The following is a 144179-nucleotide window of genomic DNA, read 5'->3' on the forward strand; positions in this document are numbered from 1 at the left end:
CTGCTCTTGTAGCCTTGGTATTTGTATGGCTAGTCCAGATAATTGGGTCCTCAATTGAAACCCACGATATTGATTAATGCGGGTGTCAGAGGTTATGGGGAGAAGGCAGGAGAACGGGTTAGGAGGGAGAGATAGATCAGCCGTGATTGAATGGCGGAGTAGACTTGATGGGCCGAATGGCCTAATTCTACTCCTATTCTGATGATCTTATGACTTTATGATACGGGCAGTGAATGATTTAGCAAAGGTGTTCTGTTGAATATCAAGTAAACGTGATATTCCAGTCGTTTTGCTGGAAATAATTTTTGTCTGGCTTGAATTTTAATAGTGTATGAATATTGTTCGTAATATGTTGCCTGTTGCTGTGGGCTGTTTCATTACTTCCAATGCAAAAAGAATTGGAACATCCTACAAACATCACCAAACTCCTTCATTTTCTTGTTCATACGTTTATAGGTGATAGGAGCAGAATTAGACCATTCGGCCCATCAAGTCTACTCCGCCATTCAATCGCACCTGATCTATCTCTCCCTCCCAACCTTATTCTCCTGCCTTCTCCCCATAACCCCTGACACTCGGGGTCCGATCGCCCAGCGCCGGGGAGGTGAGATCCCCCCCAATGCGGGAGCTTGATCGCCCCGACACGGAAGGGCAGAAATTTTGGAGGGAGAGTTTAAAGTTAGCATTTCATAGAAACATAGAAACATAGAAAATAGGTGCAGGAGTAGGCCATTCGGCCCTTCGAGCCTGCACCACCATTCAATATGATCATGGCTGATCATCCAGCTCAGTAGCCTGTACCAGCCTTCTCTCCATACCCCCTGATCCCTTTAGCAAAAAGGGCCACATCTAACTCCCTCTTAAATATAGCCAATGAACTGGCCTCAACTACCTTCTGTGGCAGAGAATTCCACAGACTCACCACTCTCTGTGTGAAGAAATGTTTTCTCATCTCGGTCCTAAAAGACTTCCCCCTTATCCTTAAGCTGTGACCCCTGGTTCTGGACTCCCCCAACATCGGGAACAATCTTCCCGCATCTAGCCTCTCCAACCCCCTTAAGAATTTTGTATGTTTCTATAAGATCCCCCCTCAGTCTTCTAAATTCCAGCGAGTACAAGCCCAGTCTATCCAGTCTTTCCTCATATGAAAGTCCCGCCATCCCAGGGATCAATCTGGTGAACCTTCTCTGTACTCCCTCTAAGGCAAGAACGTCTTTCCTCAGGTTAGGAGTGGCTGAGTTAATTCGTTTATCCATCATAGAGATAGTGTTTATGCTATATTTCTCTTCATCCCATCAAGACCATTGCTGACCATTGATCACCCATTTCCATTAGTCCTTCACTATTTCCCTTGTTTTGTTTCTTCAACCCTACCCTTGACTCTACCACTCACTGACTTCCAGCAGCCAATTAACCCACCAATTCACACTTCTTCTTCTTACTGGAGATGGAGCGGGCAATTTCCATCCTGACATAGACATAATCCTTGAGAATCACCATTAAAGAATAAAGGCGCACGCACACAAAGGAGTTGATTAAGTGTGTGAATTTGCAGATTTCGGCTTTGCCCAGTTTTATGTGGTGAAGGGGTGAGTGGGTGACAGTCAAGCTAATAACGTGCAGAATGCTGACACCATCCACTTGCGATCGAGACCTGTCTCTTTGATGCACATGTTAAAGTATTAAAGTCAGCTCAGGCGACAGGTCTCAAGAAATGAGAATCCTTCTAATGTCTATATTTAAAGAGAAGATGTGTCTTCTTGAAGTAAAAGCAGACAACTGGCATTGGATTCTACCGTTTAAAAGATGTGTTATTACATAATTCCATAATTACCTTTTACACAGTAGAAGCCTTGCAATAGTGCAGGAATAATTATCTGACACTTTCTGTGTCAGAATATGCAGCCATAATAAGGTACCTTGCTCCCTACCCCACCCCCACAGAATCATTAAAATTTATCGTACAAAGGGAAACTATTCGTCTCATCATGGCTGTGGAACCTGAAAGACGTTTATTCCCAATGGAATACCACTTCCTAGAGCCTGCACTGAACACTTGTACCTTACTACGCTTTAGGTATATTAAAAGTGCTTGTTAAATGTAGTTAGAACTTCGACCTCAGCCTTCTTCCACACCACAACATTCTCATGATGATGAAAAAAACATTTTCCTCAACCACCCTCTAATTGTTCTCGCATTTATTTTAAATTTGTGCTCCTTAATTATTGATGTCTGCACAGCAAAATAGGTCATTCCTCTCCTTGGTGCTGTTTAGTTTAGTTTAAGTTTAGAGATACTGTGCAGAAACAGGCCCTTCGGCCCACCGGGTCCGCACCGACCAGCGATCCCCGCATATTAACACGATCCTACTGTGATGTCTTGAGAGGTCGGGAGCTTTTCTCTTGAAGGTTGGGAGGTGTGGGTGCCGGAAATGAAGACAGAAAAGTTCTTGTTTTCAAACTTAAATTCCATATATTTAGTCTTTTCCAAAAAACAGGTAAACTTAATTGTTTGCTGACAGGTACACAAAACCAAAACAGGTAGTTAAATCAAAACTGTAGCTTGCTGCCTTCTTGCAAAAATATAACTCAGACACTGCTTCTCTCCCTGTCTGCTCCAGTCGTTGTCTCTCTTTTTAAATACAGTGCTTCCCTTCCCTTTTAGCTCTCTCACTGAGGCAATCAGCTCATCTGGTTCAGCTGGGCAGCAATCAGTCAGGAGCAATCAGTGTCAGCAGCAATCAGTGTCAGCAGCAATCAGTGTCAGCAGCAATCAGTGTCAGCAGCAATCAGTGTCAGCAGGGCAGGCAGCCCTGCTGACTATGGGTTTTGTAGTCTTTTGCTGGCAGCCATGATGGTTTGTAGTCCTTGTTCCATCCACCGGGAGGAAATGTATCTCCGCTCTATGACTCTACCTCTCATGATATCACACTACACACACTAGGGACAATTTCTACATTTATCAAGCCAATTAACCTACAAACCTGTACGTCTTTGGAGTGTGGGAGGAAACCGAAGATCGCGGAGAAAACCCACGCAGGTCACGGGGAGAACGTACAAATTCCGTACAGACGGCGCCCGTAGTCGGGATCGAACCCTGATCTCCGGCGCTGCATTCGCTGTAAGGCAGCAACTCTACCGCTGCGCCACCGTGATCTGCCACAAGTAAATTTCTCCTCAGATTTATTGGATGGAGATATATTTCAGGTGTATTAGTACTGAGGACAGGAGTACTAATGCTTGTCCAGTCTTTCCTTACCATTGAAATTCCCAGACTAGGCAATATAATTTAATCATTTAATGTTAAATCTACTGAACGGAATCCTCCAGCACAAGATTTTCACACAGGATTGTACCATGCATGGAACTGGTGTGACAATAAAACCCTTGAATCTTGAATCTGGAATCTGGAATCTTCAATATCCTCTTCAATCCCCTCTGAACCCTTGATAGTGCCATAGAGTCAATACATACTTCGTTACTTACTTTATTGAAACTGTGAGACAACAACTCTATCAGCTGTATGAGGATGCTATACCTTCACATATGGTCCTCACTGTTACCCTAATTCTATGTATTGTTTCCCCTTCCTCTGCTCAACAATCCATTGATATCTTCATATAATTTCTTCCTTGCTATAAAAGCCACAGATATAAAAGCCTCGACCCAAAACGCCACCTATTCCTTTACTCCTGAGATGCTGTCTGACCTGCTGAGCTACGCCAGCTTTTTGTGTCTATCTTATTTACGTTGCTACAATTCACGTTAAATATTCATTGTGTCGGATTCTGCCGCTCTTCGTTGGGTGGGGGTGGGGGGTTTGGGGGGTTGACCTGCAGAGAGCACAGGTCACCCTTCACCTGACTTGTGTTCCATTACATCGGGCTGAGCAAGACAGCAATGAGCTAGAGGCACATCGAGCTTCTGGCTTCATCACTGGGCTTGCTGGTGTGTCCAAGGTTGGAACGCACAAACTCACACTTCCCCACCAGTCCCACAACATTCGGCTAGCAATGGCAGGCACACACGGTGCTTATCCGTTCGTTTGAGAGAGGTTACCCTGAATCTAAGCTGAAAGGTAAGTGCTGGTATTTATAGACAATAGACAATAGACAATAGATGCAGGAGTAGGCCATTTGGCCCTTCGAGCCAGCACCGCCATTCAATGTGATCATGGCTGATCATTCTCAATCAGTACCCCGTTCCTGCCTTCTCCCCATACCCTCTGACTCCGCTATCCTTAAGAGCTCTATCTAGCTCTCTCTTGAATGCATTCAGAGAATTGGCCTCCACTACCTTCTGAGGCAGAGAATTCCACAGATTCACAACTCTCTGACTGAAAAAGTTTTTCCTCATCTCCGTTCTAAATGGCCTACCCCTTATTCTTAAACTGTGGCCCCTGGTTCTGGACTCTCCCAACATTGGGAACATGTTTCCTGCCTCTAACGTGTCCAACCCCTTAATAATCTTATACGTTTCGATAAGATCCCCTCTCATCCTTCTAAATTCCAGTGTATACAAGCCTAGTCGCTCCAGTCTTTCAACATATGACAGTCCCGCCATTCCGGGAATTAACCTAGGGAATATATCTTCTATTAAAATATTAAAATGAAGTCAAATAGTACTTGCAGAGACACAAAAGATGGTATCATGCTGGAATCTTGAGCATAAAACAACTGCTGGAGAAACCCAGCAAGTCAAGCAGCCACTATGAAGGGAAATGGACAGAAGATGTTTGGACTCGAAACATGGCCGATCCATTTTCCTCCAGAAATGCTGCTTTGCCTACTGAGTTCCTCCAGCTCTTTGGGGTTTTTTTTGTTCTCATACTTCCTTATGCTTCAAATAAATTTGCTACATTTTAGGGGACCCTGGAAGAACACTTTTCCTGTTGCAATTCCCATAACTATCCATTCAGGATACCTTCCAGCAGTTCTTATGCAGCACCTTTGAAAATCTGTCAAACCTGCAAAAACAGACCGACTGCAGCACGCAAATTAATACCCCCTCCCCCCACCCCCTAAAGCAGGTCTAATAAAAAGTGTTGCAGTGAAAGTATTGTGGGAAATTTTAAACAACATTTAAACTTCAACACAAGATTATCTCCTTTTTTGGCTAAAACCAAAATTTGTTTTCTACTTTCTTGCGGAGAAATTGTAGCGTATTTGAGATTTTCTTCATTCTGCCTCGGGTGTGAATGTGACTGGCAAGGCCCTGAGAATATATTGTTGTGGACACAGTGATGCCTTTATGAAGGAGCTATATACATCCTGGTCACTCTATATTTTTAAACCTTAATCGAGAGTCAAGAGTGTTTTTTTGCGCTATGTCCTAGATAGAACAATAAAATTCTTACTTGCAGCAGTATGGTGGAATATGTAAACATGGTGCACTGTAAACTATATAATAAACGAGAGAGAGAAAAAAAAGCTCTGTGTATGTATATATATATATACACATACTCACAAGTACACAATATGTACACACACGCACACATACCTGCACACAAAAAAACAAGCAATATTAGTGCAATAATAACAATAATAGTCTATGTGGTTCAGAGCTTATTTGAGGTTGTAGTGTTTAATAGCCAAATGTAGTGTTTAATAATCCAAATGAGGTCGATGAGGGCAGAGCAGTAGATGTTGTGTACATAGATTTCAGTAAGGCGTTCGACAAGGTTCCACATGGCAGGCTGCTCTGGAAGGTTAGATCGCATGGGATCCAAAGAGAGATCGCTGAATGGATAGCAAATTGGCTCCATGGAAGGAAGCAGAGGGTGATGGTGGAAGATTGCTTCTCGGACTGGAGGCCTGTGACTAGTGGTGTGCCTCAGGGTTCGGTGCTGGGCCCGTTACTGTTTGTTATCTACATCAATGATTTGGATGAGAACATACAGGGCAAGATTAGCAAGTTTGCTGATGATACAAAAATGGGTGGTTTTGCAGATGGTGAAGATGGTTGTGAAAGATTGCAGCAGGATCTGGGTCGATTGGAAAGGCGGGCGGAGGAATGGTTGATGGAATTTAATACAGAGAAGTGTGAGGTGTTACATTTTGGGACGTCCAACAAGGGCAAGATCCACACAGGGAATGGTAGGCCTCTGGGAAGTGTTGTAGAGCAGAGGGATCTTGAAGTGCAGGTGCATGGTTCCTTGAAGGTCGAGTCACAGGTAGATAAGGTGGTCAAAAAGGCTTTTGGCTCATTGGCCTTCATCAGTCAGAGTATTGAGTATGGAAATTGGGAGGTCATTTTGCAGTTGTATAAGACGTTGGTGAGACCTCATTTAGAATATTGTGTTCAGTTCTGGGCACCATGTTATAGGAAAGATATTGTCAACAAGGGTTCAGAAAAGATTTACGAGGATGTTGCCAGGAGTGTCAGCTTTAGGGAGAGGTTGAGTAGGCTGGGTCTCCATTCCTGGAGGATGAGGGGTGCCCTTATAGAAGTGTATAAAATCATGAGAGAAATAGATCGGGTAGATGCATAGAGTCTCTTGCCCAGAGTATGGGGAATCGAGGACCAGAGGACATAGGTTCAAGGTGAAGGGAAAAAGATTTAAGAGGAATCTGAGAGGCATGTTTTTCACACAAAGGGTGGTGGGTGTATGGAACAAGCTGCCAGATGAGGTAGTTGAGGCTGGGACTATCCCATCGTTTAAGAAACAGTTAGACAGGTACATAGATAGGACAGGTTTGGAGGGATATGGACCAAGCGCAGGCTGGTGGGACTAATGTAGCTGGGACACGTTGGTCGGTGTGGCCAAGTCGTGCCGATGGGCCTGTTTCTACACTCTATCACTCTATGACTCTATCACTCCGTAACTCTATGGCTGTAGGGAAGAAGCTGTTCCTGAACCTGGATGTTACAGTTTTCAGGCTCCTGCACCTTCTTCCCGATGGCAGAGGTGAAGTGGGTGTTTGGCCAGGGTGGTGTGGGTCTCTGATGATGCTGGCTGCCTTTTTGAGGCAGCGACTCCGATAACTCCCTTCGGTGGTGGGGAGGAGATGATGGACTGGGCAGTGTTCACAATGTTTTGCGGTCTTCTTCGCTCCTGGACGTTCAAGTTGCCGAACCAGGCCATGATGCAACCAGTCAATGTGCTCCCTACTGTGCACCTGTACAAGTTCAAGAGAATCCTCTCTGGCGTAACAAATCTCCTTAATCTTCTCAGGAAGTGGAGGTGTTGATGTGCTTTCTTTATAATATATAACCATTTAAACGAGGGAATTAAATGTAACATCTCTAAATTTGCGGATGACACAAAGCTGGGTGGCAGTGTGAGCTGTGAGGAGGATGCTATGAGGCTGCAGGGTGACTTGGACAGGTTGGGCGAGTGGGCAGATGCATGGCAGATGCAGTATAATATGGATAAATGTGAGGTTATCCATTTTGGTGGCAAGAACAGGAAGGCAGATTATTATCTGAATGGAGTCAGATTAGGGGAAGGGGAGGTGCAAAGAGACCTGGGTGTGCTTGTACATCAGTCACTGAAAGGAAGCATGCAGGTACAGCAGGCAGTGAAGAAAGCCAATGGCATGTTGGCCTTCATTGCAAGAGGATTTGAGTTTAAGAGCAATGAGGTCCTACTGCAGTTGTACAGGGCACTGGTGAGACCGCACCTGGAGTATTGTGTGCAATTTTGGTCTCCTAATTTGAGGAAGGACATTATTGCTATTGAGGGAGTGCAGCGTGGGTTCACCAGGTTAATTCCCGGGATGGCGGGACTGTCGTATGATGAAAGAATGGGTCGACTGGACTTGTATTCACAGGAATTTAGAAGGATGAGATATGATCTTTCGAAACATATAAAATTCGTGGAGGATCGAACAGGGGAGATGCAGGAAAAATCTTCCCGATGTCAGAGGAGTCCAGAACTAGGGGTCACAGTTTAAGAATAAGGGGAAGGCCATTTAGGATTGAGATGAGGAATAACTTTTTCACCTAGAGAGTTGTGAATTTGTGGAATTGTCTGCCACAGAAGGCAGTGGAGGCCAATTCACTGGATATATTCAAGAGAGAGTTAGATATAGTTCTTAGGGCTAAGGGAATCAAGGGATATGGGGAAAAATCTGGAACGGGGTACTGATTGTGGATGATCAGCAATGATCATATTGAATGGCGGTGCTGGCTCGAAGGGCCGAATGGCCTACTCCTGCACTTATTTTCTATGTTTCTATATAGACAAGGAAGCCTGTTTTACAACAGTGTGTTCTGTGTGAAAATTGTTCGTTGAATGTCCAGTGTCTTTTGTCTGCTAGTTATGTTCAGCCTTTAGTCTTTTAGTTGTAATTCCATAGTTTTTTGTTTTGTCAGTTATGATATGTTCAGTTTTTTGATTAAGGTCTGCAGATAATTTAATGCTTTGCTCTGATACTGCATAGCGGCACGGTGGCGCAGCGGTAGAGTTGCTGCCTTACAGCGAATGCAGCGCCGGAGACTCAGGTTTGATCCTGACTACGTGCGCCATCTGTACGGAGTTTGTCCGTTCTCCCCGTGACCTGCGTGGGTTTTCTCCGAGATCTTCGGTTTCCTCCCACACTCCAAAGACGTACAGGTATGTAGGTTAATTGACTGGGTAAATGTAAAAATTGTCCCTAGTGTGTGTAGGATAGTGTTAATGTGCGGGGATCGCTGGGCGGCGCGGACTCGGTGGGCCGAAGGGCCTGTTTCCGCGCTGTATCTCTAAATCTAAATCTAAATAACTGTTGTGCCCAAATAAAAAGTTTTAGACACTACTAATGGACTCGGCAAATCATTGAGAATTCAGTGGTTCCACATTTTACTTCCATGTGCTTCCCATTAAGTTGATCATATGGTAGCTGTTGTGACAATATTCCCAGAGGAACTCAACATCCCTTCTCCACAAGTCCAAATGCTTGCTCTTTCTATTTCCCCTCAGTTCACGCTTATTCACTACTGTCCAATCCCCAATAATTTGCTTTAGACCTTGTTAATCCAGGTAGTCCAATTTTTTTTTGACAATGCTCGGAATCCTTATTTTCGTGCCTCATTTTCTGACGGCTATTTCCCTCCTCCATTTGGATCTTGGCTGAGTTCTTCTCTCTCCCAGTATTTGCTTGCTGAGCTTCAATTCCACCTTGCAGTTTTCACTGATGGAGTCGTTGCTGGTGCTCGAGAGCACTGAACCCGAGTCACAGTGGGTTGGGGACGATCTGTAGAATGGAGAACCGTTTTCCCCCTCGGTAACGTAACTTGATCAGGACCTCAGATGGACATAAAAAGCTGGAGTTACTCAGCGGGTTAGGCAGCATCTCTGGAGAAAAAGAATAGGTAACGTTTCGGGCTGAGACCCTTCTAAACCCTCCGAATGTGAGCCAAGAAAATTGCTGGTGATATTCTTAAGTAAGTGAGGCAGTGCCAAGAAACTCTTGGACAAAGTGGGATAACCAGGGCGGACGAAACTGAGGCGGACAGGAGAGCATTGTTCCCTCAGGACTCCGATGCACTGTAGAACTGTGTGTAAGTGATATCAAATTGACTGTGGTCGTACACATGGCCACTAGATCCATGCTGTGGCAAGTCACGTGCACAAAGGAGCTGATGGAACAGTCTTATTCACAAAATGCTGGAGTAACTCAGCAGGTCAGGCAGCATCTCAGGAGAGAAGGGATGGGTGACGTTTCGGGTCGAGACCCTTCTTCGGACTGAAGAAGGGTCTCGACCCGAAACGTCACCCATTCCTTCTCTCCTGAGATGCTGCCTGACCTGCTGAGTTACTCCAGCATTTTGTGAATTCGATTTGTACCAGCATCTGCAGTTGTTGTCTTATACTGATGGAACAGTCTTGATCTGCGGACCTCTACATTGACTTCCAAATGGCCTTGCGACCTTGACAACAGGCTCTCTCCACAGATGCTGCCTGACCTGCTGAATGTTTCCAGGATTCTAGAACAGTGGGGTGGCACGGTGGCGCAGCGGTAGTGTTGCCATTGACCCGGGTTCGGTTCTGACTGCGGGTGCTGTCTGCAAGGAGTTTGCACGTTCTCCCCGTGACCTGCGTGGGTTTTCTCCGGGTGCTCCGGTGTCCCTGCACGCTCCAAAGATGTACAGGTTTGTCGGTTACTTGGCTTGGGAAAAAAAATTGTAAATTGTCCCTAGTGCGTAGGAGAGTGTTCGTACACGGGGTGATCTCTGGTCGATGCGGACACTGTGAGCCGAAGAGCCTGTTTCCGCTCTGTATAGATCTAAACTAAAACTAAACTAAACATCAAATAGTACATCACTGCAACAGGGCTAACAAGTGTCCAACAATTGTCAGTGCCGAACACGATGCCATGTTAAAGTAATTTCCTCTGCCCACACAAGTTCGATGTCGCTCTATCCCCTGCGTATCCATGTTCCTATCTAAAAGCCACTCAATATCACCTGTTGCATCTGCCCCCACCACCATCCCTGGCAACATGTTCTAGGCACCATCACCCTCTGTGTAAAAAAACTTGCCCGCACGTTTCCTTCAAATTTTGCCCCTTTCACTTTAAAACTATACCCTCTGGACTTTTTCTGTTTTTATTTCACCAAGTGGACCCGTTGGGCCCAAACCTCTCCTGCTTTGGTGCAGCACCCTCTCCTCCCCCACTCCCCCGTCCCCCTCCCCCCGTCCCCCTCCCCCCTCCCTCCACTCCCCCTTCCCATCCCTCCCCCCCACCCTTCCCTCCCTTCCCTCCCCTCCACTTCCCATCCCGCCTTCCCCTCCCCCCTTCCCCTCCCTCCACCATCCCCCTCAACCCTCCCTCCACCCACCTCCCTCCCTCCCTCCCCCCTCCCTCCCTCCCTAGGAGATAGATTTAAACTTTAAAATGTGAATAACTTTGAAAATATAACACCGACTTCAATGAAACTTCTTCCATTGGCACCAAAGGGACGACGGTGAGTAAGGTGGGCCTAAAATTGCCGCGCTGTCGTGTACCGTTTTGGCTGTAGCTCAGGAACAAACAAACAAACAAACGAGAGTTTTAGTAGATAAGATTTCCACCATCTGCAGTTATATTTTGATTTTCACTAACAACAGGATGTTTGTATCTCATCATGAACGCTGGTGTAAAAGTTACAGCTGCCTGACCTGCTTTGCTACTGGAATAATAATTGAATCAAATCATCTCTGTGCATATTTAACATTATGGGTGCTGATTCCCGTCATTATTGGAACAGTCGCTTGTAATAATTGAATTTGTGTCAGTTGTGAGGGTTTGAGAGGGAGGAAGCACAGTGAGAACTAATTCAGAATTGATCAGTTTCAAAAAGGTACATGATGAATATAAAACAGATTATTTGTTGGAGTTAATTTATACAAACAACTCCGGAGAAAAATAACGAGTGTACTTTTTTGTTTTTTTGTAGGCGATCAGTAATTACAGTCTACACGCTAATCACTACCTCCTTCATGAGTAGTTCAGGCACCCTGCAGGGCTCAATAACACATCTGCCACCGAACTCCCTTGAAATAGACATTAGGTAAATGTCTCTCTTGCCCAGGTTAGGAAATGCCGACTTAGTCAAATTTAGTTTAGTTTAGTTTAGTTATACAGCGCGGAAACAGGCCCTTCGACCCACCGAATCCACGCCGACCAGCGATCCCCGCATATTATCCTGCACAGGCTAGGGACAATTTACACTTATACCAAGCCAATTAACCTGCAAACCTGTACGTCTTTGGAGTGTGGGAGGAAACCGAAGATCTCGGGGGGAAACCCACGCGGTCACGGGGAGAACGTACAAACTCCGCACAGACAGCACCCGTAGTCGGGATCGAACTACTATTCTTCTCAACCACTCCCTGTGGTACGGGAGTTCCTCATTCTCGGCACTCTTTGGGAGAGGATGTTTCGACTAGTGGGAGAGTCTAGGACCGGAGGGACTTAGAATGAAAGGATGTATCTCCGGAACAGAGATGTGGAGGAATTTCTTCAGCCAGAGGGTGGTGATCCTGTGGAATTCATTGCCCCAGGTAGCTGTGGAGGACAAGTCATTGGAGATTTTTAGAGCAGAGTTCAATGAGTTCTTGATTAGTATGGGCATTAAAGGTTACGGGGAGAAGGCAGTAGAATGGGGTTGAAAGGGAAAAATTAATCAGCCATGATCGAATGGCGGAACAGACTTGATGGGACAAATAGCCTGATTCATGTTTAAATGTGTTATGATATTATGATCTTATGACGTTATGATCTCAAGGCGCCCAGGGACTTTTTTTTTGGTGAAGCTCTTACGATGAGCATCTCTAATTATGTTTTTGCACTCACGTGGAAACATTCCCTCCATATTCCCTCTGTCCTCACCTTTCATACTGTTGAAGATCGGTCACCTTTCAGGTCCCATATCTTAAGTCACCAGTCAGGTTCATTCTTTTCTGGATGCGCACACATTCACATTTCTGGTGTAATTCGAAAAATCTCTGCATCCTCTCCCGTACACGTCCATCCTATTCCTAACCAGAGCCAGCTGGCAATCCATTCAGCTAAGAATCAAAACAATTGCTGGAAATATGAAATAAAAGCAGAAAATGCAACACCCCTGGAAAGAGAAACGAGATAATATTTCAAGTTAAGGACCCTTCATTAGAAGGGTTTTTCCAGCAGTTTCTATTTTTAATTCATTCAGCATCTTGTCATATATCTTTATTATCATTGTACAGGGGTACAACGAGATTGGGAATGCGCCTCCCATACGATGCAATAAATTAATTAGCTAGTCAGTATTCATTTAAACAACCCAATGAAACAAATTAGAACAGTTTTTAAACTGAATAAAGTGCGAGTAGATCTGTGCTGGTTCACTGTGCGATGTGACCATCCAGCTCAGCAGGACCGGTTCATAGCACCTACGACCCTGGGGATGAAGCTGTTCCTGAGTCTGGAGGTGCGGGCGTAGAAGGCCTTGTATCGTCTGCCCGATGGTAGAAGATCGAACAGACTGTTGCAGGGGTGTGAGGAAACTTTGTGGATGCTGGTGGCTTTTCTGAGGCATCGTGTGTTGTAGATGCCCTCCAAGGCTGGTAGCTGTGTTCCGATGGTCCTCTGAGCTCTATGGACTACCCGCTGTCCTTATTAAAGGGCGGCACGGTGGCGCAGCGGTAGAGTTGCTGCCTTCCAGCGCCAGAGACCCGGCTTCAATCCTGCCTGTACAGATATTGTACGTTCTCCCTGTGACTGTGTGGGATTTCTCTGGGTGCTCTAGTTTCCTCCCACATTCCAAAGATGTGCAGGTTTGTAGGTTGATTGGCTTCTGTAAATTGTTACAATAGACAATAGACAATAGGTGCAGGAGGAGGCCATTCGGCCCTTCGAGCCAGCACCGCCATTCAATGTGATCATGGCTGATCATTCTCAATCAGTACCCCGTTCCTGCCTTCTCCCCATACCCCCTGACTCCACTATCCTTAAGAGCTCTATCCAGCTCTCTCTTGAATGCATTCAGAGAATTGGCCTCCACTGCCTTCTGTGGCAGAGAATTCCACAGATTCACAACTCTCTGACTGAAAAAGTTTTTTATCATCTCAGTTCTAAATGGCCTACCCCTTATTCTTAAACTGTGGCCCCTTGTTCTGGACTCCCCCAACATTGGGAACATGTTTCCTGCCTCTAACGTGTCCAACCCCTTAATAATCTTATACGTTTCGATAAGATCTCCTCTCATCCTTCTAAATTCCAGTGTATACAAGCCTAGTCGCTCCAGTCTTTCAACATATGATGGTCCCACCATTCCGGGAATTAACCTAGTAAACCTACGCTGTACGAGCGCACACGAGTGATCACTGGTCATTACGGACTCAGCGGGACGAAGGTTCTGTTTCTACGCCGTATCTCTAAGCTAAACTAAAAAGATTTTTGGAAAGTCTAGATAGGTTACATCTACCACAATCCCATTCTCTGCTCCCTCTTCCCTCTTTAAAAAATTCTTCACAAAGTCCATTTAATCAAGCAGGGCCGAGAATGCATTTGCACTGATTAAATATCCATAAATAAGTCATGTGTATTCTCAGTAACATGTTAATATTTCTGACGTTAGATTTGAATAATATATAGTGAAAATTATTTATTTATATGAAATCTAATTTTAAGAATTTTACTGAGCAAAGCAAAGTCTTCCACTCTTGAACGATGTGTTCTTTCAAATGGTCTCATATTTCTTTATTAGACATTTAATAACAAAGGCCATGCCTTCTCATTTTTTCTGTTCATATTAGCAGCAGGATCTCAGTGTTGCTTTCAGTGAAATTATAGTAATTGCTTGCTTTTTTTTCTCCTGTTCTGGCACTGAGGTAATAAGTTCAATTACAAATCTGTTTTGTTTTTGTTGCTTTCTGGAACAAAATCTTTTCTCTTGGGATTAGCGTCGGGAGAAGGCTAATCTACTTGGATGAATTAGACGCACTTTATTTTCATTCCCTCTTTAGTTTATGCCACAACTTTAATCTCAATAATTTATTTATTCGTGTCATCACACAGCCGTTTGCCAATAGCGAGCACATTTTTTAGTGCCACGTCGTCAGGGCCCCAGCAGGAGCGTTCTCGTCGCGGGCCCCTGTCAGATTCTACACGTGTCTGCGAATCTTGCTACCACACCGCACACTGTGTCCATCGCTACCAACTACTATTCCCCGATCCTGAGGCAATGTTACCCTCAAGAACAAGGCAGAAGGTCCTTTTCAGGACCAGCAATCGCAGTTCTGTCTTTCAATGTTGAAGGAATGTTCCCGATGTTTGGGGGAGTCCCGAATCAGGGGCCACAGTTTAAGAATGAGGGGTAGGCCATTTAGAACGGAGATGAGGAAAAACGTTTACACTCCAGAGAGTTGTGAAGCTGTGGAATTTTCTGCCTCAGAAGGCAGTGGAGGCCAATTCTCTGAAGCGGAGTCGAGGGGTATGGGGAGAGGGCAGGAACGGGGTACTGATTGTGCATGATCAGCCGTGATCACAGTGAATGGTGGTGCTGGCTCGAAGGGCCAAATAGCATACTCCTGCACCTATTGTCTATTGTCTATTGAATTTCAGCAGCTAAACAGGAGCTACTAAGTGACATCTGTGTCAGAATCTCAATAATTAAAAATAATTAAATTTTAACAGTGATCTCTTGCACTTCTTGATTTGTACTAGATTTTCATGCCAGCGTTTGCGGTTAAAATTGTCATTTTAATCACCTCCTTGACTGAATTGCAACACACAGTAACTACACTGGAACAGAAAATAGAACAGGTAAACCACTGGTACTACTAACATAAACATCTCTTACTTAATCCTATCCTGGCACCGAATAAAGATATCCCTGTATCATTATATTAGCCTCTAAATGAATATTTATCATCAACAGCAATAATATGCTTTATTTGCATGAGTAAATAGCTATCTTCTTGTGTCATGTAAAAACTTGCAAAGAAACAACTCCAGCATGAGTTTCCCAAGACTCAGAAAGATCCAAGGTGGGTTGACTTCAAAAGTTGCCCAGTGTCAGGAAGGACAATAAACCAACACAACTCAGCAAAACAAAATGTGGTTTCTCCAAGGAAAATGCAGAAAAAGGGGGTCAGTGCAGAACTTAAAGGCGATCTGCCTGAAAGTGGTTCCAAGCACTTTGGTCCATGGCATTGAATCTATCAGGTTGTCCCCTTTTGTCCGGCTGAGAGACTCCTCAAAATTGCTCTGAGACTTGCTCAGCACAGCAGTCGAGTTGCTGTCTCACAGCACCAGAGACCTGGGTTTGATCCTGACTACGGTTGCTGTCTGTGCTGAGTATGTACATTCTCCCCAAAACTGTGTAGGATTCCTCCAGGTGCAGGAAGGAACTGCAGATGCTGGTTTAAATCGGAAATAGATACAAAATGCTGGAGTAACTCAGCGGGACAGGAGGCATCTCTGGACAATAGACATTAGGTGCAGGAGTAGGCCACTTGGCCCCTCGAGCCAGCACCACCATTCAATGTGATCATGGCTGATCATTCTCAATCAGTACCCCGTTCCTGCCTTCTCCCCATACCCACTGACTCTGCTGTCTTTAAGAGCTCTATCTAGCTCTCCCTTGAAAGCATCCAGAGAATAGGCCTCCACTGCCCTCTGAGGCAGAGAATTCCACAGATTTACAACTCTCTGACTGAAAAAGTTTTTTCTCATCTCCGTTCTAAATGGTCTTATTTTTAAACTGTGGCCCCTGGTTCTGGACTCCCCCAACATTGGGAACATGTTTCCTGCCTCTAACGTGTCCAACCCCTTAATAATCTTATATGTTTCGATAAGATCCCCTCTCATCCTTCTAAATTCCAGGGTATACTGGAATGGGTGATGTTTTAGGTGGAGACCCTTCTTCAGTCTGAAGTAGGGTCTCGACCAGAAACATCACCCAATTCCTTCTCTCCAGAGATGCTGCCTGTCCCACTGAGTTACTCCAGCATTTTGTGTCCATCTTCATTCCTCCAGGTGCTCCAGTTTTCTCCCACACTTCAAAGATGTACAGGTTTGTAGGTTAATTGGCTTTGGTAAAATTGTAAATTGTCCCTAGTGTGTAGGATAGTGCTAGTGTACGAGATCATTGCTGATTGGCGCAGGACTCGATGGGTCGAAGGGCCTGTTTCCGCACCTTATCTCTAAATTTCTAAACCACTTATCTCTTCTCGATAAATCTGTTTTTTATCCTTTGTTCTATCTGGTGTGTTTAGATTCACATTAACTGTTCAGATTAATTAGATTCATGTTCATTCAGCTATGAAATAATAATCTCTTAAAAGGAATTATACAACATAACAAATAGGTCACATTTTATACATTCTTGTCATATGCCCTAATATGATGTTAATATGTTTTAAGCAGTTAATGATGTTTACTGACCAAAGCAACCATTAGCTTAAGTATTGGCACCTCAGTTGCTATTAAATTATTTTTTAAAGTTTTTTTTTTTTTAATCATTTACAGCAATTTGCACTAACAATGTGAATTATTTAAATCCAATTAGCTTGTTTATTCAAGGTTTTCATTTCAGTTCCTTCTTTAAACATGTTGGGCATAATGAACAGTGGCACATTATATTTAGTGTACCGTGATTATATGTTGTTCTTTCATCTCACGCATATTCCTTGTGTCACTCACAAGCTAACTTCATAATGTCATCATTGTCAATTGTGTAATTCCTGGTGGTTGGAACAAATGACGATTAAATATATGGAGAATAAAAAAATAAACTTCACTCATGGAGTTTAGCCACGCGAGAGGCAATTCTAAGTGGTTACAATCCCACAAGGATTACATGGTTGCAAGGATTCATGGCAATTTGGCAAAAAACTGTCTCCTATTGCCAGGCCATTTTTAGATCTCGAGGATGATGGGATAGGAATATTTCTGTGCTTGGAACTTGTGACTAGCGACGTTCCTTTTTTTTTTTTACAAATACTTTATTTTTTTTAAAACCAAACATACAAAGTAGTAACACGATCAAATCAAAAGCTGCCCGTATTGGCAGTTTACAATCTAAACAATTATCAGATTAAAATTCCGCCAACTTTGTAAATAATACATTCGACCCTCCCGGGGCGACCAGCATTCACGGAAGGCCTCCAGCGTCCCCGTGGACAAGGGAAGTTCCCCTAGTGATGTTCCTTGGGAGTTGGGCGCTGGGACTCTTGCTGTTTGTAGTGTACTTGAGTGCATTGGATGTAAGTATGGGAGGCATGATCGCGGCAAGTTCACAGATGGCACTAAGATTGATGGATTTGTGGCCAGTGTGGAGGGCAGTTTTAGATTACAGAGCGATATTGACATGTTGGTGAAATGGGCCGATATGTGGCAGATGGAGTTCAATCCATAAAAATATGAGGAGTTGAGTATAGGAGCAAAGAGTTCCTTCTGCAGTTGTACAGGGCCCGAGTGAGACCGCACCTGGAGTACTGTGTGCAGTTTTGGTCTCCATATTTGAGGAAGGATATTCTTGCTATTGAGGGCGTGCAGCGTAGGTTTACTAGGTTAATTCCCGGAATGGTGGGACTGTCGTATGTTGAAAGACTGGAGCGACTAGGCTTGTATACACTGGAATTTAGAAGGATGAGAGGAGATCTTATTGAAACGTATAAGATTATTAAGGGGTTGGACACGTTAGAGGCAGGAAACATGTTGGGGGAGTCCAGAACAAGGGGCCACAGTTTAAGAATAAGGGGTAGGCCATTTAGAACTGAGATGCGGAAAAACCTTTTCAGTCAGAGAATTGTGAATCTGTGGAATTCTCTGCCTCAGAAGGCAGTGGAGGCCAATTCTCTGAATGCATTCAAGAGAGAGCTAGATAAAGCTCTTAAGGATAGCGGAATCAGGGGGTATGGGGAGAAGGCAGGAACGGGGTACTGATTGAGAATGATCAGCCAAGCCATGGCGGTGCTGGCTTGAAGGGCCGAATGGCCTCCTCCTGCACCTATTGTCTATTGTGTATTGTCTATTGTCTAAGTGATGGAGTACTAATGAGATTAGGGGCAAATACCATGTATAAAAGGCTCTTAGGAAGGACAGAAGGACCTGGAGTACAAGTCCATAGATCCTTGGTGGCAGTGCAAGTAAATAATGTGGTTATGAAGCCATAGGGATACTGGCCTTCGTAAATCAGGACATTGAATAGAAGAGCAGGGAGGTGATGCTCCAATTCTATAACATTTTATAGAATTTTGGTTAGGCCTCAACAAGAGAACTATCGCACCAGAGGAAGGATGCGATAGTGCTGGAGGGGGATGCAGTGCAGATTCACTGGGATGTTTAAGAAAGAACTGCAGATGCTGGATTAAATCGAAGGCAGACACAAAATGCTGGAATAACTTGGTGGGACAGGCAGCATCTCTGGAGAGAAGGAATTGGTGACGTTTCGCATCTCGACCCAAAACGTCACCCATTGCTTCTCTCCAGAGGTGCTGCCTGTCCCGCTGAGTTACTCCAGCATTTTGTGTCTACCTTCACTAGGATGTTGTTTGGAATAGAGCATTTCAGTTAAGAAGAGAGACTGAAGAAGTGGGGCCTGTTCTCCCTGGTATGCAGGATGTTAAGAAGGGACATGATTGAGGTATACAAAATTCTGAGGTATATAAAATCATATGATGATCCCTTCTAAATTTTTTCTCCCATATACTGAATCTATGTCTACTTATTTTGTCTACCTCTAATGAGGGAGAGATAATCCTGCTCCCTCTTTACACAAGTTCATAAGTGATAACCGCAGAATTAGACCATTCGGCCCGTCCAGCCTACACCCCTATTCAATCATGGCTGATCTAACTCTCCCCCTCAACCACATTCACCTGCCTTCTCCTCACCTGCCTGACACCCTGTACCAATCAAGAACCTATCAATCTCTGTCTTAAAAATATCCATTGACTTGGCCTCCACAGCAGTCTTCCACAGATTCATTACTCTCTGACTGAAGAAATTCCTCCCTACAGGTCCTCCCTACAGGTCCTTCTACAGTTGTACCGGGCCCTGGTGAGACCGCACCTGGAGTACTGTGTGCAGTTTTGGTCTCCAAATTTGAGGAAGGATATTCTTGCTATGGAGGGCGTGCAGCGTAGGTTCACTAGGTTAATTCCCGGAATGGCGGGACTGTCGTATGTTGAAAGGCTGGAGCGATTGGGCTTGTATACACTGGAATTTAGAAGGATGAGGGGGGATCTTATTGAAACATATAAGATAATTAGGGGATTGGACACATTAGAGGCAGGAAACATGTTCCCAATGTTGGGGGAGTCCAGAACAAGGGGCCACAGTTTAGGAATAAGGGGTAGGCCATTTAGAACGGAGATGAGGAAGAACTTTTTCAGTCAGAGAGTGGTGAAGGTGTGGAATTCTCTGCCTCAGAAGGCAGTGGAGGCCAGTTCGTTGGATGCTTTCAAGAGAGAGCTGGATAGAGCTCTTAAGGATAGCGGAGTGAGGGGGTATGGGGAGAAGGCAGGAACGGGGTACTGATTGAGAGTGATCAGCCATGATCGCATTGAATGGCGGTGCTGGCTCGAAGGGCTGAATGGCCTACTCCTGCACCTATTGTCTATTGTCTATCTCCTTCCTAAAAAGAACATCCTTTTATTCTGGGGCTGTGACCTCTGGTCCTGGACTCTTCCACTAGTCGAAACATCCTCTCCGCATCAACTCAATCCAAGCCTTTCACTATTCGGTAAATTTTCTCCCTTATTATAAATCTATGTCCACTTATTTTGTCTACCTCTCGTGCAGAGGTGGAACAAGAGGAAAGAGAACAAAAGAAGAAACAGGAAGCTTTGTCCAGAACCAGGGGCCACAGTTTAAGAATAAGGGGTAGGCCATTTAGAACGGAGATGAGGAAAAACTTTTTCACTCAGAGAGTTGTAAATCTGTGGAATTCTCTGCCTCAGAAGGCAGTGGAGGCCAATTCTCTGGATGCATTCAAGAGAGAGTTAGATAGAGCTCAATGATAACGGAGTCAGGGGGTATGGGGGGAAGGCAGGAACGGGGTACTGATTGTGTAATGATCAGCCATGATCACATTAAATGGCGGTGCTGGCTCGAAGGGCCGAAAGGCCTCCTCCTGCACCTATTGTCTATTGTTTATTGTCTATTATATCCCCCACATTAGAGGTGGACAAAATAAGTGGACATAGATTTAGGATTAGATTTAGAAGGGATCTGGAGGGGCCTTCATCACCCAGAGAGTGGTGAATAGCTGGAACACAATTAGTTTAGTTTAGTTTAGAGATACAGTGCGGAAACTGGCCTTCGGCCACGGAGTCCGCAACGACCAGCGATCCCTGCACATTAATGCTATCCTACACACACTAAGGACAAATTTCTTTTGCATTTTCACCAAGCCAATGAACCTGTAAACCTGTACGTCTTTGGAGTGTGGGAGGAAACCGAAGATCTCAGAGAAAATCCACGCAGGTGACGGGGAGAACTTACTGACAAGCACCCATGGACAGGATCGAACCCGGGTCTCTGGCGCTGTATGGTAGTAGCTCTGCCACCCTGTTGACAGAGAGAATGCTGAAAGTGGGGTTACAGACATCATTTAAGAAATCTCAAAGTGGCCAATAGAATAGTTAGGCAAAGAAAGCCATCGGCCATGTGCCGGGAGGTGGATGGGTGCCCATTGGTCGGTGTCAATATAGTGGGGTGAATGGCCTGTTCTCAAGCTGAACATCTTTCTGAGGCTGTGACTATTAATGCAATGTAAGGTTTATATTGTTGATCTGAACTTTGTGTTGGATTCCCTTGAGCACAGAATTGACACAACGCTCCAATAAAATGAGAATTGCTAGAAACACACAGCGGGTTGGACAGAACTTGTATTGAAAGAAACAGTTAATTTTTCAACTTGATAACCCATGCCATCAAGACTCTGAAAAGTTAAAGATGCACCAAGTTTAAACAAACGCAAAGGTGGAACAAGAGGAAACGGGGCGAGAAAAGAAATGGGATGCTTTGTGGAAGATCGGGTGGGAGGCAGATGTAATCATATGCGAGATATTTATATATTTAATGTTATTGGAAAAAGATGTACCACATTATAACTAGATTCACCAGGAGAGATGGTACATGTCCACCGAACTATGGGCAACAATCTGAACACTACTTGAACAAATCACCCTATGGATCAAAGATTAGCATGGAGAACGTGTCCTGTGAGTTATTGTTGACCAACATTACTACATGGGAAAGCGTCATAGAATCATAGAGTGATACGGTGTGGCCCTTCAACCCGACTTGCCCACACCGGACACATGTCCCAGCTACACTAATCCCACCTGTCCGTGTTTGGTCCATATCCCTCCAAACCTGTCCTATCCATGTACCTGCCTAACTGTTTATTAAATCTTGGGATAGTCCCTGCCTCGGCTACCTCCTCTGGCAGCTTGTCCCATACATCCACCACCCTTGTGTGAAAAAGTTACCCCTCAGATTTCTATTAAATCCTTTCCCCTTCACCTTAAACCTATGTCGTCTGGTCCTCGATTAACCTACTCTGGGCAAGAGATTCTGTGCATCTACCCGATCTATTCCTCTCGTGATTTTATACACCTCAATAAGAGCACCCCTCATCCTTCTGCGCTTGAAATTCGTTCAATCCACATTTCAACCATTTCCTAAGCACAACATTTTACAGACTGCCTTAAATCTCTTCTGAACTGTATTTAATTGTTTGAACTCTGAACAGTCAAATTTGTCGATGGCATTGGGTTGGTATATAGAGCTTCTAGTTTATTAGGGGTTCTAATACCCTCTCAGTTTTCTTCTTATCGTGTGTAGTACTTTATAGTTATCTTAACAAAGTTTCACTGGCATGTCTTACATGTTTTTATTTGACTCATTCTGAAAATTCTGAGTTGCCTTCTTTAAGTTCACCTCCTCAACTGCTTTTTCAAACTTTGGCGAATTTTACGATCACTTTGAAGATATCCTGGCAAGTAAATTACAGGAAGGAAACAAATAAAGTAAGGTTGATTTCATTTCCCTGCAAAGTACCTTCAGACTTAAAGATATATATTGGGAGTGGATATTTATGAAATAGTCAATCAGCTTCTAAGCCAAAGATTTAGTTGTTAATCAAACAGGAACGAAAATAACAAAAAAGTTGCAATATCAGAATTTAAAAATGAGAAAATGTCCATCAGTCCAAGTAACTATCTGTTTGGAGGGAGAGTTGATATTTCAGACTGGTGAAAAATGGCAGCTTGAAACATTCATTCTGTTCCTGTCACCACAGATGCTGCTCGACGTTCTGCATAATGATGACATTCACAGAATTTATTGCTGTTTATCTGTTTGAATATTTTCCCTCTGTGCTGTTAATTGTGGGATCAATATAGTGTAATGACAAACGTATAAATAAAATTACAGACTTGATGATTGTTGATTTCTCTCTTTTTTTTATTGCCATACTTTTCTGTTAACCAGTTATGTGTTCCCCTACCATCCTTAACATTAGTTGCTCACTGTTTTTGGACAATAACCATTTAAAAATTCTGTAGTTACAAAATGACTGATTTACCTTAGCTGCTTAAATTACAATAGACAATAGACAATAGGTGCAGGAGTAGGTCATTCGGCCCTTCGAGCCAGCACCGCCATTCAATGTAATCATGGCTGATCATTCTCAATCAGTACCCCGTTCCTGCTTCTCCCCATACCCCCTGACTCCGCTATCCTTAAGAGCTCTATCCAGAGATTTCTTAAGATATTATTGTTTGAATGTCTGGATTTTACATTTCGGAGCTTCTGGCCGTGGTTGCAATTGCCATGGATAAAATCAACTTGAAAATGGGCGATTAGTCACGTCGATTGCTGAATTTAATGGCTGTAAATTACGGAGGAAGCCTCTCGTCTCATTCCCTATGTGCATTGGGTATTTTCCAGTTAACCTTTCAAATATTTTATTATGTCACATTTGCAGAAAAAATAACCCCCTTTTCGGCATAATAATAACACACAGGTAATTGGGAAATATGGGAATACTAAGGACCGTGCAGAGAAGGAAAGATATTGGCCAAACTATTGAATGGAAGCTACCTGAAGCTCACAGAGCAGGCATGGAAAATAGGCCACACGGGCGGCTGAATAAAACGGATCAACATCTTCATTCTTTATCGGCTGTAAAGAATAATTAACACTAATAAAGATCTATGCTGTTGCCCTAAAGGCGGAAATACAATGGGTTCTACTGGACATTAAAAATAAAAAATATAATAATTTTGAAGGTTAATTGTGCATCGTATATTCCGATCTGTGGATGGGATCCTTGGAGGATGATGCGTTAAATGTCATACTTTACATAATAGTCTATTAATTGTGTTAAATGTGCGTACTTGGTAGGAAGTGGCACATTTTTATATTCACTCGTCGGATGTTCTTGTCATAACACTAGCATTTACTGCCTGTTAATATTTGCCCTGAGAACCCCTGATAACGATGTTGGACCTTCTAGTTGAACCACTTTCGACCACACTAGTGGGAAAGGCACTCGGCCATTTCTGCACGAGGCTTGGATTCAACCAGATCGGGGTCATCTGGATCAGGGAAGGACGACAAATTCTCCTTTCCAATTTGGAAGCCAGTTCAGTTTTTAACGACAGTCAGACGGATCCATAATAATTTTTTTTTTTTTTATTGGAGCCAGCTTTTTATTTCTCCCAACTGAACTTAAATTTCCAACGACAGTGCTCAGGTTTGCAACTACCTTCTCAGGATTGTTAGATCAGGCTTCTGGATGACACGTCGAGTAACAAGAACTCCCCACATCACTGAATTTCAGTTTCAGGAACTCCAGCACACAAGAGGTAGGGACCAGGCATATGCCTTTCCGGCCCACAACACTAGGCTACCAATGAGTGCCATCATGGATCATCTGCTCTGGTTGAAAAGTATTAGAAATTAACTCTTCTTGCTGTTAACCTGAAGACAGGTAGCCTTCCGGAGGGTGAACCCACGGAAAGCAACTGGTCCAGATGGAGTCCCTGGCTGTGTCCTTAGAAACTGTGCGGAACAACTTGTGGAAGTGTCCATGGAGTATAAGAAAATAACTGCAGATGCTGGTACAAATCGATTTATTCACAAAATGCTGGAGTAACTCAACAGGTCAGGCAGCATCTCGGGAGAGAAGGAATGGGTGAAGTTTCGGGTCGAGACCCTTCTTCAGCCATTCCTTCTCTCCCGAGAAGCTGCCTGACCTGCTGAGTTACGCCAGCATTTTGTGAATAAATCGAAGTGTCCATGGACATCTTTAATCTCTCCTTACTCCATTCTGACGTACCCGCCTGCTTCAACACACCTGCACATCATTCCGGTGTCGAAGAAAAGCAAGATCTTAACGACTAGCGTCCAGGAGCCTTGACATCCACCATCACAAAGTGCTTTGAGAGGCTGGTTATGGAATGCATTAAATCCAGTCTGCCAAGCTACCTTGATCCACTGCGGTTTGCCTACCGCCATAACAGGTCCATGGCTGATGCCATCTCCCTGGCCCTACCCTCATCCCAGGAACACCTGGATAAGAGAGACACAAATGTCAGACTTCCATTCATCGACTGCAGCTCTGCTTTCAATACCATTATCCCATCCAAGCTCATCACCAAACTCGTGGGAACTTGGAGTCAGCAATAGACAATAGGCAATAGGTGCAGGAGGAGGCCATTCGGCCCTTCGAGCCAGCACCGCCATTCAATGTGATCATGGCTGATCATTCTCAATTAGTACCCCGTTCCTGCCTTCTCCCCATACCCCCTGACTCCGCAATCCTTAAGAGCTCTATCTAGCTCTCTCTTGAATGCATTCAGAGAATTTGCCTCCACTGCCTTCTGAGGCAGAGAATTCCACAGATTCACAACTCTCTGACTGAAAAGGTTTTTCCTCATCTCAGTTCTAAATGGCCTACCCCTTATTCTTAAACTGTGGCCCCTTGTTCTGGACTCCCCCAACATTGGGAACATGTTTCCTGCCTCTAACGTGTCCAACCCCTTAATAATCTTATACGTTTCGATAAGATCTCCTCTCATCCTTCTAAATTCCAGTGTATACAAGCCTAGTCGCTCCAGTCTTTCAACATATGATAGTCCCGCCATTCCGGGAATTAACCTAGTGAACCTACGCTGCACGCCCTCAGTAGCACTCCCCTATATAACTGGGCCCTCGACTTCCTGATCATCAGACTACAACCAGTGAAGACAGGTGACAAATCATCATCTAAGATAATCCACAACACTGGTGCCCGGCATAGATGTGTCCAATCCAATTCAATTTATAAATTCTTTCCTACTCAATTTATAAATTTGCAGATGACACCACCATCGTGGGTTGTTGCCAAATAATGATGAGACAGGGTACAGGCAGAGGGGATTGAGAGCGTCATCACCTGGTGCCAGGACAACAACGTTTCCCTCAATGTCAGGAAGGCAAAGGATATTGTGATTGACTCTAGGAAGTGAAGCAGTACACATACACACATTGACAGTGCCGAAGTAGAGATGGTTGAAAGCTTCAAGTTCTTAAGAGTAAATATCACCAGCAACTTGTCCTGGCCAGCCTAATCGAAGCAATAGCCAAGAAACCACACCAACGCGACTAGAAGGCTTAGGAAGTTCGGAAAGCCCCTAACAACTCTCACCAGCTGCTGCAGATGCACTGTGGAAAGCACTTTATCGGGTTGCATCACAGCTTGGTTTGGGAACATCTCCATCCAGGCCCGCAAGAAATTGCAGAGAGTTGTGGACGCAGCCCAGACCATCACATTATCTAAGGTATTTATTCACAAAATGCTGGAGTAACTCGGCGGGTCAGGCAGCATCTCGGGAGAGAAGGAATGGGTGACGTTTCGGATCGAGACCCTTCTTCAGACTGATGTCAGGGGGGCGAGACCAACTTTAGATAGTTCCTCTGTCCCTCCTCCTTCCCAGATCTCCCTCTATCTTCCTGTCTCCACCTATATCCTTCCTTTGTCCCGCCCCCTTGACATCAGTCTGAAGAAGGGTCTCGACCCGAAAAGTCACCCATTCCTTCTCTCCCGAGATGCTGCCTGACCTGCTGAGTTACTCCAGCATTTTGCGAATAAATACCTTCAATTTGTACCAGCATCTGCAGTTATTTTCAAATATGACATTATCTAACCTCCCTTCCATTGACTCCATCTACACTTCACACTGCCTTGGCAAGACCACCAGCACAATCAAGGGCAAGTTTCACCCCGGTGACTCCATTGTTCTTTCCCCCATCACAGTGGTCTTCCACGCTCTCATCGACAGTCGACCGCTGGTTGACCCGCGATGCATCGCCGCCGCCACGAGGCTTCACCACCGCCGAGGCCCCATCGTCACGAGGCTTCACCGCTGCCGAGGCCTCACCGCTGTCGACGACCCGCTTCACGCGTCCGTGTTGCCGACCCAGGCCCCCAGCGGTGATCCAGGAGGCATCGAGACCGTGGCGCCTGTGATGTCTTGAGAGGTCGGGAGCTTTTCTCTTGAAGGTTGGGAGGTGTGGGGGCCGGAAATGAAGAGAGAAAAGTTCTTGTTTTCAAACTTAAATTCCATATATTTAGTCTTTTCCAAAAACAGGTAAACTTAATTGTTTGCAGACAGGTGCACAAAACCAAAACAGGTAGTTAAATCAAAACTGTAGCTTGCTGCCTTCATACAAACTATAACTCAAACACTGCTTCTCTCCCTGTCTGCTCCAGTCGTTGTCTCTCTTTTTAAATACACTGCTTTCCTTCCCTTTTAGCTCTCTCACTGAGGCAATCAGCTCAACTGGTTCAGCTGGGCAGCAATCAGTGTCAGCAGCAATCAGTATCAGCAGCAAACTGTGTCAGCAGGGCAGGCAGCCCTGCTGACTATGGGTTTTGTAGTCTTTTGCTGGCAGCCATGATGGTTTGTAGTCCTTGTTGCATCCACCGGGAGGAAATGTATCTCCCCTCTATGACTCTACCTCTCATGATATCACACACCTTATAGTCACATGGCCAGGAAGCATTCTCCGTTTGATGCGTAGGAAGGAACTGCAGATGTCGGTTTAAACCGAGGATAGGCAGAAAAAGTTGGAGTAACTCAGCGGGACAGGTAGCATCTCTGGGGAGAAGGAATGGGTGAAGTTTCGGGTCAAGAACCTTCTTCAGACTCGAGCCAAAACATCACCCATTCCGCTTGTGCCGCTGAGTTACTCCAGCATTTAATGTTCATCTTCGGTTTAAACCAGCATATGCAGTTCCTTCCTACCCAATGAAGGCTCATTGACTTGACACATTGAACTTGTTTCTCTCTCCACAGATGCCGCCTGGCCTGCTGGGTGTTTCCAGAATTTCAGGACTTCAGTTTATATCTGATGGTCTGACTTGGATGGTCACATTATCCCTGTTCCTCATCTTCATCTCCATGTGACCACATCCAGGGCTCCCCTTAAAGCAGTTGAGGGTTGCCCCATCCAAGGACCCAAACAGTCTTTCCAGGTGAGACAAAGGTTCACCTGCACCTCCTCCAACCTCATCTATTGCATCCGCTGCTCTAGATGCCAACTTATTTACATCGGCAAAACCAAGCGCAGGCTCGGCGATCGCTTCGCTGAACACCTGCGCTCGGTCCGCATTGACCAAACTGATCTCCCGGTGGCCGAACACTTCAACTCCCTCTCCCACTCCCAGTCTGACCTTTCTGTCATGGGCCTCCTCCAGTGCCATAGTGAGGCCCACCGGAAATTGGAGGAACAGCACCTCATATTTCGCCTGGGCAGTTAGCAGCCCCTTGGTATGAACATTGACTTCTCCAACTTTGGATAGTTCCTCTGTTCCTCCCGTCCCCTCCTCCTTCCCAGACCTCCCTCTATCTTCCTGTCTCCACCTACATCCTTCCTTTGTCCCGCCCCCCCTGACATCAGTCTGTAGAAGGGTCTCGACCCGAAACGTCACCCATTCCTTCTCTCCCAAGATGCTGCCCGACCTGCTGAGTTACTCCAGCACGTTGTGAATAAAGCCCTTTGAAGGGGGTTGGGTCTATTGGTTTGTAGGGTTGTTGGTGTGTGTTTCAGTAGAGATTGAGATATTGTACTTCACATCTTAAATCAGTTGCAGAACGTATGTGACACAGATTTACAGGACTCTCTCTTCGTGAGACATGGGGAAATTAGAATTAGATCCACAAGACTGACTATGGTTCGGAGAAGATTTAATAGCTTAAAAAAAAAATTATAATGGGTTTTATAAGTTGACAGAAAGAAGAGTGCTCTGGTTCTCAGCGATGTGAGGTGATCAATTTAAAGTTGTCACGAAGTGAAGAAGATTCAGAACAAATTTAGTTCTGTGGCAATAATGTATTGACAGAAACTGTTGCCAATTTGTTTTTCAAGAGCAAAGTTGTTAAATACTTGAAGCAAAGGAAATTACAAGGCAAGAAAAGCAAAACTTTAAATGTGAACTGGAAATGACTCAGTAACTGGCTCAGTAAACCCAAAATTAAGGGTAGGAGTAACTCAGCCGGTCTCTGGAGGACGAGGAGAAGTGACGTTTCTGGACGGGGCCCTTGATCAGATTTAAATTTCAGGACTTCAGTACTGTGTGCAGTTTTGGTCTCCAAATTTGAGGAAGGATATTCTTGCTATTGAGGGCGTGCAGCGTAGGTTCACTAGGTTAATTCCCGGAATGGCGGGACTGTCGTATGTTGAAAGGCTGGAGCGATTGGGCTTGTATACACTGGAATTTAGAAGGATGAGGGGGGATCTTATTGAAACATATAAGATAATTAGGGGATTGGACATATTAGAGGCAGGAAACATGTTCCCAATATTGGGGGAGTCCAGAACAAGGGGTCACAGTTTAAGAATAAGGGGTAGGCCATTTAGAACGGAGATGAGGAAGAACTTTTTCAGTCAGAGAGTGGTCAAGGTGTGGAATTCTCTGCCTCAGAAGGCAGTGGAGGCCAGTTCGTTGGATGCTTTCAAGAGAGAGCTGGATAGAGCTCTTAAGGATAGCGGAGTGAGGGGGTATGGGGAGAAGGCAGGAACGGGGTACTGATTGAGAGTGATCAGCCATGATCGCATTGAATGGCGGTGCTGGCTCGAAGGGCTGAATGGCCTACTCCTGCACCTATTGTCTATTGTCTATTGTCTATTGATATCTGATGGTCTGACTTGGATGGTCACATTTTCGTAAATTCTTAAGGGGTTGGAGAGGCTAGATGCGGGAAGATTGTTCCCGATGTTGGGGGAGTCCAGAACCAGGGGTCACAGCTTAAGGATAAGGGGGAAGTCTATTAGGACCGAGATGAGAAAACATTTCTTCACACAGAGAGTGGTGAGTCTGTGGAATTCTCTGCCACAGAAGGTAGTTGAGGCCAGTTCATTGGCTATATTTAAGAGGGAGTTAGATGTGGCCCTTGTGGCTAAAGGGATCAGGGGGTATGGAGAGAAGGCAGGTACAGGTTACTGAGCTGGATGATCAGCCATGATCATATTGAATGGCGGTGCAGGCTCGAAGGGCCGAATGGCCTACTCCTGCACCTATTTTCTATGTTTCTATGTTTCTATGAAAGGATGAAAAGTTCACTTTTCTCAAGTTTTCCAATTTTATCCCAACTCCACCCTAGCTAGCTGTTTGAAGCCTTTCACACCGGGCGGCACGGTGGCGTAGCGGTAGAGTTGCTGCCTTACAGCGAATGCAGCGCCGGAGACTCAGGTTCGATCCTGACTAAGGGCGCCGTCTGTACGGAGTTTGTACGTTCTCCCCGTGACCTGCGTGGGTTTTCTCTGAGATCTTCGGTTTCCTCCCACACTCCAAAGACGTACAGGTAAGTAGGTTAATTGACTGGGTAAATGTAAAAATTGTCCCCAGTGTGTGTAGGATAGTGTTAATGTGCGGGGATTGCTGGGCGGCGCGGACTCGCTGGGCCGAAGGGCCTGTTTCCACGCTGTATCTCTAAATCTAAAAAATCTAAAAAATCTAAAGTCTCCTCGAGTCAGGGTTGAGAGCATCCAGGATCAGGACAGCAGGAGGCTTCCCTGCAATTCTGGTATCCTCAGTAGACCGGAGGAAAAGCCTGTTAACCACAGTGGCTTCCAGGTTCACAACCCACTAACGCGCGTTGTATTGTCAAAACTCCACTGAGTCCAGATTCCCTGCCAATACTGTCCAGTCCCATCAAGATTTAACCCAAAGAGTCTTATGCGTTTCTCCCTAACAAGAGCTTCAAGTATATATATTGGGTTTTCTTTGTGAAATAGTCAAGGCCAGAATTTTATGATGTAATGAAGGAATGGGTAACATAAAATGCTGGAGTAACTCATGGGGACGGGCAGCATCTCAGTATCGCTGACAAAGGGTCTCGACCCAAAACGTCACCCATTCCTTCCATCCAGAGACGCTGCCTGTCCCGCTGAGTTACTCCAGTAATTTGTGTCTATCTTTGGTGTAAACCAGCATCTGCAATTCCTTCCTACACATGTTATCATATAATCTATTTGCAGGTTTAGAACAAAGAACATAGAACATAGAAAATAGGTGCAGGAGTAGGCCATTCGGCCCTTCGAGCCAGCACCGCCATTCAAGGACAGAGAGCACCATTGAAGTCTTGAAATCTTAGTCTTATATAATAATAATATGCCTTTATTGTCATTGTACGAATAGTACAATGAAATTAGAAGTGCTACATCTGAAACAGTGCGACAGTGCAAATCTTTCAAAGACAATCGCACAAACATAGGAACCAACACATTGATTATTAATTGAAAATAATGAATTCTATAGGCCAAAGGTTTCTGAAGCCAGAGCTGATTGTTTCATTTCGGGATACAGTGCAGAAACAGGCCCTTCGGCCCACAGAATCCGTGCCGACCAGCGATCCCCACACATCAACACTATCCTACACCCACTAGGGATAATTTTTACATTTACCAAGCCAATTAACCTACAAATCTGTACGTCTTTGGAGTGTGGGAGGGAACCGAAGATCTCGGAGAAAACCCACGCAGGTCACGGGGAGAACGTGCAAGCTCCGTACAGACAGCGCCCGTGGTCGGGATCGAACCTGGGTCTCCGGCGCTGCATTCGCTGTGAGGCAGAAACTCTACAGCTGTGCCACCGTGACCGCACCATGTCCTGCTTTTAATTCAGATTTCCAGCACCTGCAGTTGTTTTTGATTTTCTTTTTCTGAAGCCTGAGAATTTGTTTGATGGCTTTGGTAAGCTTATTGGTCACATAAATATCAACCAGGTCAAGTTGAAACAGAGTTCATGTTTGTAAATTACTACCCCATGATTTCTCCCCAGAAGATGTAAAAAGCTCCTCAAATTATGGTCCCTTGTGCTTTCTTGTCATATTCTAATTAACAGAAAGCCATGGATATTTGTTTGTTCTGGGACTGAAGTGGAAAGAAATCACAGCAATTTTATTTTTTACTGGTTTAGATGTTGCTTAAGCAAAGTGGGAGAGGAGAAAGGGAGGAATAAAAAACCTTTGATGGAAGTCAGATGCAATAAAACTAAAACAAACAATGCTACAAAGTACTAGCCAGTCTCACCACAAAGTGCACGCAAGGGAGAACAAACTGTGTTTTCAAGAGGATTAGCAAAAAGAGGAAGGAAAGAAAAATTGCTAGAACTCTCCTTGAAGTTCACAGACAATGATCTTACCTTGTATCCTATCTGATGTGGGCTCCAGGAGTGGAGACCCTGCACATATGTTTCCCCCTCATATCTTATCGGTGTCTTGAGGACCTGATCCCTCATGAATAATAATAATAATAATAATAATAATACATTTAATTTATATAGCGCTTTTCAGGAAACTCAAAGATGCTTTACAGAGCAAACAAGACATAAAAACAAACAGACAAACAAAAGATTTGTCCTGACGGAGAAGCGGCGAACAAACAGCGCCAGCGTCCTCTCACGCCAGGGTCCGGCGTAAATAGTTGACAGTAAACAATAAACAGTAAATGGTTGACAGTAAACAATAAAAAGAACACAAGACACACAATTACAATTTAACACAGACAACCATCACAGTGATTGCTCCAGGCACACCCTCACTGTGATGGAAGGCAAAGAAAAGTCTTATCTCCTCCTCATTCTTCTCCCGCGGTCAGGCAGTCAAACTGCTGCCTCGAGGCGATCGAGGCTCCCGACTTTTGAAACCCCCGCCGGGCGATGGAAGGTCCCAAGGCCGAGCCGAGCAGGCCGATGAAGGTCCTGAGCCCCCACCGGGCGATGGAAAGTGCCGCGGCCGAGCCACGCCTGCGAGCGGGTCGATCGAACCTCGCGATTCGGGGCGGTCGAAGCTGCTACGGCTGGAGCTCCCGAAAGCCGGTCGCCAGCCAGGGACCTGCGAACTCCCAATGTTGCGGTCTGCAGGGCCCACGGCCGAAGCCTCCGAGATGGTAAGTCCAGGCCCTGCGACCGGAGTCTTCAAGGTCGATCCCAGCTGGAGGCTGCCGAATCCACAGTGTTATGCCGTAGCGCGAACGGAGATACGACACGGTAAAGGTCGCATCTCCGTTGAGGAGGAGATTTAGAAAAAAGGTTTCCCCCACCCCCCACCCCCCACCCCCCACATATACACAGCTCAAAATAGGTCAATACATACATTTAAACGGTAACAATAGACAAAGACAGAAAAAAGACAGAGAGACTGCTGGTGAGCCGCAGCCGTAAGGGTCTGAAATGGGCTTGAACTCCACAAAGTGTCATCAGATGTGCATTGAAGGGACCATCCACATGCCAATGTATCGTACATCAGGGGCAACGTGGTGGCACAGCGGTAGAGTTGCTGCCTTACAGTGACCGGGACCTTGTTCGATCTTGACTACGGGTGCTGTCTGGAGAGAGTTTGTACATTCACCCGTTGAATACATGGGTTCTCTCCGGGTGCTCCGGTTTCCTCCCACATTCCAAAGGCATACAGGCTTGTTGGTTAATTGTCGTCAGCCACATTGTAAATTGCGCAGGATGGTGCTCGTGTGCAGGAATCGCTGTCCGGCGTGGACTCGGTGGGCCGAAGGGCCTGTTTCCATGCTGTATCTCTAAACCAAAACATATGAAATGTTCCAAAAGGAAAATCACGGACTTTGTGCAAGTTACCAAAAGGATCTGACATTCCATTTCATTTCTTGTCATTGAAATGGAATCACCCAGCGCATATAAATATGATGTTGCATAATGCAATTTCTTGGCATCTGTCCATGAAGTCGTTGAGGAAAGTGGAAAATTGAGTCACTTCATGATGACCAAATACTCTCCTTATTAATGACTTTCTATATTTGAATATAATTCCCCCTTTCAGCATCACCACAAGGTTCCCCTCAAATGTCTACAGATGCTCTCCAAAAGGTATTTTGAAATGAAGTGTCTCAGCCTGGTTTGGCAACCGCTTCGCTCTCCATTGCCTGAACCTGCAGAGTGGTGAATGCAGCCCATCCAGTCCATCTTCACGGTGCGTTGCATTAGCAAGGCTGGAAGTATCATTAAGAGTGCCTCTCACCCTGGCCATTCCCTTTTCTTTCTCCTACCTTCTACATTTGCATATTTTTTAATTTGCATTATTTGCATTAATTTTAATCATTTGCATTATTTGCATTAATTTAAATCATTTGCATTATTGCATCTGCAGTTTTTTTTCCCCTACACTCTTCTTTCTCCTATCTTCTGTAAATAGAAACAGGAGTTTCAAAGCTTGGATGACCAGCCTGAAGAGCAGCTACTTCCCATGACTATCAAACTCCTGAGTTAATCATCTCTTACACACACCCCTCCTGCTGCTTTTGGTTATTTCATTATTGCACTTTCAATTTTTTTGCACCACTGCAATCTTTGCATCATTCTGCTGTTTTGCATCCATTGTTGTATTTATCATTACTATATGTGTAGTGTTTACTCTATGAGCTTCATGTGAACAAGGAGTTTCATTGCACCCTGTTGTATATGACAATAAATTCATCTGAATCTGAACTTCAAAGACAAGGGAGAGAACTTCTGAAGTTGAAGTTACGGCTCTCAGTAACCACAGAGAAGATGAAAGGGAGGTTCAGTTGTATCATAACACCAGGAAGCAACAGAAGCATTGCCCATTGTTGGCAATGGGCCACCTTACTGTTCATTCTAACACACTGTGGCAACAAGAGCAGGCCACAGGTTCCTAACTCTCAGTCTGTCCACTGTCATCAAAGCTCAAGTCAGGAGTGTGATGGAATAAATGCTCTCCACAACCTGGGATGAGTGCAGTCAACAATACTTTAAAAGCTTACAGGACACAGCAGTCTACTTGATAGGCAAACCATCCACAGACATTCACTTACACTCAAACCTTTGCCAATCTCTTCCTGGAAATGAGCTGCCAGAGCAAGTTATAGGTGCGAATACAATGTGCAGGAAAGAATACAATACAATACAATATACAATACAATATATCTTTATTATCATTGTACAGGGGTACAACAAGATTGTGAATGCGACTTCCATTCGATGCAATAAATTAATCAGCTAATCAACAGAAATTTAGACAACCCAGAGAAACAATATTAGAAACAGTTAAAACAGTATAAAGTACAAATAGGTCTGTGCCGGGTCGTTGTGTGACGTGACCTTCCGAAGGAGACAGTTCATTGGGGGGGGGGGGCATTCAGCAGGACCGGTTCAGAGCAGCTATAGCCTGGCGACACCGGCGACTGTGCAATCCTGCTCCTTCTCGACCTCAGCGCAGCGTTCGATACAGTGGACCACACCATCCTTATTGACCGTCTCCGGTACGCGGTTGGCATTGATGGCACTGCCCTGAGCTGGTTCGCTTCATACCTCAAAGATAGGAGTTTCGCCATCAACATAGGCAGTTATTCCTCTGCTCCAGCTAGCCTCTCCTGCGGAGTTCCACAAGGCTCCATCCTAGGCCCCATTCTCTTCTCTCTATACATGCTCCCCCTTGGCCAAATCATTCAAAGGCACGGCATTTCTTTCCACTGCTATGCCGATGACACTCAGCTTTACCTCCCCCTGAAACCCAACAACCAGTCAAATTTAAATAGCCTCTTACACTGCCTTGAGGACATAAAATGTTGGATGGCACAGAACTTCCTCCAATTAAATGAGAGCAAGTCTGAGGTCATCCTATTCAGCCCCCCCGACTCCATCAAATCGATAACAGGCAGTCTTGGAAGTCTATCCTGCCTAGTCAAACCGCATGTCAAAAACCTCGGCATGATATTTGACTCTGCATTAAAATTTGATAAGCAAGTCAACGCTGAGGTAAAAGCCAGCTGCTTCCAACTTCGAACCATAGCTAAAATCAAACCTTTCCTCCAATTCGACGACACAGAAAAAATCATTCGCGCTTTCATTTCCTCCCGCCTAGACTACTGCAACTCCCTATACACTGGGATCAGCCAATCTTCCCTGTCCCGCCTGCAACTGGTCCAAAACGCCGCAGCGAGACTCCTGACGGGTACCCGTAAAAGGGACCACATCACCCCGATTCTGGCCTCTCTCCACTGGCTCCCTGTACGGTACAGAATCAACTTCAAGCTCCTCCTATTCACGTATAAAGCCCTAAATGGACATTCCCCCCCTACATCAAAAATCTTCTAACCCCCCTCTCTAACTCCAGGTCCCTCAGGTCGGCCGACTTGGGGCTACTCACTATCCCACGGTCTAGGCTTAAGCTCAGGGGTGACCGCGCTTTTGTGGTTGCAGCTCCTAGACTGTGGAACAGCATCCCTCTCCCCATCAGAACTGCCCCCTCCATCGACTCCTTTAAGTCCAGGCTCAAAACCTATTTCTACTCCCTAGCGTTTGAGGCTCATTGAGGAGGCGCTGTGAACTGTTTGCGTGCTACTGTATGTTTCATTTTTTTCCTTAGTACCTAATCAGATGTACAGCACTTTGGTCAACGTGGGTTGTTTTTAAATGTGCTATACAAATAAAATTGACTTGACTTGATTTGACTTGACTTGGGAATTAAGCTGTTCCTAGGTCTGGAGGTGCGGGCGTAGAAGGCCTTGTAATGTCTGCCCGATGGTAGAAGTTCGAACAGACTATTGCAGGGGTGTGAGGAGTCTTTGTGGATGCTGGTGGCTTTCCTGAGGCATCGTGTATTGTAGATGCCCTCCAAGGCTGGAAGCTGCGTCCCGATGATCCTCTGAGCTTTATGGACTACCCGCTGAAGAGCTCTCCTCTCCGCCTCCGTGCAGCTGAGGTACCACACAGGGATGCCATGTGTTAGGATGCTCTCTGCGGTGCAGCGGTAGAAGGTCGTCAGCAGCTGTTGGGGCAGGCCAGTCTTTTTCAGTGTTCTTAGGTAGAACAGTCGTTGCTGTGGCTTCTTGACCAGCGCAGCGGTGTTAGTGGACCATGTGAGGTCCTCTGAAATGTGTGTGCCCAGAAACCTGAAGCTAGACACTCTCTCTACACTGTCCCCGTTGATAAAGATCGGAGCGTATTCCCCATTATGTGACCTACGGAAGTTGATGATCAGCTCCTTGGTCTAAGAGGTGTTTAGGGACAGGTTGTTATCTGAGCACCAGTCCGCCAGGTTCTGCACCTCCGCTGTAGTTTGTTTCATCACCGTTGGTGATCAGCCCGATCACCGTTGTGTCGTCTGCAAACTTGACAATGGTGTTGGTGGCGAATGCAGGAACACAGTCGTGTGTGAATAGGGAGTAGAGCATGGGGCTCAGAACACAGCCCTGTGGTGTGCCGGTACTCAGGGTGATAGTGGAGGACAGGTGCGGGCCCATTCTCACTGCCTGCGGTTGCTCCAGCAGGAAGTCCAGGATCCAGTCACATAACGATGAGCTGAGGCCTAGCTGGTGGCGTTTGGTGATGAGCTTGGTGGGGATGACCGTGTTGAAGGCAGAGCTACAGTCTATGAATAGCATCCTCACGAACGAGCCTTGTCTCTCCAGGTGAGTCAGGACAGTGTGAAGAGCCAGAGAGATTGCGTCCTCTGTGGATCTGTTTGCCCTGTATGCAGATTGATGCGTGTCCAGTGAGGCAAGGATGCTGGATTTGATGTGTGAGAGGACCAGCCTTTCAAAGCACTTCATGACTATAGGAGTTAGGGCAACCGGATGGTAGTCGAACTGCAGATGCTGGTTTTAAATCGAAGGTAGACACAAAATGCTGGAGTAACTCAGCGGGTCAGGCAGCATCTCGGGAGAGAAGGAATGGATGACGTTTCGGGTCAAGACCCTTCTTCAGACCCGAGTCCAAAGATGGGTCTCGACCCGAAACGTCACCCATTCCTTCTCTCCCGAGATGCTGCCTGACCCGCTGAGGTGTGAATACAATTACGGCTTTCAGAATACGTTTGGACTGATATATGGAAAGGAAGGATTTAGAGAAATATAGGCCAAATGCAGGCAAATGGGACTAGCCCAGAATACCAATTTGGTCAGCATCGATATAGATGGGCTGAAAGGCCTGTTTCAATGTTGTACAACTCTGTGAAGGAAGAAAAAACAAACCCAGATATTCATCAGAAAATGTTGAGAAACCTGTTTATCCAACTTAAGTCATCATTTTCATCATTGTTACCATAGTCCAAATCAATGTGTTTGTACCTAGAGCCAGAGGGATGAACCCAAGGCCCATCAAGTCCAAGGTGGCTGTCACTGAGAAGAGCTGCTATTTCACCTCATTGAATCAGGCTGCAATGCATGAGCAAATATACTTTGCACAAATATTAGAAAGACTACATGGTCTTCCGAGATTCTTGGACTTTGTGGTAAAATAAAGCTGAAAAATAATCCTGAATCAGAGACAACCAATTATTTAATGGTTGTAATAATCCTGAATCAGTTGTAATGGTAATAATCCTGAATCAGAGACAACAAATTATTTATTTTGTTTCCTTAGTTTCACTGAAAATATGTTCAAAATTCAGGTGATTCCAAAAGAGAATAGCAAAAATATAAATTAGAGATTTATTTGGTTTGTCAGGAATTTATTTTAAACTATATATTTTTTTTCATTTGTTGCTTCCACTTACCAGTTAATTGCATGGTCAGCTGTAACTGATTACCTGAACAGGTGGTAATTATGGTCACCAGGTGCAGAGTTAGTGTGTTAATACTGGGTGTGGTTGAGTACTTGAAAGTAAATAGGCTTTTCTTTTTGTGAACAACAAAGATGTGAAAGAGTGCAATTTAAATAAGGTACCAAAGCAGGAAATTTAATTAATGCGGAAGTATTGAAACAAGGGACTGCAGATGCTGGTTTAAAAGACTGAAGATGGGTCCTGACCCACAGTGCCACTTATCCAGAGATGTTGCCTGACCCACTGAGTTACTCCAGCTCTTTATTTCTATTTTTTTTAATGTGGAAAAGTATTGCAGTGGCTGAAGAAAGTGCTAATTAGTGTGTTTGAGGCTTTGATCAGGAGGCTGAATGAGAACTAAGGTGAGGTATTTTCATTTTTGCAAGTAACTCCAGTGGTTGTGCTGTGAAAATGGCAGTTAAAACATTGTAAGAAAATAACTGCAGATGCTGGTACAAATCGAAGGTATTTATTCACAAAATGCTGGAGTAACTCAGCAGGTCAGGCAGCATCTCAGGAAAGAAGGAATGGGTGATGTTTCGGGTCGAGACCCTTCAGACATCAGTCTGAAGAAGGGTCTTGACCCGAAATGTCACCCATTCCTTCTCTCCTGAGATGCTGCCTGACCTGCTGAGTTACTCCAGCATTTTGTGTAGTTAAGACATTGGTATTCTTCTCCTGTAAACATAGAAAAATAGGTGCAGGAGGAGGCCATTTGGGCCTTTGAGCCAGCACTGCCATTAATTGTGATCATGGCTGATCACCCACAATCAGTAACCTGTGCCTGCCTTCTCCCCATATCCATTGATTCCGCTAGCCCCTAGAGCTCTATCTAACTCTCTTTTAAATTCATCCTGTGAATTGGCCTCCACTGCCTTCTGTGGCAGAGAATTCCACAAATTCACAACTCTCTGGGTGAAAAAGTTTTTTTCTCACCTTAGTTTTAAATGGCCTCCCCTTTATTCTTAGACTGTGTGGCCCCTGATTCTGGACTCACTCAGTAGTAGGATGCGGGAGGCCTGGCCTGGTCCAAAGCTATGCTGACTGTCCCTAATTAACCTATTCTCTTTCAAATGTGAGTAAATCCTATCCCAAGACCTGGCCAGGCCATTTTTAGGCCCAGGCCACTTTTAGGCCAGTGAGCCACAGGTCTGTGGTAGGGAAGCAATTGGAGAGGATTCTTTGGGTGAAAGTTTACTCACATTTGAAAGAGAATGGGTTAATTAGGGACCGTCAACATAGCTTTGTCCATGGCAGGTCACGTCTTACGAATTTGATTGAGATTTTTGAGGAGGTGTTCAAGGTAATTGATGAGGCTAAGGCAGTGGATAGTATCTACAAAGATCTTGGGAGGACATTTGATAATATCCCTATGGTAGACTAATCCAGAAAATTCAGATGCAAGGGATCCACGGTGACTTGGTCATTTGGATTCAGGACTGGTTTACTCAGAAGACAAATGGTTTTGGTGGTTTACTGCTGTCAACATTTTTTTGGTGGGATATAGATCAGCTGCAGGGAGGGTGCTGGATATGTTTTTCAGGATGACAATAGACAATAGGTGCAAGAGTAGGCCATTCGGCCCTTTGAGCCAGCACCACCATTCAATGTGATCATGGCTGATCATTCTCAATCAGTACCCTGTTCTTGCCTTCTCCCCGTACCCCCTGACTCCGCTATCCTTAAGAGCTCTATCTAGCTCTCTCTTGAATGCATTCAGAGAATTGGCCTCCACTGCCTTCTGAGGCAGTGAATTCCACAGATTTACAACTCTCTGACTGAAAAAGTTTTTCCTCATCTCTGTTCTAAATGGCCTACCCCTTATTCTTAACCTGTGGCCCCTGGTTCTGGACTCCCCCAACATTGGGAACGTGTTTCCTGCCTCTAATGCGTCCCACCCCTTAATAATCTGATATGTTTCGATAAGATCCCCTCTCATCCTTGTAAATTCAAGTGTGTACAAGCCTTGCCGCTCCAGCCTGCCTACGTTAGAGGACATTAGCTACAAAGAGATGTTGGGGAAACTTGGTGTAGGAAGGAAGGGCAGGTGCTGGTTTAATCCAAAGATAGACGTAAAAAGCTGGAGTAACTCAGCGGGACAGGCAGCATCTCTGGAGAAAAAGAATGGGTGATGTTTTGGGTTGAGTCTGAAGAAGGGTCTCGCCCTGAAACGTCACCCATTCCTTCTCTCCAGAGATGCTGCCCGTCCCGCTGAGTTACTCCAGCATTTTGTGTCTATCTTTGGACAAACTTGGATTGTTTTCTCTGGAGGCTGAAAGGAGACCCAATTAAAATTATACAAAATTAACAGAGATAGGGTAAGAAGATAAGATAGACAGTCAGAACCATTCTCCCAGGATGGAAGTTTGAAATGTTAAAGGACATAACTTTGAGGTGAGAGGGGGGGGGGGGAAGTGATGTACAGGGCTTATGGTAGTAGGTGCCTGGAACTTGCTGTCATGGGTATTGATAGAGGCAGAAACAATAGTGGCATTCCCTAAACTTTTATACAGGAACATGGATATGCTGGGAATGGAGTGATATTGATCACAGGAGATTAGTTGGCTTCATGTTTGGCATGGGCAATGTGGACCAAAGGACCTGTTCAGGTGTTGTAGTGTTTTGTGTGTTACTAGACGGGCGTGGACCTGTTGGGTCCAGATCTCTCCTGCGGACGCTCCTGCGGGCGTGGCAACCCCCGTTGGGTGCGAACATCTCCTGCGGGCCTGACAACCCTCCCTCAACCGATCCAAAACTCTCCTGCGGGGCTGGCAACCCTCCGTGCAAACCTCTTCTGTGGGCGCGGCAACCCCCGTTGGGTGTAAGCCTCTCCTGCAGGCCCGGCAATCCTCTCCCAACTGACGATCCGTGGACCTGATGCCGGCCGGGGACTGCTCCCCGCGGCCATGGGCGGGCGAGGAGGCCTCTCACCTCGGCCCCCAGTGTGGAAACTTCTTCTGCATTGGCAGCTCGGTGGCAAACGGCCATCTTGTTTGATCCTCTGCCGCCGCGCTGCACCACAGGAGGAAGGTCAGGCGCAGGGCATGCCGGAACGGGCGCCGGTCCTCCCGGTGGGGGTGGGTGGGGGGAGGTGCGAGGAGCGTATTTATTAAAGTTTATTTAAGTTAATTGTTTTTAAAAAGTACCAAAACTTGATTTATTGAGACCGCAGGAGAATAGCGAGTAGGGTGGGCATAAAATTGTTGTGCTATCATGTACCGTTTCGGCTGTATATTGAGAACAATTTTAACCACAAACTAGAGAGACAGAGAGACAGAGAGACAGAGAGACAGGAAGTTTCAGGTTGCAAGTTATTTGCATATTTTCTGGTGTCAACTATTAAATTGGTGCACCTTAAAAAAAACACCTTTAACAAACTAGGGATAATAAGCTGACTAACTCTGAACAAGTAAATCAAAAATCACTTTTTTTAATCAACGTTTTGAGTGAGCATTAAAAAATGTAGCTAAATAACATGAAATAAAATTTGTCATGTGAAAGTTAGCTGTGCTGTGTTAATATTTTCTTGCCTTTCTAAAATTTTATTACAATTCAGTTAATTTTGATGTTTTTTAAACTGAGCATTTCTGTTTAATGTTCCAATTTTTTTTCCTTAAAAATAAGGGTATCAAAGACATTTGCAAACATTATTTCTTGCAGATTTCAAATTCTGGAGCCTGATGTCTCTTGTAGAATTTAAATTAAGCATCCTATACAAGCCATTGGTGAGTAAGTATTGATGATGCCATTGGCTTTCCTGATGTCCATCACTTTACTGATGTTTGGCAGATTGATTGCTGGCAGTTTGGCTAGCTGGGATGTTCTGTTCTTTGTGCGTACTGGTGCAATGTTTAAAGTTGCTTACATCAGTGATAATTAGTTGGGGTTTTTTGTCATTGATAAATGCATTCTCAACTGAAATATGAATCTGAGAAAAAATGACTGCAGTGCAACCTGGAGTCTGTGGTCCACATCCCTGGATTCCTGCAGGAAATCTGGTTAATGATATGCTTAATACATATTATGTTGTCTAACTAAGTTTATAATACATTTGATGCAAGTGAATAGGGATTGCAGAAATTTATTTCCAAGCTAATTGGCCTTAATTATACAGTGTTTGTATTTGATTAACTTCTGTACAAGCATATTGATTGGAAACTTGCTTTGAGTAATTGCTGTTATTTACAAGTTACCCCTTCCTTCCCATTTGTCATTTACTCATTCATTGTGTTTTCCATTAGGATAAGGCTTGTTGACTTGTGGTAAAGCAGTAGAAATGGTCTTGTTCTCTGCCTTTTGGAATTTGGTTCCTCCATTTCTCCTGTGTAAGGTGTTTGTGTGGCCACAGTTGGAGTATTGTATTCAGTTTTGGTCAAAGGAAACATGCTGTAGGATAGACGTTGGTAAGCTGAAAAGAGTGCAGAGTGGGTTTACGCGGGTGTTGTCAGGACTTGAGGGCCTGAGCTATGATATGCGATTGGGCAGACTAAGACTGTATTCCTTGGAGCATCAGCAGATGAGGGGTGACCTTCGAGTTGTGTAAGATCATGAGGGGGAATAGATGGGTTAGATGCATGGAAACCTTTACCCAGAGTAGGGAATCAAGAACGGGAAGACATGGATTTAAGGTGAGTGGGACACGATTTAATGGGGAAAGTTTAAAGACATTTGGACAGGTGTATGGATAGGAAAGGTTTAGAGGAATCTTGGGACTGGTGTAGGTAGGGCCACATTGGTCAGCATGGGCAAGTTGGGCCGAAGGGCCTGTTTCCACGCTGTACGAGTCTGTGTCACCTCCACCATATTGTGTTTTTAGTGCAAGTGATACAAGGTTAAAATATCTTGATTAATTTTCCATTTTAATTTTCCAGCTACTCCAAGTGGAAAATAGAATGGAATATCATTCGGCAGTACTGGTGTGTTGTGTTGTGTAGCTCTGTAACTCATCAGGTTAAAAGCTATGTGTAGTTTGTATGAAATGTGTATGAAATTCTCGGTTAAATGTTACTATGAGAGATTACTACCTTTTGCCTTAATGGATTAATAAATTTACATCTGCTAGTTTGTAAAATAATGCACAAGATTTCTTTGTAAAAAAAATCATCTTTCGTTTGAGTTTTTAACTAGTTCTCGGTATACAATTTGTTTAAGGACAAGAAGAAATCGTAGATTAGGGGGTTTGAAAAAAAAATAACAACCAATGTTTTTTTTTAAACCTTGAACCTTAGTAAACCTCTTGAAAGCAAACAAGCACAGCAATACTTAACGACAACCCACAATTATTTAAACAGTTCACAAACAATTTTTTTGCCATCCTTGGTGACAGACCCCAGAGTATTGCAAGCTTCAGTGAGGATGTCATTGCTCAATTCCAGCAATAAAACGTATAGATGGTATTTGTAAATCTACAGTTCGCTACAAAATGATGTTTTCAAATTGAAAGCTATTGTGGTATTATGAAAAACACATCTGACAAATTTTGCATTGAAATGTTGAATGTCAGAATTTAAAATTTTGACAAGAATGGCTTATTATGATCACCTCCATTGAAGGCCATGGTTTGTTCAGCGAGCACAATCGGCACCTACAGCAACAACAGGGACCGGTTTCATGGTTTGTGGCTAACCTGCAAATGCTCTTAATTTTGGAAATTATCCATGTGCATTTTCTGAAGGTAAATTTTAATATTTTCATGTTATAGGAGCAGAATTCGGCCATTTGGTCCATCAAGTCTACACCATTCAATCATGGCTGATCTACCTTTCCCCTCAATCCCATTTTCCCTCCTTCTCCCCATAACTCTTGCTATTGAGGGCGTGCAGCGTAGGTTTACTAGGTTAATTCCTGGAATGGCGGGACGATCATATGTTGAAAGACTGGAGCGACTAGGCTTGTATACACTGGAATTTAGAAGGATAAGAGGAGATCTTATCGAAACTTATAAGATTATTAAAGGATTGGACACGTTAGAGGCAGGAAACATGTTCCCAATGTTGGGGAAGTCCAGAACAAGGGGCCACAGTTTAAGAATAAGGGGTAGGCCATTTAGAACTGAGATGAGGAAAAACCTTTTCAGTCAGAGAGTTGTGAATCTGTGGAATTCTCTGCCTCAGAAGGCAGTGGAGGCCAATTTTCTTAATGCATTCAAGAGAGAGCTAGATAGAGCTCTTAAGGATAGCAGAGTCAGGAGGTATGGGGAGAAGGCAGGAACGGGGTACTGATTGAGAATAATCAGCCATGATCACATTGAATGGCGGTGCTGGCTCGAAGGGCCGAATGGCCTCCTCCTGCACCTATTGTCTATTGTCTAACCCCTGACACTTGTACTTATCAAGAATCTATCAACTTCTACCTTAAAAATATCCATTGACTAGGCCTCCACAGCCTTGTGGCAATGAATTCCACAGATTCACCACCCTATGACTAAAGAAATTCTTCCTCATTTCCTTCCTAAAGGAATGTCCTTTTATTCTGAGGCTGTGCCCTCCTAGACTCTCCCACTAGTTGAAACATCCTCTCAGCATCTACTCTATCCAAACCTTTTGCTTATTTTCAAGCAAGATTTTCCTCATTTAAGGAATAAAAACTTTTAGCGGCTTCAACTGTCACAACATACAGAGACACAAAGAACTTCAGATGCTGGAATCTTGAGCAAGTGTTGGGAGTTACTCAATGTATCAAGCAGCATCTGTGGAGGGATTGGATAGGCAATATGTTGGGTTGGGAACCTTCATCAGACTGAAGAAAGGTCCCAACCCAGAATCCTGCCTATCTACTTCAATACATTCAAAATACATTCAAAACTCCGCTGCCCGTCTACTCACCCACACCCCGATCCGTGACCATAATCACCCCCGTCCTTTACAAACTCCACTGGCTCCCCATCCCCCAGAGAATCCAGTACAAAATCCTCCTCATGACCTACAAAGCCCTCCATAACCTGGCCCCATCCTACCTGACCGACCTCCTCCACAGGCACACTCCCACCTGCACCCTCCGCTCTGCTGCTGCCAATCTCCTATCCCCCCACATCCGGACTAAACTCAGATCCTGGGGGGACAGGGCTTTCTCCATCGCTGCTCCCACCCTATGGAACTCACTACCCCAAATCGTCAGAGACTCCTCCTCACTCACCACATTGAAAACATCACTGAAGTCTCACCTGTTCAGCACTGCCTTCAACCACTGAAGGTCACCTCACCTTCTGTCTCCTTTCTCTGTTCGTTTACTTATTTATCTATTTATTCACTTCCGTATGTTCTTTAAATCCCTGTAAAGCGTCTTTGAGTATATGAAAAGCGCTATATAAATGTAATGCATTATTATTATTATTATTATTATTTCCTCCACAGATGCTGCCATTACTAGCTGCGTTACTCCAGCACTTTGTTTTGAACAGAAATTATAGATTGATGTCACAAAAGATAGACAAACAGCTGAAGCAAATCAGCGGGTCAGACAGCATCTCTGAAGAAAAGGAATAGATGATATTTCAGGTTGAGAACCTTCTTCAGACTGAGTATCTGATCTGAAACAGGGTCTTGACCTGAAACATCACCTATTCCTTTTCTCCAGAGATGCCGTCTGTCCCGCTGAGTTACTCCAGCTCTTTGTCTATCTTTTGTAATGGCAGCAAGTTTACCAGAGAATTTGGCAATTGTTTTTCTCCATAGATGTCATTGGTGAATAAATGTGCAAAATTCATTGCTGTGGAGGTAGGGTATGTTGTTTTGAGTAAGCAATCTTAGTTGTACATTTCGGCAGAATAGTCCCTCATTTTTGTAGTGCAACGTTACGGGCCATGTGGGAGGCTAACACCTTTGGAAAATAAATGAAAATTACAATTTGGCCCTTGAGACATGAATTCTAAAGTGTATGATTTTTTTTTTTTTCTGACTGCAGAATTGAAGAGCTACAATTGAGATATATTAGTTTCGTTGGGCTTCTTACAGTTTGCTAATATCTTCCCTCAGTCCAAGCTGTCTAACATTGTTGGTGCTGCTTATCTGCTTATCTGCACCAGAACCAGGGGCCACAGTTTAAGAATAAGGGGTAGGCCATTTAGAACAGAGATGAGGAAAAACTTTTTTAGTCAGAGAGTTGTGAATCTGTGGAATTCTCTGCCTCAGAGGGCAGTGGAGGCCAATTCTCTGAATACATTCAAGAGAGAGCTAGATGGAGCTCTTAAGGATAGCGGAGTCAGTGGGTATGGGGAGAAGGCAGGAACGGGGTACTGATTGAGAATGATCAGCCATGATCACATTGAATGGCGGTGCTGGCTCGAAGGGCTGAATGGCCATCTCCTGCACCTATTTTCTATTGTCTATTGCACCATGCCGCAAGTATACCTGTGACATAAGAGAAGATTATAGCACAAGTACTTTAGCCCCACAAGGCCAAAGAACAAATGGTTTGGGCTTCCCTGTTTTTTCTAGCTGCAGATTAGCTACTTCAAATGCTCATCCAAATTTTCATGTGATAAGGGTTTAAGGGTTAAGAACAGAAATGAGCCATTAGGTTCTCTGCCATTCTTCAATATCGGGGCTGACCATCTTCCTAGCTGCCATCTCCCTACGGGAATTCCAAATCCCTTAATCTCCAGAAATCAATATCTCTTGAATGAATGCAATGATTGAGCCTCTTCAGACCTCCAGGATAGTTTCAAAGATGCACCCTCCTTGTCTGAAGAAATTTCATTTCATCTCCATTAGAAATGGCTTGTCCCTTTGTTCTTTGATGGTCACATGGAAAGTGTTGCTTGGCATTCTTCCCCCCTCACTATGAATCTCCTGCTGCTGTTCTAACATTTTGGAAAGAACAAAACCTGCAAGCTTGCAACAGGTCCTGGTAATCTGTTTTGTTCATGATTTCACACCACAAGTTTGGGTTTACCTGTATCTGTTTGAGTCTGGAACACTACCACGCTGTCCATCACTGTCATTCCTGACAGTTTTGTTGATGTTGTTACAAAATTTAGTTTTTGGAGTAAATGTTAATAAAAGTCAGATATTGGCCACAAAGAAATGTTGGACAAATCTTGATTGTTTTCTCGGGAACACTGGAGATTTAGGGGAGATCTGCTTGAAGTCTCTAAAATTGAGAGGCATTGATAGGGGGCGTGGCTGTGTTCTGCAGCTGCGGCTCACTGGCAGTCTCTCTGTCTTTTTGGTTTTGTTTTTTGTCTATTGTTATCGTTTAAATGTATCTTTTGATTTATTTTTAACTGTATATGTGGGGGGTGGTGGGGGGGGGGGGGGGGGTGGGGGAAACCTTTTTTTCCAATCTCCTCCTCAACGGAGATGTGACCTTTACCGTGTCGTATCTCCGTTCGCGCTACGGCCTAACACCGTGGAGTCGGCGGCCTCCAGCTGGGATCGACCTTAAAGACTCCGGTCGCAGGGCCTGGACTTACCATCTCGGAGGCTTCGGCCGTGGGCCCTGCGGACCGCAACATCGGGAGTTCGCAGGTCCCTGGCTGGTGACCGGCTTTCGGGAGCTCCAGCCATAGCAGCTTCGACCGCCCCGGAGCGCGAGGTTTGATTGAACCGCTCGCAGGCCGCTCATCGCCCTGCGTGGTCTGGCCGTGGCACTTTCCATCGCCCGGTGGGGGCTCAGGACCTTCATCGGCCTGCTCGGCTCGGCCCTGGGACTTTCCATCGCCCGGTGGGGGCTTCAAGAGTTGGGAGCCTCGATCGCCTCGTGGCACCACGGAAGAAGAATGAGGAGGAGATAAGACTTTTCTTTGCCTTCCAAAAACAGTGAGGGTGTGCCTGGAGCAATCACTGTGATGGCTGTTTGTGTTAAAAATTGTAATTGTGTGTCTTGTGTTCTTTATTGTCTACTGCCGGACCCTGACGTGAGAGGACGCTGGCGCTATTTGTTCGCAGCTTCTCCGTCAGGACAGTTCATTTGTTTGTTTTTATGTCTTGACTGTTTTTGTAAAGCGTCTTTGAGCATTTGGAAAAGCACTATAAAAAATATATGTTTATTATTATTATTATTATAGCTGAGACAAACAACTTTTTTTTTCCACGGTGGAAATGTCAAAGACCAGAGGGTAAAGCTTTAATGTGACAGGGACAATGTTAATAGAGGATGTGTGAGGCAAATGTTCTATGCAGAGAGCAGTGGATGTCTGTAATATGCTGGTTGTAATTCAGACACCAGGTACTATTATTCAGAGACCTGTGATTCAAAGGTACAGTATTGGTATTCATAACCCTCTTCCAGTTTCCTGGTCTGTTGACTTTCTCAGGCAGCTTTTTCCAAGCCCTGATCCCATCACTTGTTTCATTATCTATTGGCCAGACTTGGGCACCACATTTAAGGAAGGATGTGTATAAAGAACTGCAGATACTGGTTTAAATCAAAGGTTGACACAAATTGCTGGAGTAACTCAGCGGAACAGGCAGCATCACTGGAGAGAAGAAATTCCTTCTCTCCAGAGATGCTGCCTGTCCTGCTGAGTTACTCCAGCATTTTGTGTCTACCTATGGAAGGATGTGTTGGCTCTGGAGAGGGTCCAGAGGAGGTTAGACAATAGGTGCAGGAGGAGGCCATTCAGCCCTTTGAGCCAGCACCGCCATTCAATGTGATGTCACCGCCATTCAATGTCACAGCCATTCAAAATTCCAGTTTACAAAAATGACCCCAGGAATGAGACGGCTAACATATGATGAGCGTTTGTCGGCACTGGGAGGGAGAGATAGATCAGCCATGATTGAATGGTGGGTTAGACTTGATGAGCCGAATGGCCTAATTCTAATCTTATCACTTATGACCTTGCATCGGACAACTGGTGCAATGACCCTTCAGCCAGTCTGACCTCCTCATCTGGGCCCTGTTCCGCAACATCTGCGGTACGAATCATTCACGACGTTGTTGACTTCCTTTAGCTAGCCATCAGTGGCTTGAACGTAAAAGCAGTCGCTTGACGTTCTTCCTGAAGACCACTGGTGTCTTGAAGGACATGATGTTAAGCACCAATTCAGTTTGTAGTCGCTCACCTTTACTGATTGCTATCGGCTCTATGCCTTTGTCATCTGCATCGCAAGAGAATTCTACCTGGATACATTGAGGCGCTTCTCCTGGTCACGATGAATCCCAGTGCGGAATGTAGCAACATCGGGAAGGCAGCCCCATGCGCAAGACCTCTTGGGTGTTACAACAATCCAGCATCCTATCTCCAGTCGGAAGAAGGGTCACAGTTTAAGAATAAGGGGTAGGCCATTTAGAACGGAGATGAGGAAAAACCTTTTCACTCAGAGTTGTAAACCTGTGGAATTCTCTGCCTCAGAAGGCAGTGGAGGCCAATTCTCTAAAATGCTTTCAAGAGTTAGATAGAGCTCTTAATGATAGCGGAGTCAGGGGGTGTGAGGAGAAGGCAGGAACGGGGTACTGATTGAGAATGATCAGCCATGATCACATTGAATGGTGGTGCTGGCTCGAAGGGCCGAATGGCCTACTCCTGCGTCTATTGTCTATTGTCTATTGTCTATTGTCTATTGTCTATTGTCTATTGTCTATTGTCTATTGTCTATTGTCTATTGTCTATTGTCTATTGTCTATTGTCTATTGTCTATTGTCTATTGTCTATGACTCAACATCACCCATTCCTTCTCTTCAGAGATGCTGCCTGTCCTGCTGTGTTACTCTGGTATTTTGTGTATCTTCTGACATGAGTATTTCCAGCACTTGCTGCCTTTTTTTTATTTTGGCTTTCCAGCATCTGTGTATTTTTTAATAAGCTGAGTCCCGGCAGACTCCGGGTCTCTTGAGGATTCCATTCGCGAGAACTGTCTGTCAGCCAAATTCTCAACATAAGTGTGCTACAGTTACTCGCATTGTATCACTCTATGGGCACTTGTTACCATTCTTACTTCATGAAATATTCTCCCCCTCACACTCAGAATTGAACTAATTGAATATATATTTTATCCAGTCATTAATGAATACCATGATATTATTATTATCCATCCCAGCAAACAACCAAGCTAAGCACACCACCTACGTAAGAATGAGCTGCCTACTATTCTTAATTTCTAAAGTCTGATGTGCGTACATACATTCTTAAGAACTGGGTGTCTGTCGATGCCAATCATTATGAAGCTATGGTTCCAATTTCAAATTATTTTTCAAATTCTATATCAAATTAGTTTTGTTTAATATGTAAGTTTACAACTTGCAGACCGAGATCAATTTATGGACATTTGTAAAAGCAGAACTCATTGTTACTTGGGGATGGTGTGCATCTTAAAAAATGCTTTTAAAATTGTATGGAATAATTTGTGTCATGTTAATTTCTGTAAAAGTGGGTCATTCAGAATCTGTGGAGCCTTTGTGTCTGTGTGGATCAAAAGAGAAGTTTGTAAAATAATGGACTGGCCAATGGGGCCTGTTGTCACTGCTCATCATGCCTGAATGATATTTCTTCTGCCCAATGGGACCAGATGATTGGGAGATTCCTCCAGCTACTTGACCTGGAGCTTGAGGTTTGGTGAAGGAAGGCAATACCACCAGTGTTCTATCATTGACTCACTCCTGAACTAATTTCCATCTTGGCTCCATCTGTAAGCGGCTCAACGGATTTGGTCTTGTCTCAAGTGTAGACAATGGAGATGGGGGAGGTAAAGGGAGCTGGTGGGCATTATTCTATGGTGGCCTCTTTGGTAATCACCAAGACTCTTTAGGCTGTGGAGCTGTTCAAGTAATGACCTCTGCTAGTGTTTCTCCTGTTACCCATTGGCACCAAAAGAGAAAGTAATGGGCTTTCATTGATGTTGTACTGCGTCTGTGTGCCACAGTAGAATAGCTGTGAGTGCTGAACTAATGATAAGAGTGAGAGAGTATGTGTTGCTTATGAATATTGGGCAAAGGTCCCAATTCATTGACATTGTTATTATGTGAGCTGTATAGTTGAGTTGTGTTAACAGTTGGCGTTAGTGGTGCCCTTGTTGAGAGATGAGGTGGACAGATGGCTTCACTGTGTATGTGATCAGTTTGCTGGATTCCATCTGTGTCGTGGTTAGTTCGCTCATGGCATTGACCCTGTGATTGAGCTCCTTCTGCTTCTGGCTCATGATGGAAGTGAATGGTTCACAGGGAGTTGTGTCTCCTGACCTTTTGCAGTCAACAAGCACCTTCAGTACTCTGTTGGAAACTGCAATACGTTTCCTCTGCTGTAGTCCTGCATCATTTGCAATGACCTTCCCGGAGTACCAGAGTGACTTGCAGAAGTACCTGTAGCTAACAGAAGATAGCCAGAAACGGATAACCCAACGGGACAGGCAGCATCTCTGGAGAGAAGGAATGGGTGACATTTCGGGTTGAGACCCTTCAGATTCTATCCGAAACAATAGACAATAGGTGCAGGAGTAGGCCATTCAGCCCTTCGAGCCAGCACCGCCATTCAATGCGATCATGGCTGATCACTCTCAATCAGTACCCCGTTCCTGCCTTCTCCCCATACCCCCTTACTCCGCTATCCTTAAGAGCTCTATCCAGCTCTCTCTTGAAAGCATCCAACGAACTGGCCTCCACTGCCTTCTGAGGCAGAGAATTCCACACCTTCACCACTCTCTGACTGAAAAAGTTCTTCCTCATCTCCGTTCTAAATGGCCTACCCCTTATTCTTAAACTGTGGCCCCTTGTTCTGGACTCCCCCAACATTGGGAACATGTTTCCTGCCTCTAATGTGTCCAATCCCCTAATTATCTTATATGTTTCAATAAGATCCCCCCTCGTCGCCCATTGCTTCTCTCCAGTGGTGCTGCCTGTCCCGCCAGTATTTTCTGTCCATCTTGGGTTTAAAGCAGCATTTTCAGTTCCTTCCTACACGTACCGAAAGCTGACAAATGCCTCCTGATTAGGCGATGTGGAGAGAGAGTAATCAGAATCGCCTAACTCAAACTGGGGCTTGTCACTCTCAAGGCTGCCACTCAAAAACACACGATGATGCAATAAACTAGCTAGCTGGATGCTACATTCAGAAGGTTGAAGCATTAATTTTGTAGGCAGCCTATACTAGGTCAAACAGCAGACTCGACAACACACTTCATTTCCAGTGATATAATGTATTCTCCCGGTGGTCGAAGAGGCGTGTGACTTACTTGAGCTGGTTTCACAGAGCCAGACAATGTTTGGAACATTCTGGCTGGTTGTTCCGCCAAAGAATGACATTTATTTGATTTCTATTCAAAAACACACAACATACATTTGCATGTTAATTGGACATGCACTAAAATGGAAACTCTGCAAATGATCATTCCTTAGTTTTTGTTAACCATGTTCTCTCCAGATGATTTGAGCAGGAACAAGGCTGTCTTGTAATGAATTATCAGTTTTGATTAATCTCAGATTAACTAAGAGGACAGTCTGACCTGACCTGGCAATTATGGGTGAAAGAAACCTTTATTTTGAGCAGGAAATTGATGTGCAAGATTATCCTGTGGCTGGTGTTTAATGAATGACTTGAGGGCCAACTGAATAATAAGATTTTATTCCTTTATTCTAACAATGTACCAAAATGAAATCCAGTTTTCCGAGTGCATAGTCCTTTGCACATTTCATTCTACATGCCTGAATTGTAAACAGGTTAATGTGCAGCTCAGTGAATACGTGGCAAGAAAATAATATATATAAATTATTACTGAAATCACATCTGGCTTTATCTGTTTGCAACAGAGAGGACAATAAAATGTTGTTTGGATTGTATCAAAAGAGCCCATAAATCTGCATTATAACTTTAAATTGCAGCAAACTGCCATTAGTAAGGGCAGATCTTTGAATTTATTCTTCTATTCATAATGCATGTACCACAGTGGAAAATGTTAATTTCAAACCTTGTGGATGATGCATTATCAGGAATAAAGCTAACTTGGTTCTTCTGTTGAAAAAAAAAAAAAAAATCCTTGACATTTGGGAACAAAATAAATTATCATGCTTTGCAATTTCCATAGCAAACCTGTACCAGAAACTGTGAAGCTCTAATTTTAACTGTCTAACTACAAAGTGCAGGAACAGTACTTTCAGCACAGTGTCAGCTTGTGACCCTGGCCCCTTGTAGCTGTTTTCCCTCCATTAAATCTGAAAGTGCTAACTCGTACCAGAATCTTGATGGTGGTAGGATGCAGAGGGGATAGACACAAAAAGCTGGAGTAACTCAGCGGGGCAGTCAGCATCTCTGGAGAGAAGGAATGAGTGATGATTTGGGTCGAGACTCGACCTGAAACACCACCTATTCCTTCTCTCCAGAAATGCTGCCTGTCCCACTGAGTTACTCCAGCTTTTTATGTCTATCTTCGGTGTAAACCAGCATCTGCAGTTCCTTCCTACACATTAGGTACAGAAGGGTATGGATCAAACACTGCCAGGTGAGACTAGTGTAGATAAAGAAAAATTAAGCTTGGATATGATGTGACATATTGTCAGTAAAGGAAGCACAAGGGAATGTTGGATTCCCTTTTTTTGGGGGGGGGGGGGGGGGGGGGGGTGTTGATGAGATGCCTCTGATTCTCCTTGTCTATAAGGAAGCATCAACACCTTTGACAGGACCTGTACTGACCCTCAAACAGTCTTGTAGAAGCCTGCTCTGCAAGCCACACGTGACCATAATTGAATTATTTAGCTCGAGATAATCATCTTTTTATTTGTATGAGAACTGGCCACGTTTCCTTCTAGCCCTTGTTCTTTCTATTGGTCTAGCCAATACAAAACACAGATTGATAAAACTTTATCAACATGCACTCGGGCAAAGAAGCCTAACCTGATCTTGACTCCTGACCAAAGAGATTGCAGCTGCTAGATTCTGAAACAACAAACAGTACTTTGGAAGAACTCAGCAGGCCGAGCAGCATCTCTGGAAGCAAAAAAATGTGTTTGTCACGGTTTCAATCAAGGCCCTGCATCAGGACTGAGGATTGCAGTGCACAACAAGGCAAGGGCAGATGTGCCGGAGAGAAATAAAAAGAGCGCAATGGGACTCTTGCACCAAGCAGAGTGGGAGATGGTGTTGAAGTAGCTGTGGAAGTCAATAGGTTCAAAGAAGACAAGACCAACAAGTTTGTCTCCTGTGATGGAGCCAAGGAGATCCAGAGAAGGAAGGGGTATCCAAGATAGTCGAGAAGAATTGCCACATTATTTTGCCCCATTGGAGAATTTCCTTTTTGTTCCACACATCAATCACCCTTCCACACCTCTGCTACCAATCCTAACTTGTTTCTCTTTTGCTGCTTTATTGAAACCTACCAGATTTGAAACATTTAAAGGCTTCCCTCTGCACAGATACTTTCTGAGCTGTATTTGCCTCGGAAGGCAGTGGAGACCAATTCTCTGAATGCATTCAAGAGAGAGCTAGATAGAGCTCTTAAGGATAGCGGAGTCAGGGGGTATGGGGAGAAGGCAGGAACGGGGTAGTGATTGAGAATGATCAGCCATGGTCACATTGAATGGCGGTGCTGGCTCAAAGGGCCGAATGGCCTTCTCCTGCACCTATTGTCTATTGTATTTCCTGCAATGTTTATTTCTGATGGAAGAGAGAGACTCAAAAAGCTCGAGTAGCTCAGCGGGTCAGGCAGCATCTCTGGAGAAAAGGTAGAGGTGATGTTTTGGGTTGAGACTCTTCTTCAGAATTTTTGTTTCATCTGTAGTCATTTTTCATTTTATTTCCATTCATTATATGATCAAGATTAAGGTCATACTGGCTGCATGAGGAAGTCATTAGACCAACATTTGGGTAGAAAGTCGGCTTAAAAAATACTGTGCCTGTAGAAACAATGGAGATAAATGAATGAAGGCCTGGAAGGCAGACGGTGAAGTTCATCCTACTCAGTCACTGCATGTCCCATCTCATTTGGAAATCTTACAAATGCCGGATCCGCACAGAAGCTGACGTAGTACATGCAGCGAGAAAAGCAGATTGAACTTTTCATCAAAATCTGGGCGAGATGTTCAAATGTGTGTGTTTTTTTATATATCCATTTAAAATAAAGCTTGACTGATGAAGAGCTTGTTGAAATGGCTGAAGTTTGACAGTTTAATTCAAAGTAAAGCTTGACTCTTTCATAAAAGGAAAAGTGTATCAATTGGGAAAAGACTGAGTTTTGATGCAGTCACCTTCAGGATAAATGTAAATGCTTTCGCTGAGTGACGGCTTCGAGGGCTACAAACAACTGACAACGTCAATCATTTGGCAGGGGGTCTTCAGCAGTTCAGCACTAATCTGACAATCCCTCTCTGAAACACTGCCTCACCACACGCTGGTCTTCTGAGGGTGAACGATTGATCTTTTTTATTCTGTAGATCATCTGACGATGTCTGATGCTGCTAAGGTATGAAGTTACTGCCGTCTCCATGTTAACTGCCTGAGTTGTAGTTGTCAATTCTGAAAGAATAGCCTGCATGCAGTTGCACACAGTCCCAGTGCATATGGTGCTCCCGATGTGGCCCCCTGTGCATCGCCAAGGCTAAGCGTAGACTCGCCGATTGTTTCACTGACCAATTGAGCTCGTTCTGCCAAGGCCTAATGAATCTCCGGATTGCTAACCATTTTAATTCCCCTTCTCAGTCCCGACTGGAACTTTCTGTCCTGGACCTCCTCCACTGCCAGAGACGCGAAAGATGACACGCAAACTGGAGAAGCAGCACCTCGTGTTCCACGGGGGTAGCTTAGCAACCCAACGGTATGGTCAATGACTTCTCCAATTTTAGGCAACGTTTAATTAACCACACCCCTGCTCTGCCCCCTTCCCACCCCTCCACGCCCCCTTCACCTGTGCAGAGCTGGTGCAAGACCAGCTGAGTGAGAGATGGCAGTGAATCTGCTGTTCTACCCCTTGCTCTGCTCCCCATAGCATGCACTGGTGGAGTCCTGGTGCGTTGGAACTCCAGTATAATGTTATCAATTTGGCCTCGAGTCCTGTGCCACCCAGGCCTACCACTGGGTCAGAATGAATGGATAAGTTTATTGGCCAAGTATGGTCAGTGCAGACTCGGTGGGCCAAAGGACTTGTTTCCGCGCTGTACTTCTGAAACTAAATTATCCCAGCCGTGCTACTTGTCAAAGGCTGCCAGGGTCTTCCAGAGCCAAGTTTGAGGCTTCTCACTGAATTCAACTCGGCTGCTAAATCTTGTGGTTGGCTCATTAGGACATCCACATTGGTTTGTGGAGGTGGGTGGGGAGAGCCGAAGAGCAAATCCAACTTGAGTTGGCCCAGCATGTTAAACATCTGTTATAATGAAACTGCATTTAAATTCTCCTGAACTATGCCATGGAAAGAGTTACTGGGAAATATTCCAATGCAATTCCTCCTGGATAAAGTAAATTTAAATACATTGAAGTTCATAAATTTTAATAAAGTTAAAAGGGGTTTGCTTCCTCCCAGTTGGCTGTCTGCACCAAGGAATCAACAATGTTAATAAGAAAGTGAACAGAACTTCACTGAGAGATTTGGATCTTGAATGCTTTTCCATTGATTCTGGCTATGAGAAAGAAGATTGCATCTTATGAGGGATAAATACTTAGAGAAAGGCAAAGTAGACAGGGCTGTGAGAACAGACATTTGTTTCCCCAACAGAGCCAACCCAGAATCCACTGTGAAAATTGATTCCTTCTGTGGTATAAACTTCATTGTTGTAAGTGCTTCAATAATGGGTTTATCTAACAGTGCTACGGCCTGCCTACGGAGTCGTGTGCATCCTGACCTGTTCCTTCACTTGGTTGGGAATCATCTGTAAACCGTCTTTGAGTGTTTGAAAAGCGCTATATAAATGTAGTGCATTATTATTATTATTATTATTAATATCCAAACTTTAATATTCATCTGCCTTTTCAGCACTTATTCTATGAACGTCTTTTTGGAAGTTTATGACTGGTGTCGTCATTGTTTGGCATACATGATTGTTTTGTTATCTAAAGATTTCAAACTAAGTTTCTGCAGGTCCCAGCACTCTGGTGTGCCCCTATGTGGGAACAAGGAGGGTGGGTGGGTGGTGGAAAAGATGCAACAACATGTGATCTGGGACTTGCTTTCTGACCATAAATCAATCCACTTGCCCTATTATTCTCTGTTCATCAATTTTGATGATTTGGTCATTTTGAAGAGCAGTATCAATCAGCATCTGAAAATCCAAATGTATGACCTACCATAGTCCCTTCCATGCCACTTTAATCACCTCATCTAAAAGCTCCTTGCGATTCACCTTTTAACACGTCTGTTTTATTCTCCTTCGTTATTTGGTATTTTCCAAGTGACTCTTTAATTATAATGGCGGGGGAGAGTAAAGTTATGAAATCTCCCCTCTCAAGATTAGAGTGAAACATACTGCAACTGTAGGGCATGTGTAACATTTTTTTCACCACCTCGTCTCCCACTCAGTCATGACTTGGCTTTGTCTCGGAGGATTATAAGATTTTGCAAATCTTTCTGTACTGGCTACTGTACTTCTCCCAATACATCCATAGCTAGCCTGTCTAGTTCCTCCATCAATATCCTCTCTGTTCAATATCTACGTCTATTCCCTCTTTTTCTTGGCAATTTTCTCTTTGTTGAGGTGTACACATCTGGAAAATGCATTTAATTCTGCTTTGTGCTTCCATGTGTGCACCAGCTGTTTGGGGCTTTCTTACCACCACATCTATCCTACCTGTTTTACTTTCTGCCTGCTAATAAAACCTTTTTGGTTTCTGTTAACTGTCGGTCACTTTTCATTTTCCCTCTTTTACTGTTTCCTTTCTCGCCGCCACCCAGGAATGAACACTCTTATTCAGCCTGGCTCTCACTTCTAACATGCGCTGTACACTTTAATTTTTGTTTCTATCTCGGGGAGCTGATTCTTTGCTTGCCTCCTCCTAATAAACTCCCGTTGATCAGTGGCCATGTTGCCTTTCACTTGTGGGCCCTTCTTGAACTGTCAAAGTATTGATATTGAACGAATGCAGGATAAGTCGATACTTTATCACTCTCTACCTCATGTACACAAAACTGGCATAATACTAATAATTCTTAAAGCACATACACAAACCTGGAACCCGTGAAGCAGATCAAGGTAAACTCTTTCAACTCTCTGGTGTTGGATGTGAGTTGGAAAAGCCTTGACAAGTATCTTTGAGGAAGATTTAGTGACTCTCTCATGTTGACTTCTTCCCCCAGTATGGGAGAAGGCAGTAATCTACCGTGTGATTGACGATGAGAGTGGAGGGAATGTTGTTTCCAGTGAGGTGAACCTCCTGGAGCACCAACTTTTCATAACAATGTCCTGTTGCAGAAGACTCATGACCATGACCCCAACCAGGTTTTCTACCTGTTGGATTACATCAAAACCCAAATGCTGTTACAAAAGTATCAAGGTTGAAGCTCTCGAGAAACTTGCAAAGAGATCCATGCGAGACAATGGACTCCCTGGCGGCTTCCATCCACAGGAACTGCGTGGCATCCAATGTCTGAACTGTCCGAAAGTCTATCCAGATGAATTGCTGCTTTAACAAAAGCCCCTGGATATGGCTTGATATGGATAACCAAAAATTCCAAGAGCTGACTAATTATAGACTTGATGCATTCCTAGATTAGGAGCTCCATCGTACCCCATGGGAGAAATGGCTCCATAGTTGCAGAAAGACCAAGGTGCAACAGAAACCCTAGCTGATAGTTGGGCCCCATGTCTGAGGAAGGAAGTGCTGGAGAGGATCCAGAGGAGGTTTACTAGATCGCAGGGAATGAGTGGGTTAACAAATGATGAGTGTTTGATGGCACTGGGCCTGTACTTGCTGGGGTTTAGAAGGATGAGGGGGGACCTCATTGAAACTTACTGAACATTGAAAGGCCTGGATAGTGGATGTGGAAAGGATGTTTCAACTCGTGGGAGAATCTAGGACTAGTGTTCATAGACTCTGAATTAAAGGACGTTCTTTTAGGAAGGAGATGAGGAGGAGTTTCTTTAGTCAGAGGGTGGTGAATCTAGGACTTCTTTGCCACAGAAGGCTGTGGAGGCACTCAGTGGATATGTTGTAAGGCAGAGATAGATTCTTGATAAGTACGAGTGTCGGGGGTTATGGGGAGAAGGCAGGAGAATGGTGTTGGGAGGGAGAGATAGGTCAGCCATGATTGAAAGGCCGAGTAGACTTGATGGGCCAAATGGCTGAATTCTGCTCCAATCCCTTATTACCTTCTGTCATTGGCAGTTCTGACTCATCAGCCTGGAATTTCATACAAACACAGTCATGGAGTTTTATCGCATAAAAATGGGTGTTTTGGCCAATAGTGTCCATGCAGACACTTCCTATCAAAAAAGACCGTTTTCCTGGTTGTGGCCAGCCTAGATTCTCAATGACCAAAATCAAGTCAAGTCAAGTTTATTTGTCACATACACATACACGATGTGCAGTGAAATGAAAGTGGCAATGATCCCTCATAATCTTGCTTTCTCTGGATCTGCACCTCCTGATGTATAGGTCCTGCAGGGGGGCGAGTGTAGTTCCCATGGTGCGTTCTGCCGAACGCACTACTCTCTGCAGGGCCATCCTGTCCTGGGCAGAGCTGTTCCCAAACCAGACTGATGTTGCCGGACAGGATGCTCTCTACAGCCCCAGAGTAGAAGCAATGAAGGATCCTCAGAGACACTCTGAATTTCCTCAGCTGTCTAAGGTGGTAAAGGCGCTGCTTTGCCTTACCCACCAGTGCGGCAATGTGCGTTGCCCATGTCAGATCCTCTGTGATGTGGACTCCCAGGTATTTAAAACTGCTCACCCTATCCACAGTAGACCCATTTATCTCCAGTGGTGTTTACGTCCTTGGATGTTGAGCCCTTCTAAAGTCCACAATCAGCTCCTTAGTTTTTTTGACATTGAAGAGGAAGCTATTGTCCTGACACCAGAGTGCCAGATCAGCCACCTCCTCCCGGTAGGCCTTCTCATCGTTGTTGGAGATCCGGCCCACCACCACAGTGTCATCAGCAAACTTGATGATGGAGTTTGAGCTGAACCTGGCCCCACAGTCATGTGTGTACAGGGAGTACAGTAGGGGGCTAAGGACACAACCTTGGGGGGATCCTATGTTCAGGGTGAGGGAGCTAGATGTGTGTTCCCCCATCCTGACCACTTGGGGCCTGGCGGTGAGAAAGTCCAGGACCCAGGCACACAGAGGGGTGCTAAGCCCCAGTTCCAGCAGCTTCTCAGCCAGTCTGCTGGGGACTATTGTGTTGAAAGCTGAACTAAAGTCAATGAACAGCATCCTCACATAGCCCCCCTGGCTGTCCAGATGAGAGAGAGCGGTGTGCAGAACCTGGGAGACCGCATCATCCGTGGACCTGTTCGGATGGTTTGCGAACTGTAATGGGTCCATGTTGCGAGGAAGGAGGGCACAGATGTGCTTCTTGATTAGCCTCTCGAAGTATTTCATGACAACCGAGGTGAGGGCCACCGGTCGGTAGTCATTTAAACAAGCTGGAGAGGCGTGAATGCCTCCTGAAAGCTCTTCACTGACCTAAACAGAGGCAATAAGCATGAGGAAACAGCAGTGTAAGAATGTTCAGTTTGACTTTGCACTTGACCAAGCCAGCAAATGCATACCCAATAGATGTGCATGTTTAAAAAAGAAAAAAAGACAAAGTGCTGGAGTAACTCAATGGGTCAGGCAGCATCCCTGGAGAACTTGGATCGGTGAGGCTTCAGGTCAGCACCTTTTTTCTGACTGTCAGGAACATCACTTATCCATTATCTCCAGGGATGCTGCCTGACCATTTGAGTTAATCCAGCACGTTGTCTTTTTCTAAATGTAAACCAGCATCTGCAGGTCCTTGTTTCTGCAGATAGGCATGTTGACTTTGAATCCAGGGCTGTGTTTACACTGCAGTATCTTCGGAACTGAAGGAGGAAAGCTCTGTGGTATTGTTCATTAGGCTGTTTGTATATTAAACATGTTCCACAGCACCTGGGAAGTCCTTTTGCACATTAAAGGCTCTGAAAAATATTTCTGATGGATTTTCTTTAAGTTGCTTGTACTAACAAGTTCAAAGTCAAGGCTTCAAAAGCATACTACCTTCCAGAAATATTACTGAGGCTACTCAATATATAGGGAAAAAACCCCACTTGTTATGTTGTTGGTTGATTGAGCCAACATCCAGAGAAGCAAGAGTTTGCTACATCAGTTCTTGCCTGGGGGAAGAGCCAGTTGTTTTTTTTCAGTACTTCTATGATCCTGTAAATGGATCCCAGCAGGGACAAGCTTGCATGTATTAGAGTCTCAGATCGAAACAAAACAAATAACATTATAAACCTGGTTTAAGTAAAGATGCTGCATTTGCTTGCTCTTATGGATTAATAATTGTAGGCCTAATTCTGTGGTCACTGACCCCTCTGCCCAATACTTATTTTTTTGTTCAATGTCTAATGGTGTTTCCACCTTCACAATAGTGATCACATAGTGACCCCCAGAGGCCGGGGCCGCTATCTAACACCACAGTGACCGGGAGGAAATTTCTGGAAGGGTTGGGGTCGGCGCAAGGCCGAGGCTTTGCAAGGCCTGCTGCAGCAGCCTCGCCTGCCTTGGCCTTCCATTTCCTTAAAAAATGTACTGCTTTTTAGCTGTTTTTAAGACGAGACAAGGCAAATGAATGGGCTTGGACTGCAATTGCTTCTCTCCTGAGTCTTATTTAGTTCCATCATTTATCGGGACTTTTTTTAACCTTTTATCGCACAAGGAAATCTTTGTGCTGCCAGCTGAGACTAATTTTGTGATTTTCGTTGGAAATTTACCGCTCTTTAGCTGTTTTTAGCCTTAAATTCTCCCGCCACCCAGCCCAGCTGCAATATACATCGTGGAATACTATGACCTTGCCCGCGCCATGTTGGATTTCTAATATTGAAGGTTGAATCGGTATCATGATTGGACCCGGAAGACTACGAAACACATCAACACTGGTGTTGTACTGGCTTCTGATGGTCGCTTCTTCCCAACTTGGATTGAGGATTTGTCATGAATGTGACTCTGGTTCGCCGAACCTCAGTGGCCAGAAGACGTACGTAAATGTGTTTCGTGGAAATGGGTTTGGAACACTCTGCTACCCCCTTTCTAGGCTACCCTGGAGGCCGCCTACCATTGTTTATTATCGTTGATTTGCTGGCTGGGGACATCAACCACAACCCAAGCCCAAAAGGTCAGCACTGTGGACGTAAACCAAAGTAGACAATAGATAATAGGTGCAGGAGGAGGCCATTCGGCTGATCATTCTCAATCAGTACCCCGTTCCTGCCTTCTCCCCATACCCCCTGACTCCGCTATCCTTAAGAGCTCTATCTAGCTCTCTCTTGAATGCATTCAGAGAATTGGCCTCCACTGCCTTCTGAGGCAGAGAATTCCACAGATTCACAACTCTCTGACTGAAAAAGTTTTTCCTCATCTCAGTTCTAAATGGCCTACCCCTTATTCTTAAACTGTGGCCCCTTGTTCTGGACTCCCCCAACATTGGGAACATGTTTCCTGCCTCTAATGTGTCCAACCCCTTAATAATCTTATACGTTTCGATAAGATCCCCTCTCATCCTTCTAAATTCCAGTGTAAACAAGCCTAGTCGCTCCAGTCTTTCAACATATGACAGTCCCGCCATTCCGGGAATTAACCTAGTAAACCTACGCTGCATGCCCTCAATAGCAAGAATACCCTTCCTCAAATTTGGAGACCAAAACTGCACACAGTACTCCAGGTGCGGTCTCACTAGGGCCCTGTACAACTGCATCCATGTGGGTTGTGCCTATTTGCTGTTAAAGATTCTGGCATTCACTGCTCGATGGGCACAAGATGGTTTCACCTGAACTGCTCCAATGTGTCAAACGACACTTGGTTTTCACTCCAAAAATCAAAATCCCACCTGGTTTTGTCCATTGTGCGATGTCATCAACTTTGCTAGTTCATTTTTTGACTCGTCATGCGACCTTACAAGTATGCTCGGCTTGAGCAATTCATTTGACAGTCTTACATCTCTGAGTGATGACTCTGTTACGTATGGAATCATGTGAATTTAAGATTATCCAGCCCAAATTGTGCTGGTCACACACAAAAAAACGCTATAAAAAAACCTGTTCCTGGGTGGTTTTGTGCAATGACATCCAAAGCAGAGAAACCCTCCCCTCTGCTGAAATGTGTGAAGACAAAAGATGGCTGGACTATTGTTGGAAAAGATGATAAAAGTAATACCCCTGATGATGAAAATTTTCCATCCTCCCCCTCCATTAGCTTCCACCATTGTCAACATGTTAATGGACAAAAAAATGTGGGTAATGGAAATGCCCAAAATGAGATTCATGGGAACTAAAAAAGATAGTGTTTGTAATAATATCAGCAATAAATCTGGGATCAAAATCGCTGTTTTAAATTGCTGTAGTATAAAAGGAAAATCTGCTGCGATAAATTAATTTATTACAAATTGAAAATCCTGATATCCTTATTGGGTCTGAATCTTGGCTGGACCCATCAATTAAATCTGCTGAGATTTCCCCTCCTCATCTCCAAATTTTTAGGATGGACAGAAACTCGCATGGAGGTGGTGAATTGATCGGAGTAAACAATACGTAGTGTAAGAAAATAACTGCAGATGCTGGTACAAATCGAAGGTATTTATTCACAAAATGCTGGAGTAACTCAGCAGGTCAGGCAGCATCTCGGGAGAGAAGGCATGGGTGACGTTTCGGGTCGAGACCCTTCTTCAGACTGAAGAAGGGTCTCGACCAGAAACGTCACCCATGCCTTCTCTCCTGAGATGCTGCCTGACCTGCTGAGTTACTCCAGGATTTTGGGAGTAAGCAATACCATTCCTTGTATTGAAAGAACTGACAGTGACTCTCAGCAAATCTGGAGCTATGCTCCAGGGTCAGTCGTTACAGCTTTTACCGTCCACCTGACACAAAATCTGAGCCTCTTTTAGATCTCCAAAATTAACGCCACGTCAAGCTCTCCACTTATCATCCTGGGGGGTGGATTTCAATGTCCCAGGTGTAGATTGGTCTGATGGCGCACAAAGCGAACAAAAAGGGTCTCTTCAGGAAGCCCTGGCTGACCTTTTTCTGGAAAATCATCTGACCCAAAAAGTCACTTTCCCTACCAGATGCAAATAGCACCGAAAATACTTTAGATTTATTGTTGACTCCGCATCCAGACTTAATTTCGGAGGTTTCATCGTGTGCTGGAATCAGCGATCATTTTATTATTCAAGCAAAACTACACATAAAGATTAAAGTTCCTTCAAAACCACCGCGTAAAATCTCCCTCGGGAGAAAAGTGAACAGTGAGGAATTTAAAGACTTGGCAAAAAAAACAGAGGAAAGATTTCTTTAACCTGCAACCAGATAAAAGAACCGTAAAAGACAACTGGGTGTGGCTGGGAAACTCTTTAAATGACATTATTGTAAATCGTGTTCCTCAAAAACTCATTAAGGGCCATATGCGCCCTCCTTGGTTTTCGGCAAAACTGAAAGGTCTCTGCAGTAAGAAAAAGATTTATATCCGTGCCCAAAAAAAAGCGGTACAAAACTGGATTGGGACAATTTTACTAGAGTACGAAAGCAAGAGTACTCATAGGACAACATGTTGCTTCCATTCTTGAGGGAGAGCAACCCAAGGCTTTTTTGGAGATATGTGAAATCTAGACGGACAGACAGCACTGGTATCCAGATGCTTAAAGTGAACAACTGTCTGATCACTGAGGACCAGGTGAAGGCAGAAGCTCTTGCAAACCAATTTCAACACGATTTCACCAGGGAGGATATGGAGCCTTCTTTTCCGGGTCTGCCGCCTAGGCCGTATGCTGATATGCCTGCTATTAAAATTGAGGTTGAAAGTGTAAAGAAGTTACTGCTCAACACCAATATGACAAAAGCTATTGAACCTGAGCAGATACAGAATCAAGCCCTTAAGATCGCAGCCAAAGAACTGGCTCCTGTTTTACAGTTCATTTTCCAACAGTCGCTTGACTCAGGTGATGTTCCGCTGGATTGGAGGAAGGCTAACATCACTCCTCTCTTTAAGAAGGGTTCAACCACCAACCCGGCTAATTATCATCCTGTTTCATTAACAAGCACTTGCTGCAAACTACTGGAGCATGTAATCGATAGTAACCTGATGAAACACCTTGGCAAACATAACATACTTGCTGACAACCAACACTCATTTAGGAAGCATATATCATGCGAGTCTCAGCTTATCCTGACCTGACCAAGAACCTTGATACCAATGTTGTCATGGATTTAGTGGTGCTAGACCTTTCTAAAGCATTTGATGTCATCCCTCACCAGAGACTGCTTCGGGAGCTTGACTTCTATGATGTTCGTTCTAACACGAAACGATGGATTTCCAGTTTTCTGACAAATTGTCTTCAGCGCGTGTATGAATGGGGGAAAAAGCTTTGATTGGCGTTCAGTGTTAAGTGGTACACCTCAGGGCACAGTATTGGGTCCACATCTGTTTTTGCTTTACATTAATGCCATAAAAAGTCACAAGCACGACCAGACTATTCCCTGATGATTGTTTGCTGAACCGTCCAATTAAGTCAACTGATGATAAAGATGCTCTCCAAAAAGACCTCGATACTATGGTTGCGTGGTCACAACAGTGGGGGATGCAGTTCAATCTTTCCAAATGTGAAACCATGCATGTCACCAAGTGGAGGGAACCAGGCGAAACATCATATAATATCCTTGGTGCCACCCTTGAAGAATCCAAACAGACCAAGTATCTTGGCATCAAGTTACAGAACGATCTACGTTGGAATGGTCAGACTCATCATGCGACGGTGAAAGCTGCAGGTGTCCTAAATTTTCTGAGACGCAACTTTGATCATTGTTCAACTTCTAACAAGGAGAAGTTATTATTCACCCTTGTCAGACCACACTTGGACTGCACAGTTGCAGCATGGGATCCATATGCAAATAGAAACATTTCTTCCATCGAACGTGTCCAAAGACAGGCAGCTCGATTTGTTACAAATACCTGAGAGAGAGAAGCGAGTGTTACCGAACTTCTAAATTCATTGGGGTGGAACTCTCTCTAAGACAGACGTAAAGCCCACCGTTTTACCTGTTTTTACAAAATGTTAAATGGTCAGCTCGACATAGATGACCAAATCTACACCAAACGTATCAGGAGTAGCCGAGGGCATTCGATTCAGTTTGAGATACCAGCTACCAAGACATGTGTTTAGCAATTCATTCGTCCCTCGCACAATTAAAGCATGGAATAGTCTTCACCCCACTATAGTTACTCAACCAGACGCAACTACATTTAAAGTAGCTCTTCTCCAAAAAGTCCTTCTTGCTTAAGTCCATACTCTGCCACCTCCAGTTTAAATTCCATTTGGAATATTTTGGAGAACCAAGCACCAAAATAAGTTGATCTCTGATCTCTTGCATCTCTTGCATCTTCCATCCATATTTTTGTGCACCATGGCCATTTCCTCTGGGGGGGGGGGGGGGGGGTAGGGTAGAATATAAAACTCTTAATTTCCACTGCCACATTATTAATAAACCACCTGTGCAGGAAGGAACTGCAGATGCTGGTTTACGTTGAAGATAGACACAATGCTGGAGTAACTCAGCAGAACAGGCAGCATCTCTGGAAGGAATGGGTGATGTTTCTGTTCGAGACCCTTCGGACTCACCTTGTATCTTTAAGGTGAGAGGGGCAAAGTTAGATGAGTTAGAATAAGTTTATTGGCCAAGTATGTACACATACAAGGAATGTGCCTTGGGGCTCCGCTCGCAAGTAACAACACGAACATACACACGAACAACACGAACATACAGTAAACAATAAAGAATAAAGCATAAAACATTAATACTGATAGGAAACAAATAGTTGGTGAAAAATAACAGACTGGGAGATGAAGATTCAAGGCAGTACAGAAAACTAAAGAAAATGGGATAATGTGACTTAGAGTTACTGTGATATGTCTGCGATGGTGTTGGTGGGCAAAGACTAGCGTATAACTACCATGACATGAACTGAGACTTGTGTTGATACATCTGGAGCTCGCTAACTGACAAATGAGCCAGTTACCCAATAGAGGAAATAAGCTCAATTCTTCCCGCAAGGGTGCATTTTTTTAAATACTTGTGCACAGCCAACAAACTGAAAGAAAATTTAGAATGCAATATAGCTTTTGTCATATTTCAACGAATTTTCAGCCAAAGAAATACTTCAGTCGCTGCTACAAAGGTTGGCATGGCTTTTCAAGTTCTCCCACTAGTCTTACTGTCTCCGACTACATTCTATCATTGTCCTGCGTCCTCTCCTGACTTCAGTCTGAAGAAGGGTCTCGACCTGAAATGTCACCCATTCCTTCTCTCCAGAGATGCTACCTGACCCGCTGAGTTACTCCAGCATTTTGTGTCTACCTTCGATTTAAACCAGCATCTGCAGTTCTTTCCTACACGGAATAAAATGAGATATGTGTAAATGGGGGGTTGATGTTTGGTGGTTTGAAAGACCTGTTTCCATGCCTTATCTTTGACCACCACCAACTTCACATTAAAAAAAAACTTAATGACTTTGAAAATATTTTGCTGAACTATTTACTATTGTGTTAATGTAGAAAAAAAATGAAAGAAATTATAATATTTTTAATGTTTACAATTTTAAAGTACGTTTGACCTATTTTAAAAGGCTGCATTTCAATAACTTATTTTACGGACACATATACACGTAACAGGCACTATGTTGTATATGAAGTAAGTCGGGTTTTTTGTGAGCTAAATCGCCGTGCCTAATCTGCTTGCACCACTCCAAAAGATCACAAACTTGTATTGCTGAATGCAAGTTATGATCGAATTTCCTTGACCTTTTGGGAAGACTGAATGAAAAAGATTTGGTGCAATGCTCGCATTAACACAAGAAACATTACTTATTTTGCCTCTCAAAAGAATAACTTGAGGGAATGTCAAGCGCTTGAAAGATTTAATTGGAGCACATCTATACACTAAAACTCTCGTTTGTTTGTTTGTTTGTTCCTGAACTACAGCCAAAACGGTACATGATAGCGCGCCAATTTTAGGCCCACCTTACTCACCGGCGTCCCTTTGGTGCTAATGGAAGAAGTTTCATTGAAATCGGTGTTCTTGACATTTCACATTTGAAAGTTTAAATCTATCTTCTAGGGAGGAAGGGGAGGGGGAGGGAGGAAGGGGAGAGAGAGGGAGGAGGGGGAGGGAGGAAGTGGAGGGAGGAAGAGGGAGGAGGGGGAGGGAGGAATGGGAGGGAGGAAGGGAAGGGAGGAAGGGGAAGGAGGGGGAGGGAAGAGGGAAGGGATGAAGGAGAGGGTCACACCCCTGCAACAGTCTGTTCGAACTCCTTCCATCGGGCAGACGATACAAGGCCTTCTACGCCCGCACCTCCAGACTCAGGAACAGCTTCATCCCCAGGGCCATAGCTGCTATGAACCAGTCCTGCTGAGCCGGATGGTCACAACGCATAGATCAACTTGCACTTTATCCTGTCTAAAACTGTTACAATTGTTTTGTCGGGTTGCTGTTGTCTAAATTAATTAAATTATTGCATCGTATGGGAGGCGCATTCCCAATCTCTTTGTACCCCTGGGTACAATGACAATAAAGATATATTGTATTGTATTGTATTGTATTGAGAGGGGAGGGAGAGGGTGGGGGAGGGGGAGAGGATGGGGGAGGCGGGGAGGGGAGTGGGGGAGGAGAGGGTGCTTCACCAATGCAGGAGAGGTTTGGGCCCAACGGGTCCAATTGGTCTAGTTCAGACGTGTCCAAAGTCCGGCCCGGGGGTCAATCGTGGCCCGAGGTCAGATTTTATACGGCCCGCAGCTTCCGCCTTAAATTTATTATTTATGGCCCGCCAGCACTGTTTAACAGAATGAAGGTAGGGGGAAGGGGAGAGGGGAGGGTGACGGCGACTACACCTCCCAGCGGTCAGCGCTGCCCGACCCCCTGCCCCGAGCGGGAGAGGCGACGGCGACTACACTTGCCGGCGGCGGGGTTGAGGGCGTGCGGGGGGGGGAAGAGAGCAGCAGCTGAGCTCTCTTCACCCCGTACGCTCATTGGTAGGCGCTCCGGTCAGTCGGGCGGGTACCGCATCCCCGCCCACCCCACAGCAGCGGGAGAGGCGACGGCAACTACATCTCCCGGCGGTCAGCGCTGCCCGATCTGCGGATTGTCAGACTCGAGGTTCGGGGGGGGGGGGGGGAGCACATTAGTTAAAGGTCCTGGGGGGGGGGGAGTGCATTAGTTAAAGGTCCAGTGGGGGGGAGCACATTAATTAAAGGTCCGGGTGGGGGAGCGCATTAGTTAAAGGTCCCGGGGGGGGGGGGGGGGCATTGGCCCTTGGGTATTTTCACATGATCAAATCTGGCCCTCTTTGAAAAAAGTTTGGACACCACTGGTCTAGTTGATGCTAAAAATCTTGCAGTTTAAAAGACTATTGATGTCTGTGGTCAGACATAATTTTGAGCACAATATATTTGTATTCAAATATACAAGTCAGAAATAATAACAATTAACGAATGCTTACAATCCATCTGAAGATATTGTTAGGCTCTATGTAAAAAAAAAATTAGAGGTTAACTAACTGGTGAAGTGAAATTTGATTTCTATCCAAGCTTCTTAGACGCAATTAAGTTTGTTTTCAAATACATGTGTAATAACTTAAACAGAAGAAAAGTAAAGTGCAGCATTAGTCCATGAATCATTTAAAACGCTTCAGGGCGTTATGTTTGTTTGGATTATACCATCGCAGGGAATGAACTATTTTGCTATCAGGAAATTAAGTCATGAGGAAATGTTTAGGAAGTTGGACTTGTTTCTATGAACAAGACTTGGAAGGGATACAAATTAAAAGTTTTCAAGATTGTGAAGGGAGATAAGAAAATTGATTCTGGAACTTGCTCACTGCCAACTGGAACGCTGCCAAGAGGAACAGTTGTTTTCATTCAAAGGGTAATGGAGCTGTCAAGCAGGTTAAAGAAATGACTTGCATATATGCTGTCCCGTTTCACTTTCTCAGGCAATCGCTAAGCCCGTCACTTATTGAGCAAGCAGAGGAGCATATTTTCTTCACGAGAAGAGCAGACACAGCATGGAGCAAATGAGAAGTTAATTCTCTTTTTAGTTGTGTTTATCAAGCTGTAAATCTTTGATTAGACACCGGGGAACACTCCTGATTTATGCACATATCGCCTTGGGATCTTTTGTTGGTTTAATGCTTCGTTTTCAAACGATAGCACTTCTGAGGATGCAGCAGCATCTCCTCGATTGCTTCCACTTCTTGGGCAGTTCTTCTTTCTCGAGCATGACTCGTTTCAGCTACAGGAACAAGGAACTGCAGGTGCAGGTTTGCACAGACTGAAGGTCCCGACCAGAAACGCCACCTTTCTATACTCTCCAGCGATGCTGCCCGACCTGCTGAGCTACTCCAGCACTTTGTGTCCTTTTGTTTCAACTACAGTTGTGTGAAACTACATGACCGATGAGGCAAAAGTGGGTGCTGCAGGGTTTGTCACGGGATAAGCAGAATGTGTTTGGTCTTACTTGGAAGAAGTAGTTGTCTGCATTCTTTGGAATTTAGAAAAAAAATGAGGTGTGAGCTTTTTGAAATATATACATGATCATGGGGCATACTGCACAAGGTCCATGTTGGGATGGTTTTGTAAATAGGAGAATCTCAATAAAGGAGACATAGTTACAAGATGAGGGGCAGATCATCCATAACCATAGGAGTAAAGAGGTCCTTCTGCAGTTGTAGGAGCAAAGAGGTCCTTCTGCAGTTGTACAGGGCCCTGGTGAGACCGCAGCTAGAGTACTGTGTGCAGTTTTGGTCTCCAAATTTGAGGAAGGATATTCTTGCTATTGAGGGCGTGCAGCTTAGGTTTACTAGGTTAATTCCCGGAATGGAGGGACTGTCATATGTTGAAAGACTGGGGCAACTAGGCTTGTATACACTGGAATTTAGAAGGATGAGAGGGGATCTTATCGAAACATATAAGATTATTAAGGGGTTGGGACACGTTAGAGGCAGGAAACATGTTCCCAATGTTGGGGGAGTCCAGAACCAGGGGCCACAGTTTAAGAATAAGGGTAGGCCATTTAGAACGGAGATGAGGAAAAACCTTTTCAGTCAGAGAGTAGTAATTCTGTGGAATTCTCTGCCTCAGAAGCCAGAGGAGGCCAATTCTCTGAATGCATTCAAGAGGGAGCTAGATAGAGCTATTGAGGATAGCGGAGTCAGGGGGTATGGGGAGAAGGCAGGAACGAGGTACTGATTGAGAATGATCAGCCATGATCACATTGAATGGTGGTGCTGGCTGGAAGGGCCGAATGGCCTACTCTTGCACCTATTGTCTATTGTCTAACAGAGGATATTTCTCACATAGGGTGGTAAATATTAGGGACTTCCTGTTGTAGAGTGCTGGTGAATACATTGGGATTTCAGGCAGAGGGAGGTGTTGAAGCCAGAATCATGACCTGCTAACCTTGGACTGTTGGAATTGGCCATGTCATCTCTTCCACCCTGACTCTCAACACAAGTGCCCCTCAGGGTTGTGGTTCAGTACTTTGCTCTATCCCCAATGCGCCCATGACCTTGTGGCCAAGTACAATGCCAATTCGGTCCTTAAGTTCATCGAAGACACCACTGTTGTCCTCTGGATCAAGAACTATGATGAGACAAAGTACAGGAAAGATTAAGAACCTGGTGTCATGTGTTGGGTCAATAACCTTGCTCCGACTGTACACAAGGTGGAAGTTTAATTTTGAGATAAAGAATGGAAGCAGGTCCTTCGGCCCACTGAATCCACGCTGACCATTGACCACCCGTTCGTGCTTGTTCTATGGTATCTCACTTTCTCTTCCATTCCCAACACACTAGGGGCTATTTTACGAAGGCCAATTAACCTACTAACTTCCAAGTCTTTTGGAAATTTGGAAAAACCGGAACACTCGGAGGAAACCCACATGGTCGTACAGAAAATGAGCTAACTCCAGACAGCATCAGAGATCAGAATCATACCAGAGTCGTATAGCGCTGTGAGGCAACAGGTCTACCAACTGTACCACTGTATGCTTTAGTTAGCTGTTGATATAAGGAAGAGAGGAGGTGAGCACAGCCCTGTCCTCAATGAATCTGCTGTAGAAATGGTCAACAGCCTCAAATTCCTAGGTATCCATATCTTCTGCATTCTTAGACGTCTGAAGATTCGGAATGTCCCTGAGGATTCTCTGAAACTTCTACCAATGGGCCATAGAAAGTATTCTGATGGGATGCATCACAGCCTGGTACGGCAACTGCTCTGCTCTTAATCTACTCGACCTGTAAAGAGAGGTGAACATGGCCCATTCCATGAGAGACTTGTCCCACCTGCCTTCCGTTCAGCCCAGAATGCCTGCTACCCTCTCCATTCCCTTGTCTCGCTCCTGCTTCCAGGGGTAAGATAAGGGAGGTTGAAAGCTTGGATATACAGGTTTAAGACCAGCTTGTTCCCCACTGCTATCTGACTCCTGAACCAAGCACCTCTTTTGCAACCTCCGCCTGGAGGTGCTGTCACATTCTCTCTCTTAACTCTACCTCATTCGGTAATTCCGTTATTGTACTTTATTATTCTTTTGCACTACTTGGATGTTGCACTCCATTCTTGCACTATTCAGCTGACTTGCATTTGTCATTGTATTCATCATTACTGTAGGTAAACTGCTTAGTCTGCAAGCTTCAGATGAGCAAGAAATTTCACTGCACCCCGATGTATAGTTCAGAGATACAACATTGAAACCGGCCCTTCAGCCCAGAGTCTTGCCGACCAACGATCACTCGTGCACTACTTCCAATCTACACACAGGAGACAACTTCCAGAAGCCCATTAACTTACAAACCTGCCGTCTTTGGAGTGTGGGAGGAAACCGGAGCATCCGGAGGAAACCCACGCTGTCACGGGGAGAACGTGCAAACACTGTATAGACAGCACCCGTAGTCAGGATCGAACCAGGGTCTTTGGCGCTGTGAGGGAGCAGCTCTACCACTGTGCCACCCTATTGTAACAATAAACGACTTTGTGTTTGAATGACAGGGCAGTCTTTGGGGGGCCTGGTGACCTACGCTGGTTCACTTTATTGTGTGATAATGGTAAATTGAATCTGCGCACGTTGAACACATTAAACCAGGGCCGTCTTAACGCATGGGCCTGATGGGCACTTGCCCGGGGCCCCACGAGCATAGGGGCCCCATGCTGATCTGTGTATGTTAAGTGACTTCCAATAAATAAATACTACTTTAAAAATGTAGGTTCAATAAGTGCTTTTTTCGCAACATTTTCGGTCCCTAAGTGCTTCTCACAGCGATCTGTAAGTGCTTTTTGCAACAATGTAGCACTAAGTAGCACTAAGTCCATCGCTAAGTGCTTTTCGGTAAGTGCTTTTCGCCGGCACGACAGGGGGGGGCTGGTAGGGAAAGGGGGGTGGGGGAGAGTAACGGTAGGGGCCCCAGTACACTGCTTTGCCCGGGGGCCCATAATGCTGTAAAAACGGCCCTGCATTAAACATCAAGTTGCAAATGAAGACAGCAAGTTATGATCACAGCCCAAACAGTTTCAACAACCCCCCTCCCCCCAACAATCAACTGCATTTATACACTTCCCACTGCCTCACGGGGCAGCAAACATAGTCAAGGATCACTCGCGGCCCTGACCATTCTCTCTTCACCCCTGTCCTGTTGGGCAGAAAGTACAAAAGCTTGAAAGCATATACCTCCAGGTTCAAGAACAGTTTCTTTCCTTCGATTATCGTGTTCTTGAATGGTCCACTCTTATGAATTTTTGATCTTCCAATCTACCTTGATTCATCCCTTGCACTTTTTTTTATCTGCACCTTCTTTGTAGCTGCAACTCTATATTCTGTTTTTTCTCCATTGCATTACCTGATCCACTCTTGTATGGCATGATTTGCCTGGGTGGCCATGCAAACAAAGTTTTCAAATGCATCTTGATACACTCGACAATAATAAACCTATGAATTGTTGAGTCAAAGCCTGAAAATCAAATAATTATGGATAAATGCTACTGAAGAATAGTTACGAGGCTAATCATCGAAACATAGAGAAACATAGAAAATACGTGCAGGAGCATTCAATGTGATCAGGGCTGATCATCCAAAATCGGTAACCCGTTCCTGCTTTCTCCCCATATCCCTTGATTCCGTTAGCCCTAAGAGCTATATCTAACTCTCTCTTGAAAACATCCAGTGAATTGGCCTCCACTGCCTTCTGTGGCAGAGAATTCCATATGATCTGCTTCTCCAATTTTGTATTGTTCGCTTGCTCTGATTCCCTTTGGTTGCCTCCCTTCCATTTCTTGGATTTATTTTTCTGTCGTTCAATGTTTGTTGCTTTCCTTCCTTTCCCTTTACGAGGAGAATTCTCAGCTTCAAAGATTTCCTTTTTGAGCAACAGGAAAATCAAAGACTCAGCAGTTGCACAATGACTTGACTTCAACTTCAATGCCACTTGGTAATGCATGTGGGTATTCTTGCTTTCATTCGTTTTAGTGGATTGAAAGCACAAACCTATGGACACGATGGCGAAATGACTATCTTTTCAATCGGATTACTGCCTAGGATCTTGAGGAATCTCTTGCCAACCTCAAATGCAAATTGACATACTCAGCAAAGAGAAACTCTTTGGGATAACGTGGAAGGCTATCTTAGATTTTTAGATTTTTTTTAGATTTAGAGATACAGCACAGAAACAGGCCTTTCGGCCCACCGAGTCCGCGCCGCCCAGCGATCCCCGCACACTAACATTATCCTACACCCACTAGGGACAATTTTTACATTTGCCCAGTCAATTAACCTACAAACCTGTACGTCTTTGGAGTGTGGGAGGAAACCGAAGATCTCGGAGACAACCCACGCAGGTCACGGGGAGAACGTACAAACTCCGTACAGACGGCGCCCGTAGTCAGGATCGAACCTGGGTCTCTGGCGCTGCATTCGTTGTAAGGCAGCAACTGTACCGTCAGAAAATCTCAGCGATATTTTGTCAGCATTACACCTGCTCGCATTTCTCTGCATTTTGACACCATTTATGAATCGGTGTTCTTTGGATTTTACTGCAGGCTAATGCAAAGCAGTACTGTAACCCAGAACCGGAGAATGATTCAGCTCCCACTTACAATAGCAGCAAGTGGGTGATAAATATCACAGAACAACCTGAAATTAAAATCGCAGTGAATTGGTCGCTTTTTTACCTTGACTATTTTACATTTTAATGAAAGCGGATGCTAAGGTGCGCGCATTGGTAGAGTTGATCCTGTCTACATTTGTCCATTCTCCCCGTGACCACGTGGGTTTTCCCCGGGTGCTCCGGTTTCCTCCCACGTTCGAAAGACATGCAGGTTTGTGGGCTAATTGGCTTGGTAAAATTGTCCCTGGGATAGCGTTAGTTTAAGGGGATCACTGGTCAGAGCGACCATGGTGGGCCGAAGGACCTGTATCCATTTTGTAACCACGCTGTATCTCTAAACTAAACTTTAAAAAGCATTGTTTCCAATTATGTTTAACCAACTTGTTTTATTTTCTTTCCCCAACAATAATGGGGCAAGTTGATGGAAGTTCACAATGTGAATGTTCGTGTGTATTATACACAAAATGCTGGAGTAACTCAGCAGGTCAGGCAGCATCTCAGGAGAGAAGGAATGGGCGACGTTTATTATACATGTGTGGATGTACTTGAGCTAAACTGCACACTGGCACGTTGTAGTGAGTAATATTAAAGAGTATGGCATTAAATGGCTGGCGGCAGTGTGATAAAATTTGTTTTCTGCTCCTGTCGGAGAGTAACGATGAATGTTTTTTAGATCAGAAGGAATTACATAGTGGTGCTTCCCAGGGGCTGGTGTAAAGCCTACTCGTGTTTTTGATATTTATTTACGATGTGGGTTCGCTGGGTAGAAGCTCAAAGTTTGTTGGTGAAGTGAAACCTGGAAAATCTAGTAAACATTAAGGACTACGATAACAGATACCAAGGGGATGTAAACAGACCAGACAGGATAACACACGGAACTCTGACAAGCTGGCAGCTGAATATGGTGTTTGAACAAAAACCACATGGGATCTTTTGTTTCTAAAACTGCATGGTCTGCATCTCCAGATTGCAGTTGAAAGCAACATCTAGCAATTTGGAAAAACTAGGAACTGCAGATGCTGGTTTACAACAAAAAAAAGTCGCAAAGTGCTGGAGTAACTCGGCGGGTCAGGCAGCATCTGGGAACATCGATAGGTGACATGTTGGCTTTGGACCCTTCTAATGGGCATTCGGTCTGAAGAAGGGTCCTGACCCGAAACGTCACCGGAGTTACTCCAGCACTTTGTGTTTTATCTTGTAATATGCACAGCAAAGCTGGACATGGGACATCTCTGAGATTCATAAACACAAGAAAATGTAATTTCCTCCTAACAAGAAAATAAATAGAAAGCAAAGCTTTTTCCTCATCTCACTTTTGGTTTATATTCTCTACCCCTTTCATTGGGTGTCCCTGGTTCTGGACCACTCTCCAAGAGGGAATATTTTCTCTTTGTCTACTTTGCCTATCCCATGATTTTTTTGATATCTCAGCCAGATCCTCTTGCAACTTCCTGTTCCAAGGAAAGCAATCCTATTTATATTGCCCAAGTCCCTTGGCTTTGCAATCATTTAAAAATTCCTCTGCAGCCACATTTTCACATCTTTTCTGCAGTGCAATGCTCTACACTGAATGTGAACCATTGCATTGATCACTGCTTGGGCCCGACTGTTTACAATCGACATCATTTGGTTGAAGCAACTAAAATGGCTAAAAGGCAACCATACTGGTTGCTGATGAAATAAAACGATGCCACCTGTAAATCTCAAAATTGGCCAGTGCACCCAAATCTGTCATTAATTTATACACTTGATCTTGTCCACCCAAATAGTAGGTGGGTGAAAGGTTTTGCATTTGTGCTTCATTTAGATGGTGCACATTGTTAGCCACAGAATCATTGGTAGTTGAGCAGATTGTTTTGTTCTGGATGAAGTCAAGACTAGTGAGCTTTGTTGTAACTGCAACAACATAGCAGCAAGTGTGGGTCACTTACAGGCGGAGACTAGAATTTTTTTTTTTGTAGGTAATAATGAAATGACAGTGGGGTTTAACAAATATTTTCTTATTATCTTCATGGAAGAATAAAACTACCCTGGAAATACTGGAGAACCTAATAGCATAACCAAAAATTACCATTAGTAAAGAAACACAATACAATATGATGCGGTAAAACTTTATTTATCCCAGGAGGTAAATTGAGGGAAATTGTCTCAATGAGACTTTTAATGATAAATAGACCAAATGGGCCCATTGGGCCCAAACCTCTCCTGCATTGGTGCAGCACCCTCTCATCCCCCCCCCCTCTCCTCTCCCCTCCCCTTTCCCGTCCCCCCTCCCTCCTTCCCTCCACCTCCTCCCCTCCCCATCCTCCCCTTCTCCTCCCCTCCCTCCCTAAAAGATAGATATAAACTTTAAATTGTGAATAACTTAAAAAAGATAACACCGATTTCAATGAAACTTCTTTCATTAGCACCAAAGGGATGACGGTGAGTAAGGTGAGCCAAAATTGTCGTGCTATCGTGTACTGTTTTGGCTGTAGTTCAGGAACAAACAAACAAACAAACAAACAAGAGTTTTAGTATATAGATGAATGAATCCAGAGGACATGCTCTTTGTTCCAAAGTTCAATGCTTCAACATGGTTCTGCACCAAATTTTGTTAAGTTGGTGTCCAATTTAGCACCTTGAAGCATTTAGCATGTTGAAGACTCTCTATAAAACATCTTTAGTTGCTTGTGCAGGAAGCTACTGGTTTACACCGATGATAGACAACAAATGCTGGAGTAACTCAACAGGACAGGCAGCATCTCTGGAGAAAATGGGAATAAGTGACTTTTTGGCTTGAAACCCTTTTTCAGACATTTATTTTCTCTAGAGATGCTGCCTGACCCACTGAGTTACTCCAACAGTTTGTCTATCTTTAGTAGCTTCTTTTTACAAAGACCGAACTAGGATGTTTCTGAAGTCTCTTCTGAAGAAGGGTCTTGACCTGAAGCATCACCTATTTCTTTTTTTCCAGAGATGCTGCCTGACCCGCTGAGTTACTCCAGCATTCTGTGAAACGTCACCTATCCATGTTCTCCAGAGATGCTGCCTGACCCGCTGAGTTACTCCAGCACTCTGTGAAACGTCACCTATCCACGTTCTCCAGAGATGCTGCCTGACCCGCTGAGTTACTCCAGCACTCTGTGAAACGTCACCTATCCATGTTCTCCAGAGATGCTGCCTGACCCGCTGAGTTACTCCAGCACTCAGTGAAACGTCACCTATCCACGTTCTCCAAAGATGCTGCCTGACCAGCTGAGTTACTCCAGCACTCTGTGAAACGTCACCTATCCATGTTCTCCAGAGATGCTACCTGACCTGCTGAGTTACTCCAGCACTCTGTGTCTATCTTAGGATGTTTCATATTTGAATGGATAACTATTTGCATCTCATTTGATGGAAAAATTCTGTTGAATAGGATGATCTTATCTCTTTTTCCTTAGAGTATATGCATAATTTCAATTTAACTCACTCAAACATTCACAAGTGACCAATCCCTTCCGGTTACTGTTAACTAGTTTCTCTTTAAGTGTTGTTTTTAAAAAGTGATTGTCTCATCACATTAATGCTGACCTCATGACTAAGTTCCTCAGCAGAATGTTTTCCTGTCATTGCTAATGCATTGTTGACACTTTGGTCCTTGTGCCTCCAGCAACAATCCCTCTGTAAATATGCTGAAAACACAGCCTTCGCAATTCCATCAGGTTGTTAAGACGATCAGTTCAGTTTAGCTTATTGTTATGTGTACCCAAGGTACAGTGGAAATCTTTTTTGTTGCACGCTATCCAGTCAGCGGAAAGGCAATACCTGATTACAATCAAGCCCATTTACAGTATACAGATACATAATGAGGAAATAATGTTTAGTGCAAGGTAAAACCAGTAAAGTTCACAGATCAACTGTCGGCACCTGTAATCCGGATTGGGTCCAAACTTGGATGTCTGGAACTTGAGTTGGAATCAATAGACAATAGGTGCAGGAGGAGGCCATTCGGCCCTTCGAGCCAGCACCGCCATTCAATGTGATCTTGGCTGATCATTCTCAATCAGTACCCCGTTCCTGTCTTCTCCCCATACCCCCCGAATCCGCTATCCTTAAGAGCTCTATCTAGCTATATCTTGAATGCTTTCAGAGAATTGGCCTCCACTGCCTTCTGAGGCAGAGAATTCCACAGATTCACAACTCTCTGACTGAAAAAGTTTTTCCTCATCGCAGTTCTAAATGGCCTACCCCTTATTCTTAAACTGTGGCCCCTGGTTCTGGACTCCCCCAGCATTGGGGACATGTTTCCTGCCTCTAACGTGTCCAATCCCTTAATAATCTTACACGTTTCGATAAGATCTCCTCTCATCCTTCTAAATTCCAGTGTATACAAGCCTAGTCGCTCCAGTCTTTCAACATATGACAGTCCCGCCATTCTGGGAATTAACCTAGTAAACCTACGCTGCACGCCCTCACCGAGGGAGAAGATGGAGATACAGGCAACCACCGAGAAAACGCGTGGCTGTGGTAGCGAGTCTGGGTCAAAACATGCTTGGAGACCAGGAGGAATCAGAGCAGCAAGAAAGCGTGGTGCAGATCTTCTGTGAAGATATGATACGATAATATTTTATTGTCACAAAATGCTGGAGTAACTCAACAGGTCAGGCAGCATCTCAGGAGAGAAGGAATGGGTGACGTTTCAGACTGAAGAAGGGTCTCGACCCGAAACGTCACCCATTCCTTCTCTCCTGAGATGCTGCCTGACCTGCTGAGTTACTCCAGCATTTTGTGAATAAATATCTTCGATTTGTACCAGCATCTGCGGTTATCAGATCAAGTCTAAAATTTGTCTTGCATCTCAGCAGCTCCACTTGCAACATCAACAAAGACAAAGAATGTAAGACAAGAAATGGGGATACATATATTCACCATAATATTACAGTCACAATGGCGACGCATTCCAGACCCTTCAACGCACATTTGATCTGGGATTAAGTTCTATGTTTAGTTTCAGGATTGACTGGTGTACAAAAGAGTGCTTCAGTCTAACCTTGTTAAATCTTGGTACCCTGTAACTCCGATTTGAAGGTAACGATTCGTATTCACTGTTCAGGACATGGTCGGTGTCAGAGACAATGTTGTTGGCTCACCTTGGCATGTTATTGTGGTAGGCTGATTGATAGAGTTTCTCATGGGGTTGACCGACGATCTTTGAGCAGATTTTCATTTGGTAGAGCAGTTTTGACTTTAAAGTGGTAGTATTACAAAACTGAAGAACACTCCTCATCACAGAAGTAAGGAACAAAAGAAGCATTTGTCTACTCGCTCCAAAGGATCTAAGGCGGCGGAGAAAATAAATTCTTGGAGCTCTATCGTAGGGAAAGGCAACGTGCTTAGCTGTCTAACTACTGTGAAACCTGGAAACGATACATACATTTTCTGCAATCATCAAGTCTCCGAGGAGATAAACGTTGTACATTGTGTGAGATTTTGGACAATAAGTTCAACAAAATAAAACCCAGAATGCTGGAAATGTTCATCAGGTCAGGCAGCAACTGTGGGGGAAAGAAATTGATAATATTTTGGAATGAGCTAATTCCATGAAAGATCAACGGTCTGTCCGAAGTGAAGCCCCCGTCACCCTGTTTCTTCCGGACGAGTCAGGGGCTCGGACGCGTCAGAGTCTCGAACTCCTCGGGAGTTGGGCCGAGGACAGAGCCTTAGGGTCGAGAAGGGCCGAGGTGGAGGGGGTGGGCCGGTGAGATCTAAGGGGGACCTAGCGTGGGGAGGGGTGCTGCTGAGAACTGGGGGGACCCAGCGTGGGGAGGGGTGCTGCTGAGAACTGGGGGGACCCAGCGTGGGGGACGAAGGAGGGATGAGTACTTTATGTAACTTTGTCGGCGGCTTCGGGATGACTATTTTGTGCACGTTGTATGCGAAAAACAACGAATTTCACTTGCATCTAGCTCGGTGCAAGGGACAATAAAGTATAGAAACATAGAAAATAGGTGCAGGAGTAGGCCATTCGGCCCTTCGAGCCTGCACCGCCATTCAATATGATCATGGCTGATCATCCAACTCAGTATCCCGTACCTGCCTTCTCTCCATACCCCCTGATCCCTTTAACCACAAGGGCCACATCTAACTCCCTCTTAATTATAGCCATCATTATCATCATCATCATCATTATCTTCCCTTCTCCGTCACATATTCCTTCTACTAGATCCGCACCCACCCGCAGTTACGGCTCACCCCTCCAATCCGTTAGATAGAGCTCTAGGGGTTAGCGGAATCAGGGGATATGGGGAGAAGGCAGGCACGGGTTACTGATTGTGGATGATCAGCCATGATCACAATGAATGGCGGTGCTGGCTCGAAGGGCCAAATGGCCTCCTCCTGCACCAATTTTCTATTTTTCCACTCCCTCCGTTCCTCCCATTTGCCACCACTCCTCCTAATTCAGTTCCAATCTTCACCTTCCTTTCCTGAACCTACGGCCTTTGTGCAATACTTGCCACTGACCAGCCTCTGTTTCCATCTTTATCCTTCCCTCCCCCATCAAACTCTTACCTGTCAAACAACCCCTCCTCAACCTTATCCACCGATCGCTCGCCAGCTCCCGCTGCACCCCTTTCCCCATCTCTTTATTTCTGGTTATTTCTGCTCTGCTCTTTCAGTCTTGAAAGTCAGACCCAAAACACCGAATGTCCATTTCCCTCCACAGATGCTGCCTTGACCTGCTGACTTTCACCAACAGTTCTCCTTTTATCTGTGCTCCATCATTAGTGCAGTTGATTCAAATGCAGAGGTGGCGGGAGTCAAACATACGCTGTGTTTCTTTTCTCGGGATTTTAATTGTTGCGTCAAATTAACATCAAGGTGATTTGCAACCTCAACATGGAATTCACAAAGCAGCCTTTGATAACTTGCTTCAGTGGATGCAACATGCACGCACACACATGAATGACCTTGATGTTTGAGTAATGTTCAATTGACAATCCTCTGCGAAATCAATTCCCTTTTATGAACGAACGCACAGCATGGGCCTCATGCAACAAACCAGGACTAAACAACTGGGACTAGTCCTGCACCTGCACGATGTAATTACTTCTAGGTGGTTAGTAGTTTAATTTGGAGGTTCAGTGCGGAAACAGGGCCTTCAGCCCACCACGTCCGCCCTAGTGAGACCGTACCTGGAGTACTGTGTGCAGTTTTGGTCTCCAAATTTGAGGAAGGATATTCTTGCTATTGAGGGTGTGCAGCGTATGTTTACTAGGTTAATTCCCAGAATGGCGGGACTGTCGTATGTTGAAAGACTGGAGCGAATAGGCTTGTATACACTGGAATTTAGAAGGATGAGAAGGGATCTTATTGAAACATATAAGATTATTAAGGAGTTGGACACGTTAGAGGCAGGAAACATGTTCCCAATGTCGGGGGGGGTCCAGAACCAGGGGCCACAGTTTAAGAATAAGGGGTAGGCTATTTAGAACAGAGATGAGGAAAATGTTTTCCAGTCAGAGAGTTGTAAATCTGTGGAATTCTCTGCCTCAGAAGGCAGTGAAGGCCAATTCTCTGAATGCATCCAAGAGAGAGCTAGATAGAGCTTTTAAGGATAGCGGAGTCAGGGGGTAATGGGGAGAAGGCAGGAACGGGGTACTGGTTGTGAATGATCAGCCATGATCACATTGAATGGTGGTGCTGACTCGAAGGGCCGAATGGCCTCCTCCTGCACCTATTGTCTATTGACAAGCGATCTCTGCACATTAGCACCATTCTAAACACACGAGGGACAATTTACAATTATACCAAGCCAATTCACCCACCTACCTGTGTGGGAAGAAACCGGTGACCCCAGAGAAAACCCACGCAGGTCAACGGGGAGAACGTTCAGACCACCACCTGCAGTCAGGATCCAACCCGGGTCTCTGACGCTGTGAGGCTGCAACTCACCATTTGTCTGTTGGAATTTGAGAGGACTCTAAGTTTTGCAAAGGTGAAACCAACTGCTTATGTTTTATAAAATAAACAGGTTGCTCAGCGCTCGCTTCGCTCAACACCTGCGCTCGGTCCGCCTTAACCAATCTGATCTCCCGGTGGCTGAGCACTTCAACTCCCCCTCCCATTCCCAGTCTGACCTTTCTGTCATGGGCCTCCTCCAGTGCCATAGTGAGGCCCATCGGAAATTGGAGGAACAGCACCTCATATTTCGCCTGGGTAGCTTGTAGCCCAGCAGTATGAACATCGACTTCTCCAACTTTAGATAGTTCCTCTGTTCCTCTCTTCCCCTCCCCCTTCCCAATTCTCCCTCTATCTTCCTGTCTCCACCTATATCCTTCCTTTGTCCCGCCCCCCTGGCATCAGTCTGAAGAAGGGTCTCGACCCGAAACGTCACCCATTCCTTCTCTCCTGAGATGCTGCCTGACCTGCTGAGTTACTCCAGGATTTTGTGAATAAAGACCAAAGGGAATGCCTGTTGCCTTCTTCCCCTCTGTTATCAGGCGTCTGAACATTCCTTCCATAAGCCAGGGTACAGTCTGACTTGCATCTACCCCACTGTGGACATTGGACTTTGTCTCTGGAGATGATGCGCTTGGTGGTTTGTGGATCAGACAACCTGCTCACCAGCTACTCAACGTAACTGGCAATTTGACCAATGCATTTGACTCTGAGAACAATTGGTTAGTACAGAAGTCTTGAGGGCAAGATGACACCCTCCAACATCGCGTCTACTGCAAATTTGAAGGAATCTAGGAAGCGCAAGACGGTGTATAATTGTAGCAAGAGCCTCTAAACATCAATGAATAACTCTTCTAATAACATTGGCCTGTTGTTAAATTCATTTTTCAATTGAGTGAGATTAAGACACTGTCCCTGCATCTGCGGCTCGCTGGCAGACTGTTTGTCTTTCTTCTTCTTTGTCTATTTGTTAGCGTTAGATGTACGTAATAGCCTATTTTTAGTTGTGCATATGTGGGGGGGGGGGGGGAAAACTTTTTTTAAATCTCTTCCTCAACGGAGATGTGACTCTTTTCCGTGTTTACGGCCTAACGTCATGGAGTTGGCGGCCTCCAGCTGGATCGACCTTGAAGGCTCCGGTCGCAGGGCCTGGACTTACCATCTCCGAGCTGGCCGACATTCGGAGGCTGTGGTGGCGCTGTGATCGCGGCTGCGACTGTACCTTCGGAGGCTTCGGCCGCGGGCTCTGTGGACCGCAACGTCTGGAGCCTGCAGGTCCCTGGCTGGTGACCGGCTTTCGAGAGCTCCAGCCGTAGTGGCTTTGACCGCCCCAAATCGCAAGGCTCAATGGACCCGTTCGCAGGACCTTGATCGCCCTGCACAGCTCGGCTGCGGGATCTTCTATCGCCCTGCGGGGGCTTCAAAAATCGGGAGCCTCGATCGCCTCGAAGCGTCAGTTTGACTGCCTGACCATGGGAGAAGAACAAAGGAGGAGATAAGACTTTTTATGCCTTCCATCACAGTGAGGGGGTGCCTGGAGGAGTCACTGTGAAGGGTGTCTGTGTTAAACTTGTGTAATTATGTGTCTTGTGATCTTTACTGTCATGACTGCTTGGCAACGACATTTCATTCAGATTTATTTTTGAATGACAATAAATGCTATATGTATTTGTATTTGTAAGAGTATTGGATGCAGCACTGATCTCTTGATTGGTAATGTTGGACTCCAATTAAGACACATTTCCTGAGTGTCTTGCACGGTCAGAGACATACAGCACAGAAACAAGCCCTTTGGCCAAACTTGCCCATGCCAACCAAAATCCCCCACCTACACCAGTCCCACCTGTCTGCATTTGGCCCATATCCCTCTGATCCTTTCCTACTTATGAACCTGTCTTTTCCAATCCACCAAGTCATGCAGAGATCTCCATACTGCTGGTGGTTGCTGGGTCTAGTCATTTCCCCATCCTTGCCTGTGTGAATTCCAGCCACAACTTGCTTCATGAATGTGCACAGATTGGCACCGGACTTATAAATCTGCAAGCAAAGGTAGCTGACAAGGGTGTAATGTTGTAAGGGTGTAAAGATCAGTCTGAAGAAGGGTCTCGACCCGAAACGTCACCCATTCCTTCTCTCCTGAGATGCTGCCTGACCTGCTGAGTTACTCCAGCATTTTGTGAAATAAATACCTTCGATTTGTACCAGCATCTGCAGTTATTTCCTTACACTGGGGGCAATGAGGGTAATTGATGGGGAGAAACTGTTAGGTTGAATCTTGTTTGTGTTCACCTGCAGATGTTGAATCCATATGCAGGGCTGCTGAATGACAAAAACAGCTACTCAAGGTTTTATCCACATGGTGAAACAATGTAATATCAGCGGTTTGTATGATTATTTTTCTGCATCTTCGAGTATTTTTCCAATAACAATGCAGAATAAAGCTGTACAAGGTTTCTGTTTATTCATTTCGATTTAAAAAAAAAAAGAATATTTGCCTGGTGGAAATAGATTTGAAAAAAAAAATTAATGTTGTTCTTTTTGTGCTTCTTCTAAAGTGCTCCACTGCTTTTTTTTCACGATAATGTGCATGCTGAGGCATTTTAATAAATGGTCCACGGATATCGTGTAATCAGCTGGCACATGCCACCTGCTTCCGGTTTTAGTTTTGGAGATACAGCATGGAACCGGGGCCATCAGCCTACAGAGTCTGCACCGACCAGTGTCCTATCCTACACACACCTGGGACAATTTACAGGAGCCAATTAACCTACAAACCCGTACGCCTTTGGAAAGTAGGAAGAAACCGGAACGCCCGGAGAAAACCCACGCGGTCACAGGGAGAATGTACAAACTCCATACAGACTGCGCCTTTGGTCGGGATCAAACCCGGGTCTCTGGTGCTGTGGGGAAGCTACTCTGCTGTTCCACCACTGTGATGGTGATCTTTGGAAGACCAAAGTGCTTCTCTGTGGCACTCTTGAACACACAGTGCCTGCTGCACAGAGAAAACTGAGAATACTTGTTCGGGGAAGTGAGAGGGTGGAGAGAGGAAGGGTAACAAGAGGAATCCGTTGAGTGGGAAGGAAGAGGTGGGGAATGTGACAAAAGTAAAGGGATGGAGGGAGGAAGATTGAGGAAAGAGGAGGGATCAGTTGGGTGGGAAGGAAGAGGTTGGAAATGTAGTGAAAGGATTGAATATCAGCTGGAGAATAAGGAAGAGAGGGGAGGCTTCACAAGCTCAAGGCCCAATTACCTCCGATTCAAAGGCCATAGTTTGTGTTGCACAACATTTGAGTGCAGACAAGATTTACAAGGATGTTGCCAGGATTTGAGGGCCTGGGCTATAGGGAGAGCTTGGGCAGGCGAGGATGTTAGTCCTTGGAGAGCAAGAGAGCGAGGGATGATCTTGTAGAAATATTAAATCATGAGGGGAATAGATAGGGTGAATGCAGAGTTTTAAAAAAAAACCAGAGTCAAGGAACCTAGAACCAGAGGACATGGCTTCAATGTGAGAGGGGAAAGATTTAAAAGGAATCTGAGGGGATATTTTTTTCACACAGAGGGTGGTGGGTGTATGGAACAAGTTGTTAGCAGAGGCAATTGAGGCATGTACAATAACAATTTAAAAGACATTTGGACAGGTACATAAATAGGAAATGTTTAGTGGGATATGGGCCAAATGCTGGCAGGTGGGATTGATGTAGGTGGGGCACTTTTGTTGGCATGGGCAAGTTTGGCTAAAGGGCCTGTTTCTGTGCTGTATGCCTCTGACCGTACAAGACACTGAGGAAATGTGGCTTGCTGCATGTAGTCGATGGCCAGTGTGCATTTGATATTGATTATTTAATCTTTGCTGCTAAGCTATAGAAGTGGATACAATTATCACTTTCTAAAGTCATTTGCACCGACTGAGCTAAAGATAGGAAGGGTTTAAATGCAGGCAAATAAGCCTAGCCTTGACAGCCAACTTGGTAGAATTAGACAATAGCCAGCACCGCCATTCAATGTGATCATGGTTGATCATTCTCAATCAGTACCCCGTTCCTGCCTTCTCCCCATACCCCCTGACTCCGCTATCCTTAAGAGCTCTATCCAGCTCTCTCTTGAATGCATTCAGAGAATTGGCCTTCACTGCCTTCTGAGGCAGGGAGCGATGTACTTGATTTACTCTTTTAACTTACTTTAAATGCTGTTTTACATCCTATGCTGATGCGATCACTAACCCTGCAGTTTGTGATTTCCATATTTTCATTTTTATTCCTTTCACCTGTCCTGCACATAACCGGAAAAGCACAAGGGCATAATTATTTATAATTGGCCAAATGTTTTTAATGTGGCACAAATGTTTTCAAAAAGGGAGCTCCTTTCGCCTAATCTCAGGGCACAACATAGTTGTACAGTGCAGCAGAATGGGGAGCCCAGAAAATAGGTTGACATCACAGACCGTCTGGCGTTTTGTCCCCGTGGCTTGGTAAATGATGAACTGATGATTTGTGGCTGGTCTGTAAGAATACCCACACTGTCCTGTACAATAGGGAGAGCTTGACAGAACAGTTGAATACTTAACTTGTCGTCCGTGGTGCCTTCAGTTTTGGTCACAGCAGACATCAGTCAATAGAATTGAGATGTTTGTCTTGGGTCACCAATGGAAGCACCGTGGATAAGTGATGCATTCATCCCTTTGTCAAGCTCTCCCTTTTGGTGGGAGAGTCCGGGTATTCCTGAACACCACAAACCAGCCACAGAACACTAGCTCATTATTTCTCAACCCTTCGAAACAGGGTGCCCGACCTGACGATGATGCCAATACATTTTCCGGACTACCTTTACCATGACAGCAACACTCGGCAAATTTTCCAATTCCCTGAAATAAGCGAGGGCAAAATCGACTTGAAGGTTTGTAGATAGTGTAAAATGTCCAAGCATCTCGGCAGCAGTCGGACGTAGAGTCCCGGTCACCTTGTGAAATATGTTTTTACCTGCGCTCCCCTGATCAGTATTGCTACTCTGGATTCTTGCAGGTACCTCTGCAAGGAAATGTGAGGAGTACAGATGAGCTTGAGAAATAACATCCTGGTGAGGGGTAGAAACGAGGAACTACGGAAGCTGATTCACACAATATAGCACAAATTGCTGGAGTAACACAGCAGGTCAGGCAGCATCTCTGGAAAACTTGGATCGATGATGTTTTGGGTCACAACATTTCTTCAGATTGTGGGGGTGAGTCCCAGCTTTATATTCCCTCTCTCCTTCCACCATCCCCCCCCTCCCCCCCCCATCAGTCTAAAGAAGGGTCCCGACCTGAAACATCGCCACGTATCCATGTTCAGAGAAGCTGCCTGACCTGTTGAGTTGCTCCAACACTTTGTGTTCCTTCCTGATGAGGGGTGCCTAGTTGAGCTGCCATTTTATATTTATTGTTCGCTTCACTGGCATTCGAACTTGCAGCCTGAATTTATCATTTGTGACTGAATTCCCTGTATCCGAGTGCGATAATCAAAAATCTAAAGCCATTCATTTGAGATTTCGGAAGAAGCTGTGGGTACTAAAGGCACATTTATGATCACGGGAGGTTGGAAACCACAGCATTTGCTTCGAAGAGTGCAGGGCTGCTTCCGAATGCACAGCCTAAATCTTTAAGGACTACCAGCAACTAATAAGCGAGTTCAGTATCTCGATAAACGCAACGAATCATGGGATTTGTCAAAGGTCATTCGGGAGAAACAAAGAGCGTTGCTGGTGAACTTAATGGCTAATGTACTCTGAAATAATGGTGGTTGATAAATAATTAAATGAAATGAAAGAAATTAAGAGTTGTCTGGACTTCTGTACATTTACTGATTGAGTTCTGGATTTCAGTTCATATCAAATGTGGTTGAACATAAAGTTGAACTTCTGATCAAAATGATCTGCAAGTGCAACAACATCTCATTTACACACCAATGACGGCAGTAAATTACACAATGCAACGCAGACGGTGAAATTATCATCAATATGCGGAACTAAAGTGATGGGTAAAGTGTTTCTCATGATATTAAACCACTTTAGACGATCTTTAGTTCAACATGACTGCGGACATTGGCACGCTTCTTGGTTTTGTGTACTTTTTCTCTGGTCATTTGCTGATAACCGCCGCTGGGAGGGGAATCTCTAAATAAGCTTGGCGAAACATCAAGTCTTCTTGAACGGGAAATCCTCTATCCGCCATTATGCAATCCCCAGGATCAACTAAGTTCAAAAAACCATTCTTCCTAACAATGTGTGTATTAGATGATCGCCCACCCCAAGCTTTTGATAAGAATGTGATCATGCCGTTTGGGGCAATTCCAAACAATAGTTTCACAGTGTTATGTTTCTTGTAGTCAGACCATGTCAAAGCCTGCAACTGTAGATGCCGTGGTCGTTCTATAAATATCTCTGTGCAGTCGAGAATGCATCTCAGTGCTGGGCATTTATTTATTATCTGTTTTGGCTGCATGTACCTTATCAAATCACGATCTGCAAGCATGTCAATTACATACAACCAAGTTAGGCTGCAAAAGAAAATGGTGCAAGTATATTGAACTAACTTATTTACATCGGCGAAACCAAACGTAGGCTCGGCGATCGCTTCGCTCAACACCTGCGCTTCAACACCGAGCACTTCAACTCCCCCTCCCATTCCCAGTCTGACCTTTCTGTCATGGGCCTCCTCCAGTGCCATAGTGAGGCCCACCGGAAATTGGAGGAGCAGCACCGCATATTTCGCCTGGGCAGCTTGCAGCCCAGCGGTATGAACATCGACTTCTCCAACTTTAGATAGTTCCTCTGTCCCTCTCTTCCCCTCCCCCTTCCCAGATCTCCCTCTATCTTCCTGTCTCCACCTATATCCTTCCTTTGTCCCGGCCCCCTGACATCAGTTTGAAGAAGGGTCTCGACCCGAAACGTCACCCATTCCTTCTCTCCTGAGATGCTGCCTGACCTGCTGAGTTACTCCATTACTCCATACCTTCGATTTGTACCAGCATCTGCAGTTATTTTCTTATACTATTTGAACTAATTTATACAATCAAAAGATTATAACTGAAAATTAGAATGTCAAATACTGATTAAAATTATCCAATGTAATGGGAATCAGAAGAGACATGATTAGTCAGGAGACTTGTGACCAAGTTTTGTACTGCACAACTTTACTTACGCAGAACTCAACAAATGTGCATACAGCCTGTGGTCGTGGACTAGTATAGGAAGAGGTGAATACCCCACAAATACTTTTCATATTATCTATTGATAGTTATAGAAATCATACATTTCATTTCATTCTCTCCCCTCCCCACCCCCCCCTCCCACCTCCCAAACAAAAACAATAAAAAATGGTTGTTATTAATCATCACGATCGTCACGTTCTCACTCACTCACCGAAGCGGGCTAGCAAGCGACCAAGGAAAAGCCAATGAAACCATCAAAATCATCGTAGTTTTGGACAAATGAACCATAAATACACCTAGTTAATAGTTTTGAAAGCAGTATTTTCTTACTTCGAAGAAGCAAACCTGGAAAGTACGTATGAAATACGTATGGGTCTGTATACACACAGTTGCTCAGCTGGCGAGAATGTGTATCCCGAATGACCCACGACCTGGGCATGCACAGTGGTAATACCAAACTCGCTTATTGATCCAACAATAGAAAGAGCAGTGAAGCGCATTGCAAACGTTAATGAAATGAATAGTGGCGAAGTCTGCAGCTCCTCAATGCATTTATATTTTATTTCCAACAGCATCACAGATTGCATCGTGAGCTCATATTGCAGAACAGCAGTAGATTATGTTCACAAAATTTTGAGACACTGCTTTGGTGAGTCCCTTGTTTTAATATGTTTGGCATGTTGTGAGAAGCTGTCATAGAATGTACAATGGCCTTAGCACAGGTTGTGATACTCATTGGCTGGCTCCGCTAATCTTATTTACTGTAAGAACGATAAAACAAAACAAACATGCACTCTATTTCCCATGTACATAAAGAATGCCTTGTTATTGATGAGATAAGGCCTGCATATTATCCTAACTGCAGCACAGGAAATTTACAATAAGTCTGACAAGGATTTGCTGCAAATATTTATTGCTCCTGTCGACTTGTGATAAACTACCATCTTCGTTGTAAACAGAAAAAATCCTCCCACACCATCTCCGTCTCCCCAAACAGATTTGCTCAGATAACTGCAACCGTGGTGGATATCTGCATGAAGGGATCTATGGTTGGAGTCGACAACAGGTTCGATCTTTATTTCACACGCAAGAAGACCTGAATTTGTTATTGTTCTGCTGGAAATTGCCAACTTCATCCACTTTTCAATGTTATAGACAATAGACAATAGACAATAGGTGCAGGAGTAGGCCATTCAGCCCTTCGAGCCAGCACCGCCATTCAATGCGATCATGGCTGATCACTCTCAATCAGTACCCCGTTCCCGCCTTCTCCCCATACCCCCTCACTCCGCTATCCTTAAGAGCTCTATCCAGCTCTCTCTTGAAAGCATCCAACGAACTGGCCTCCACTGCCTTCTGAGGCAGAGAATTCCACACCTTCACCACTCTCTGACTGAAAAAGTTCTTCCTCATCTCCGTTCTAAATGGCCTACCCCTTATTCTTAAACTGTGGCCCCTTGTTCTGGACTCCCTCAACATTGGGAACATGTTTCCTGCCTCTAATGTGTCCAATCCCCTAATTATCTTATATGTTTCAATAAGATCCCCCCTCATCCTTCTAAATTCCAGTGTATACAAGCCTAATTGCTCCAGCCTTTCAACATACGACAGTCCCGCCATTCCGGGAATTAACCTAGTGAACCTACGCTGCACGCCCTCAATAGCAAGAATATCCTTCCTCAAATTTGGAGACCAAAACTGCACACAGTACTCCAGGTGCGGTCTCACCAGGGCCCGGTACAACTGTAGAAGGACCTCTTTGCTCCTATACTCAACTCCTCTTGTTATGAAGGCCAACATTCCACCAATGTTAAAGTTGGGTGACAGAGCTTTGATTAAAATACAAAAATAGCAAGTTGGAAGAATGGACAATTTTCAGGATGACAGGCCATTATTAATGGGGTTCCATGTGTTGGACTTCAGCTGTTCACAATTTAGTCATGGAGTGATACAAGGTGGAAACAGGCCCTTCGAACCATCCGGTTTGTGTTGACCATCAACCACATATTTACACCAATACTATCTTTTGTTATTCTCACATTTTCATCAGCTCAGCACCCCCTATCTCCAGATTCAGCCACTCGAGGGGCAATGTCCATTTTACAAGTCTTTAGGTGGAAGGGAGGAAACTAGAGGACCCAGAAGAAAGTCACAAAGAAAACGTACAAACTCAATGCAGACAGCACCAGAGGTTTGGATTCAACCGGGGTCTCTCGTGCTGTGTGGCGGCAGCTCCACCAGCAGAAGTTAGTTTGGAAACACAGCTTGGAAACAGACCCTTTGACCCACCGTGTCCTCACTGGCCATCGAGCACCCATTCACACTTATTCTATATTATCCCACTTTCTCATTCACTCATTGCACATTCGGGGCAATTCTACAGAGATTGATTAATCTACAAACCCGCATGTCTTTGGGATATGGGAAGAAACTGGAGCATCTGGAGGAAACCAAATGCGGACAAGGGGAGAATGTACACACAGGCAGCATCCGAGGTCGGGATCGAACCCGGTGCTCTGTGCGGTGAGGCAGCAGCTCTAACAGCTGTGTTGCCCCAATTTATTTATATTGATACATTTGATGTAAGATTAGTATGATATTACATCAATTTGGTTTAAATCCAAACTGTATGATCCAAAGCCAGATAGGAAAATGAACTGCAAAGAGAATAGAAACATGGAAACATAGAAAATAGGTGCAGGAGGAGGCCATTCGGCCCTTTGAGCCAGCACCGCCATTCATTGTGATCATGGCTGATCATCCACAATCAATAACCCTTGCCTGCCATCTCCCCATATCCCTTAATTCCACTAGCCCCTAGAGCTCTATCTAACTCGCTCTTAAATCCATCCAGTGATTTGGCCTCCACTGCCCTCTGTGGCAGAGAATTCCACAAATTCACAATTCTCAGGGTGTATTTTTTTTTTTCTCACCTCAGTTTTAAATGGTCTCCCCTTTATTCTAAGACTGTGGCCCCTGGTTCTGGACTCGCCCAACATTGGGAACATTTTTCTTGCATCTAGCTTGTCCAGTCCTTTTATAATTTTATATGTCTCTATAAGATCCTCTCTCATCCTTCTAAACTCCAGTGAATACAAGCCTAGTCTATTCAATCTTTCCTCATATGACAGTCCCGCCATCCCAGGGATCAATCTCGTGAACCTAAGCTGCACTGCCTCAATTACAAGTATGTCATTCCTCAAATTAGGAGACCAAAACTGTACACAATACTCCAGATGTGGTCTAACCAGGGCCCTATACAACTGCAGAAGAACCTCTTTACTCCTATACTGAAATCCTCTCGTTATGAAGCCCAACATGCCATTAGCTTTCTTCACTGCCTGCTGTACCTGCACGCCAACTTTCAGTGACTGGTTTACAAGGTCACCCAGGTCTCGCTGCACTTCCCCCTTACCTAACCTGACACTATTGAGACAATAATCTGCCTCCTTGTTTTTGCCGCCAAAGTGGATAACCTCACATTTATCTATATTATACTGCATCTGCCACGCATCTGCCCACTCACTCAACCTGTCCAGGTCACCCTGCAACCTCCTAACATCCTCTTCGCAGTTCACACTGTCACCCAGCTTTGTGTCATCTGCAAACTTGCTAGTGTTACTTCTAATTCCTTCATCCAAATCATTAATATATATGGTAAACAGTTGCGCCCCCAACACCGAGCCTTGCGGCACTCCACTCGCCACTGCCTGCCATTCTGAAAAGGACCCGTTTACTCCTACTCTTTGCTTCCTGTCTGCCAACCAATTCTCTATCCATGTCAACACCCTACCCCCAATACCATGTGCTCTAATTTTGCTCACCAATCTCCTGTGCGGGAACTTATTAAAGGCTTTCTGAAAGTCTAGATGCACGACATCCACTGGCTCCCCTTCATCCATTTTACTTGTCACATCCTCAAAAAATTCCAGAGGATTAGTTAAGCATGATTTCCCTTTCATAAATCCATGCTGACTTGGACTGATCCTTTTACTGCTATCCAAATGCACCGTTATTACCTCTTTAATAATTGACTCCAGCATCTTCCCCACCACCGATGTCAGACTAACCAGTCCGTAATTCCTCGTTTTCTCTCTCGCTATCCTCCAATCCACAGAAACTGATCCTGAATCTATTGAACATTGGAAAATGATCACCAATGCGTCCACTATTTCTAGAGCCACCTCCCTGAGTACCCTGGGATGCAGACCATCAGGGCCAGGGGATTTATCATCCTTCAGTCCCATTAGTCTACCCAATACTATTTCTCGGCTAATGCAAATTTCTTTCAGTTTCTCTACCCCCCGAGATCCTCTGTCCTCCAGTACATCTGGGAGATTGTTTGTGTCTTCCTTAGTGAAGACAGATCCAAAGTACCTGTTCAACTCTTCTGCCATTTCCTTGTTACCCATAATAATTTCACCCCTGTCGGCCTTCAAGGGACCCACATTTGACTTTGCTACTTTTTTTCTCTTAATATATCTAAATAAGCTTTTACTGTCCTTCTTTATATTCTTGGCCAGCTTCCCGTACTTCATCTTTTCAGCCCGTATTGCCCGTTTTGTTACCTTCTGTTGTCCTTTGAAAGTTTCCCAATCCTCTGGCTTCCCGCTACTCTTTGCTGTGTTATACATCTTTTATTTTAGTTTTATTCCATCCCTAACTTCCCTTGTCAGCCACGGTTGCCTCCTACTCCCCTTAGAATCTTTCTTTCACTTTGGAATGAATTGATCCTGCATCTTCCGGATTATGCCCGGAAATTCCTGCCATTGCTGTTCCACCGTTATTCCTGCTAGGATCCCTTTCCAGTCGACCTTGGCCAGCTCCTCTCTCATGCCTTCATAGTCCCCTTTGTTCAACTGCAACACTGACACTTCTGATTTAACCTTCTCCCTCTCAAATTGCAGATTAAAACTAATCGTATTATGATCACTACCTCCAAGCGGTTCCTTTACCTCGAGTTCTCTTTATCAAATCTGGTTCATTAGACAACACTAAATCCAGAATTGCCTTTTCACTGGTAGGCTCCATTACAAGCTGCTCTAAGTATCCATCTTGGAGGCACTCTACAAACTCTCTTTCTTGGGGTCCAGAACCAACCTGATTTTCCCAGTCTACCTGCATATTGAAATCCCCCATCACCACAGTGGCATTTCCTTTGTAACACGCCAGTTTTAACTCCTGCTGCATCTTACACCCTATATCAAGGTTACTGTTCGGGGGTCTGTAGATAACTCCAATTAGTGTCTGCTTGCCTTTACACAGAATGAAAAGGGTCTTCAAAAGGATACCGAAAGGTTAAGTGAAAGAACAAGCTGACGGCAAATGGAGTTTAATTAAGAAAAATTGGGGGATTATTCATTCTGGGGGAAGAATCAAAAAACATTTTTTTTTTTTTTTTTTTTTGTCATTATTTTTATTTTTTTTTTTATTTTTTTATTAGAGGTTAAATACATCAATGTACTTCACATATATCTTGTTACAGTCATTGTACCCCATAATTTTATGGCTTTTAAAGAAAAATAGTAGAAAGAAAGAGAGAAAGAGAGAGAAAAAAAAAAAGAAAAAAAAAAAAGGGAATCCACCAACTCGATAGTTTTCCGTCCCCCCCCTACCAAGGCCCGAGGTACTCCTCCACCCTATCTTTGTAATAATTCTATAAATGCAGACCACGTCTGATAGAAGCGTTCTGATTTTCCTTCCAGGCGGAGTCTCATATCTTCCAGATGTAGTGTTTCAAACATAGTTGAAATCCACATATTTAATGTTGGTATAGGAGCATTTTTCCAGAATTTTAAGATTAATTTTTTTCCTATTATTAAACCGTAATCAAATAAATTCTTTTGATACGCATTTAATTCCGAACTACCTTCTGTCATTCCGAAAATAATCCGTTCTGGCTTTGGTGTCATTTTTATTTTAAACACTTTTGTGAAAATTTCAAAAATTTCAGTCCAAAACTTTTGAATTTTTGTACAAAAGATGAATGAGTGCGCTATAGTAGCTTCTTGACAATGGCATTTATCACAAATTGGTGAAACATTAGGGAACAAAAAACATTTTGAAATGGTGAAAACCTCTTCAATGTTTGTGTGATGGCACATGAGAGGTGAAAAGAGGTGTGGCATGCATTTGGTACTTGGCTGACAAGTGCAGAGAGCAGTCCTGAGCTATTATCATATCATTTCATATCATATCATATATATACAGCTGGAAACAGGCCTTTTCGGCCCACCAAGTCCGTGCCGCCCAGCGATCCCCGCACATTAACACTATCCTACACCCACTAGGGACAATTTTTACCTTTACCCAGCCAATTAACCTACATACCTGTACGTCTTTGGAGTGTGGGAGGAAACCGAAGATCTCGGAGAAAACCCACGCAGGTCACGGGGAGAACGTACAAACTCCTTACAGTGCAGCACCCGTAGTCAGGATCGAACCTGAGTCTCCGGCGCTGCATTCGCTGTAAAGCAGCAACTCTACCGCTGCGCTACCGTGCCGCCAATCTACCTCATCGGGCTATATTTGATCAGACTTTACTGGCTTTACCTTGCACTAAATGCTATTCCTTTATCACGTTTCCGTACACTGTGGATGGCTCTAATGTAATCATGTATTATCTATCCTCTGACTGGTTAGCATGCAACAAAAGCTTTTCACTGTACCTCGATACACATGACAATAACTTAATTTTAGAAAATAAGCAAAGGGTTGGAGTAACTCAGCAGGACAGTTACTCCAGCGTTTTGTGTCTATCTTCAATGTACACCAGCATCTGCATTTCCTTCCTACAAAAAAATAAGCAAGTTTTGATGAGATCACACGAGACTGGAATGAACTCACACCATGTGATTTTACAGTTTCTGTACCGATTGAAGGTTGTACTGGCAATCTGTTCAGATTCATGAGGTTGATTCCTCGGATGAGGAGTTTATCCTGGGAGGACAAATTGATTGGCTTATATTCACAGGAACTTTAACCGTAAATGAGAGGTCATTCAGCGAGGCTCTCGTGATTCCGAGAGGAATTGACAGGATCAATGCTGAGAGAATCTTTCCTCCATCTGGAGAAGCTGGAGCCAAAGGCATTAGTGTCAGGGTGAGAGGATGCCTCAGTATCTCTGAGACAATGAAATATGACTTTATTTAGAGAACTGTAAATGTTTGGAATTCCCTACTCTGGCCTGTGGTTGCTCGGCTGTCGAGCAAAATAGACCGTCGCATCTGCAGCTGATTAAACAATATTTCACCATAGGAGGCCACTTTGTCCCAATGGTTCTGTGCTGGCACACAGTGCAACCCCCATTTCCGCTGATCTTCCATGTAATAACTACAGGGGTCAAGCATAAAAAGTGCGGAATGAGTCATAACCTTATCGAATGGTTGGGTCGGCTTGAGGGACCCCAGGGCTTAATAGCTAACTTGCTGGTGAAAGTGTAACTAGCTTTTGTGCAGAGAAACCAAACGAGGTGCGTGGAGTACGAGGAGGATTGAAGTGCGACAGAATTTTAAAAAATGTACTCTTGCCTAGTAAAGGGTCTGTCCCACTTAGGCGATTTTAAGGCGACTAGGCTGTCGCCGAACTTTTGCCGGGGTGTCGTGGGCATGATCGTGAGGAGTCTTCAATGAATCATAGCGGATCTCGGCGCGTCGTGGAAAATCTTTCCAGATAGAAATTTATCGGCGACAGCTGGCTTGTCGCCAGGTATCGTAGCTTATTGCGGGCGCTGTCGCATGCTGTCCCCAGGTTTGCTAGGTTGTCGCAGATGCATTTAGAAGCACGTAATATTAAATTAAGAAAATACACTTGAAGATACCAGAAGATAGTTTTGTTTAACCAATTTATTTACTGTCAGGACATTTGACAGGTAGATTGGATCTTGATTATGGCCGCTGTTTGGATGGAGTTTGTACCTTCTGCCTGTGAGCATGTGGGTTTTCTCCCCGTTCCAAAGATGGTCAGGCTTTCAGGTTAATTGGCTTCTGTAAATTTCCCCTGGTCTGTAGGGTGCAATACGGAGATAACATGGAACTAGTGTGTGTGTGTCGGTGCGAACTCAGTGGGCCGAAGGGCCAATTTCCATGCTGTATTTCTAAACTAAAATTAACTAAACTAAAAGCAAAAGATGTATTTGAATGAACATCTCTTAATGCAAGGAGTGTTATACATAAACTTCAAGAACAATAGGGAATTAAAATTCCAAGTGGGATTATGAAATAGTCCTGTAATTACCTGATTTATACATCAGCAAGAATGGGCACTGAACATTCCTGTCTACAAAGCATTCTGTAGGTGGAGAGCAGGAAAAGAAGAAAGGGGGGGATTACTTTCAATATTGACCAAAAAGAGTGTTGCGTTTCATCAAAGAGATTGTAATAGAGTGATGAGGAAAAGAGGGAGATCATTGTCAAAGGCTAAATTAATCCTCACCTGGAGAAGCCTGCGTCAGAAGCCAATACAGATTTGTTAATGGTATAATGTGTCTGACTAATCCATTTGAGATCTTTGAAGTAAGAGAATTAGTTGATCAGACCAATGCAGCAGATGCCATGTTAATGAACATTTAAAAGTCATTCGATAAAGTATCATATTACACCCATACAGAAAATAGCATCGAAGTTAAAGGCACAGAAGACCATGAATTGTCCAGTGTGTCCATATTGACCAATGTTGAGCACTTTGGGTTACTTGCACTTTTCAGGGCCCACCAAGCCTTGTTTCAAATGGAATGAGGATTTGGCTTCTCCCATTGTTTTAGTTGATGAGTTCCAAATTTTCAGATCGGCAATTCCTCATTTCCAGATTTTTGCACTTAGAATAATTATTTCCTCAAATCCCCTCTGACCTTTCTGCCAATTAACGTCAATCTGTGCCAAATTGTTATCAATGCCTCCACCAAGAAACGCATGTCCTTTCAGTTCAATATACCCTGCCCTTTATAAACAAATTGTCCCCTTTATCAATTCAAAGAGAAACAACTGCATCCTGGATGGCCTTTCCTCTTGCGTAGAATCCTTCACCCCGTTAACATCCTCGGTACTTGCCAATGCATCCTCTGAAGGGCGATTGCAACTTCCCTGTGGAGTGGTATCCAGAACTGTACACAATTGTTCTGGTTGTGGTCTCACTGATAACTCCTACAGCTCAAGCTGAACCATCTTGCTCTTTATTCTGCCGGTCAATAAAAGCACATCTCCCGTTTTACATTAACCTCTGTCCGTTTCCTGTCATGTTTAAGGGATGCATTATGCGTTCACCTACCTTTTTGTTCTTCCCTAGAATACTATTTCAGACTTGTCTAGGTTGGATTCTATTTCCAACCTCTGCGTGTGCCATTGGTAGAATATATAGGCCTGTAGATTTTAATTTCTTGTAGGTTTGCATTTTCTTCCACATTATCATCCACGCTGCCAATTTTAATATCATATTTTCTTTAACCTATTCCCCCACCAACCAACATTGTCCATATCATTAATCTATTCCGAGGAAAGTGTAGATTAGTGTAATGGTGTCACTCATGTTATGTGTCATGCTTTTGTAGTTACGCCCCTTTAGCTTTTGAGTGACCACTGCTTGCGAGATTCGGGTTAGTGTAAGTGGAACGTGCAGGCGTGAGATCGTGCTTGCTATGTAGTTAATAAAGTCTTTGGATCATTACTCCATCCAAGGACCCAAACAGTCTTTCCAGGTGAGACAGAGGTTCACCTGCACCTCCTCCAACCTCATCTATTTCATCCGTTGCTCTAGATGTCAACCTATTTACATCGGCGAAACCAAGGGCAGGCTCGGCGATCGCTTCGCTAAACACCTGCGCTCAGCCCACGTTAACCAATCTGATCTCCCGGTGGCTGAGCACTTCAACTCCCCCTCCCATTCCTAGTCTGACCTTTCTGTCATGGGCCTCCTCCAGTGCCATAGTGAGGCCCACCGGAAATTGGAGGAACAGCACCTCATATTTCGCCTGGGCAGTTTGCAGCCCAGCGGTATGAACATCGACTTCTCCAACTTTAGATAGTTCCTCTGTCCCTCTCTTCCCCTCCCCCTTCCCAGATCTCCCTCTATCTTCCTGTCTCCACCTATATCCTTCCTTTGTCCCGCCCCCCTGACATCAGTCTGAAGAAAGGTCTCGACCTGAAACGTTACCCATTCCTTCTCTCCCGAGATGCTGCCTGACCTGCTGAGTTCCTCCAGCATTTTGTGAATAAATCGATTTGTACCAGCATCTGCAGTTATTTTCTTATACTCTTTGGATCATTATCCAGGTGTAAGGCTTCTGTTATTATATGATCAGCACAACATGTTGTCAGAAGTGGGATACAAACCCATCTTTAAGAGGGGGGATATGTAAGAAGTATAGATGTCCACAAATCATTTAACTTCTATAAGTACTTTATTACAAATTCATGCAGAGAGCAATTGAGAAAACCTCTGCAAGCCACGCATCATGGTTACAAAGTGAGGAATTTAATCAGCAGTAAAACACAGATAACATCACGAAAACAAATAAAATTGACTGTTGACTATTGACCAGGCATGGATTACAGATCAGGTCAGCAATATGAAAGTCAGGCATGGATCGAATCTGCATTAGGGATTGATCTACAGAAAGTAAAAACCTGAATATTTTGGACCCCACTAGTCACTGATGCTCCCTTTGATCAGACCATTATTTTTCGCCTGTGGGGCACTTTTTTAATCCAATTCACTGCTGCTTCTTAGATGGCATGGATTTTCAATACCTTGTAGGCCTTTGTCCTTGGTAGACCATGTAGGCCTTGCAAACGCCGACCATAAATCATATTACCTATCCTTATCGACTCCTTTCAAAGAAAACAATCAGGTTAGTCAGATGTAACACATACCTCTCCTAATGTTAAACAAATTAACATAGACCAGTACAACACAAGAACAGGGCCCACAATGTCTATACCGAACATGATTCCAAGACCACCTCCCCACTCCTCTCCCACCACAATCAGTCTGAAAAAGTTTCTGCACAGCATTTCTAAACTAAACTAAAACTAAAGGGTCCTGATCCACATTCACCTGAGATGCTGCCTGAACCGCTGAGCTACTCCAGTCTTCTTTTGTAAACCAGCATCTGCACATCTTTGTTTCTCCTTCTCCTATTTACCTTCACATAATCCATCTCCCTCCATTCCCTGCATTTACATATGCTTATCCAAAAGTCTTTTAAATAGCACTATTGTATCTGTCTTAACCACTACCCTGGAAGTGCATTCCAGCCATGCCATTTTAGACAATAGACAATAGACAGTAGACAATAGACAATAGGTGCAGGAGGAGGCCATTCGGCCCTTCGAGCCAGCACCGCCATTCAATGTGATCATGGCTGATCATTCTCAATCAGTACCCCGTTCCTGCCTTCTCCCCATACCCCCTGACTCCGCTATCCTTAAGAGCTCTATCTCGCTCTCTCTTGAATGCATTCAGAGAATTGGCCTCCACTGCCTTCTGAGGCAGAGAATTCCACATATTTGCAACTCTCTGACTGAAAAAGTTTTTCCTCATCTTCGTTCTAAATGGCCTACCCCTTATTCTTAAACTGTGGCCCCTGGTTCTGGACCCCCCCAACATTGGAAACATGTTTCCTGCTTCTAACGTGTCCAACCCCTTAATAATTGTATATGTTTTCTGTGTAATTAAAAAAAACTTGCCCCGCACATCTTCTTTAAATTTTTAATCTCCTTAAATCTCCTTTAACCTCTCTCACCTTAAATCTATGCCCTCTAATATTTGATCTTTCCATCCTGGGAAAACATTTCTGGCTATCTACTCTATCTACATCTCCTTCTTAAGCCCTTGGTTCCTCTAGGGAGCATAGGCCATTGACAAATGTCCTCCACCTCACTCGGTTGTTGGCGGTTCTTTATCTACCCTACGACTCCTATAAAAGGGGCAGCATGCCAGCACAGTGGTAGAGTTCATTCCTTACAGCTCCAGAGACATGGGTTCGATCCTAACTACGGGTGCTGTCTGTACAGAGTTTGTACATTCTCCCCGTGACCTGCGTCGATTTTCTCTGGTTTCCTCCCACATTCCAAAGGCGTGCAGGTTTGTAGGTTAATTCGCTTGGTACAAATGTAAATTGAACCTAGTGTGTGCAGGATAGTGTTAGAGTGCGGGGATCGCTTGTCAGCATGGACTCGGTGGGCCAAAGGGCATGTATCCGTGCTGTATCTCTCTAAGCTAAACTAATTTTATATACAAATTGGTTTGTTTATATGTTGATTTATGCCATCCCTTAATGGACTACATATGCCAGACTGGAGAGAAGACTCAGCACCTTCCACCTCAGAAGCATCCGCCGTATCCTGGCAAGACAGAGTGCCCAACGCCGAGATTCTGTCTCGTGCTGCCCTTCCGAGTATGTACACTCTACTCAGGCAGCGCAGGCTGGGGTGGCTGGGCCATGTCCACCGCATGGAGGATGGCCGTATTCCAAAAGACATCCTCTATGGAGAGCTGACATCTGGGAGGAGAACCATCGGCCGCCCCCCAGCTACGTTACAAGGATGCAAGAGAGATTTGAAGGTGCTCAACATCAATGTGGGGTCCTGGGAGAGCCTTGCAGCTGACCGCACGGGATGGTGAGGTACCCTGAACCAATATCTCAAAACAGGGGAAGAGGCACTGATGAACGCAGCGGCAGACAAGCGGGCACGCAGAAAGGAGCGCAGCAACTTCAACAGACCAGAGACCACGCACAAATGTGACCTTTGTGACAGAGACTGTCACTCCCGCATTGGTCCCTTCAGCCACAAGGGACGCTGCTCTAGCCGAGGTGTGGAGCAAGCAGCCAACTAGGATGCATCACCCATGATCAGCCACGACCGAGGGGGCCTAAGAAGAAGAATGTTTTCCAATAATTTCTCACCACTGTGGTTTATTTGACTGACCCGTGCTCACTTCCTTTTTTCCTGATATTAGTTTTAAGCACCAGGACCACGTTATGGAGACACAAATGACTGCAGGTGCTAGAAACATAGAAACATAGAAAATAGGTGCAGGAGTAGGCCATTCGGCCCTTCGAGCCTGCACCGCCATTCAATATGATCATGGCTGATCATCCAACTCAGTATCCCGTACCTGCCTTCTCTCCATACCCCCTGATCCCTTTAGCCACAAGGGCCACATCTAACTCCCTCTTAAATATAGCCCATGAACTGGCCTCAACTACCTTCTGTGGCAGAGAATTCCACAGATTCACCACTCTCTGTGTGAAAAAAAACTTTCTCATCTCGGTCCTAAAAGACTTCCCCCTTATCCTTAAACTGTGACCCCTTGTTCTGGACTTCCCCAACATCGGGAACAATCTTCCTGCATCTAGCCTGTCCAGCCCCTTAAGAATTTTGTAAGTTTCTATAAGATCCCCCCTCAATTTTCTAAATTCCAGCGAGTACAAGTCGAACCTTGAGCAAACCACAAAGTGCTGGAGGAACAGAATGGGTCAGTCAGCATGCGGGGAAGAAACGGACTTTGGGTCAGGACCTTTCTTCAGACTGGACTACTGTACCACGGTTTCTATCTTCCAGCACAATCCTCTGTCAAAAGAGGATTGGGGAAACCACACCCTACATTTTTGGTGCTTGGAGCACATTTTATGATACCTGGTTACCTGTCATTTTAACTCCTCCTTCCCCAATCTCGACCCCCTCTACTGCCAGGGCGAAGTCACACGCAGACAGTACCTCATATTCTGCTTGGGTAGCCTTCAACTAATGGTATGAGCACTTGATTCTCCAATTTCAGCAAAACTCACCTACCCCCACTTTTCGCCCCACCCTCCCCTGGGAGCACACATTTCTCCCACCACCCTGTTCCTTTCCTTCTTACATTCATCTCCTACACTTCCCATCTCTGAGTCACACATTCCTCTTTCATACCCTCCTCCTTTCGCCTCCCCCATGTCCCCTTCCACTCATATCCCTCCCTCAGGCTTTATATTTCACTCTTCCTTTCCTTATCTGACATCCTCTGCATCTTTTTCACTTCTAATCTTCATCACTATCTCCGCCCATCTGTTAATTTTCCCACCCCCCCCCTCGCCTGTTTCCACCTTTCACTCGCCAGACTTTGCCCCGCCCCCGCCTCTCCTTTCCGGCTTTCTCCCTCCTTCTCCAACAGATTGGACCAAGGGTCCTGACCTGAATCGTCCAGTCCATTCTCTCCACAGATACTGCTTTGCCCACTTAGATCCTTTTCATCTTTGTTCGAGACTCCAGCATCTGCTGCCTCTTATGTCTCCATCCTACACTCCTGTCATGACAGAACACACACGATTGGAAATTCTTGTGCCCTAGGTGTTCCCCGGCCTACGATGTTTCGACTTGCGATAGTTCGACTTTGCGATGGTGCAAACAGCAGTGACCCGTCGTGAGCCGCCGCTCGCTTCCGGCCACGTGATCGCACGTACTCAATACTTTCGGTTTCCGATGGGTTTCTCGGAACGGAACCCCATCGGAAGCCGAGGAGCACCTGTACTGTGATTTCCAAGCCATGAACCCAACCCACTGTCATTAATTCTAAACAGCTCCTAGAACATAGGCAAGTAGCAGCAAGTAGCAGCAATCAGCTGCAAGCAGCAGCAGCAGCAGCAGCACCAAGCTGTGTTGCTTGGGAAGTATTGTGTGGGGATTGTGTGGGGATAGTAAGGAGTAAGACCTGTGTGATCTCCCGGACAAATTTCGATCGCCTAGCTTGGGGTCGGAGAGGAATTTCCCGGATTTTTTTTCCCAAATTGGCCTGGATTTTTTATCCGGTTTTTCGCCTCTCCCAGGAGATCACTCAGTTCATTGGGGTGGGCGGTTGGAGCGGTTGGAGCAGCGGCCGGGCGGTAGGTTTAGAAACCGAGCACGGGGCTTTGTTTGGGGAGTATGAGTGCCAGGGCAGTTTTTTGTTCTGGGTGTCGGATGTGGGGAATCTGGGAGTCTGATAGTCTTCCAGACATCCACATCTGCGCCAGGTGTGACGAGATGGGGCTCCTAAGGGACCGTGTTAGGAACCTGGAGCGGCAGATTGATGACCTCCGTCTGATCAGGGAGAGTGAGGAGGTTATAGATAGGAGTTACAGAGAGGTGGTCACTCCAAGACCACGGGAGGTAGACAAGTGGGTCACGGTTAGGGGGGGCAAGGAGCAGAGGCAGGGACTAGGGAGTACCCCGGTGGCTGTACCCCTTGGGAATAAGTACTCCTGTTTAAGTACTGTTGGGGGGGACAGCCTACCTGGGGGCAGCGACGGTGCCCGGGCCTCTGGCAAGGAGTCCGGCCCTGTTGCTCAGAAGGGTAGGGAAAGGAAGAGGAGAGCGATAGTAATAGGGGACTCTATAGTGAGGGGGTCAGATAGGCGTTTCTGTGGACGCAGTCGGGAGACCCGGATGGTGGTTTGCCTCCCTGGTGCCGGTGTCCGGGATGTGTCTGAGCGTGTCCAGGATATCCTGAAAGGGGAGGGAGAGGAGCCAGAGGTCGTGGTACATATAGGTACCAACAATATAGGTAGGATAGGGGAAGAGGTCCTGAAAGGAGAATTTAGGGGGCTAGGAAGAGAGTTAAAAAAAAAGGACTTCCAAAGCAATAATCTCAGGCTTACTGCCTGTGCCATGCGATAGTGAGAATAGGAATGGAGTGAGGTGGAGGATAAATACGTGGCTGAGGAACTGGTGCAGGGAGCAGGGTTTCAAGTTTCTGGATCATTGGGACCTCTTCTGGGGGAAGTATGACCTGTACAAAAAGGACGGGTTGCATCTGAACCTGAGGGGAACCAATATCCTGGCGGGGAGATTTGCTAAAATAATTGCGGAGACTTTAAATTAGTACGGTTGGGGGGAGGGACTCAAACACAGATAGCTAATAGGCAGTGTGTGAGGCAGGAGGCAGAAAAGGGAAACACTCAGACCCAATATGTAGGAGAGAAAGAAGGGAAAAGAAATAAACTGAGAATAAGAAATGATGGGTCCCTTAAATGTGTATATTTTAATGCTAGGAGCATTGTAAGAAAGGTGGATGAGCTTAGAGCCTGGATTGACATCTGGAAGTATGATGTTGTGGCGATCAGTGAAACATGGTTGCAGGAGGGTTGCGATTGGCAATTAAATATTCCAGGATTTCATTGTTTCAGATGTGATAGAATCGGAGGGGCAAGAGGTGGGGGTGTTGCATTGCTTGTCAGGGAGGATATCACAGCAGTGCTTTGGCAGGACAGACTAGAAGGCTCGATTAGGGAGGCTGTTTGGGTGGAACTCAGAAATGAGAAAGGTTTTGCAACACTTATAGGGGTGTATTATAGACCGCCAAATAGGGAACGAGAATTGGAAGAGCAAATATGTAAGGAGATAGCAGATATTAGTAGTAAGCACAGAGTAGTGATTGTGGGTGATTTCAATTTTCCGTATATAGACTGGGAATCACATTCTGTTAACGGGCTGGATGGTTTGGAGTTTGTAAAATGTGTGCAGGATAGTTTTTTGCAGCAATACGTAGAGGTGCCTACCAGAGAAGGGGCAGTGTTGGACCTCCTGTTAGGAAATGAGATGGGTCAGGTGACGGAGGTATGTGTGGAGGAGCACTTTGGGTCTAGTGATCACAATGCCATTAGTTTCAATATCATTATGGAGAAGGTCAAATCTGGACCAAGGGTTGAGATTTTGGATTGGAGAAAGGCTAATTTTGAGGAGATGAGAAAGGATTTAAAAGGAGTGAAATGGAAATTTTTGTTTTATGAAAAGGATATAATAGAGAAATGGAGGATATTTAAAGGTGAAATTTTGAGAGTACAGTCTTCATGTCCCTGTTCGGTGGAAAGGAAAGAATAATAATTTGAAAGAGCCGTGGTTTTCCAGGGAAATTGGACACTTGGTTCGGAAAAAGAGGGAGATATACAATAAATATAAGCAGCAGGGAGTAAATGAGGTTCTTGAGGAATATAAAGAATATAAAAGGAATCTTAAGAAGGAAATTAGAAAAGCGAAAAAAAGATATGAGGCTGCTTTGGCAAGTAATGTAAAAGTAAACCCCAAGGGGTTCTACAGATATGTCAATAGCAAAAGGATAGTGAGGGATAAAATTGGTCCATTAGAGAGTCAGAGTGGACAGCTATGTGCTGAGCCGGAAGAAATGGGGGAGATATTAAACAATTTATTTTCTTCGGTATTTACCGAGGAGAAGGATATTGAATTATGTGAGGTAAGCGAAACAAGTAGAGTAGTGATGGAAATTAGGAGGATTAAAGAAGAGGAGGTACAGACACTTTTGAAAAATATAACAGTGGATAAGTCTCCAGGTCCTGATAGGATATTCCCTAGGACATTGAGGGAAGTTAGTGCAGAAATAGCAGGGGCTATGACGGAAATATTTCAAACGTCATTAGAAACGGGGATGGTGCCGGAAGATTGGCGCATTGCGCATGTTGTGCCTTTGTTTAAAAAAGGTTCTAAAAGTAAACCTAGCAATTATAGACCTATTAGTTTGACGTCTGTGGTGGGACAATTAATGGAAAAGATACTTAGGGACAATATATATAATTATTTGGATAATCAAGGCCTGATTAGAAACAGTCAACATGGATTTGTGCCTGGAAGGTCATGTTTGACTAATCTTCTTGAATTTTTTGAAGAGGTTACCAGGGAAATTGATAAGGGCAAGGCTGTGGATGTTGTCTATATGGACTTCAGTAAGGCATTTGACAAGGTTCCACATGGAAGGTTGATTAAGAAGGTTAAATCGTTGGGTATTAATAGTGAGGTTGCAAGATGGATTCAACAATGGCTGAATGGGAGATACCAGAGGGTAACGGTTGACAATTGTATGTCAGGTTGGAGGCCAGTGTCTAGTGGAGTACCCCAAGGATCTGTGTTGGGTCCACTGTTGTTTGTCATTTACATTAATGATCTGGATGATGGTGTGGCAAATTGGATTAGTAAATATGCAGATGATACTAAGATAGGTGGTGCAGTTGATAGTGAGGTAGATTTTCAAAGTCTACAGAGAGACTTGGGCCTTTTGGAAGGGTGGGCTGAAAGATGGCAGATGGAGTTTAATGCTGATAATTGTGAGGTGCTGCATTTTGGTAGGACAAATCAAAATAAGACGTACAGGGTAAATGGTAGGGAATTGAGGAATGCAGTGGAACAGAGGGATCTGGGAATAACTGTGCATTGTTCCCTGAAGGTGGAATCTCATGTGGATAGGGTGGTGAAGAAGGCGTTTGGTATGCTTGCCTTTATAAACCAGAGCATCGAGTATAGAAGTTGGGATGTAATGTTAAAATTGTACAGGGCATTGGTGAGGCCGAATCTGGAGTATGGTATGCAGTTCTGGTCGCCAAATTATAGGAAGGATGTCGACAAAATGGAGAGGGTACAGAGGAGATTTACTAGAATGTTGCCTGGGTTTCAGCACTTAGGCTACAGAGAGGGGTTGAACAGGTTGGGTCTTTATTCTTTGGAGCGTAGAAGGTTGAGGGGGGACTTGATAGAGGTTTTTAAAATTTTGAGAGGGACGGACGGAGTTGACATGGGTAGGCTTTTCCCTTTGAGAGTGGGGAAGATTCCAACAAGGGGACATAGCTTCAGAATTGAGGGACAAAGGTTTAGGGGTAACATGAGGGGGAACTTCTTTACTCAGAGGGTGGTGGCTGTATGGAATGGGCTTCCGGTGGAAGTGGTGGAGGCTGGCTCGATTTTATTATTTAAGAGTAAATTGGATAGGTATATGGATAGGAGGGGATTAGAGGGTTATGGTCTGAGAGCAGGTAGATGAGACTAGGTCAGGGAGAATGGTCAGCGTGGACTGGTAGGGCCGGACAGGCCTGTTTCCATGCTGTAGTTGTTATATGGTTACATGGTAACAGTCCAGCACAGGAAGAGGCCATTTGGCCCGCCCATAGGCATGTTGAATATGATGCCATTAAAATAATCTCCTCCACCTGCACATGATTCATATTCCTCCATTTCCTGCATATCCATGTGTCTGTCTACAAGGCCCTTAAACGTCATTATCGTATCTGCCTCCACTGTCACCACTGGCAGCACGTTCCTGGCACTTTCCACAACCTGTGTGAAAGTTTAAAAAACTCCTTTAAAGAAGTAGATTTAGATTTTTTAGATTTAGAGATACAGAGTACATCTCCTTTAAACATTTCCCCTCTTACCTTAAAATCTAAATAAAAGTGGTCTCATTTAAAATCACAACCAGGTGATCCTTTGCAGAATGGGTTAATTGGCCATTTGCCAAACCCCCCCAAATGTGTTTGCAAATTTAAGCTAAAAGCTTAATCTTTTAATCTTGCTTACCTGTAACATTTTCTCTTTGGATTTTGTTGTCCATCCTTCAGTTTACTTCCTGCCAAAATGATCTGACTTGGTTTTGTTCAGCTTGCACATTCTCAAAGCTGGCCTGAAGTCTGAATTTTACATCCTGCAGCTGGCACTGGCACAGGGGGAAGGTTGTCATTTTTGTTCTGTTTATTAACATTGACTCGGCTGGTTTGAATTCTCACTGGTGGACGGGATGATAATGGCAGCAATTAAACTCGTATTTAAGATAAAAATCATCCCAAAATGTTTCGAAGAATAAATACAAGACAAACACACCCTGAGGCAAAATGATTAAGAATGAATAACCGAAGTCAACAAAAATGTTTAATTAAAGAAGGATATCTTAAGAGGAGAGGAAGTTCAACATAATATCTTCTTAACATCTTGAAGAGTTCAATCATATCACCTGTTAAATTTTAATTTTCAGGGAATATAACCCTAGCTAATTGCAATCTCTTTAATCTAGGACTTAATGTCCACCAATCATTATGGTGGAGCTGCGGTCTCTTCAAGGCCAATTTATCCTTTCAAAGATGTGGCTTACTGAGCTAATCACAGTATGAATGTGGTCCAGCCAGGGATTTTTAGCTGCTGTGCGGCATCAACTCCACTTGCACTTGTGCCATCTTGAATCAAAGCCCAGCATTCCTGTTTTATGTTATGCTGGCTTTATCTGATTTCCCACATGTCAGTAACTTTACATTTATAGACTCTAATCAGTTTCGGAGAACAGATGTTTGGTTGAAATATATAATTTTCCGCGATCCCTTTCTTGAATAGCAAAACATTATGTGTGATCTTTCCAACATAAAGGTATCGCCAATGTTCTTGCGATCCAAAGAAATCTAATTGCGTCAACAACATTTGATTACACGGTGAATATTGTGTGGGTGAACCATTATGGCTTCTGTTTATTTTCAGGTGTGACTTTCAAAAAATTAACAAACTCTCATTCCACGCGCAAATCGTAGTTGGCATCGCAAAAATATTCACTTCACAGCAGCATTAATACGTAAAATAATTCTCATTGAGCCAAGAACAGAGATATCACAATCACACAATCACACTCACAATAATCCTTTGTTAGCCAAGTATGTTTTGCAACATACGAGGAATTTAATTTGCCGTACAGTCATAACAATAAAAAGCAACAGGACACACAAAATACATTTTAACACGAACATCCACCACAGTGACTCCTCCACATTCCTCACTGTGATGGAAGGCGAAAAAATGTTCAATCTCTCCCTTCTTTGTCCTCCAGCGGTCGGGGGCCTCTAACCTTCTGTTGACGGGACGATCTTGACTCCCGTAGCCGGCAGCGGGCCTTCCTCGTCGGGGCAATCAAGCTCCTGCATCGGGGGTGGGGGGATCTCAGTTCCCCCGCGGCGGCCGATCTACCCTGGGTCGGGACCAGTTGAACCTCGTGCAGCTTGGAGCTCCCGACTGGTCTCAACCCGAGACTGCGAGCTCCTTGATGTTAAAGTCCGCAGGCCGCGGTTGGAGCGTCAATCCCAGGCAAGGGATCGCACGCTCGGATGGTAAGTCTACGGCCCCGCGGTAGGGCTCAAGGTCAGTCCCGAGCAAGGCCGCCAGCTCCATGATGTTAGGCCGCAGAGCGACCGGAGATACGATCCGGAAAGCAATCACAACTCCGGCATGGTCAGAGATTGACAAAAGTTTTCTCCAACCCCCTCCCCCACCCCCCACACAAAACAAACCACAGAACATTAGCACAAACTTTTAAAATAACAAAAATGAGGTCGAAAAGGACGGACAGACTGTAAGCGAGGCAAAATACATGGACCTGGGGGGATTATTTTTGTCTTTGCACTATTATTGTTTGTTTATTTCACACGCACAAACTTATTTTCTTGTTTGTTACGTGCTTTACAGGGTACTATGTTTACATCTCTGTGCTGCTGCAAGTAAGAATATCATTGTTCCGTTTCAGAACATAAGACAATAAAACACTCTTGACTCTTGAGATGATCAAAAGTTTGGAAATCAAGTATTTTGGTGAAAATAGGGGTGAGGGGGACCAGAAATGGCTCTTGTAAGCGAAATGAATTTGCAAGAGGCTCACAGGGAAATAAGAGACAAATAGAGAAAAGATGTAAACTTGGCATAGGTGGATTGAGCATTAGAAACAGGCACGGGAAGACCTGAGGAAGGGAGGGAAGTGGCAGGAGCAGCTGATCCGATAGCTATGTATGTTGAAGGACTGGAGCGGCTAGGCTTGTATACACTTGAATTTAGAAGGATGAGAGGGGATCTTATCGAAACGTATAAGATTATTAAGGGGTTGGACACGTTAGAGGCAGGAAACATGTTCTCAATGTTGGGGGAGTCCAGAGCCAGGGGCCACAGTTTAAGAATAAAGGGTAGGCCATTTAGAACGGCGATGAGGAAACACTTTTTCAGTCAGAGAGTTGTAAATCTGTGGAATTCACTGCCTCAGAAGGAGGTGGAGGCCAATTCTCTGAATGCGTTCAAGAGAGAGCTAGATAGAGCTCTTAAGGATAGCGGAGTCAGGGGGCATGGGGAGAAGGCAGGAACGGGGTACTGATTGAGAATGATCAGCCATGATCACATTGAATGGCGGTGCTGGCTCGAAGGGCCGAATGGCCTACTCCTGCACCTATTGTCTATTGTCTATTGTCTATTGCATCAAAATTCAAGGTATTGCTTATTGCTTTTTGGTGTAATATTGGAGGACGAGGAAGGCAGAGTGGTTTAAGAAGATTAAATTGTATGGATTCGATTTTTAGTTCCGAGATGCAGCATGGAAACAAGCCCTTTGGCCCACTGAGTGCAGACCGACCATCAGTCACCCGTTCACACTAGTTCTATGTTCTCCCATTCTCTCATCCACTCCCTACACGCAAGGGGTGAGTTGCACCAGCCAATTAAGCAATAAATCATCTTTGAGATGCAGGAGGAAATTGGAGCACCCAAAGGAAACCCATGCTGTGGGGGGGAGAATGTACACACTGCACACAGACAGCATCAAAGGTCAGCATTGAACACGGGTTGTCTGGCTTATGAGGCAGCAGTTCTACCAGCTGCACCACTGTGCTGGCCATTTGTTAAACTAGAATAATGGCACGGAAATCAGTCCAAGCCAACTGACCTCTCCCGTTCAATAAAATCATGGCAAGCACCTCATCTCAGCACCACTCTCCTACATTAACCCCTTGATTCTATCCAAAACCCCATTGATCCCAGAGCTGAATATACTGAACAACAAATGCTCCATGGCCCTCTCGATCAGGGAATTTTGAAGGTTGTCTACCTATTATCTGAATGGTGGCAGATTAGGAGAAGGGGAGATGCAACGAGACCTGGGTGTCGTGGTACACCAGTCATTGAAAGTAGGCATGCAGGTGCAGCAGGCAGTGAAGAAAGCGAATGGTATGTTGGCATTCATAGCGAGGGGATTTGAGTATAGGAGCAGGGAGGTTCTGCTGCAGTTGTACAGGGCATTGGTGAGACCACACCTGGAGTATTGCGTACAGTTTTGGTCTCCTAATCTGAGGAAAGACATTCTTGCCATAGAGGGAGTACAGAGAAGGTTCACCAGATTGATTCCTGGGATGGCAGGACTTTCATATGAAGAAAGACTGGAAAGACTCGGCTTGTACTCGCTGGAATTTAGAAGATTGAGGGGGGATCTTATAGAAACTTACAAAATTCTTAAGGGGTTGGACAGGCTAGATGCAGGAAGATTGTTCTCTATGTTGGGGAAGTCCAGAACAAGGGGTCACAGTTTAAGGATAAGGGGGAAGTCTTTTAGGACCGAGATGAGAAAGTTTTTTTTCACACAGAGAGTGGTGAATCTGTGGAATTCTCTGCCACAGAAGGTAGTTGAGGCCAGTTCATTGGCTATATTTAAGAGGGAGTTAGATGTGGCCCTTGTGGCTAAAGGGATCAGTGGGTATGGAGAGAAGGCAGGTACGGGATACTGAGTTGGATGATCAGCCATGATCATATTGAATGGCGGTGCAGTCCCGAAGGGCTGAATGGCCTACTCCTGCACCTATTTTCTATGTTTCTACACTTCCCTGTTCTGAATGGCTAGCCCCTGCTTCCAGAAGGCCGACCGCCCCTGTATCGAGTGTGAAAAATAAACCAGCCATGATCGAATGGTGGAGTAGACTTGATGGGCCTATGGCTTAACTCTGCTCCTATTTTTTTGCATCCTTTAGTCTAAGCACCCTCTCAACCTCCACAGCATGGTTCAATCACCTCCCCCCTTGTTACTCAATGTTAAGAATGGAGCAATATTGCCATTTGCAAAGGCCTACTTCTGAGAGGGATTTCCATGTCAACCTCCATGAAGAGTGGTGTTTTTAAACCCACAAAGGTTATGCTTCAATTAAATATTTAAAAATGTGTGGATATTGGAAGTACAAAACAAAAGCAGAAAATGCTGCAAACACTATTAGAGCTAGCGTTGCAGGTGGCACGGTGGCGCAGTGGTAGAGTTGCTGCCTCACAGCGCCAGAGGCCCCGGTTCGATTCCAATTGAGGGCGCTGTCTGTATGGAGTTTGTACGTTCTCCCCGTGACCTGCGTGGGTTTTCTCCGAGTGCTCCGGTTTCCTCCCACACTCCAAAGACGTACAGGTTTGCAGGATAATTGGCTTCGGTAAAATTGTAAATTGTCCTTAGTGTCTGTCGGATAGTGCTAGTGTGCGGGGATCGTTGGTCAGCGCGGACTCGGTGGGCCGAAGGGCCTGCTTCCGCGCTGTATCTCTAAACTAAACTAAACCCTGGGTCAGAACTGAGAAGAAGACATAAGAAGTTTGTTAAGTTGCAAGGAAAAGTAGGAGGGAGGCATGTCTTTGATCGGACAAAACCAGGGTGACTGGGGGATAAAATTTTATATTTTTATGTGTAGATTACATTAGCAGGGACTCATGTGTGAAAGCTAGCTGCCAAGTGGATTACGCCAAACCCTTACTCTGCACAATGTAGCTTAGACGTAATTAGAAGGTTTGTACAAAGTTGTTAGCGGAACGCTGGGCAAATTGAACGGTGGAGATACAAGTGTGAATGTATGTCATGGACAGTGCTCCAATACCTTTGGTTCTTTTGAAATATCACTACAGATTTGCAAATTGTACTTTGAAGCGCTGACTTGTTTGGCCAGCTCCCTACTTCATTCTCTGCTTTCAGTGTTATCTGCAAGTTGCAGGAAGTAAAGACATTGGTAGGAAAATCATGTCAAATGCTGCTGTGCTTTGCTTCTATGCACAGAATGTCGCATAATCTGAGCTGCAAATATAAATGTAACTCCGCTCTCCCTTTCTTGAAACCTTTGTTCATGAGTTGTGCGAGCAGAATTAGACCATTCGGCCCATCAAGTCCACTCCGCCATTCAATCATGGCTGATCTATCTCTCCCTCCTAACCCCATTCTACTGCGTTCTCCCCAGAACCCTTGACACAGTATGGCATGGTATTGGTTACACTTATTTCCTCTGCCTGCTCTTGATCCATGTCCCTCCATTCCCTGCATCTCCCTGTGCCTTTCTAAAAGCCTCTCAAGGTCCATTATTAATCTGCTGCTGCACTATCGTAAGGTCATAAGGAATAGGAGTAGAATTAGGCCATTCGCCCCATCAAGTCAACTCTGCCATTCAATCTGGAAAGACTGGAGAGACGAGGCTTGTATACACTGGAATTTAGAAGGATGAGAAGAGATCTTATCGAAACGTATAAGATTATTAAGGGGTTGGACACGTTAGAGGCAGGAAACATGTTCCTAATGTTGGGGGAGTCCAGAAAAAGGGGCCACAGTTTAAGAATAAGGGGTAGGCCATTTAGAACTGAGATGAGGAAAAACTTTTTCAGTCAGAGAGTTGTGAATCTGTGGAATTCTCTGCCTCAGAGGCCAATTCTCTGAATGTATTCAAGAGAGAGCTAGATAGAGCTCTTAAGGATAGCGGAGTCAGGGGGTATGGGGAGAAGGCAGGAACGGGGTACTGATTGAGAATGATCAGCCATGATCACATTGAATGGCGGTGCTGGCTCGAAGGGCTGAATGGCCTCCTCCTGCACCTATTGCCTATTGTCTATTGTCTCTTTTCAATCATGGCTGATCTATCTCTCCCTCCCAACCTAATTCTCCTGCCTTCTCCCCATAACCCCTGACACTCTTACTAATCAATAACCTGTCATTCCCCACCTTAAAAATTTCCACTGACTTGGTCTCCACAGCAATGGAAGCTTGGTTTCCATTAACTTGGTCTCTGTGGCAACGAATTCCACAGATCCACCACCTTCTGACTAAATAAATTCCTCCTCGCCTCCTTTCTAAAGGTACGTCCTTTTATTCTGAGGCTATGGCCTCTGGTCCAGGGCTCTCCCTTTGGTGGAAACATCCTCTCCCCATCTACTCTACCCAGGCCTTTCACTATTTATTCCCATCACACCCATCCCGCTGAAAAGGAATAGATGAACGCATATGTCGATATATTTGTCATTGTTTATTAGCTCCAATGTATTTAAGGTTCAATTCATGTGTCTGATTCGTGTCTCGTGAATTTGTAAGGCTGCATTCCACATGTTCAGATATTTCTCGTTGAACAATTGTATTTACTTTCTTTCCTCCCTGACTCGCAGCAAAGAATTCTACATTCTATCCAGGAGCAAAGGTTTGAATCTAACAATAGGACATCTTTAGAATCATTTCAATTCATTTGCTGCCCACCAGACAGATGTGTAGGGTCTCGACCCGAAACATCACCCATTCCTTCTCTCCCGAGATGCTGCCTGACCTGCTGAGTTACTCCAGCATTTTGTGAATAAATCGATTTGTACCAGCATCTGCAGTTATTTTCTTATACTATAGATGAGTAGATCTGCTGACTCTGGGGTGAGAGATTTTTTCTTGTGATATCGTTCATCACTACTTTCCCATCTGGAAGTTTCATGCTCACTGAATGTCCCCACCCTTGCCTCCTTTAATAGCAGAACGCATGCAAGATTTTCCGCTCTCCGAAATGGCCCCTGAATTGAGAGAACTTTGGACCACTATCATGAGGGTATTTGCAATATCATTGTTTAATTTCTCTCATTCCTGGCCCAAAAAAACCCCAAATGGGGACATTGTTCATGAGTCCAACTACTTTAATTAATTTCAGCACATACCTGACTCTAACTCAATTTTGGTGGTTCTTCTTTAATGGAAACTAGACCAAGTGGACCCATTGGGCCCAAACCTCTCCTGCATTGATGCAGCATCCTCTCTTCCCCTCTCCCCTCTCCCCCCCATCCCCCCTCCCCTCCCACCATCACCCCCACCTCTCTCCCTCCCCTTCCCACCCCCTCCCCCCCCACTCCATCCCCCTCAACCCCCCTTATCCTCCCTCCCCCCCGCCCTCCACTCCCTCCCTCCCCCCCCCCCCTCCCCCCTCCCTCCCTAGGATATAAATTTAAACTTTAAAATGTGAATAACTTTAAAAATATAACACCGAGTTCAATGAAAATTCTTCCAGTAGCACCAAGGGGGACGACGGTGAGTAAGGTGGGTCTAAAATTGTCGCTTTATCGTGTACCGTATTGGCTGTAGTTTAGGAACAAACAAACAAACAAACTGGAGTTTTAGCATATAGATTGCCTGAATTTTCTCCTATCACTTTCGGGGGCACACATTGTGATTTTACCATCTCTTGCCAGGTTTTTCTTTCCCCCATTCCTTTTCCTTTCATCTATTTTTGACACCCTTTACCAATCTCCATCTTTCTCTCAATTGCCACAATCTATGCCAGGTTTTTTTTTGTAGCTTTTAAGGTTTAAGTTATTTCTTCTCTCCTTAGTTACTTTTGAGTTTCTTCTTGGCAAGTACAGCTCTCAACCTTTGAAGAATATACGGGCTCTATCACATCAATCCGTTTTTTGAGAACATTTCTCTTCTCTGGTTTTATACATTATCAGATTTGACAAGTTGATTTAAATAGCTTTCATCTTCTCACAAGGAACTAAACCTTCCCGTAATCAAGAACTTTTAGAAGCTGTTGTGTGCTTCTCCATTTCTGACAGTACTTTGATCTTGATCAGCATGGTATTTAAAAGTGAGATAAGTATCCGATAAATGTTCGTGCATCAATAGGCTGTTTGCTACATATGGAATATTTCTCGTTACTAAATCAAATATGATCTGTGTTGTTATCGGTTCCAGGACTTGTAGTTGCAGAAACAGATCCTCAGTATGTTTTAGATATATTAATTATCTTTCTGGCATGAACTGATTTCCTCCGCCCAACCTATATGTAAACCAAAATCTTATGGCTGCATGTTTATCTAATCTGAAGGAATGCATCCTAACACACAAATAGCTACAACTAGTGGGCTTCCACACAATTCTCAAACCCCACTTTTTTCCTAATTCAAGAAAAGAAATGGGACTCGGAGTGGGCCATTTAGGCCTTCAAAGCAGCTCCATCATTAACTCGCATCATGGCTGATCTTGTCCACCTGTGCTATTTTCCTGCACTATCCCCACATCCCTCGATTCCCTTTGTATTTGGAGATTTCTGTTTTGAATGAATTCAATAACCTCACGGATATGGAAATATCTAAGATTTATTGCCCTCTGTTTGAAGAAATGTCTCCTTATCTTAATCCTACTTTTTCTCATCCCCCCCACCCACTGTACATCTGTCCCACAGCCAGGGATTCATCCTCCCTGTCCTATGCTGTCATCTTAAAGCCCTTTATGATCTTTATATCATTTTATTGCAATCTCACTCATCTCATTGTTTTTCTTTACAACTCAAGAGAATACAGCGCCATTCTACTCAACCTCATGTGCAATGATAAACCAACCCTCCCTGAAACTGTTAAAATGAATCTCAGCTGTATTTCCTGTCTAACAAGTATGCTCTTTCAGAAGCAAGGAGACCTAAACTGTCCGCATTACTCCAGGTATTGTCTCCCCAAAGCACACAGTATTGCAATGAGTCTTTCTTACACCTGCATTGAAATCCTCTCAGAATGAAGGCTAACTTACCTTTCGCCCTCCTAGTCACTCGATGCCCATGTCACAAGCCTTCGGTGACTTGGTTGCAAGTGGACCTAGGTTCGCTGTACCTCACCACTATTTTTCACCCAGAGAGTTGTGAATTTGTGGAATTCTCTGCCACAAATGGCAGTGGAGACCAAATCACTGGATGGATTTAACAGAGAGTAGATAGAGCGCTAGGGGCTAGTGAAATCAAGGGATATGGGGAGAAGGCAGGCACGGGTTATCGATTGTGGACGATCAGCCATGATCACAATGAATGGTGGTGCTGGCTCGAAGGGCCGAATGGCCTCCTCCTGCACCTATTTTCTATGTTTCTATGTTTCTATCCATTTTCTCTCCATTTAACAAATGCTCTGCTAGTTGGTTATGTGCATCAGAGTGAATGGCCTCACATTATTCCACATTATTATTCCATCTGCAATGTTCTCCAACACTCATACTGCTTGCCCTTGCCTGTTTACATCCTCCTCTGTACTCAATCCTGCCTAGTTTATTATCAGTAGTAAATGTCTCCAATTCCCAATCCATGTCAGTGTATTGCCCCAGCCCTAACTTTGGCGGCTACCTGTGCATCATTGTATCAAATACCTTCTGAGCTCCCCAAATATTGCACGCCCACTACTTTCCCTCTTACTCTGCCCGTCGTGTCCTCAAATAACTCCAGAAAAGTTGTCAAATTTGATTTTATTGCATAAATTCATTCAGGCTCTGCTCAAACCCATAATCTTTTAAACGTGAAGATTGTCACAAAAAGCTGGAGTAGCTCAGCGGGACAGGCAGCATCTCTGGAGAGAAGGAATGGGTGACGTTTCGGGTCGAGACCCTTCTTCAGTCTGACGAAGGGTCCCGACCCGAAACGTCCCCCCTTCCTTCTCTCCAGAGATGCAGCCTGTCCCACTGAGTTATTATTCATATTTCATATTTCAGATACAGCGCGGAAACAGGCCTTTTCGGCCCACCAAGTCCGCACCGCCCAGTGATCCCCGCACATTAACACTATCCTACACACACACTAGGGACAATTTTTACATTTACCCAGTCAATTAACCTACATACCTGTACGTCTTTGGAGTGTGGGAGGAAACCGAAGATCTCGGAGAAAACCCACGCAGGTCACGGGGAGAACGTACAAACTCCTTACAGTACAGCGCCCGTAGTCAGGATCGAACCTAAGTCTCCGGCGCTGCATTCGCTGTAAGACAGCAACTCTACCGCTGCGCCACCGTGCCGTATTTCAGCTTTCTGTTTCTATCTTCGGTTTAAACCAGCATCTGCAGTTCCTTTTTACACATCTTTGAAATGTGTTCTGTTATTACTTTGCCACGATCTTCTCAAACACTGATTTTCTGTGGAAAAACTTGGCAGTAGAATGTAATTTTGTCCTTAATAATCACCATCATTTTCTCTATCATTTTCTCATTTTTATTCCTGTGGACTTAACCCAAGGTACTTAGTTCCTAGTATTTGACAGCCCTGCCCCCTTGATTCAGTAATTGCTTCCATATCACTTTACGTATCCAGGTTGAATTTTCCCTTGCAACTAATTTTTATCATTTTAGCCTCGTCTACTGTTTTCCCATGCCTAAATTAAGATTTCCAATTATCAATTGTTTGTGCTAGCTTTCTTAATGATCTGTGTACAGCAAATAATTTCCCTCATTGCCCATTCTAATTAAGTGTTCTCAATAAAGAGAGAGAGTCCCCAAGGTATTAATGTTCGCGAATCCCATTTTCCCTCAGTTGAGGGAGGTGACCAGATGGATGCTAAGGACAACATGTGTTTTCAAGGCTTGCAATGCTTCCCAATGTACACCCAAATATGAGTGTTGTACGAGGCTTTTGCGCTGTAACGTCTTGTTGCAAGCAGAAGCTCGGTGCAGTATGTCCAGTACCGTCGAATATGTTTAACAGCATAAATAGGAGATTTACATATCAGTCGATGTGAGAATTCGCTTAAAGTTTTATTTATTGAAATGCAAAGATCCTTTTCCAAGTTTGGAATTATTTAGGAATAATTGTGCCACCATTTGCTTCACATCTTTCCTATCAGGATGACCTTGGCCTGCCTCAATTTAGCTTAGTTTACCATGATTAGTTCCTCTGTCCCTCTCTGTCCCCTCCCCCTTCCTAGTTCTCCCACTAGTCTTCCTATCTCCTACTACATCCTATCTTTGTCCTGCCCCCTCCCCTGACATCAGTCTGAAGAAGGGTCTCGACCCGAAATGTCACCCATTCCTTCTCTCCAGAGATGCTGCCTGACCCGCTGAGTTACTCCAGCATTTTGTGTCTACCTTCGATTTAAAGCAGCATCTGCAGTTTTCTTTCCTACACGAGGTACAGTGAAAAGCTTTTTGTCGTGTGCTGACCAGTCAGTTGAAAGGCTATACATGATTACAATTGGGACGTCCACAATGTACAGATACATGATAAAGGGAATTACATTTAGTGCAAGATAAAGTCCAATTAAAGACAGCCTAAGGTTCTTCAGTGAGGTAGATAATGGCTCAGGACCGCTCTCTTGTTATTGGTAGAATGGTTCAGTTGCCTGATAGAGCACGTAATTTGTTCAGCTGTTATCAGTCTCCCCTACAATTAGTACTTGCACTGCAGTGTAACTTCTTCACACTTTACGCAGAAGTCAGGTTTGACATTCTATGTTTTGTTTAATACCAATTAACTTTCTGGTCGGTGATGGCCACTCGAATGTTGATAGTGAGAGTGAGATCGTGGAGGATATGAAAATAGTAATGTCAATAATACTTAAACGTCTTCCGAGATGTGATCAATTTCTGGCACTTCCCTGGCAAAAATTGTTCTCAATACTTATCAGCTTAAATCTGGATGTTATCCAGAACACAGCGGGATAAGTATACAGCGGGATATAAAATGACTCCACAGACAGCTCAAGAGGAGCATCTGACACAGGCCGGACAGACTGTAGGTGTAGGAAGAAACCAAGCAAGCGAAGGTGGATCCAAAATGCTGGAGTCAATTAGATCAGTTACAGAAATGGGTGGAGAAATGGCAGATGAAGTTTAATGAGAGCGAGTGTGTGCATTTGGCAATACAAGGGGGAAGTATGCAGTTCTTGGCAAGACCCTTAAGTGCATTGATACTCAGAGGGATCTTTGGATCCATGTCCATAGCTCCTTGAAATTGTCAACACAGAGTGGTAAAGAAGGAATGTGGGATACTTGCTTTCATCTGTCAGGGCATTGAGTATAAGAGTCGGGGAAATCATGTTGTACTTTATGGTATTTTGGCTTTGGAACAGTTGGAGTTGCTTCATTACAGAAATAATATGGAGGCTTTGGGCAGGGCTGAGTTTGAAGGTATTACTGAAAAGCAGAGTAGGACTCTGTAGGTCAAAACTAGGACAACTTGGATTGTTTCCTCTGGAATGTCAGAGATGGAGGGGAGACCAGATAAAGTATATAAATTATGATAGGCATAGATAGGATAGACAATCGGAACCTTTTCCCATGGATGGAAATGACAAAGACTGGAGGACATAGCTTTGAGATGAGAGGGGCAAAGTTTAAAGGAGACGGCAAGGCAAGAGTGCTGGGTCCATGGAATACGCTGCCAAGGGTGGTGTTAGAGGTAGATATGTTGCTGGCATTTAAGAGGCTTCCAGCTAGGAACATCAACATACAGAGAATAAAAAGATATGGATCACACGCAGACAAAGCAGGTTAATTTAACTTGCATCAATGTTCGGTACAGACAATGTGGTCCATGAGTCCTAATGCTGTTTTGTGCTGTTTTATGTTCCACATGTAATTTGCGGAATTACTCGAACTCCACAAAATGCCAGCATCTTTGTGTGAGCCTGTGTAACTGTTATAGGATGCTGTTGTTTAATCTCTGTTCTTGACTTGTAACTTTCCCGGCTTGAATGCTTAATTGCGGCTCATAATTTGTGCACAATGTGACTGCTTATTGTTTGCAAAGTTTGCAACGGTTTTTGTCCAAGTGGAGTTGATATTTTTTGTACCTGAATCGTGACTTTCCCTCTCCCCATTGCTTTTAATGTTTGGTAGATTCCTACCTGTTCGGCTTTATTTTCGTGCTGAAAGAATCAATGAGATGGAAATTTGTCGCACAAATTTGCACTTAAAAGCATATTTCCTGATGTGTGACAGATGAAACTGATATCAGACCGACAACTTCTGCACGTCTTGATATGTGATCACAGCAGATTGCCTGTCATAAAGAGGAATGACATCCATGGACAGCGAAGATCTCAAAATAACCTCGCTTTGTTTGGTCCCAGATTTATGGTGGAAAATCTTGAGTTAGGATTTAATTTAATGACAATACAAAATAATACAAATTGAATCTTGGCTTGTACCATCATTTATGGTCTTTGGGAGAGAGTGCTGGAGGGCTCACCTGCAAGGCAACATCTTCTGCAAGGTAGGTGCAGGCCACTACTTAACAATTGCAATGGCCGGGAATTGCATTGTAAGTAATAGAATCTCCGAACTGTATTAGATGCTGCCACATCTTGCTGGCACAAAAGCCTTGTGGTATTACAGTACCTTGAAGGGATATCTTAATACAATAGACAAAAGACAATAGGCAATAGACAATATGTGCAGGAGTAGGCCATTCGGCCCTTCGAGCCAGCACCGCCATTCACCGTGATCATGGCTGATCATCCACATTCAGTACCCTGTTCCTAACTTCTCCCCACACCCCCTGACTCCGCTATCATTAAGAGCTCTATCTAACTCTCTCTTGAAAGCATCCAGAGAATTGGCCTCCACTGCCTTCTGAGGCAGAGAATTCCACAGATTCACACCTCTCTGAGTGAAAATGTTTTTCCTCATCTCCGTTCTAAATGGCCTACCCCTTATTCTTAAACTGTGGCCCCTGGTTCGGGACTCCCCCAACATCGGGAACATGTTTCCTGCCTCTAGCGTGTCCAATCTCTTAATAATCTTATATGTTTCAATAAGATCCCCTCTCGTCCTTCTAAATTCCAGAGTATACAAACCCAGTCGCTCAAGTCTTTCAACGTACGACAGTCCCGCCATTCCGGGAATTAACCTCGTGAGCCTACGCTGCACTTCCTCAATAACAAGAGTCCTTCCTCAAGTTTGGAGACCAAAACTGCACACAGTACTCCAGGTGCGGTCTCACTAGGGCCCTGTACAACTGCAGAAGTACCTGTTTGCTCCTATACTCAACTCCTCTTGTTATGAAGGCTAACATTCCATTGGCTTTCTTCACTGCCTGCATGCTTCCTTTCAGTGACTGATGAACTAGGACACCCAGATCTCGTTGTACATCCCCTTTTCCTAACTTGACACCATTCAGATAATAATCTGCCTTCCTGTTCTCACCACCAAAGTGGATAACCTCACATTTATCCACATTAAACTGCAACTGCCATGCATCCGCCCGCTCACACAGCCTTTTTAGCCCCCATATAGCTGACTATTTGACAATAGAAAAATATGGTTCTATTGGCTGAAGAACAATTCAAATGTGACCAGTAAACTGGGGGATCCAATACAAGAAAAGGCTTGCATTTGCAGAGCACCATTTTGTAAGCATACCAAGGCATTCCAAGGTTTTTTTTGGACAATTAAATAGTTTAGTTTAGCGATACAGCACAGAAAAGTCCATGCCAACCTCCATCTTTCAATACATCTCTATGACTACCATGAAATACATTTCCACAGCTTTGTCATATCTTTAGCATATCTCTAATCTATATACTAAAACTCTCGTTTGTTTATTTATTTGTGATCGAACTTCAGTCAAAACGGTACACGATAGCGCGACAATTTTAGACCCACCTTACTCACCGTCATCACTTCAATGGTAAAATGGTCGTTTTATTGATGGCGGGGGCTCCGGAGCGGCGACAGCGGTGATGGCGAGGGCTCTGGAGCGGCGGCCATGATGGAGACGCCCAGGGTTTGGAGCGGGAGCGGCGGCGGTGACGCTCACCCCATTTGGGCCGTGGAACCAAACGGGCATCTGGCAGGAAGTGGGAGCTGAACGAAAATGACGACCCTCCCCCCAATTGCGCATGCGCAGTCACCCGGCGGCCATCTTACGTAAGTGTAGGCACTGGTCTGGCGGCCATCTTACGTGAGGACCGGTCCCGACTGTGCATGCGCTGGTTTTTAAAAACTTTAAAATGTGAATAACTTTAAAAATATAACACCAATTTCAATAAAACTACCATTTTTACCATTAAAGCGACGACGGTGAGTAAGGTGGGGCCTAAAATTGTCGTGCGACCTTGTACCGTTTTGGCTGAAATTCGATCACAAATAAACAAACAAACGAGAGTTTTAGTATATAGATGCTGCCATTGTCTAAATTGCATTCTGAGCTTTATTCATGGAATTCATGACCATTTCCTGGCAAACTAGCACTCGACGCATTCTAGATTTGATTTTTGGCTTTCATCCTTCAGCTGCTCCGGACACTAACTTGAAAGTAATAATATGAAACTGCAGATGCTGGTTTATCAAAGAAAGACACAAAGTGCTGGAGTAAATCAGCGGGTCAGGCAGCATCTCTGGAGAACATGGATAGGTGATGTTTTGAGTCGAGACTATATGTCTTGTAGAACCAGAAACAGTGGTACAGAGGATTGAGAATAGGATGCTGTGGCCTTGGTAGTCTGTGTATATTCTGGAGCCCGTTGAACCTCATGAAATAGTCTCAGAGCAGTAAGAAAACCTATGGATGATTACTTATGTCTTGTCCTACTCCAATTCATGAAGCAGGTCCTCTGTGAGGTCTGTATGCCTCTTGGAAGACGTCCGGCAAGTAGTAAGGAGGCAAAGCGCCCTTAGGTCCTGAAGTCTATGGGTGACCATTACCAAGACTTTCTCAGTTGTATTCCTTTAGTTTAGATTAGAAATACATGGAAACTGCCCTTCGGTCCACCAAGTCCGCGATGACCATCGATCACCCATAGACACTAGTTCTATGTTGGAATTCTCTGCCTCAGAAGACAGTGGAGGCCAATTCTCTGAATGCATCCAAGAGAGAGCTAGATAGAGCTTTAAGGATAGCAGAGTCAGGAGGTATGGGGAGAAGGCAGGAACGGGGTACTGATTGAGAATGATCAGCCATGATCACATTGAATGGCAGTGCTGGCTCGAAGGGCCGAATGGCCTACTCCTGCACCTATTGTCTATTGTCTATGTTATCCCATTTTCTCATCCACTGACTAGAAAAGGGGCAAATTACCGAGGCCAATCAACTTACAAACCTGCCTGTCTTTGGCATGTGGGAGGAAACCAGAGCACCCTGAGGAAACCCACGTGATAACAGGGAAAACGTGCAAACTCCACACAGTCAGCACTCGAAGACAGTGCTGTGGGGCAGTGGCTCTACCAGCCATACCACTGTGCTACCCCTTCTGTTGCCAACCATCCTCAAGCAGAAGTGCCTTGTGCAAAATTCACGATGGCCATTTTGTGAGGTTCTTGTCATCACGGGACTTATTCTCCAGCTAATTCAATTCACTTACAGTTACCTTAAGAAATAGCTGGATACAGCAAAGTACATTGACCTGTATAGCATTCAGTTTGAAAGCGTTGTCGATGATATCGTCCATCATTTGCTGATAATTAAGAGTAGACTGCTGGGACAATAATTAATTAGATTGGACTTTCTTTTATATCGGCAAGACATTCCTGTGAGCCTTTTTATTACTGCCCCAGTTGTCAGTTCTTGTTGTTTTAGTTTGAAATGCTGCTCCCTGAATAAGCCGACTCATAACATTGCAGTACAGTGGGTGAATAAGCCACAGGTCAAAGCTTCAATGGGTTCCTCGAAAGTCAAACTGCACTCCAGACCAAAGATACTAGAGGAACAAGATGGATCACTCCATTGAAATCACCTCTACTGAAGTGTGGTACGCAAAGGAGCCATTTTAGTAGGCAAAAACCCACCGTTTGCTCTGCCTCTCGCAGTGTAATCAGTGTTTTGGGGGAACAGTATGTGTGATGATACCATAAAAATGCAGAATATATCTCATCTATCAGTTCACAGATTTTTGTTATTTTTCTTTTTAAATGTTTCTGCAAGTTTCTGCCGACTAAAATGGCTCCGTGACGTACCACGGGTTTTAGGCTCGAGTGGTCCATCTTGCTCCTCTAGTATCTTTGCTCCAGACTGACTGTTCCTTGACATCTCCACATCGCACACAGGGGAGCTGCTGCAACTCCTCTTCTTCTTTTCAGCTTAAGTTACCCAGGTTCTGCCCAGCTGAGCAGGAACTTGCAATGTCCTGGATATAACCTTTAGTTCTCTGTGAATGACAGTGTCCTCAGATTCCTCAAAATTGTCACTCGTTTCAATTGCCTCTGAGGGCTTGTTTTAGTTCTTATCCATGATCTCTGGACTTTCAATCGAGTTCCACCCCTTCAACCTTTTTCCTCTCCCTTAATATTATCCAGATTCCTGACGGGATTGAATTATCCACTGTCTTCCAGAACACTTTGGATTGCATATCACATTGAAAGGTGTAATATGTGACCTGTAGTGCAAACCCCTATTGTTAGAGGGCAATGTGGTGGAGAAGCTTTTGCTTGCAAATGTGGGCAAGCCCCATCTTCCATGTTTCCATAAAAACCAGAGATACTAGAGGAGCAAGATGAACCACTCCGTCGAAAATCGCCTATACTGAAGTGTAGTACGCAAAGGAGCGTAGCGTCCGCCATTTTAGTAGGCAAAACCCACCGTTCGCTATGCCTCTTGCAGTGTAATCAGCGTTTTGGGGGAACAGTATGTGTGATGATACCATAAAAGTGCAGAATATATCTCATCTATCAATTCACAGATTTTTAATTTAAAAAAAAATGTTTCTGCACGTTTCTGCCTACTAAAATGGTGCCGTGACATACTACGGTTTTTAGGGTCGAGCAGTCTATCTTGCCCTGCTCTATTATCTTTGGTAAAAACATTAATGATGGGTCAGAACTTTGAGCGTTTCCAAAAAAATGTTTTATTCACACGCTGCATCTAAATGTCTGACATTTGGATAATCCCCCAAATACATGAACAACCTCCCATTTGGTTCTCAAGTTTTGCTCATCTTCATTGGAAAGTTTATTCAAGGTGAGATGTCACAATACGGTAAGAAAAATGGATAAGAGTTAGGCCTATAACATATCCTTGCTTGACACCGGTTTTTGCTAAGAATGTTTCAGTTATAAACCACTGGTTAATCTCTTTTTTTCACAATGTGAAAGGAAGTTATTTCCAATTATTAAGCCTCTACCAGCTCACAGAACAATCTCATTCCCCCACTACTCATCCCTGCAGCCTACTAGAATCATAGTCATATAGCAGGGAAACAAGCCCTTCGACCCAACTTGCCCACACCAATCAACATGTCCCATCTACACGAGCCTGCGTTTGTCCCATATTTAAACCTGTCCCATCCATGGGCCTGTCTAAATGTTTCTAAAACATTGCAATAGTACTTGCCTCAACTACCACCTCCGGCAGCTCGTTCCCTACACCTACCATCCTTTGTGTGAAGAAGTGACCTTTCAAGTTCTTATTAAATCTTTCACCCTTCACCTTCAACCTATTTCCTCTGGTTCTCAATTTCCCGACTCTGGGCAAGAGACCCTGTGCATCTACGCGATTTTATCCTATTCTTCTCATGATTTTGTACACATAGTATTCTCTCCACATTCTCATCCATCCTCGTCCCAAAGATTCCATCGCTTGCCTCTACGCTAGGTGCAATTGATAGTGAGGAAATAGGAGCATCATAAGGAGTACACACTGTGAGAGAGAACATGCAAACTCCACACAGAGAGCAGTAGAGGTCAGAATCAAATCCAGCTCACTGGAGCATTGAGGTTATGCCACTGTTCAGCTCAAACTATCCACTGGCATTACTAACGGAGTAGGTGTGAGATGGAAATGTATTTCTGTGCGCAGCCAAAAATTGGTTGTTTCACAAAGTCAAAGGTTCCTGTGAGGTCAAAACAGGTCTCACTTAACAGGTGGTGCTCGTTCCTGCATTGTTCTCGGAGTTAGTTTATCTCTGACTTCAACGTGCCAGCTTAGTTTTTGCACAATTTATGGAAAAGGATGTTTGAAGATCAGGGCGGCACAGGAGTGTGGCGGTAGAGTTGCTGCCTTACAGCACCAAAGTCCCGGGTTTGATCCTGACTACGGGTGCTATCAGTATGGAGTTTGTACGTTATTTCCTGTGACCGTGAGGGTTTTCTCCGGGTGCTCCGGTTTCCTCCCACACTCCAAAGACGTCCAAGTTTGCAGGTTAATTGGCTCGGTAAAATTGTAAGTTGTCCCAAGTGGGTAGCACAGTGCTTGTGTGAGGGGTGATCGCTGGTCGGCACAGACCCGGTGGCCTGCACGGCCTGTTTCAGGGCTGCATCTCTAAATGCAAAAAACTTGGACCGGGCACAAAGCTTACCGTTAGCCAGGCGGTAGGCGTCACTATTTCTGAGATCCTATCTGCGGCAGGCATCTCGGGAGGCTGGAAAAATATCACCATTTGTGCAAAATCATCAGATGTCCCCAATGGGGCCATGAACTAGTATTGGTTTCCACTCCAACACTGATGTCCCCAGGTCCTGGAGCCTTGGCGGCGGCCTCATTGAAGCCTCGGCAGTGGTGGAGGAGCCTCGGCAGCAGTGGTGGAGCCTCGCCGTTGGTGATGCTTCCACAGTCGGTGGTCAATGAGAGCGTGGGGGGACCACCGTGAGGGAGGGGGAAGAACAATGGACAATGGGGACCAGGCGTGGGAGAACCACTGTGGGCAGGGTGGAGGTGGGCGAGGGGGGGGGGAGAACAAAGGAGGAGCCGGCGTACTTTGCAACATTGTCAGCGCGCTATTTGTACCCCTTGTGTATGCAAGCAAAGAATTTCACTGTGCCTTCTCACATGCGACAATAAAATATTCCATGTCACCAAGGTTATACTCTGTTATCTTTGTCGGGCAGGTCACTTGAATGGCCAACACATTCAATGGCCCGAGCCTTCGGAGGGTTCGGCTCAGGCCGCGTGGATGCCGACATGGGGAGCTCCGGCAGCGGCAGCGTGTTCGCCCGCCCCAGATCGCGGGGCCTGGGCCGCGGACCTTTCATCGTCCGGCGCGGCCTGGAATAGGCCGTGGGATTTTCTCTGCTCGGCGGGGGCTTCAATGTCGGGAACAACGACTCCCCCGACATGCAGCAGCAGCGGCAGTGCCTTCGTCTGCACCGGATCGCGGGGCTGGGGTCGGCCCGCTGCGGACCTTTCACCGTCCGGCGCGGCCTGGAACGTTGCAACTTCAACAGCCTGACCGCGGGAGAAGACGGCAGGGGACGAGAAAAGACATTCTGGCCTTCCATCACAGTGAGGAGGTGACTGGAGGAGACTCACTGTGATGGATGTTTCTTTTTTTGTTTTGTTTTGTGTTGGTTGTGGTTGTGTAATTGCTTATTTTATTGCTCTTATTGTTGGACTGTGGGTGACGAAATCTCATCCAAAAGACTTGTTTTTTGGATGACAAATAAAGGTAATTCTGATTCTGACTCCTGCGATGGACATTCTGTCTTGGCGAGAGATACCAGGCATACAGAAGAAAAGATTCATTGAGTGATATGCTCCATGGCTCCTACTGGAACAGAGTGCTCCTGGGTATCTCTGGCCCCGGATCTCTCAATTTTGTGCGAGAGCATTCGGGATCATATTGACAACCTGAGAGCCCATCGGGGATTCACAAAGGTCCCGCAGAAGTAGTGCACCACCCCACCAACCACACCCCCTCCTCCCCTTTCTGTGAAATAATCTCCGCTTCGCAAATGGCCTCATCAACCACCTCAGAACCCATGGAAACCTAGTGGAAATGAGTCATCAACAATCCCAGGGCACTGTTTAAAAAGATGACATTAGTGCAGTCGAAGAAAACTGAAGCAGAGGTGCGGGAGACGTGAAAGGATTGAGAGCTTAATGTTGGCTGTCTGATTCAGTGACAGATCTGCCTCGTACTTGAATTACTGGCTTGTAATCATTACTTGGGATTTGCTGAGGTGCAAATCTTCAGTCTCATGGAACATGATTAAAACAATGTTCCTTATCTTTTTTTGCACTTCACTGTGTAATAACAGCGCTGGGCTCCCAGCTCCTCACAATCTAAATTAATGACTCAATTGAAAAGACGGGGAATAATATTTGAAAGCTTGCCGATGATGCAGGAAAATAACCCATGAGGAAACTGCAGCAACGCGATGTAAACAAGTGGGTGGCAGATGGAGAACCATGTGAGAAATGTAAGTTTATTCCTTTTTGATGAGAAGAATTTAAAAAAAAGCAGAATACATTATTTTGAGGTATGCAAAACAATTATGACAGGAACTGTTAGTGTTCTCCATAACTGAAGTACATATGTTTTGAGTCAGAAAGGAAAAGCTGAAAAGGGATCTCAAAAAGAATGAATGAATGAATACGTTTATTGGCCAAGTATGTGCATATACAAGGAATGTGCTTTGGTGCTCCGCTCACAAATGACAACACAAACATACAAAGCGGTGACAATAGACAATAGACAATAGGTGCAGGGGTAGGCCATTCGGCCCCTCGAGCCAGCACCGCCATTCAATGTGATCATGGCTGATCATTCTCAATCAGTACCCCGTTCCTGCCATCTCCCCATACCCCTTGACTCCGCTATCCTTAAGAGCTCCATCTAGCTCTCTCTTGAATGCACTCAGGGAACTGGCCTCCACTGCCTTCTGAGGCAGAGAATTCCAACATAGAACTAGTGTCTATGGGTGATCGATGGTCATCGTGGACTCGGTGGACCGAAGGGCAGTTTCCATGTATCTCTAATCTAAACTAAAGGAATACAACTGAGAAAGTCTTCTGAGGCAGAGAATTCCACAGATTCACAACTCTCTGACTGAAAAGGTTTTTCCTCATCTCTGTTCTAAATGGCCTACCCCATTATTCTTAAACTGTGGCCCCCTGGTTCTGGACAACACGACGAGACAACACAAACATACAAACATACAGCATAAAAAGGACAACACAAAGGGGTGCCACAATGGCGACTTAAATCCGGAACACTCGCTGAGGTGGCGGTGCTTCAAGGTACTTTCACAATGTTGAAGAGACATCCCACAATGTTAATGTACTCGTGTTGCCCGGACCACAGATTGGTAAATGGGACACGTGTGGATGGTGATTGATGATGGGCATGGACGCATCACAGGAAAATAGAATCTCATTTCCACGAGATTTCTGCAAGTCATCAGGCCCACAAGCCTGCTTCATCATTCAACATGATCAATGCTGACTTTAAATCCCTGTCGCACCATTTCTCCATACCCTCCATTTGTCAATCTATCAAATATTTTCCTGCCTCCATTTTAAATACTTCTAATGATTAAGTTTCCATGATGCTGGGCAGCTATTTCCAGAGAGACAATAGACAATAGACAATAGGTGCAGGAGGAGGCCATTCGGCCCTTCGAGCCAGCACCGTCATTCAATGTGATCATGGCTGATCATTCTCAATCAGTACCCCGTTCCTGCCTTCTCCCCATACCCCCTGACTCCGCTATCCTTAAGAGCTCTATCCAGCTCTCTCTTGAATGCATTCAGAGAATTGGCCTCCACTGCCTTCGGAGGCAGAGAATTCCACAGATTCACAACTCTCTGACTGAAAATGTTTTTCCTCATCTCCGTTCTAAATGGCCTACCCCTTATTCTTAAACTGTGGCCCCTTGTTCTGGACTCCCCCAACATTGGGAACATGTTTCCTGCCTCTAACGTGTCCAACGTGTCACCACCTTCTTATTTTGTTGTTATATCCCCTTGTTGAAGACTCCCCCACTATTGAACAAAGGACGTGGCGGGCTAAAAAACATTTTTTGTTGTTGTCGTATGACTCCTTAATTCAAATACTTTTCAATGGTGAGAAATTACCAAATGCATTGTGGAGAGATATGGGAGACCTGGTTTTGTGAAGTTCAATAAATTGGCATTCATTTTCAACCAATTAAGAAGCCATCAGAACATAGAACAGCACAGCATAGGAGCAGGCCCTTTGGCCCACAATGTCAATGGTGATCATGATCATGAAATGTATTTCCTGCTGCCTGCATGTGATCCATGTCCCTCCATTCCCTGGATATCCCTGTGCCTATCTATAAGCCTCTCAAGGTCTATTATTAATCTGCTGCTGCACTATCACAAGGCCATGTCATAAGGAATAGTAGAATTAGGCCATTCGCCCCATCAAGTCTACTCCGCCATTCATTCATGACTGATCCACCTCTCCTAACCCCATTCTCCTGCCTTCTCCCCATAACCCCTGACACCTGTACTAATCAAGAATATGATATCAAGACTATAATATGGATTATGGATTTATACATTCATGCAACACTTTGACACATCATGTCCATGCCGACCATAAAGTGCCCTTCTATATTAATCCCAGTTATCAGCACTTGTGTTGATATTGGTTTATTATTGTCAAGTTTGCCGAGGTATGCATGCTGTCCAATTATAACAGATCGTCATACACAAGTCATGCACATGTACAACAGGTAGTGCAAGGGGAAAACATAGAAAACATAGAAAATAGGTGCAGGAGTAGGCCATTCGGCCCTTCGAGCCTGCACCGCCATTCAATATGATCATGGCTGATCATCCAACTCAGTATCCCGTACCTGCCTTCTCTCCATACCCCCTGATCCCTTTAGCCACAAGGGCCACATCTAACTCCCTCTTAAATATAGCCAATGAACTGGCCTCAACTACCTTCTGTGGCAGAGAATTCCACAGATTCACCACTCTCTGTGTGAAAAAAATCTTTCTCATCTTGGTCCTAAAAGACTTCCCCCTTATCCTTAAACTGTGACCCCTTGTTCTGGACTTCCCCAACATCAGGAACAATTTTCCTGCATCTAGCCTGTCCAACCCCTTAAGAATTTTGTAAGTTTCTATAAGATCCCCCCTCAATCTTCTAAATTCCAGCGAGTACAAGCCGAGTCTATCCAATCTTTCTTCATATGAAAGTCCTGCCATCCCAGGAATCAATCTGGTGAACCTTCTCTGTACTCCCTCTATGGCAAGAATGTCTTTCCTCAGATTAGGAGACCAAAACTGTACGCAATACTCCAGTTGTGGTCTCACCAATGCCCTGTACAACTGCAGCAGGACCTCCCTGCTCCTATACTCAAATCCCCTCGCTGTGAATGCTAGGAAAAGCACTAGTGTGCAGAATATAGTTTTACTGCATTGGAGCGTTACAGTTCCAGAAAAAAATTCAGTGTCTACAATGAAGTAGATTGGAAGTTCCGTACCACACCCGAGTTTATAGTAATAATATCACTTTAGTAATATGATAATTGGGAAGGAAACTGTTCCTGGGTCTGGAGGAATGTGCTTTGGAGCATTTGTATTTTCTGCCCATTGGGAAAGGGCAAATAATGTTGGCTGGATCGCCAGGCAGTATGATAGATATAGATAGAATCATGATGAGAAGGCTGGTCTGTTAATGAATTGGTGTACATCCACAATTCTCTGCAATTTCTTGCGACCTTGGACAGTGTCGTTTCTAAATCAACCCAATAGTATAATTTCTGCAGTGTAGAATTCTGTAGAATTGATAAGAGTTTTTGGAGATGAGGCAACTTTCCTGAGTCTCCTGAGGAAATAGAGATGTTGGTGTGCCTTTTTTGGCCATAGATTCAATGCGGTTGGTTCAGGACAGGTTCAAGTATTCGCCTAGATACTTAAATATTGTGAGATTTGCTGCATCCACCACCTTATATCTGGATGGACACAAAAAGCTGGAGTAACTCAGCGGGACAGGCAGCATCTCTGGAGAGAAGGAATGGGTGACGTTTTGGGTCGAGACCCTTCTTCAGACTGGTTAAAGATAAGGGAAATGAGAGATAAAGATGGTGATGTAGAGAGGTAAAGAACAATGAAAGGAAACAGGCCATTATAAGCTGTTTGTAGGGTGAAAATGAGAAGCTAGTGCAACTTGGGTGGGGGAGGGATTGAGAGAGAGGGGATGCTGGGGTTACCTGAAGTGAGAGAAATCAATATTCATACCACTGGGCTATCAGCTGCCCAAGTGAAATATGAGATGATGTTCCTGCAATTGAGGAGACACCTCAGTCTGAAGAAGGGCCTCGACCCGAAACGTCACCCATTCCTTCTATCCTGAGATGCTGCCTGACCTGCTGAGTTACTCCAGCATTTTGTGAAATGAATACCTTCGATTTGTACCAGCATCTGCAGTTATTTTCTCACCCTATCTGGATAGTTCATTTATGACAATTCACACTCGGAGAGCTCACACTTCACTGCAGTCTCTCCAGAGCTCTCTATGGAGGAAGGATGAATATATCCATAGAACAGCGGTAGAGTTGCTGCTTTACAGCGAATGCAGCGCCGGAGACTCAGGTTCGATCCTGACTACGGGTGCTGCACTGTAAGGAGTTTGTACGTTCCCCCCCGTGACCTGCGTGGGTTTTCTCCGAGATCTTCGGTTTCCTCCCACACTCCAAAGACGTACAGGTATGCAGGTTAATTGGCTGGGTAAATGTAAAAATTGTCCCTAGTGGGTGTAGGATAGTGTTAATGTGCGGGGATCGCTGGGCGGCACGGACTTGGTGGGCCGAAAAGGCCTGTTTCCGGCTGTATATATATGATATGATATGATATGATATTGATGGCAGGCATATATCCATATATCCATAGAATTCAATCCATATATCCAATATATTCAATATATCCATAGAATATTGAAGGCAAGACAGTCACAATGTAGAGTCTCATGGCACTCCAAGTGTTGTCGGAACCGGTGTGAATGATTGTGTACACTGCCAACTGTAATGGATGCATTTAAAGCAGGTGCTGATTTGCAAACTCCAATGCTTGACGTGGCTGTTGAACATTGCATCATTTCTCTCTCGTTGAGCGCTTGCAGCAGCGCTTGAGCATGAGGTCAGCACACCAAGGTTTCAGTCTGCATTTTGAACTGATCAGATTTAAAGGAGCGGGAGACAGTGGAGTTACCACATTCAATTCCTCCGCATATTTTGTTTAGTTTGGGACCCACCGAGTCCGCGCCGACCAGCGATCCCCACATATTAACATTATCCTACACACACACGAGGGACAATTTGTACATTTACACCAAGCCAGTTTACATAGAAACATAGAAACATAGAAAATAGGTGCAGGAGTAGGCCATTCGGCCCTTCGAGCCTGCACCGCCATTCAATGTGATCATGGCTGATCATCCAACTCAGTATCCCGTACCTGCCTTCTCTCCATACCCCCTGATCCCTTTAGACACAAGGGCCACATTTAACTCCCTCTTAAATATAGCCCATGAACTGGCCTCAACTACCTTCTGTGGCAGAGAATTCCACAGATTCACCACTCTCTGTGTGAAAAAAACCTTTCTCATCTCGGTCCTAAAAGACTTCCCCCTTATCCTTAAACTGTGACCCCTTGTTCTGGACTTCCCCAACACCGGGAACAATCTTCCTGCATCTAGCCTGTCCGACCCCTTAAGAATTTTGTAAGTTTCTATAAGATCCCCCCTCAATCTTCTAAATTCCAGCGAGTACAAGCCGAGTCTATCCAGTCTTTCTTCATATGAAAGTCCTGCCATCCCAGGAATCAATCTGGTGAACCTTCTCTGTACTCCCTCTATGGCAAGAATGTCCTTCCTCAGATTAGGAGACCAAATTAACCACTTTGGCGTTTTTTACCTACATACCCCGTCCTTTATAAACTCCACTGGCTCCCCATCCCCCAGAGAATCCAGTACAAAATCCTCCTCATAACCTACAAAGCCCTCCATAACCTGGCCCCATCCTACCTGACCGACCTCCTCCACAGGCACACTCCCACCTGCACCCTCCGCTCTGCCGCTGCCAATCTCCTATCCCCCCACATCCGGACCAAACTCAGATCCTGGGGGGACAGGGCTTTCTCCATCGCTGCTCCCACCCTATGGAACTCACTAACCCAAACCGTTAGAGACTCCTCCACACTCACCACATTCAAAACATCGCTGAAGTCTCACCTGTTCAGTACTGCCTTCAACCACTGAAGGTCACCTCACCTTCTGTCTCCTTTCTCTGTTCATTTATTTATTTACTTATTTATCTATTTATTCATTTCCCTATGTTCTCAAAATCTCTGTAAAGCGTCTTTGAGTATATGAAAAGCGCTATATAAATAAAATGCATTATTATTATTATTATTATACCTGCACGTCTTTGGAGTGTGGGAGGAAACCAAAGATCTCGGAGAAATCCCATGCGGTCAGGGGCAGAACGTCCAAACTCCGTACAGACAGCACCCGTAGTCAGGATCGAACACGGGTCTACGGTGCAGCAAGCGCCGTAAGGCAGCAACTCTACCGCTGCGCCACCGTGCTAAATGGGGATGGAACGGCAGGCGAAGTCACGACCCCTCACCCGTACTGTGGCCACGCATCGTCTACTGGGGGGCAAGGCGTGTACTGCAGGCAATCACTTACTATGGCTTTTAGTGCAGTGCAGCTATGGCCCTCTTTGCTTAGCCTTTTTCTTCTATTTTACGTTTGGAACAACTTCTGTTGTGGAACAATTCGTCAGTCCGAATTTGAGAGGGTGTTGCAGTTGAATGTGGCGGCTGCACTTTGCTCGGCTTCCCCCTGTCTACACCCATCAGAGCGCCTCCGGCTCCCTCCCGGCGCTCTGAGTGTCCCGACACCTCTCCCCGTTCCTGCGCTCCTCCGCCTCTGCTTCCAGCGCCAGGCCCAGCTCTCGCTGTTGCTCGCCCTCCGCCATCCATCGGCCTCTCCCCGGTCCTCTTCCGCTTCCTCTTTGGGCTCGACACTCCGCTCCTCCTCCTCTTCCACCGCCTCCTCCTCCAAGGCCGGTCGAGCCTTTCCTCCCTGGGCCCTTTGCCCTCAGGCGGGTCGCCGACCTCCAGCGGCCGCTGCTTCTGCCCCTGCAGATGTCCAGGACCCTCGGCTCAGGTTCTTCCCACTGCTCCTCTTCCAGCTCGCTCAGCCCCGTCCTTTCCTCCTCCTCCTCATCCTCCTCCTCCTCTTCTTCTCCCCCCGGTCGGCGGCCCTCTGCTTCTCGGCCTTGCTCTCCTGCCTCGCTTCCCGGCCGCGTTTCCCCTTCTCCCGCCGGCTGGCCAGACGTCTTCCCAGCTGCTCCTTGCATCCGCGGGCTTGGCAGCCCTTCCCCCGGTTCCTCTTCCTCCGCCAGATCCTCCAGTTTCTTCCTCATTTTGTTACGGCCAAAAATTGACCACTTTGGCGTTTTTTTCAAGGTAAGAATGCACATGTTGCATGTGTCACTAGTGTATGCCGGAAGCTGCCATGTCCTCCAGATGGCTTGAGCGACTCCGTGCGTCACGCCCTTTCACCTTACGGCCTTGCATGCAATCCCCCTACATGTGTCCCTGTTGAGATGCCAGCAGAGATGCACCTGGAAATCCTGACAGCTTCTTATTTCAAAGACTTCTTCTAGGACTTCAATTCACACTCAGAAACCTCACATGTCACTGCAGTCCAATACTGTCCGTGGAGGGTGTTGTACTTTGTGGTCCGGTACCTGTTGTACCTTTGTTGAGACTCTGGACGGACCACAAGTACACGTGTTTAAAAAGATTATAATGCTGGAGCTTAAATCCAGGCTGTTTATTCCCTGCAATATCACAACAGAGGGAAGACAGATATATACATAGATCATTGATGGTAGGCCTCGCCGGTGAAGGGAAGACAGTCACAATCTAATGTCTAACAGCACTCCAAGTCCTGATCGCTCCGAGACCAGTGTGAGTGTCATAGTGCACTGACAAGTGTAATGGAACAGATCGGATGCCGAGGGCACTGCTTTGTGAACGAAAACAGGATTAAATCGTTGCCACAGGTACTGTTCCGGAGCGCTGCTGCGGTTGTAGATTAGGCTTTTTATTCTCAAGGTTTCGTCTATTGGGTACTTGCAGGTCAGAGCAAGGGACCCTAGCAGAAGCCTTTGAATTTGCTGTGTTGCCTTTCTGTTGGGGCCAGCCAGAGGCATGTTTCCCACAGACAGCAAACCTTGAGGAGAAAATTCAGGTGCGCTGCCTGAAGGCAGCCTCAAAAATGCATGAGTGAAGCAGGAATGAGGGCGTGCAGCGTAGATTTAATAGGTTAATTCCCGGAATGGCGGGACTGTCGTATGTTGAAAGACTGGATCGACTAGGCTTGTACACACTGGAATTTAGAAGGATGAGAGGAGATCTTATCGAAACGTATGAGATTATTAAGGGGTTGGACATGTTAGAGGCAGGAAACATGTTCCCAATGTTGGGGGAGTCCAGAACAAGGGGCCATAGTTTAAGAATAAGGGTAGGCCATTTAGAACTGAGATGAGGAAAAACATTTTCAGTCAGAGAGTTGTAAATCTGTGGAATTCTCTGCCTCAGAAGGCAGTGGAGGCCAATTCTCTGAATGCATTCAAGAGAGAGCTAGATAGAGCTCTTAAGGATAGCGGAGTCATGGGATATGGGGAGAAGGCAGGAATGGGGTACTGATTGAGAATGATCAGCCATGATCACATTGAATGGCGGTGCTGGCTCGAAGGGCCGAATGGTCTCCTCCTGCACCTATTGCCTATTGTCTATTGTCTAAAAGGACAGGCTCTTATCACAAGCACAAGGGGAAAAGAAGGACCGAAATGTACCAAGACTACCGTGATATTTTAGAAAGGATTAGAAGTGATGTTAAAAGCCCTTAAGAGATGATGTAGTTGAGTGGAAATAAAGAGAACAAATAAACAGTACTTGACGTGGAAGCTTAAGCTAATAGATGAATATGGCAGCAAATTGAATGAGAAACTAAAATAGCTGAATTATTGCTTGAATTTATTCAGTTAATAATGTACTTACTAACTCCCCATCCATCTTAGATAATGCACCTTGTGTCCTAGAGAATTTTGAAGCCAATGCAACAAAGCTACTTGGTAAATTAGTGGGCCTTGAGATGAATATATACATAGAAAATAGAACAGTATAGCACAGGAACAGTGCCTTCGGCCAACAATGCCTGTGCTGAACATGAGGGCATGTCATCACTTACCTACCAGTACATAACACATAACCCTCCATTCCCTGCATATCTATATGCCTATCTAAAAGTATATTAAACACCAATAAGAATAAGAAAATAACTGCAGATGCTGGTACAAATCGAAGGTATTTATTCACAAAATGCTGGAGTAACTCAGCAGGTTAGGCAGCATCTCGGGAGAGAAGGATTGGGTGACGTTTCGTGTCGAGACCCTTCTTCAGACTGAAGAAGGGTCTCGACCCGAAACGTCACCCAATCCTTCTCTCCCGAAATGCTGCCTGACCTGCTGAGTTACTCCAGCATTTTGTGATTAAACACCAATAATGTACCTTTGATAACACCAACCCCTGGAGTTCCAGAGACTCACCACCCTTTGTGTTTAAAAACAAAACCTGCCTGTTCACTACTTTTTTAAACTTTGCCCCTCTCGCCTTAATGCTATGCCCCCTAGTATTTGATTTTCCCATTCCTGGGGAAAAAGATTTTGCCTGTCTAACCTGTCTATGCCTCTCATAATTTTATGTATGACTATCAAGTTTTCAAGAGAGAGTTAGATTTAACTCTTGGGGCTAAAGGAATCGGGATATGGGGGAAAAAGCAGGAACGGTGTACTGAATTTAGATGATCAGCCATGATCATATTGAATGGCAGTGCTGATTCAAAGAGCTGAATGGCCTACTCCTGCACCTATTTGCTATATTTCTATGCTTCCATCAGGTCTCCCTGCAACCTCTGCCGTTCAAAAGAAAACAATTCAATAAAGAATGGATTGACTGGGCTTGTAGTCGCTGGAATTTCGAAGGATGAGAGGGGATCTCATAGAAACATACAAAATTCTTAATAATTCATCAGTCTGAAGAAGGGTCTTGACCCGAAACGCCACCCCTTCCTTCTCTCCTGAGATGCTGCCTGACCCGCTGAGTTACTCCAGCATTTTGTGTCTACCTTCGATTTAAACCAGCATCTGCAGTTTTTTTTCTCCTAAAATCCTGACTACGGGTGCTGCACTGTAAGGAGTTTGTACGTTCTCCCCGTGACCTGCGTGGGTTTACTCCGAGATCTTCGGTTTCCTCCCACACTCCAAAGACGTACAGGTATGTAGGTTAATTGGCTGGGTAAATGTAAAAATTGTCCCTAGTAGGTGTAGGATAGTGTTAATGTATGGGGATCACTGGGCGGCACGGACTTGGAGGGCCGAAAAGGCCTGTTTCCGGCTGTATGTATATGATATGATATGATATGATATTGGACAGGCTAGATGCAGGAACAATGTTCCCGATGTTGGGGGAGTCTGGAACCAGGGGTCACAGTTTAAGAATAAAGCGTAGGATATTTCGGACTGAGATGTGAAAAAAACGTTTTCACCCAGAGAGTTGTGAATCTGTGGAATTCTCTGCCACAGAAGGCAGTGGAAGCCAATTCACTGGATGTTTTGAAGATTTAGGTATAGCTCTTGGGGCTCACGAAATCAAGGGATATGGGGAGAAAGCAGGTACGGGGTACTGATTTTGGATGATCAGCCATGATCATATTGAATGGCGGTGCTGGCTCGAAGGGCTGAATGGCCTACTCCTGCACCTATTGTCTATTGTCTATTGTCTATTGTCTATTGACCCGAAACGTCACCCATTCCTTCTCTCCCGAGATGCTGCCTGACCTGCTGAGTTACTCCAGCACTTTGTGAATAAATACCTTCGATTTGTACCAGCATCTGCAGTTATTTTCTTATACTAATTAATACCATTCATATGGTATGATCCACGGAATCACATTTTTGTGGATACCGACAGAGTTTTTGAAGGAAATCAGGTTTGAAATCTGAGATATCACTGCTTTTAAAAAAGATGGAAAACAAAACCCCCAGGAAATTGCAGGCGCACGAGTCCTGAATCACTGCCGATACAGTAATTGACTCTGTGACTCTTGGGATTTAATTGGAGAAGTAATTAAAAATCATTTGATAAGTGGCAGTAGAGACTAGGTTCCATGGTACTTTAAATGTTGATGTATAATTAATCCATGTGATAAATAAAATCTGATCCGTTCTCAACCATCACGGTTTCAGCATTCAGCCAATTCTGATGGAGCTGTTGATGACCTTGTCACACCTGGCATCGTTGGGACACCCCACTGGGCTCTGTGAATATCTCATGGCCAAACCTGTTCCCAGCTCAGTCCAATATGGAACCAACACTCTCTGATCATCAGTGCAGATTGCCCACCCTCTAATGTACAAATGGTCGCAAAGGGTGTTTTCACTCTGATCTTGGGGAAATTGGCAGGGAAAACATTGGTGCATGTGGCAAAGGGAAATAAACTAAGCTGCTTGGCTGCTTTACGCTCATCACACACTTGGTTATCACATCAAAATACTCAATCATTAGGACCCCCCCCCCCCCCCCTCAACAAAGCCTTGCTGACTATCCTTGATTAATTTCCACCTTTTGCAGTACAATCCATCAGAATTATTTCCATTGAGTTTCCTGCCATTGACGGCAGACTCATTGATCTGTACATACTTGGCTGGTCTATGCTGCTGCCTTGATCAAAGACACCCTCATCATTTGCAGTCCTCTTGTTATCTGGCACTTCTGTGGCCAGAGAAGGTTTGCAAAATGAAGGTGCTTTACCAACTGACTTCCACTGTGCAATGAGGCTCTCTGGCTACATGGTGCCCTGGAAAACATGGATCTCTTCTCCTTAGTAAGCGTGCAGGTACAGCAGACAGTGAAGAAAGCTAATGGCATGTTGGCCTTCATAACAAGAGGATCTGAGTGTAGGAGCAAAGAGGTCCTTTTGCAGTTATACAGGGCCCTGGTGAGACCACATCTGGAGTATTGTGTGCAGTTTTGACAATAGGCAATAGACAATAGACAATAGGTGCAGGAGGAGGCCATTCAGCCCTTCGAGCCAGCACCGCCATTCAATGTGACCATGGCTAATCATTTTCAATCAGTACCCCGTTCCTGCCTTCTCCCCATACCCCCTGACTCCGCTATCCTGAAGAGCTCTATCTAGCTCTCTCTTGAATGCATTCAGAGAATTGGCCTCCACTGCCTTCTGAGGCAGAGAATTCCACAGATTCACAACTCTCTGACTGAAAAAGTTTTTCCTCATCCCAGTTCTAAATGGCCTACCCCTTATTCATAAACTGTGGCCCCTTGTTCTGGACTACCCCAATATTGGGAACATGTTTCCTGCCTCTAACGTGTCCAACCCCTTAATAATCTTATACGTTTCGATAAGATCTCCTCTCATCCTTCTAAATTCCAGTGTATACAAGCCTAGTCGCTCCAGTCTTTCAACACATGACAGTCGCGCCATTCTGGGAATTAACCTAGTAAAGCTACGCTGCACGCCCTCAATAGCAAGAATATCCTTCCTCAAATTTGGAGACCAAAACTGCACACAGTACTCCAGGTGCGGTCTCACTAGGGCCCTGTACAACTGCAGTCTGAAGAAGGGTCTCGACCCGAAACGTCACCCATTCCTTCTCTCCTGAGATGCTGCCTGACCTGCTGAGTTACTCCAGCATTTTGTGAAATAAATACCTTCGATTTGTACCAGCATCTGCAGTTATTTTCTTTCAAAATGGAGAATGCACACTCAGGATTGCCTAGAAACTTGGATCCATTGATCAGGAGCACAGTGAAGCCCAGGGTAGTCCATAGAAGGAACGCAGCACAACCCACCCACCCAGCCTCTCCACAAAGTCCGACACGTGGCAGTCTGCAGAGTCCACATTAGCCTCCACAGAACTTTCAGGAGTGGAACCGAACCAAATTCATCCCATGCTTGTGGATTGCTCAAGAAGATGAATTCTGGCATTGCTGATGCCAACGAAACAATCACCAGGAGTGGGACTAATCTCCTCTGAGGCTACAACCAGCTTACCTTCTCCCAGCTAACAATGATCCATTCTACATTTTCCTCGATCTCCCTCCCCTTTGTCGTGTTTT

The sequence above is a fragment of the Rhinoraja longicauda genome, chromosome 3, assembly GCF_053455715.1.
Source record: "Rhinoraja longicauda isolate Sanriku21f chromosome 3, sRhiLon1.1, whole genome shotgun sequence".
Classification (NCBI taxonomy): Eukaryota; Metazoa; Chordata; class Chondrichthyes; order Rajiformes; family Arhynchobatidae; genus Rhinoraja; species Rhinoraja longicauda.